Source organism: Megalobrama amblycephala, linkage group LG7, assembly GCF_018812025.1.
Source record: "Megalobrama amblycephala isolate DHTTF-2021 linkage group LG7, ASM1881202v1, whole genome shotgun sequence".
NCBI lineage: Eukaryota > Metazoa > Chordata > Actinopteri > Cypriniformes > Xenocyprididae > Megalobrama > Megalobrama amblycephala.
This window is the reverse complement of record NC_063050.1, coordinates 3,526,323-3,670,501: the sequence shown is the minus strand read 5'-3', so window position 1 is coordinate 3,670,501 and position 144,179 is coordinate 3,526,323. Positions and strand designations below refer to the sequence as shown.

The window sequence follows — 144,179 nt, the reverse complement described above, 5'->3', positions numbered from 1 at the left end:
GAGTGGAGCTCCACTCAAGGGTGGAAATATGTCACCCCCACTAGTGAAGCTTATTGTAAGGGTAGGTTTAGGGTTTTTAAACTAATTGGTGTGTGCGTTTATCAGTGTATGTGTATTGTGTGCAACAAGTTCAGCAGTCTTTCAAAAGTGGCCAAAATCAAAGTAATGTTTCTCAGGATTTGAAGTTCAAGTTCACAGAGACTCCAGAAGATCCAGCTGGTTTGCTCGCCATCTAAGGTTTCACAATCCTCACCGATCATGGAACAGAATCCCCTCCTTACTAAAAGACCAGACCTGAGTTTACAAAAATGGTGACCGTAAAACATTTGTTTAAACATCACCATCAATTAGGCCTAATGATAATCATTTCTATGAAAATAACTTCCATATGTTACATATTTGAACATTGTATGTGAAAACATCAATGAAATACTGATGCATTTTAATGAATTGGTCTGATAAAATAATCAAACAACATCATCCTAACTGAAAACATTGTACTATAGATCCCACGTTATAAAAGAATAGGAAAAAAGCAAACAAACAAACAAACAAACAAACAAAAAAACAGTCAATGTGTATTATTTATTATATAGTATTGTTTAGAACATTTGGCCTATTTGGCCTGCATAAATGCATACTTAAATCCCAATATTACAAATAGTGGACATTATAGAACTTCATATAGAACAAGATGATATAAAAAAAGACAAACATTTTACTGAAATAAGAGTAGTTGTTATGATTTTGAATGATTATGATGCAATAGCGCATGTTGCGCAGTAACATAGAACATGATTTAGCCTCGTAGGCTAATCAGATCAAAATCACTTAATATGACATAATAATTGACAAAACTCACCAAGATATGCAGGAAACCTGATTAATGAAACTGATGAACAATCAATGCCATTCCACTGCGATTTATCTACTATATATAACTTTTTTTTTTTCGATAAGCAGTAAGATGTGCTCTCACTCTCTCTACCTGGTGTGATCTGTTTTTGTACATGGATCGGCACTGAGCCGATTCAACCACCGAACAATGCAGCAAGGCGGGACAAAGGCAATACAACATTTTGAGTGGCTTAGAAAGAGAGGGAGGGAAATCAAAGTGTTAGTTTTTTTCCCTTAAACATATTTTGTAACTGGGTTACAGTTTGATTAGCAATGCCTGACTGATACTTACACACCAGCCGTAAGGGTGTACTTAGTTTGTCACACACAACAACTCCATGTTGGCCTAGTTTCTGTTAAATAAATAATGACACAGTGTCATATGTCATGTGTTGTTGTTCATCTGAGGCTGTATTTACCTAATTTTACGACCTGCCAAGGACCAGATGATCTTTTTTATTATGTCCTGATACATAAAACCATAAAATTCAAAAGTGTGTACTTTCTTTTCCAATGACTGTACATGCATGAAATAGCATTTAAAAGACAAAATAACAATTCTGGATCAGAGAGAGAGAGACATATGGATTGTCAAGAGGTGCTTTTAAAACCCCTTCCATCATCTCACGGTAAATCCAGGTAGGATTATTAAGCCACAGGGGTTAAAAAAATAAAAAATCTATGCCATTCCTCAATGTCTTACAAAATGAGTCTCTGATCAAGCAGAAAACATATGCTTTATTTTAAGTAATCCTACTTTGCTCAGTTTAATCTACAGTGTGGCAAAACTTGATGTCATCATCCAATCTTTAATAACCCGTATGAAATGGGTTACTCGACTTGACTTGGTTACTTGACAACTGGCCCATCTTTAATTTCTGTCATGCCTTCACCTCTGCTCAAGCCTCTGATGTCAGTAGCTCAGCAGTGTTTGTGACACACCCCTCACAAACTCACAGGTATAAAAGCTGAAAGCAGATCGACACACCTTCATAAACATACTGTAGTTTGTTACAGCTGACCAAACTGACAACAACAGATGGACAAGAGAAAAAGAGGAAAGATGTCTGATGAAGAAACTTTCGACAACACTTTTAAAAAAATAAAAACATTCTTTCATCAAAAGACAGGTAAGAGAAGAGAGAGGTTATGTGAGTTTTTACCTTTTATGATTCTTTTTAGCAAATTGTTTTGATTTCAATGTGATTTTAATCTCTTGAAAAGAAAAGGAAAAGGTGCAGAAAGACTTGCAGTTGTGGTTTTGTGATGTTATCCCTATATATATATATATATATATATATATATATATATATATATATATATATATATATATATATATATGTATATGTATATTATTATATATATTATTATATATATATATATATATTCTTTTTTCAACTTACAAATATGCCAAAATGCTCAAACAAGGAGCGTATAGTGAAAACGTCTCGGTTACATATGTAACCCTCGTTCCCTGAAGGAGGGAACGGAGATGTACGTCAGTTGTGACCGACGAATTGGGATATCGCTAGAGAGCCCTATCAGCTTCGAGAGAACTAAAACAAACTAAAACAAACACATACGTAACCGAGACGTTCCCTTTATGTCGGCCATGTTTGATGTACGTCAGTAGTGAATGACGAATTGGGATCCCAAATAAAATGCCACAGTTACAAAACCCCTTCTAGTGCCCAGCGTAAGCCCTGGCCGCCCGTCGTGCCAGAGGGACGGAGAAGGGGGGCGAGCTCACGCCGGGAAAGCTCACTGCTGTTCCGAAATACCCACTAAGTAAACTAACTACACTGGGGAAGTGAACCCAAGGGGACGCTGCGGAACCACTACCTTAGTTTTTAAGTCTTAGTTCCTTTCACTAAAACTAAGGGTCAAGCCTGAAAAACAATCCCACACCATAATCCCCCTCCACCAAACTTTACACATGTGCTGACCCAGGCCTACCACTTTGTGGCTGAGTTGCTTTTGTTCCCAAATGCCTCCACTTTGTTGCAAATGGACTTATTGCATTAGTGGCAACCTATCATGGTACCACGCCTGAATTACGCCTCGGTGCTTGATTTTATACACCTGTGGCCATGGATGAAAACTCCTGAATCCAATTATTTAAAAAGGTTGTCCCAATACATTTGGCAATATAGTGCATGTTGCTACAGCCATTATTGTAAAATAAAGGTGACTTGATGTGTTTACAATGAATATGTGACTGAAATTACAGTTCTGTACTGTAATCTATTTTACATTGTTACTGTAATGCTTCATAATGCTAAAACATTATTGAAAAACAACTCAACAAATTAAATTACGCTCAACACTAACTAATTTATTTGCACTCTTCTTTAAAATTAATTACTTAATTAATCCTTAAACTTAAGCTTAAATTTTAGTGTGAAATTACAGTATATTCTAGGTTAATAATTGCATGACTTTCACACTAATTCCATAGTAGGACTTCTCGTTTATATATCTGCAGTTTAAAAAAACAAACAATATCATACTGTATTTCTACAGTGAATATGTAGTATGAAGGTACCCAGCATGCAGTGCGGCATGAATAGATGATGCTGTGGAGTTTCTTGATTCTTGTTAGTTTTATCTGTGCAGCTCAACTTACTTTTGTTTCACTTTTATCAGTTTGTCTTGTTTGTTTATTTCATAATGTTCAGAATTTATCTTTTATTATTATTATTTGCTGAGTGTCACCATTGTTGTGTTTTGTATGTCCAGTATTGATGCCTGTGCATCATGAGGTGATGGAAGGAGAAAAAAAATCTTGTGTTGCAAGATGATGTCACACCTTTCAAAGATAAATCTCAGCATCTGCTTCACTATTGTGAAATATCCATCTACAAATAATTATGAATTTGAAATAAGATATGGCTAAAACGTTATGTTATATTCTTAAAATCAACCATTTAGTTTATTTTATATTACAGCTTGTCATTGTTTTCATTTGTCATACTTCTGACTTGACTAGAGCAGAAATTTGAATATGAATATAATGAACACGACAAAACATCTACACAATATAATTTCTCACAGTGTCATGGTTAAAGACAACTTTATCATGTAAATTCACAGCAAAACAAGAGCAGTAAATTACTGTGATGTCAGCATCATTCTGCTGTTGATTCACAGTTATTCATAAGAAAATGACCCAGCATGCATTAATTTCACTGTAAATTTCTGACTTCAGTAATTTATTGTAAAATAATTCTCTTTAATCCTGTAAATTCATAGCTTTTCGTTTACAGTACACACACTTGACATCAATGTCAAACAGTTCAGTCTTTGTTCATGCACTGATGTCTTCGGTCTAAGTTTTTTTGTTGTTGTTGTTGTTGTTGTTGTTTTTGTTTTTTTTACGTTTTATGTATTTTGCTTAGAATTTCTTCATTTATTTATTAATATATTTATTTTACCTGTTTTTTTTTTTTTCTCTTTTTATATTCTGACATTTATTCTTAATATGAATATTAAATCAGCAAAAGAGTTATGGTCATGAAACCTTTCAGAACAAGTGTGTGATGAGAGAGATATTAACTTTTTGTTGTTGTTGTTTTTGTTGTCTTAGCTCATGTATTTTGCTTAGAATTTCTTAATTTATTTATTAATTTATTTTACCTGTTGCTTCTTTTTTCTCTTTTTAACACCACTACCATATTCTGACATTTATTCTTAATATGAATATTAAATCAGGTCATGAAAAGAGCCAGGCTTTGAAAGCTTGAAAGACCTGTGGAGATTAACCTTTCAGAACAAGTGTGTGATGAGAGAGGTATACTTACTGAAACGAGATCAAAACAATACAGGATCAAAGAAACAATGCAGTATAGAGAACCAAATTAAGAACAGACAACAATTCAAACTGATCTAAAGAAACCCACACTAAACAATGAGCAGGAGGAAATGCATCACTCAACAACGTAACAATAGAAACACATGACAACAGGAACTGAATACAAAGAACCAAACAAAATAGTCAAATAATATTGTGACAAAAATGGTGGTCTTGAATTTCTATTGATAGTTTCCCTGTTGCATAAATATGAAATGCTTAAATGCATTAATCTCTCAAAAGTGTTACAAATATCAAATAAAATCAACACCAAACACTCTCTGTTCCAGAAACAGTCACAGAGAGTGAAGCTGCAGGCCCATCAGTTCCCACTGCAGCTGCTGCTCGGAGTGTGTGTGAAGGTAAGGCCAGATCAACTGATTAAAGTAATACTAATTCCACTGCCACTACCACTTATTCAGCACTATTCTTACTATGCATGTAACTGATGATAGCATAAATACCAGACATGTCATTTACGGCTCAGGGTAATATCAATCCTGTGCTCATCATGCTTGTCGAGGTACACCAGAGGAAGAGAGGCAGATCTACACTAGTACACTAGTAGATCCATATTTTTTAAAATGATCTACAATATGCTAAAGCAGTGCTACTATACTTGTATACATTTCTTATTGTTGAGCTGAAATATATTAATTCTTACAATGAATGTGTAAAATGTTATTTAGATCTCACAGTGAGAAAAAAGAAGATCAATGGGGAGTTGCAAATCATTGCAGAGAAATACTCATTGAAGCTTCCAACTGATGTGAAGGTAAGATCAATATAACAACAAGATATATAGAAGAAGATCTGAAAAATATGCTGCAGTTTGAGTCACCTTTTGTTATTAAAATCGTGAAACCCATAACATATTCTATGGTCAAAAATATTTGTCAATGCAAATTTGTCCAGATTACCAACATACAGACAAGATAATATGAGGATGACCCTTATAAATGCTCACAGTACTTTAATATATAAAAGTGATAATGTGGAGTGCTCTGTGAATTTTGTAACCTGTAGGTTGTTAATGACTCTGTTCATGGTCACATTGAGCTGCACCCCCTGCTGGTGAAGATCATAGATACGCCTCAGTTTCAGAGACTCCGACACATCAAACAGCTGGGAGCGGGATACTGGGTCTTTCCTGGGGCTTCACACAACCGCTTTGAGCACTCCATTGGGTGATGCAAATATACAACAAATACAGTATATACAATACAAACATGTCTTTCAGTAAAGTGCAAATATCTACAAGTCTGAAGTGCATATTCTGCCTTTGATCGGGCTGCCTTTGACATACCTGCAATTTTAATTTTGGGGGAACTAAATTAGCTCCTGTTTCAGAGTAGGGTCTGAACCAGTGTGTGGTGTAATAAAATGTCATCAGCCTGTGCTAGTGGTAAACAAAAACACTATGTTGAATCACACTTTGGCAGTTGTAGTTTTTATGTGTGCTGAAAATGAAAAAGAAACGGAGAAAGAAGAAGGGAAAAGAGCTTGAGGTAAACAGTTGTAGGTTTTAGCGCCATGTCGCTTTGATTTCATGTCGCATTTTCATTGGCTGGTCAGTAGACGGGGGTCGCAGCAGAAAACACACTGTGCGATGATCATGCTGAATTTCTCACACTGTCAGAAAATGATCGTATATCACTGATCTTAAAATTAATTTAAATATATTAATGTAATCTATTATTTTTATTATTAAGGGTAAATAACAAAAAAGATAAATTAATTTTTAAAAAATAAATTAAAACAAAGTACCACCTCTCTCGTACATATTCCTTGATTGTTTCGGATCAGCCCAAGCTGTTTCTCATAGTGCTGCTGTGAAATACAGACTGAACGGCGGCTCAAACACCCAACCGCTGCGTGAACATAGGATACGCCAACTAACTCTCTCAGTTGGATAAAGAAAACCAGTGTCACTGAATAAGTAAATGGATGACAATTGTAATGAATGTAAAGAAAGATGATTACAGTGACATACAGGAGTCGTACATTAGGCATGCACAAGTCCGTTAATATTTGATCAATTTAATGGTATTTACGCCATTATTTAATGCCCCAAAAAAGCATGTCTTGACCCATTTTGCGACATGGCTGTGATTGTTGCTGCTAGGAGGAGACACCGCAGAGAACAGAGAACGCTTGGTAGAAGGGAGAAAATCTTTTCCACTTTAAAAGTTGACATTAAACATTAAATTTGGCAAGTTTAACATAATTTAACTTAATTCAACTTTACTGAGTAAGTGCAAAAAGATAACTCAAAAAGTTCAGTTGAGTGAATTCATTTTAAGATTTTTTGTTGTTGTTATTGTTAGTGTATTAACAAAGGCAGGAAAAAGACAGATGAAACATAATACTACATAAATGTACCATTATAAACATTTATGATTTTGTCTACGTTTTTTAAGCAATATCTCTGGTATTTTCCATAATTATATGTGTATTTATTATACCAATGATTAGCATAAGTAGCCTATAGAATTGCATATAAAGATCATACGGTCTGAAGGTGAGTTCTGAGCTAAAATATTTAAAAGTCTTAAATGTTGAAGTTAGCTGGTAGCCTGATATAATAACATGAGTGTTGACCTTCTCCTGACTCAGATAAACTCTGCCTCTGTTCATGACCAATCCTCAAGCATCAGTTTGCCCACTTTGGACCAAAGTATTCTGTGAGCCAAAAACTAAATGAGGCTCAATCAAGTCCTGATATTGATAGTGGAAACACGACTGGCCCTGGTATGCACTAGCACACTCTCTTTCGGCTAGTGAAGAGCGAGAGAGGACCAGGCCTGGGAAATTTTATGTTGCTTTTAGTATTAAGTTTTGCTTTTAGTTCATTTTGTTTATTGTTTATAGTATTATGTATATTTTATTATTAAAGTTCACGTTTAATATTTGGTGGTTCCCGCCTCCTTCTTCCCTGAACTTTTTTACGCTTAAACTCACATTATTTTAATTCATTCTAATGTAATAACCATGAGAGCTGAGTTACTACATAACTACGTAACACGAGTAACGCAGCGCTGTCAGGTCAGTCATGCTAATAATACATTTGAGTGTGTTGAAAGTTATAACAAGGTTTTGGGATATTTTAATCCAAAAATTTGACATTATGTCAAATGTATATGTTTATATCTTATTTATTTCTAATCTTTAATCAGTTAAACTGTTTATCTGTCACATGTTCACATAATTGAAGTGTGTTTCTGTTGTTGTTGTGTTAGTGTGGCACATTTAGCTGGATGTCTGGTCAAGAGTCTGCAAGAGAAACAGCCGGAGCTGCAGATTAACAATCGAGATGTTCTTTGTGTCCAAATTGCTGGTCTGTGCCATGACTTAGGTGAGTGCCAAAACATAATTAATCAAAGGTTTACATTATTAAGACTGGTACAATATTCCTGGATCCACAGAACTAGTTAGTAGTTTGTGAAAGCTCTTAGTGGACATGGAGGGAATTTAATTTCTGAAATAGATTTGCATTCCTTAGCAGTGACATTAATGTTTCCTCACAATTCATTTACTGCACAAGTTTTCTGTTTCTGCTGGTTCTCTTCCCTTCAGTGATTCTGCTTGTTAACGGCAGGTGTTCATCACTTATGCTCAATCATCTCTTAATTAATCACTGAATTATCTCATTAACATCAACACTGCTTCAGTGTTACTCTAACACTTATTGCCACTAGATTACCGTAATCATGAAAACCAGCAATGTACTGTAAAACTTAACAGACAAACTTGTTTCATTTAATAAATTAATTTAACTGAAGTATCAGTGAAATTTAACAGAACTCAATAATTGATCAGTAAAGTAAATGTTATGTTGAAGTTGTATTTTATGAGTTTTTGCATAAGATGTTGGTGTTTAATGTTTTGTTGGGATTTAACCTGTTAACTAGCACTGGCACGCCGACGCACCGAAGCTTCTTTGTTTAAATTAGGTCAAATTTACTGTTAAATGTAATGTAATTGCCTTGACAAACTATACATCATTAAAAAGATTTAAGACTCGAGCTTCAAATTTTAATCCTTATTTTACTCTCAACATCGTATAGTGACCGTTATTTGTTAATATGCGTCAGAAGTTATGAATATGAGAAACAGAGTCGTTACCTTTTCATTGAAACATGAGCGTCAGCCTCAGCCATTGAGAATAAACTCCTGTGTGATCATCATGAAAAAACGCGACAAAATAACATCCCCCAGGGCTTTTAGCTTAAAAGCATGTACATTTGGAGAAATATTGATGGATTCTCATACGTTTATGTGAATTTTCTATACAAAGGAGTAATATTTGTCCAATTTTTACCCAAAACGGGCCGTTGTCCTCATATTAACGCTGTATACACTGATCTACTGTATTTTCAATTCACACCTGCAGCCGGAGGGCGCTCTGTGCACACTTAGTCCAAGAATTATGGCATGAGGAAGAAAAAATCATGTGACCTTCCAGGCTTCTCTACATCGTTCTGCTATGCTATATTATCCTATGTTATTATTATGTGTAAATCGACACTTTTGAAAGTAATAAATACACGATTGTGACGATATGTGGTTTATCTGTGTTCTTCACGCCATGTCAGGTATTCATAATAGTAGATTATATTAATAATGCAATGCTAATCGAGATAGCTTTTATCATTGTGCAGAATAGCCTAAAATGATATATTTTCTGTCTGATTTTTGATCCGAAGCCACATCACATTACAGAAGGTTATTTAAAACACTCGACTTGTACGTTTGTAGCAAAAACGTGGTTTTAATCTTATAAATTATCGTGTTTTGTTGGTGTGCTAAGCTAACATGCTAACGAGTCCAGAGATGCACCTGTTCTAATCTAATGCAAAAAAATCCTATTGAATTGTACAGCTCACCGATTTTTGTTTTCTTTTTTTCAAGAAGGGCATTAGATACAGTTTCAAAGAAGGTGAATTGAGAAGTTTGGTGAAAGAAATGAGGGATTAAATCTTGAATAGGACATCGTCAGTCTAATTATAATATCAACAAAAGAAAAGAATAATAAGAGCCATAAGCTGGCTGGAGAGGTGTGAATGTGTTCAGGGGAGACTGAAACTGAATGGGGCACTTAGCACCACAGAACAATATTGACCATACACTTGAATAGATGACAATAAACATCAATTAACATTTTAGAGTCCTTTCTAAATAAAGTCTCATGACATGGTCTTAAAAAACATGTAATAAAACTCAGAGTTTTAAACTTATCATCTTCAGATTTTAAATGTAACATGGTCAGACATGTGGCTTTAGCTGCAGTGCATTTCTGTGATTGCATTTCTTTCTGAGTTTTGTGGGTCTCCACTGTGCTGAAGAGTACAGCCTGTGCTTCAGTCAGTGATGAGCTGAGAAACACTGATGTTCTGCTGCATGTTGCTTTATTTAAAGGCAGTAATAATCTCTCAGCTAATTTTAATTGCACATCTGTTGTTGTTGTTGTTAGCTAGCAGTTATCTGCAAGAGATCTAAGCTCACTTGATGTTTCTACTTTTATTTTTATAATACTTTTTTTTTTTTACAGCAACATACTGTAATGTAGATTATGGTAAAGAACTGTAAAATTAACAGTAAATTCACAAGACATATTTTTACAGTGTACCCATGCATCATCAAAATGTCAACATTATAAAACATTTAAACCATATATTAGACATTTGGACATTGCTTTGCTTTTTCTATCAGATGATTTTCGTGTATTGAAAAATATGTGACAGTATATGTTCCACTTGTAATGTCAAACACTAATTAGTTGAATTCAAAATACTCAAAATTCTGATGCGAACAGTAGCCTCAGTTATTTTTGAGGTAAACCAATAAAGTTTTTTTTCTTACAGTGTGTGGAAACTGATTTCCTTAAATGTCTCAAGCATGTTTTACTCAAAGTTGTTAATACAAAGACATTAATAAACTATATTAGTTGACATGAACTAATAATGAACTGCATTTATACAGCTTTCATTATCATTTGTTAATGTTCATTTCAACATTTACTAATACATTATTAAAATCAAGAGTTGTATTTGTTAACATTAGTTAATGCACTGTGAACATGAACAATGAAATGCTGCATTTTTATTAACTAACTTTAACAAAGTTAGTTAGATAATACAACAACAAATACATAAAACAATAAAAGACAAATTAAACCTTATTGTAAAGTGTTACCAACCATTTAATATGTTGATAATAAATGTATGGAAATATATTTTCTTTGGATGTGTCAACAGCTAGTGGTCCCACCGAATGATACTTATTTCTACAGATATCAATTTACATGTTACTTTTTTACCTTTACATTTGTTTTTCATTCTTAAGGTCATGGTCCATTCTCTCATTTGTTTGATCTGCTCTTCATTCCTGCAGTCAATTCTGGTAAATATCAGAGTTTCTAACTTCTCTAGTCTTTCTGTTTGCAGTTTGGTGTTTTAATCAGCAATTAATCTGTTGTACTGTTATTTTTTATTCTTTATACAGGGAGTGCAGAATTAATAGGCAAGTTGATTTTCTGATCATATTTTTTTCCCAAGCACATTTTACCAATTCCAATCCACATCAATCTTAATAACTACTATTAATATTGTTTTTAATCATTTATAAGTGATATATAATTGTTCATGAAGGCTGGAAATGAAAAATGCCTTATATTCAGGTGTGCAGAATTATTAGGCAAGTTTTCTTTTACAGGCAAAATGAGCCAAAAAAGAGATTTAACTCAGACTGAAAAGTCAAAAATTATTAAATACTCATGAGAAGGACGCAATACTAATGCAATACTAGAAATTGCAAAGTTAAAGCATGACCAAGGGACAGCAAAATGCTCATTGGGTCAGCGGGGTCATACAAAAACAGCTGGAAAAGAAAAGACACGTTAACAGCAAAATAATTAAGAATTAAGGTGAAGAATTAAGTGTGAAACCATCAGGAACCCTTTAGTCTCCAGCGCCACCATTTTCCAGAACTGCAACCTACCTGGAGTCTCCAGAAGTGCAAGGTCTCAGGATCTCAGAGACTTAGGTTAGCTAAAGAATCCTAAAAAATGACCCGCACTTGATAAGAATCACAAGCTGAAGTGTTATAAAATACATGAAGACTGGGTTTTTATAGGCCTTATAAACAGACAGCTTGAGAGTGACTCCTGAAGGACCAGCACCACATCCTCTTGTACCACTGTTTGAAGAATTTATCTTCCAGAATCTGGCAGTAAGTTTTGGAAGATCATTTTTAGTCCATCTCTGCAAGACAGACATTTCAGGATAAGAGATGGACTAAAAGTGAACTCAAACACCTTATTGCCAGATTCTGGATAAATTCTTCAAACAGTGGTACAAGAGGATGTGGTGCTGGTCCATCAGGAGTCATTCTCAAGCTGTCTGTCTATAAGCCCTATTAAAACCCAGTCTTCATGTATTTTATAACACTTCAGCTTGTGATTCTTATCAAGTGCAGGTCATTTTTTAGGATTCTTTTGCTAACCTAAGTCTCTGAGATCCTGAGACCTTGCACTTCTGGAGACTCCAGGTAGGTTGCAGTTCTGGAAAATGGTGGCGCTGGAGACTAAAGGGTTCCTGATGGTTTCACACTTAATTCTTCACCTTAATTCTTAATTATTTTGCAGTTAACATGTGTCTTTTCTTTTCCACCTGTTGTTGTCTGACCCCGCTGACCCAATGAGCATTTTACTGTCCCTTGGTCATGCTTTAACTTTGCAATTTCTAGTATTGCATTAGTATTGCGTCCTTCTCATGAGTATTTAATAATTTTTGACTTTTCAGTCTGAGTTAAATCTCTTTTTTGGCTCATTTTGCCTGTAAAAGAAAACTTGCCTAATAATTCTGCACACCTGAATATAAGGCATTTTTCATTTCCAGCCTTCATGAACAATTATATATCACTTATAAATGATTAAAAACAATATTAAAAGTAGTTATTAAGATTGATGTGGATTGGAATTGGTAAAATGTGCTTGGGAAAAAAATATGATCAGAAAATCAACTTGCCTAATAATTCTGCACTCCCTGTATAATTAAAACCCACATCACTGTGGATTTTTAAAAGATTAGTTAACTTTCACACAGCTCTTTTCAATAAAACAGCAGTTCATAGAAAACCATTTATACCACAAATCTTAAAAAGTACAAAGAAACACCAAAAACTCACCATTACATTTATAATCATAATTAATGTTATCATCATTGCAGTAGTCCATACCATACACTATATTCCAAGTGAATTCTGAAGTCATATGACAGCTTTGTGTAACAAATCAAATTTAAATGGTTATTTATTGCTTCCCTTCCAACATGTTAAGCTTTGACACGTGAGAAATAACTGTGTTTCTGCATCAATATCATCTCCATTTCTGAATTCATCACACTGATTATTAGTGAATAAAGAGTAGCATTTGCTTTTTGGAACTGCTTTTGTATGGAAAGAGTCCTTCAAAATGTTTTTTTTTGTTATAAGTTTGCTATTTTATTAAGCTGTGAAGATGCTTTAAAACATTTAAACTGAAGCATCTAGTGGAGGTTCTTAACCTTTTTCTGCACATTTTGAATGTCTCCTCAATCAAACACACCTGAATCGACCCCTAGAGAGACTTTAGAAACTTGAAGTGCCTGACAAAGAAAGATTCAAAATGTGTATGTTGAGAAGGATCCAGGAACAGGGTTGAGAACCACTGTGAGAAAAGACTAATTATAAAAGAAAATTTGTTAATTTTGGACAAACCGTTCCTTAAACGATGAACTCAGTAACTTTTCCACATTAAAAAAAGTTTTGCATATGAAGAAGTTAATACTGTTTGAAGATATGTTTAAAATGATGAACATTCACATTATATGTAGATTTTATTATTTTACTTTACAAGGAACAGATCATATTTCATGCCAAATCCTGATTTAGTGTAACACTTTTGTTCATGCCACTAGGTGTCAGTCCAGAGCATCGAATTAAATCATGGCGCACCTTTAATGTGATATTAAGTCATGCAAATGTCACTGTCTTGTGGTCTTTAATTGGTAATTAACCTTTATTGAAAAACACAATGTACATATCAAACATTTCATATATAATTAGTGTTGTTTTTTTTCTTCTTCTTTTTGCTAGATCTCAAATGGAAGGTGCGTCAAACTACATACACAAGACTTCAGGCTGAGGGCAAATGAGATGCTCTTTATTCTTTAATGAGGGTTTAAAGAGACAGTTAATGCAGAAACTCATTATGACTGCAGATCCGTTCACAATCTGAGGATGTTACTGACTTTACCTCATGCTCCACTATCTACTCAACTCTAACTGCCATGGGTTTACTTTGACTTTACAGTTTGATTTTTGCAATTTGTGTCAGCATGCAATAAAAACAACACTAAAGCTTCATTAATCTCTTAGTTCAATTTAAAAAGCAAAAATCAAAAGAAAACACAAATCTATAAAGAAAATCTAATTTTATTTCAATACATTTGTTTGTGAAGATTTTGATTTGTACATTAATGTTAGTGTGTGTGTGTGTGTGTGTGTGTGTGTGTGGTTGTTACTTTCAGCATGAAGAAAACTCAGTTAAGATGTTTAAGCACTTGGTAGAGGAAAACGGACTTCAGCAGGAGATGGAAGCATATGGACTGAAATTCGAAACTGATCAAAAGGAAAATGACCTTTCCTTTATTGGGGAATTAATTGAGGGTGTGGATAAAGACAATAAAGACAAAGACAGAAACTCAAAGAAAGAGGTACAAACGTTAACTGTGATTGCAGACAACTTTCAGTAAATAAAGGTTTAATAGTTGATAAAAGTGTGTTCATTCTTCCAGTGGACAGCGAAGGGCAGGACTGAGGACAAAGCTTTCCTGTATGAGATTGTGTCAAATGAAAGGAACAAAATTGATGTGGACAAATGGGACTATTTTGATCGGTAAATATGTATTTACAATTCTTTAATAATATTTTTGTGTGACCCATATGCTGTATGCAGTTTTGATGGACAGGAAAGAACAGCCGGATATTCATGGATGGATGACTCACCATTTATTATGATGGAAACAAAAAATATTCTCTCTCTCTTTTTTTTGTAACAATGTATTTTGCCCAACAATGTATTAGTGAACATATGCTTCAAGGTCAACAAGCCGAATCAGTTTTATTTGTATAGCACTTCATACAATACACTTTGCTTCAACATAAAAATGGAAGAAAACCAAACAAGTTATATGATATCTTACAATTATTTTACCTGTGACACTTTACATTAAGGTTCCCTTTGTAAAGGGTTTATAAAGGTGTTTGCTAATGAGTAATAAGTCATTTACAAATGCATTATAAATCATTAATAATGCAGTTATAACTGCATGAATAAAAAGGGCGACTTTAATGCAAAACCTGCCAAACAGTGAGCCGTTTTTAACCCGCATGTTATAAATGCTTAATAAATGTATTTATTAACACTTATTTAACTCAAAACCAGATTTCTGGTTTATTTCACGATGCAGCAAAAATTGACTATCATAATTAGACTGAAGGATGTTGTATTTGTGCTTTTCTTATTAATATCTCATGACTGCCACTTGCCTTATGTTGCTTACCAGCATGATACTCTCCAGGTTATTAATGTTTATAACTCATAAATAAATAGTTCACAGGTTTCCACTTAACAATAAAAATTCACAGGTAACTAATACTGGAATTAAATTTTTCATTATTAATATCTCATCAAGATATGGTTATTATCTTATGTTTTATTTTCAGCAGTTTATAAATACAGCTACAAATGCTTTATTCTTGATTGATAAGCATATCTATAATGTGTTTAATAATTGTATTTTCATACTTTATTAATAATCAATTTATCATTTCTAAATTACGTATTACATTATTTACAAACCAGTTATTTAGGAGTTGTCAGTAGTTCATTTAGTAAGTGTAAGTAAATGATTAATAAACTATTTTAACATTCATTTATACATCTTTTTATTTAGACATATAGTAATAGTTACTTAGTGTGTTAATAAATGCTTTATTAACAAATATTCCTTCTGCAATTCAGGATTAATTCAGGTAGTTATAAAACATTTAGAAGTGGTCAGTTAACTATTTTTGTGAGCTCATCTAAAGTGAGGACTATTTATGCTTTGTAAAGCTTTTATAAATGAGATTTAAAGGTTCAATGATCTTCTGCACTGCTGTTCTCTAATGTTTTAAAGTTAGTACCGAGGTAGTTTTGACACTAGGAATATGTTAATAAAGCATTTATTAACACACTGAGTAACTAATACTATATGTCTAAATAATAAGATGCATAAATGTACATTTAAATATTTTATTAATCATTTACTTATACTTCCTAAATGATCTTATGAACCACTGACAACTCCTAAATAACTGGTTTGTGAATAATGTAATACGTAATTAATCATTAATAAAGAATGAAAATACAATTATTAAACTCATTATAGATATGCTTATAAATCAAGAACAAAGCATTTATAGCTGTATTTATAAACCACTTACTAATGTCTATTAATGGTTTATAACTGATGAATTGACTATTTACTAATGCTTAACTAATGATTCATAGCGTGAGTTATTATAAAGTGTTACCCATCCTTCAGTCTAATTATGATAGTCAGTTTTTGCTGCATCATGAAATAAACCAGGAATCTGTTAAATAAGCGTGAATAAATACATGTATTAAGCATTTATAATATATGAAAACCGGATCACTATTTGGCAGGTTTTGCATTAAAGTCGCCCTTTTTATTCATACAGTTATTACTGCATTACTAATGATTTAATGACTTATTACTCATTAACAAACACCTTTATAAACCCTTTACAAAGGGAACCTTAATGTAAAGTGTTACCATTTTATGTAGTGAACTGATTTGCATTATTGAATTAACATGAGACATGGTTGTGATATTTTATGTAATTCTACAAAAAAAAGGGGAAAAGTGTATCTAAAGCATAAAAACACTATGCAAAGATATAATTTGTATTATTATTATAGTAGATTGTTGCCCAAGTTTTAAACAACTACAAGCATGTGGGGAAGATCATATAGTTCAAAGAAATTACAATTCTTTAAACTGAATCTTTGTACTTGAATCATCATTTTATTTCACAGAGACTGTCATCATCTTGGCATTTCAAAGAGCTTTGACCATCAGCGGCTGCTGAAGTTCGCTCGAGTGTGTGAAGTGAAGATAAATGGTGATGAAAAAACGAGGCCATCCATCTGCTACAGGGACAAGGTACATTTAATTCCTTTATTCTCATCAATCTTTACAGATCACTTTGCAAAAAAATAATAAAATAAATAAATAAAAAAGGGCTTTTTAAATGCTAAATAGTAAATATGTTATTTGTTAAATAAGTTATGTTATATTGTAGTTGTTACAGAGCCCCATGTTTGTCTTCCCCTGTGACCTAGTTTCCCTGTTCTGTTGATTAGTTAAGTTGATCCACCTGTCTTGTTAATCATCCCATCACCTTGTTTAGCTCCCTTTGTTAGTCATCTGTATTTATACCCTGTGTTCCCATTCACTCCTGGTCCGTTCTCGTTGTTGTCTACATGTGTGTATGCTGTTATAACCCTGTTTGGAAACTCCTGTGTCTAAGTAAAGCATTGTTAATCGTCATCTTCGTCTTCATCGTTCTTGCTACCACAGCCACACGTAACAGTAGTATAGTATATATATCTGGCAAACAGATTTTAATGAATCAGTCTCTACAGCATCTTTTGACTCATTTCATGCATTTGCAGATTAAGTATAACAACTTTTGATGACAGCAACCATGATCTTGTGGTACAAATCTACGATACACTCCCCCTACCACTTCTGATGCCTGGACTTAGCGATTTGGCATTTTTATTTATTTATTTATTTTTATTTTTTTGTATTTTTTTTTATAGTGCAGTCAAATATATCTACTGAGTTACCCTTATTAATATATGCATGACTTGTATTAAACTAAACTAATATTTATTGTTCACATGTATAGTCAGAGGAGAGCTGTCCCCTTTAACACTTTCATTACATTTAATGAAGTAAATAGAGTTGAAATGAATTGTTGTATAAAGGTCTGTGCTAATATAATATAATATAATATAATATAATATAATATAATATAATATAATATAATATAATATAATATAATATAATATAATATAATAATATTATTGTCACTATTATGTTATGTTCGTTTTAGTTTTCATGGACTTTTAGTTTGTTTTCATTAGTCACATGTTCTCCTTTGTTATGTTTTCCCACCACAATCTGTTACCATGGACACTGATCGCATTCATCACAGCTGTTGTCATTTTAGTTAATACATCTGTGTATATCAGTTTCTGTTTTCCCTGTGTTCATTGTCCGGTCTCGTATATCCGGTGTTGTGTTGCGTTTCTGCCTGGCCTGTACCTGTTGGATTTCCTAAGTAAAGACTTATTTGAATCTAATCTCCTTCGTTGTTTCCTGCGCGGGCAATGTGTGACAATAATATAATATAATATAATATAATATAATATAATATAATATAATATAATATAATATAATATAATATAATATAATATAATAATGAATCTTATTTAATTTATGGTAAGTTATGTAAATAAAGGCCTGCATCTTCTTCACATTCTGGTGGATTTTTCTTTCTCTAACAGGAAGCAGATAATATTTTTGACATGTTTCGCACCCGATACACTCTGCATCGCCAGGCCTACCAGCACAAGACTGTCAATATTATTGAAATCATGTAAGCTTTGTTTTTTGTTTGTTTTTGTCACAAATGAAAAAGGCTCTCTGAAATACTTGATATAATGGTCAATCACAGAATTAATACATTTCTGTACAATGACTGCTGCAGATTATTTATTTATTTATTTTGTCTGACTGACTCTAGGGTCACATTATACCTCAAAAGTATATTATTTCTTTTACAGCTGTGATACATGTATATTTTTGTGTCCTGTTTCCAGCTTGGTATTGGAAAATTTAGTACATCAAGCTTTGTTATTTAATATAGGTCCTGTAATATACACAACATATATATATATATATATATATACTTGTTTTTCTTTGCATTTTAGGATTAAAGAAGCCCTAGTAAAAGCTGATGGCCATTTGCAGATCTCTGAAGCGATACATGATATGAAAGAATACACCAAACTCACAGGTCAGTGGGAAGCTTGTGTATGAGACTAAAAGAAAGAGAAAGGGAGGGAGAGGGAATTAAATCCACATATGTTACAATGATGTATCTATAATCTACTCAGTAAGTTGTTTATGGATTTTTTATTAGGGATGTTTCAACTAAAATGCGAAAGAACAATATTTATGTTCTTCCTTTCCTAACAGATCATATTCTTGAGAAAATATTGTATCCTGAGTATGATCACAAAAAGATACTTGAAAATGCCCAAAGAGATCTTAAAGATGACCAAACAAACCCAGATGAAGCCAAAATAATACTTGAAACTGCTGCAGAGAAACTCAGAATGGGTGCAGAAAAACTTCAGAAAGCTGCAGAGAAAATCCAAAAAGATGTAAAGAAACTTGAAAAAGACAAAAACCCAGAGACAGCACGAGCAATCCTTCAGGCTGCCAAAGAAATCCTTCAGGAAGAAGATCTTCAGCATGCTAGAGAAAAAGTGATAAAAATTCTCAAAAGGGACCTGCCAAAGTTTCTGGGAGAGGCCAGACTGGAGAAAAGAGACGTCTCAAAGGTATTTGACTGTGTGAAACTAAACTAAACTACCTAGTCCATTATATTTTCTATTGTAACATTGTTTTCCGTTTGTAGCAGCTTGTACAGGTATTGAGACAAAATATCACAATACCAGCTTAAGATCAGATATTACAGATATTAGTATAAGTGGTATTATACAAGCTGAAAATATTATTCATGCCATTAATTTTTGACATTTGGTGTATTTTACTGCTGATTTTCTCAAACCCTCATAAAGGTAAAGAGTGACTGGAGAGCAGCAGTGGAGAAATGGAATAAGAAAAAGAAACAAGATCTGAACGTTGAGGATTTTGTGGTTGATGTAAGTTCAGAAATAAACCTTTAATCTGCATCTCTTGATCTCTTCAGTTTAAGTTATCTCTTAACTTATTCAAATGGGAATTTCCTCTTATTCAGGAGGTTCACATAGATCACGGCATGAAGGCTAAAAACCCCATGGACAGTGTCTATTTCTACCGCAAGAGGGACCCTGACAAAGTCTTCCTGATTACTGATCAGGTACCATGTGACTTTGAAATATTAAAAATACACATTCAGTTACCAATTATGTTTATAAACAAATTATTTAAACAAAGAAGCCCATTCATTCCTAACAATCATGTACTGCCTGAAAAAGGGTAAAATGTTGCAAGATTTCTCAATTCAAGTCATATTTATTTCTGTTGTGTATTCCTCATTCTGTCTTTTTGAAGCCTCTGTAATGAAAAACATGTATTAATAATATTTTGAAATGTACTGTTGAAAATAATACACAGTACAGTACATACTTTGTAGTGAATCATAATCCCATTAATTTCTGACTCTTGTAATGACAGATGTTCCTGCCAAAAGATTTTTATGAAAAGCTGTTTAGAGTGTACTATAAAGGCCCAGAAGAAAAGCTCAAGGAAGCTCAGCAGTGCTTTGATGAGTGGAGCAGAGAATATTTTAAACCGAAGGTATGACCTTCCCTCTCATATGTTGATACCCTCTCAATGTGTGTGTGTTCAGATGTACATGTGAGTATACAGGGTCATCATATGTTTGTGTGTTTAATTTTATATTCCAGAACACAACCCAGTGAGATCTCACATCAGCTCAAGGGCAGCGATCTCGTGAGGAGTACTGGTTAAGAGAAAGGTCAACATTAAGGATTTGTTTAGTGGGATGGGGGGAACGTTAATCCTAACATTATAAAACATTACTCACACACTTCCTCAAAGTGTGGATGTTTATTTATTTTTAATCAGACAAGTTTTATCATCATGGTCATATTATTAACTTTCATAGTCTACACTGTAAAACCCAACAAGTTAAGTTAGCTCAAACCATTTGAGGAAACCGGTTGCCTTAAACCATTTGTTTAAAAAACAATATTTATGACCATGAACATATTCGTCCACAGAGACTGCTTAATTCTGAATAAACCTAATGACAGATAGTAAAACAGAGTACAAAAAGTGGTGCAATGAAAAATCATTGATGATCATATAAAATCATAAAAATACCCAAATCAAAGTAAACAAAATTGCTAAACTAAAGTAGAGGGAGACTTTTGACCTTGGACAGACTTAAAGTGCTGTTAATGATGTTTTAGTTCACAAATATGGTAGAATATTTGGGCAAAATAGCAGATTTATATTATATGTACTTGCTATTATTATTCACACAATGTGGTGTTGAAGTCAGATAGACACTAATTAGTGATTAACTGTAGAGGATGGTGAAGGGTTGTGCTATAACAATAAATACAGGTAACTGATGGATCATTTAATATTAAATCACTCCTTTAGTTGTGTGTGGTTTCTGATTTTGAGAGAGATTTTGGGGATTTACAAATTTTTGGGGATTAAATTGTATACAAAGGTTTTCTAGATCTAACCTTTGACCTTTATTCAATTCAGCTACATATTTCTTGTGTTATTTCTGGAAAAAACAAGTTATTTATGAAAAAAAAAAATCTTTTGTTTTTGTTTGTTGTCATAAACTAAAATAAATAACTGTATTGTGTTTACAGCAATGGTGGTGCAATGATTTATTATCTCTTATCTACTGTAATAAATGTGATCTTTCCTTTATTTTGTGTATAAGTGTTTTTGCTTCATGTGTCTCTAATTAATCTGTTGCATATGAGAAAGTGCTAAACCTTATCACTGAATTAAAAGACAAACTATAAAGCAATTGTGTAAATGCAAATAAATAATTATTGAAATGCATTTTTTTTTGTCACATTGAATATTTCACATAAATATATAAAGACTAGTTGATCAAAAAAAAAAAAAAAGAAAACTATAATTGTACAAAAAATGTAAACAAAGCATTAAATTTCACTCTACTCATAAAGCAAAGTGCTCTCATCACTTCAGGAGATTTACAATATAAAATATGAGTCATATGGGAAATGTTATGTTGAATCAATCTAATGAACTCTACTGACAAATGCCTAATGATGGAGTTTCTGTCAAATGAACCAAAAGAACTAGAGTTGATGTGGCTGATTTGATCACTCAAGGTTTGCAATCTTGAAGAAGGAGGCCAAAAAGAGGAAGCAGAACCCAGCTGACAGAGTTTTATTATAAGAACGTTCTCTAAATATTCAGTGTTGGTTCTGGGAACATTAAAATCGTCCAGTTTTCTTGACGTTAGAGGAACGTTTTTATAAGGTATAATGTTCCTCAAACGTTCTTTCAACTTAATTTTGATCTAAAATTCAACATTGTAGGAACGTTGATTTGTAACATTCAAAGAACATGAAAATGTCCAGTTTCCTTAATGTTAGTAGAATGTTATTTAAAGGTTAGTATGATGTTCCTGAAACATTATTTCAGTCATTCAAACACCTGCTGTGAACAAACACTGAAAGAAAGAGAAATAAGAACACAAACTACAACTTTCTTCAGCCACATCTGCTTCAGAGACAAGGTGACTGATTTGATTAAGTACACTATAAATATATATTGCCATAGAAAAGGTTGGTTAAAATGAATATTTGGGGCAGGTATCAGCCTTAGGTCAGAAACTGTGTAAAAGAGTTTGTTTTTTATCCTTGAAGACACTTTCTTAGCAAATAACCTTAATCAAGTGTAAATACTACACATCCTGTAGCTCAAACTGTAGATCATGGGAACTGGATCTGTAACACACTGAAATAATTTGTAATCTGATCAAAGAGGCTTACAGAAAGTAAATAACATTGCAAAAAGTTAGTAAATAAAGCTAGGCCTACAGCATTTTACAAAACTGAACCATGCTAAAATGAATCAATTTGGTAAAAGTACAAAATACACTGAACAAAGAAATTGCACTTAATTGAATATTATGCTAAAATAATAATACTAAAGAAACAAATACAGATTGTCATTGTCAAATTTGCTGAAGGTGATAACGAGTGTTTTGTCATGTTTCATTAACTGTAGAGAGAGAGAGAGAGAGAGAGAGGGATCATAAGACTGAAAGATCTAGATTATTTCTCATCTGCAGTTCAACAGAATTATAATCTGACAATCGCTAAAGATGATCACTGAGTTACAAAAAGCTATAAAAAATAAACAAAGAAATTATATTTAATCCATTTACATTTCAAATATAAATAAATGAAACTAAAAACCACTCCTATCTAAGGATGGGTATTGTTAAGGTTTTAACGGTATTACTACTCTTACCGATACTGCTTATCGATCCGGTACTTTAACGGTATTCTTATCGGTACTTTTTGTTATATATATATATATGTGTGTGTGTGTGTGTGTGTGTGTGTGTATATTGCATATATATATATATATATATATATATATATATATATATATAGACCTAGCCTATAAAAGAAATCTAAGTAACCAAATGTAAAATAACACTGCATGGTTTTCACAGTATAAATTAATAGATTAATGCTTATTAAAGATAACTATATCCAGAAGAAGCGCTGTGAGTGATTTTCTCTTTGCATTTTGTTGTTTGATTAGCATTGATGGCACAATCGTCAGAAGGTGACTGCTGTCACTTTAAGACAATAGATATTAAGACGATTTTCTCCCAGCTGTTCATGTACACTTACGATATAAACTGCGTTTAAGTAGCTAAACACGCTCCAATCCGGTCATTTTAACATATTTGTGTGTGTATTTGATCGTTTCGACGTGCACCTGAAGCCCAAAGTGTAATTTGTTTGCCTATTTGCTAGTTGCGCGCCGCACACACAATTCAGCCTGAGGAACAGCGTCTCTTGCGCGGATTATTGTGCTTTCAGCGTTTAAAACGTTGATAATAATTATCAAACCTTTACTGCAATTTAGCAACAGTATAAAGACAACAATCACCGATTGTGCTGATTCTGACGTTAAGTTTGGGTTTAGTGAGGAAGGAACGCGCACAGCTGTGAAGAGAATGAAGATGTGCTAGACGAAACGTGGATAGTGGATAAACGCGATCTCTCTTCTGGATTGCGAAAGCAAAAATGCACCATAGACAAATGTCCTAATATTATTGCATACAGACACAGCTGGCGACTCTGGCGAGATAGTATTCGCAAGATGTCTATATAGCAATAATAAATGTACGTGTATTTTTTTTTTTCATAATTTCTCCAGTACCGATAGCAGAACCGTTAACGTCAGAGATTATCGATACACCGGTCTTTCAAAATTTAGCCTCGGGGCCAATTTAATACCGGGTTTCGGCACCCATCCCTACTCCTATCACAGTCATAGATAAAAACTTCATAGGCTTCATTGCTGATGGTGCGAGAATGAAAACAGAAAGTTTGATATGACTCTCTGTTCTGATGATGAACACATTAAAGTGATTTAAACGGTTTCAGAGAAACAAGAAACGTGAGTCAGAGAACATGTGATATTGCTGCAATTGAACAGAGGAAGAGATTTGTGTAAGTTTGGAAGTGGATTTAATAGGTTTGTAATGTTGAAACAATGAAATGAGCTGGGATTGAATTTTAATGTAGATCTCTTTTTTGCTACACAGGTTAGATTACTGACTTCAGGATTTTTTGTGTTGAATGATCATGGGAAGAACTCAACAGACACAAAGCAGTTTTCAGAGTAAAGTACACACTTGGCAGGTCTTACATTTTAGAAAATAAAACCTCAGATGAACAACAGCACAAGACATATCACGTGCCAAAATGCATTTAAATGATGTCTAAACATTCTGTTCCTACAGTATCTTACAAATCAAGAGCATGTTCTAATGCCACATCCTATTTACTTACAAACTGAAACTATTCTGTTGTGAAATGCTGTTAAATTAACGTCAGCAGTTTTCATACGTCATCAGAATTGTGCTGAATGATCATTGGAATGAACTCAACAGACACACAGAAGTGTTCAGAGTAAAATACACACAGCTTATATAATGGAAAATGGCATTCTTTTAAACCTGGAAGATCATTCAGCACAATCTTGATACATAAAAATAGACTGTGCTAAGAAATCATCATCATGTTTGTATTTATTTGTTTCAAACTAACAGCTAAGATGTTTCCTGTGTGATTACGTAAGATAAGTTAAAGAAGAGAAGTTTCGTTTCCAAAGAAAACGCCCTCATAAGTGTGTCAGTCTTCAGAGGGAAACCCTTTAAAACCAACAGAGGATCTCACAGTCATCACATCAGAAGAACATCACACTTCACTCGAAAGCATAAACCTAATGAAATTGCAAACACAGTAAGTAGACAATTCTTTACATTTGGCATCAAACTCCTGACACAAATCAAAATGATACAGTGATATTTTTTTTTTTTTTTTTTTTTAATGAGAATGTCACTGAAAGGAGGTTTTGACAGCTTTAGCTCACTTCCAGGTGCAAATTTGTCGCCAAAATAGGTAGAGAGGAGTCTGACATCAGCAGTGCTGTTGAACCTGTGATGATGCTCTGCACCACTAGAAGGGGTAAGATTCATTTTCATATGAAGATAATGAGACAAACTTACAGGATCCAGCCAATAATGAGCTGGCATTCGGACGTAAACAAGGAAGCCTGCGCTGAGTTCATACAATGGTTCAAATTTGCTGAAAAAAGTTGTTATTTTTGTAGCTGTTGCCCATTGTGTGTTAATGCATTAACTAAAGTTAATTAGATGAAAAAAGACAAGACACACTTTAAGTTGGCTTGAAAAAGCTGGTCCAGAAAGTTTGAAGCAGTTTTAAAAGTTTTCAGTTTGAAAGTTTCAGTTTTAATTTAGTAGTTTAGATAGATAGATATAGACAGAGTCAGGGTAATCAAGGTGGTTGCAAGGGTTTTGTTATGTGGTTGCTATGATACTTGGGGTGGTTGCTAGGTGTTGCTATATGGTTGCTCGGGTACTCGGGGTGGCTGCTAAGGTGTTGCTATGCAGTTGCTTGGATACTCGGGGTGGTTGCTAAGGTGTTGCTATGCGTTTGCTAGGGTACTCGGGTGGTTGCTAGGGTTTTCAGACTGGTTGCTAGGATGTTGCCAGGGTGATTTGTGTGGTTACTAGGCGTTTGCCCTGGTGTTCTGGGTGGGTGCTCAAATAGATAGATAGATAGAATTAGAAATAGTACATAGAATGGCAGCTTCATTGAGTCTAATGGGCTTCCGTAGTTTAAAGGTGCCCTAGAACGTCTTTTTAAAAGATGTAATATAAGTCTAAGGTGTCCCCTGAATGTGTCTGTGAAGTTTCAGCTCAAAATACCCCTTAGATTTTTTTTTTTAATTCATTTTTTAACTGCCTATTTTGGGGCATCATTAACTATGCACCGATATTTAGGCTGCGGCCCCTTTAAATCTCGTGCTCTCCACCCACGGAGCTCGCGCTTGCCTTGAACAGCATAAACAAAGTTTACACAGCTAATATAACCCTCAAAATGTATCTTTACAAAGTGTTCGTCATGCAGCATGTCTAATCGCGTAAGTACAGTATTTATTTGGATGTTTACATTTGATTCTGAATGAGTTTGATAGTGCTCCGTGGATAAAGCTAACATTACACACTGTTGGAGAGATTTATAAAGAATGAAGTTGTGTTTATGAATTATACAGACTGCAAGTGTTTAAAAATGAAAATAGCAACGGCTCTTGTCTCCGTGAATACAGTAAGAAACGATGGTAACTTTATCTAAAGGCAGGTCGTCACCTCAGATTAGCCTGTCATTAATAAGACTTATAAAGATAAAACAAGACTGAATTACTCTTATAGTTCAGAGACATGTTCAGTCACGAATCAACAATATCAAGCTTTGGTCATGACAATGCCAAGCTTTAAAAGCCTGTGTGGGGATCAAACTTTGGGAAGGAACAGAAAATACAAAGAACCAGGTATGGCTTTCACTTGATAATGTCACACTTGTTGCTGAAACCCTCACTAATATTTGCTTATTGTAAACTGATTCGAATCAGTATATTGCATATAAAATTGCTTATTTTCTCTGCAGTGAAAAGACCGAGGATAGCTGAGGATTTGCAAAAATATTCCCTAAACTTTTCAAAGGACATCATGAAGGCAAGTCAAGCATTACGAGGGAAGGAGAAAATGCCCTATATATGGCAAATTATATCAAATGTAGAAATAATGTCTATGACTTGTGTAACAGCTGATGTTTAACTTAGTTGGAGTGAGATTGATGAGATGAATTGAATCAAACCTAAAATGCAAATTATGATATTTTTGCTATTGCTATTTTTGCTATTTTTATATTTATGATATACTTAAAACACATCACATACACTATACATATGACACAACCTTGCATTTTTTGTGTGTGTGCTCTTGCTGCACATACACACTATACATACATACACGTATACACATACACAGGTGTATAAAATCAAGCACCTAGGCATGCAGACTGCTTCTACAAACATTTGTGAAAGAATGGGTCGCTCTCAGGAGCTCAGTGAATTCAAGCGTGGTACCGTGATAGGTCGCCACCTGTGCAATAAGTCCATTTGTGAAATTTCCTCACTACTAAATATTCCACGGTCAACTGTTAGTGGTGTCATAAAGTGGAAGCAATTGGGAACAACAGCAACTCAGCCATGAAGTGGTAGGCCAAGTAAAATCACAGAGCGGGGTCACATGCTGAGGCACACAGAGCGCAGAAGTCACCAGCTTTCTGTAGAGTCAATAGCTACAGACCTCCAAACTTCATGTGTCCTTCAGATTAGCTCAAGAACAGTGCCTAGAGAGCTTCATGGAATGGGTTTCCATGGCCGAGCAGCTGCATCCAAGCCTTACATCACCAAGTGCAATGCAAAGCGTCGGATGCAGTGGAGTAAAGCACGCTGTCACTGGACTCTAGAGCAGTGGAGACGTGTTCTCTGGAGTGACCAATCAGAGTCTGGGTTTGGCGGTTGCCAGGAGAACGGTACTTGCCTGACTGCATTGTGTCAAGTGTAAAGTTTGGTGGAGGGGGATTATGATGTGGGGGTGTTTTTCAGGGGTTGGGCTTGAACCCTTAGTTCCAGTGAAAGGAACTCTTAATGCTTAACATACCAAGACATTTTGGACAATTTCATGCTCCCAACTTTGTGGGAACAGTTTGGGGATGACCCTTCCTGTTCCAACATGACTGCGCACCAGTGCACAAAGCAAGGTCCATAAAGACATGAATGAGCGAGTTTGGTGTGGAGTCCTGACCTCAACCCGACAGAACACCTTTAGGATGAAGTAGAGCGGAGACTGTGAGCCAGGCCTTCTCACCAACATCACTGCCTGACCTCACAAATGCTCTTCTAGAAGAATGGTCAAAAATTCCCATAAACACACTCTTAAACCTTGTGGAAAGCCTTCCCAGAAGAGTTGAGGCTGTTATAGCTGCAAAGGGTGGGCCAACTCCATATTAAACCCAAAAAATGGTTTTATTCTGACAGTTATGATCTATTCTACACTGGTTGTTCTTAATTTGTCTTCCAGGAATTATCTTCTGTTGCTTCCAAAGGGCAGTAAATGAAAAAATTATTCATATTCAGATTATATCCGAAGGCATTTAAAGACCCACTGTGGTGAAAATCAAGTTTTTAAAGTTGTTTATATGTCTATGTGTTTTTAATATGCTTTTGTTGGAAACTTTGTCCTCGTCGAAGCAGAGACCAGGAGACATTGGGATATCTTTCAAGCAGAAGTTACTCTTTATAGTCATCCAAGTCTAACTAAGGCAGTGTACTTGGTAGTTCATATACATTCAAGGGGGAGGGATACATAGAGTAGAGGTATGGACAATCTAAACAAAGCATGCCAATGCAGTGCTGGAATCAGCCTATTCCCTACATTTCCCAGCCGTGATCTAATCAGCATAACTGTGTCATTCAAATGCATAGGTGCTAATCCAATCAGTCTGACAGTATCGCCCATACCTTTACATTATCATAGAGACAAAGGCACCGCTGTATCTTGAGCTTGTCATGCCAAATGGTCAGGAAGTGCATGAAGACAAAAGGTTAATGTCACAGACACACCTGGGCTGCCTGCCTTGATCTCCTTAGAATGTCATTATCTTTACCTTAAAATGTAAAACACAATGTACTTCACCTTAGTAATTCATGTGAGGTTATGTCAGGATGTAGGATCAGCAGATCTTAAACAGATTCTTAAATTTGTAATCCTTCACTTTAAGAAAAAAACATGTGCAAATTCATAAGTCAGCACCATTGCTGAGTATTTTATGTTTGAAACCGCAGTAAACCAAAAACATGCGGTTTGCAATCAGTGGTGTTTGTGACGTCACAGACTACCTTGTAACCAATCACAACAATGTGCTGGCAGGCTTTATCATATCATTAACTATGACTGCTCTGAAGTAGGAAAGTCTCGTGAGAAGCCAGGTTATCCCGGTATATTTTCTGTTAATATGAAAAATTGTGTAGATTTATGGCTAAAGGCTAATAATATTAATTAACAGAACCATCGCAAGGGCTGTGCATAGTGTGAAAGAGCATAGGGGCTCACGCCAAAGTAAAGTGACAGCTGACTTGAAGTAAAGCCAATAAAGTTCATATTTTTGTCCTTTGAAATATTTTAATAGCCTACTATTAAAACATAGCTAAAACAATATTGCTCTGAGCGTGTGACTGTGATTCTTGTGCATATGTCAGTCAGTGTTTCCTCGCACGCCAAGTTCTGAGAGAAATATTCAGTCCATTATAAATTTTAGCCTAACTGATAACTGATAAGTTCTCATTCAGGGATGTGCATTTGTTTCAGGTACGGAGAAGGCATGGGCGCCTGGAGGATTTCATTCATTTTTTTTTAAATCTGAAAACTAAATGCAATGAATTTGTCAAACATCCATTTAGCGCATGTTCAGAGGAAAACAGCTGAGTGAGTGGAGGCGGGGCTAATTTGCATATTCATTGATCCGTGTATATTAAATGAGACAAGGGTGTACAAGCTATTTTAAGGCATTAAGACATTTTTTTTTTCACTTGAATTTTTTTAAAAATATGTCATTTTGGTGATCAAAGATAAGTTTTAAGGAATAAAATAATTGACTACAGGGGGACTTTAATGATGATGGATTTCAACAACCGTAGAAGAAAATGGCTCTAAAATTACATGTCTTTTGTCTTGTAGATCTTCAACGACCCCATTCATGGTCACATTGAGCTGCACCCCCTGCTGGTGAAGATCATAGACACTCCTCAGTTTCAGAGACTCCGACACATCAAGCAGCTCGGAGGGATATATCTGGTGTTTCCAGGAGCTTCTCACAATCGCTTTGAACACTCTCTTGGGTAAAACTGGATTATATAATATTTAGAGGTGTCTCATATTTACTTCGGTTAGGAACAGCAGTGTACCTTATTCTCTTAGAGAAAACTCTTGTAAACATTCAAACGAATCTCAATATCTTTTTATTAATTCTATTGATTGATTGATTGATTGATTGAAACTTTTAAATGCCAGATTCAGTGTTTTTAATCATGAAGTGGTGTTGTTTGTGTGTTAGTGTGGCGTATTTAGCAGGTTGTCTGGTCAAGATTCTTCATGACAATCAGCCGGAGCTCAAAATCACCAAACAGGATTTCCTGAGTGTTCAGATCGCTGGACTGTGTCACGACTTGGGTGAGTAGCACTGATGTTCACCCAGTCAACAGTTTGATCTCACCATGAGCTCCCAGGATACTCGTGATGTGGTCACAATGTGAGGTCACCGTTGAGGCCTCATACTATGAGCTTACACACTGCAAAATCTAATTAGTAGGACTTACTTAATAAAGCATGCAAACCGATTGCCTCGTGTTTGGCATACTGAATGTTGACGTCTGTGTGACTCAAGCATGATCAACAAGATATTGTTACAAATATAGAGTGATTACATCAGCCAAATTAAAAGTTTCATAAGGTGTTTATGACATACTTGTTAGCAATAACATGTATGTTATGAATTGGAAGCCCAATTGTTTAATTTTGCATGAGTGGCACGCAAATCACCGTAAGCGCTTTGACCAGCACACTCCAAAAGTGTTAATATTTGCACAAGCCGTTCCTATGCGACACTGATGATAAAATGTGCGACCCATTAGGATTCTATTGAGGATAGTAAAACGCTATGGAGAAAGTCGAACATGATCTAAAACAGCCATTAAAATGACTGATGAAAAGAGGGGAAAACATCATCCTGCAAGCTTTTTAAACTCATGAAGACCACAGTTACTAGAATTTATCACATTCTGTTGTATTTATTGTGGCAAATTTTGACTAGTTGTAGAATTTATAATAGATAATCTGTTAAGGAAATAGATTTTTCACTAAAGATTTATATTACAGCTGTGGCATGTTGTAGCTATAGTTTCTAAACTGTGTTGCTATTTTTCATAACAAATGTTATAAAAAGAAAGAAAGAAAAAATGGCCTGTAATTGTATCCTTATTGTAACAAATGCTATAGTTAACAATTACAAGAACTGTTATTTTAAGGCAAGTACAAGTTAGAAAGAGCTTTAAAATATGGACCTTCTTGAATTTTTCTATAACATTTACATTTGCATAATAAATCATCTGCTAGTGCTAGCTACAGCCATGGGGGGTCTCTGACTAAATACTGGTATCTAGTGGTCAAAAGCAATAGTCAAGTCAAGTCAAGTCAAATTTATTTATATAGCGCTTTTACAATTGGTAATTGTTTCAAAGCAGCTTTACATATTAGAAGCACAGAAAAAAGGGAAGTGGTTAAAAATAAGCTGTACAAACAAGCGTGGTAATATGTAACATATACAAGATGGTGCTACATTAAGCCAATGTCGGCTGACTCCCAGGGGTGGAAAAAACCCCCTAGGAGAAAACCCAGCGTGGGAAAAAAGTCCTAGGAGGGAAAAAACCCCTTGGAAGATATATATAATATATGTAAATGGATATGGAGATCAAAATCTGAATTATACATTTTTATTATAGAGATTAAAAATAGATTATATATATATATTTGTAAGCGGATACGGGGATTAAAAATCTATGCAGCCAGAACTGGATCTGTAGGCCCATTGTCTCCTGGGCTACGTTGTAGTCAGGTCCAGACACAGGTTCTCCATCTGATCTGGATACGGCCTGGATCCAGCACCCGGCAAACCTCGGGATAAGCAGAGAGACAGATATTAGCGTAGATGCCATTCTTATTCTGATGTACAGGTATATCTAGTGTTATAGGAAATGTTCTCGGTTCCGGCCGACCTAATTATTGCAGCGTAACAATCCTTTAACGGATTTGAAAAATGTTAATGTATTGATAATGTGTTATGTGTATGCAAGAGCAAAGAGATGTGTTTTTAGTCTAGATTTAAACTGACAGAGTGTGTCTGCTTCCCGAACAATGCTAGGAAGATTGTTCCAGAGTTTAGGTGCTAAATAGGAAAAGGATCTGCCGCCTTCAGTTGATTTTGATATTCTGGGTATTATCAACTGGCCTGAATTCTGAGATCGCAATAAACGTGAAGGACTATAATGCATTAAGAGCTCACTTAGGTACTGGGGAGCTAAACCATTTAGTGCTTTATAAGTAAGTAGCAATATTTTAAAATCTATACGATGTTTAATAGGGAGCCAATGTAATGTTGACAGAACTGGGCTAATATGGTCATACTTTCTGGTTCTAGTAAGAACTCTAGCTGCCGCATTTTGGACCAACTGTAGTCTGTTTAAAAGCCGAGCAGAACAACCACCCAGTAGAGCGTTACAATAATCTAGTCTTGAGGTCATGAATGCATGAATCAACTGTTCCGCATTTGTCATTGAGAGCATATGTCGTAATTTAGATATATTTTTTAGATGGAAGAAGGCGGTTTTACAGATACTAGAAACATGACTTTCAAATGAAAGATTGGTATCAAAGAGCACACCCAGGTTCCTAACTGAGGACGAAGATTTAATGGAGCACCCGTCAAGTGTTAGAGAGTATTCAAGGTTTTTTCGTGAGGAAGTTTTTGGTCCAAAGATTAGGATATCAGTTTTTTCTGAATTTAATAATAAGAAATTTCTTGTCATCCAGTTTTTAATGTCAGCTATGCATTCTGTTAGTTTTGTGAATTTGTACGTTTCGTCAGGGCGCGAGGAAATATAGAGCTGAGTATCGTCAGCGTAGCAGTGAAAACTAACACCATGCTTCCTAATTATCTCTCCTAAGGGCAGCATGTACAGAGTGAAAAGCAACGGTCCTAGTACTGAGCCTTGTGGTACTCCATACTGAACCTGTGATCGATACGACATCTCTTCATTAATTATTACAGACTGATAACGGTCAGATAAGTACGATTTGAACCATGCCAAAGCAATTCCACTAATGCCAATATAGTTTTCAAGTCTTTTTAAAAGAATGTTGTGATCGATAGTGTCAAAAGCAGCACTGAGATCTAATAACACTAATAGAGAAATACAGCCACGATCGGATGATAAGAGTAGATCGTTTGTAACTCTAACGAGAGCAGTCTCAGTACTATGGTACGGTCTAAATCCTGACTGGAAATCCTCACAGATTCCATTTCTTTCTAAAAAGGAGCACAGTTGTGATGAAACTGCCTTTTCTAGTATCTTTGACAGAAAAGGTAGATTCGAGATTGGCCTGTAATTTACTAAATCTCTCGGATCTAGTTGAGGTTTTTTAATAAGAGGTTTAATAATAGCCTGCTTAAAGGTTTTTGGCACGTATCCTAGTGTTAACGATGAATTAATTATATCAAGAAGTGGACCTACGACCTCTGGAAGCATTTCTTTCAGTAGTTTAGTCGGCATTGGGTCTAACATACATGTCGTTGATTTTGATGATTTGATAAGTTTAGATAATTCTTCCTCTCCTATAGCGGCGAATGATTCTAGTTTTACCTCAGGGACACTACAGTGCACTGTCTGAAGCGAAACTGTAGACGGTTGCATGTTTTTAATTTTCTCTCTAATATTATCAATCTTGCAAGTAAAGAAGTTCATAAAGTCATTACTGCTGTGCTCTATGGAAACGTCAGCAGTTGAATCTCTGTTTCTAGTTAATTTAGCCACTGTGTCAAATAAATACCTAGGATTATGTTTGTTTTCTATTAAGAGATTTGAAAAATAAGTAGATCTAGCATTTCTTATAGCCGTTCTGTACTCAATCATTTTTTCTTTCCACGAAAGGCGAAAAACTTCTAGTTTTGTTTTCTTCCAACTACGTTCAGCTTTTCTAACAGCTCGTTTTAGAGCCCGAGTGTGCTCATCATACCACGGCGTTGGATTAGTTTCCTTAATCTTCTTTAGACGTAAAGGAGCGACTGCATCTAATGTGCTGGAAAAGAGAGAGCCAATAGTTTCTGTTGCAGCATCGAGTTCTTCTAAGTTGTCAGGTATACTAAGGCGATGAAACTGCTCGGGGAGATTATTTATAAAGCAATCTTTAGTGGTAGACGTGATGGTTCTACAATATTTATGGCTGGGTGGTGGTTTTGTAGCCTTGGCTAATTGTATTATACACGAGACTAAATAATGGTCTGATATATCATCGCTCTGCGGTAGAATTTCAACAGCATCAATATCAATACCATGCGACAGTATTAGATCTAAGGTATGATTACGACAATGAGTGGGTCCTGACACGTGTTGTCTAACTCCAATAGAGTTTAAAATGTCTGCAAATGCCAATCCAAATGCGTCTTTATTATTATCTACATGGATATTAAAATCACCAACAACAAGGACTTTATCCGCAGCCAGTACTAACTCTGATAGAAAATCAGCAAATTCTTTGATAAAGTCAGTATGGTGCCCTGGTGGCCTGTATACAGTAGCCAGCACAAATGTCAACTTACATAATGTTATATACAGCACCATCACTTCAAAGGAGTTATATTTGAAATTCTTTTGAATGATTCTGAATATATTACTATAAATTACAGCAACACCTCCCCCTTTGCCTTTCTGTCGAGGATTGTGTCGATAATCATAACCTTGAGGACTAGATTCATTTAAAGTAATGTAATCGTCTGGTTTTAGCCAGGTTTCTGTCAAACACAGCAAGTCTAGTTTATTGTCTGTGATAATTTCATTTACAATAAGTGCTTTTGAAGAAATAGATCTAATATTCAGTAACCCAAGCTTTATCATTTGTTTATCTGATTTATCTGTGATTTTCATTTTTTGAACATCAATTAAATTTTTACCCTTAAAAGGTTTCGGAAGTTTTTTGTATTTACTAGTTCGAGGTACAGACACAGTCTCTATGTGATATCTAGGTGAAAGAGTTTCTATGTGCTGTGAATTATTTGAGTTCTGTGACGTGAGGCGGCTAGCAGACGGTCGGTTTAGCCAGTTTGTCTGCGTCCTGATCTGGGCCCTGGTTTGTCATGTTTCAGCTCTAAGACTATTTGCCAAATTTCTAGATAGAAGAGCAGCACCATCCCGGGAGGGATGAATACCATCTCTTTTCAACAGATCAGGTCTGCCCCAAAAGCTTTTCCAATTGTCTATGAAACCTATATTATTCTGCGGACACCACTTAGACAGCCAGCCATTGAGTGATGATAACCTGCTAACTATCTCATCACTCCGACGAACAGGAAGAGGGCCAGAACAAATTACTTCTGCTGACATTGAATTTGCGAGTTCACACACCTCTTTAATGTTAATTTTAGTGATCTCCCACTGGCGAAGTCAAACATCATTTGTGCCGACGTTGATAATGATTTTAGAATATTTACGTTTAGCATTAGCCAGCACTTTTAAATTTGCTTTGATGTCAGGTGCTCTGGCCCCCGGCAAACATGTGACTATGGTGGCTGGTGTCTCTATTTTCACGTTCCGTGTAATAGAATCGCCAATAACTAGGGCACTTTCAACAGGATTCTCAGTGGGTGCGTCACTGAGTGGGGAGAACCTGTTTGATGTTCTAATCGGAACGGAAGAGTGGTGTTTGTTCTTGCCATTATGCCGCCTCACAGTCACCCAGTTAGCCTGCTGCGTGGCTTCTACAACCGGAACCGAATGTGCAGTGTTTACTAGGCTAGTCGCATCCAAAGCAGTATCTAAGGCCCTTTCATTCTCACTATCCTCAATTAAAGTTTGGATGCGTGTCTCTAATTCTGAGATTCTTTCTGTCAGCCTGACAATATCCCTACATTTATCACATGTGTAAGTCTCACTGCTGACAGAAAGAGCTAAGCTGTACATGTTGCATTTAATACACATGAAAATCGTTGGACATGACTGACCGTGTGTTTGATGAACGCCGTCCGAAAAACTGCAACGCACACGGGACTCGCTGGCTGGATGTCTCGGTCGCTTGCCGGTGCCTGGGGCAAGGGTGATGTGCGGGACGCTGTACCTCGCGGTGGATCGATGAATGCCGGGCAGCAACGTCTCCACAGCTTCCCGATCTGGCGAGGACAGATCAGAATAACATACATCGGATAAATCAGCCATTAAATCGACAAGGAAGGTTGGTTTAGAGGAAAAAAGAAAGTAAACGGTAGCTAGCAGGCTAGCGGGCTATGGCTAACACTAGGTGATTACGCCGGTGGATTGCTAGTAATAAATCGTTCCGTTTAGTAATACTATGCAATAGGTTAAGTAATCTAGTGAAAAATAAGAAAGTTATATTATGTGAATAGGAATAAAGAGAAGGATTTAGGATAAACTCCACGAAGCTCCGAGCGTAGGTCAGACAGCAGGCAACAGCGTTGAGCAGCGTTGAACCGGAAGTCCCGTTCGGAAAACCATAATGAGTTTCTCTCTAAACCTAAAACAGTGAAATTCCTAATAGTGATTTCAAATGATGTTAATGTTTTTCTCTCTATAGTCACACAGTGCATTTATTCAGCAACTACAGTCAGAAACAAAGAAGTTGAGATCCATGTTTGGATTTATTACGGTTCATATCTGAAGGTTTGATGGCAGATTCAGTCACAGTAAAACTCGTGAAGGAACAGACGGACTGAACGACACCTTCATTTGACCAGAATATCTCAATGGAGATCGATAAACTCACGTGTTTATCAGTGTTTTCAGATCATCAGCAGTGTTTTCACAGTGTAGAGAATGTATGCACATGGTTGCCAGATTGCAAAGATAAAGTAAAACTCAGACATTACATGTATCCTTTTTAAGAGAACATGTTTGGGGGATTTAAACTCTTGACATCTGGCAACCGGCCGCATGAGGGGTTGTGAAGGCTTGTTACTAATGCAATACAACTGAAATGTCTTATAAAGTTTAACCGATGGGCCAAAATCACAACAGTTACTATAAGAGAATCAGAAATCATAACCTGATAAAATATGTATAGAATATATAATCGTGCAGCCCAACTTTCTACAGATTTTTTCTTTCAGTGTGATCATTTTTGGATGTAATGTCTCTTTAAAGCAGCATGCTGTGGTAAAGTCTGATGAACGGTCATGTTCCCTTTCAAAGGCTACACTCTAAGCTGCGCTTTATTCAGCGCTATGGGAACGTCTTTTAGTCGTGACCAGCTGTGAATATATGTGTAAAACAACATCAATGAAATTGACCTATATTTATAGCCTTGCGTGACGTCATTGGAATGCATCGTAGCGAGGCTATAATTAGATGATCCACCTGTGCATCAGCAGGTCTTTTGTCTTCAGAGACCATACTGTGAAGTGTGTGTGTGAAGCAGCTCTGCTCAAACTCTTTCCTTCCTTCATTACTTTGTTAGGAGTTAGATTTGACAGGCAGTGCGCAGAACTTTTTCTCCCTTTGTTCCTTTTTCAACCCTGTCTGACAAGTGAAAATTGAACGCACATATATGATATATATTATATATTTGAGAGAAAGTCATCGCTGAACAAAGCAAACGGTGTGTGTCTCCGTGTTCGCGGTCCATCTCCGAATCGGACACACACCAGTATTGTTTTGTTTTTTTGGGGAAGAGCACGCTGCCCGTGCGTTGTAACAGGGCGAGTGCGAGCATTGTGAATGTTCACAGTTAAGTGCTTCGCGTTCGCTTTGCTTCTTTCAAAGGGGTAGCACCCACAATGTGATCGTGGGGCTCGCGGCGATCTGGCTGAGGAGCGAGAGACGGGTTTATTGCTCTCACTCTCTCTCCGGATCGCAAAGTCCTTTACCAAGACCGATGCGTGCTCCGGCGCTTCTTCGGTTCGGGCAGAGGGCAATTTAGTGTTTTCCATTGAAATGGAATATGAGTTCCGTCTCGGAGCGTTCCTCCTGTGATGATAAAGCGAAAGTGAACTGCTCTGGGCGGTCATTCAAGCAGTGACACAAGCAGACCCCAAACATTTCTAATATAAATGTGTTTTGTACCCCTGACATCGACCCGATCGACTAACGCGGGTGCGAAGACACGCGTTTTATGATGCTGCCTCAGATCGGAGAGACGCTTGCATGCTATCTCTCCCCTGGGGGCGCATCATCAGAGGCGTTTCACAGCGAGTCGGTACTGTGCTGTACACAATGGCTGTGTTACAGGCATATCAGACTCGTCTATGAAAGTTTTAAGCACAGCCTTTCATTCAGACCGTGTTTACTTGTCTGGTAATTGGCTGCATTTAATTCTGAGGAATTTATTAAGTGAAATGGCCTTATGATATGTTTATATTTATATTTAATTATATGATATATAATATGCATATATAAGCAAAATAAATAGGTTCTCCATGACGTTAACTCGTTCATGGGGAAACCTTATTTTTCTTGTGCCTTTGTGCCTTCAATGTCAACTTATTTGACTATTGTGGGTGCAAGGGCGTGTGATTTAAACAATGATGCTCCAGTTTGAAGAGATGCTTGCGAGCTATCTCTTCTCTGGAGCTCATAGTCACTTAAAGAGACAGCACTCCCCACCAAGCTATGCACAATAACATCCATACTGGTGGGAAGGTGTTTTGATCAGTGTATCAGACTGGTACTGCTGCACACTATGGCAGTGTGGACCAGGCTGACCTGCTAAGAAGGCTGTGGCGAGTTGTGCTTCCCCTTATAAATCTAGGGACCAGCTCGTCACGTTCAGCAGCCTCATAATATCTAACACCCGCCCCTTCTCAATATCTTCACATAAACCCTCCTTCCCTGCCACCTCTGGAGCAGCGGGGGGCAGCGGTTTTCAGTGACATGTTAGGTGTCCCGTTGATTTCTGTAACATATCAGGACGTGGAACATCTAACATCCCCTCAAGGGAAGTATCAAAATTAGTGCCCATTTCAGAGAACCTGGCAGCATGGAAACTACTGCCAGGGGTGTCTGTGTGGGTTCTAAAGACAGTAGAATTAGGATACAGAATCCAATTTATTCGTCGTCCTCCGCGTTTCAACGGTGTGGTCTCCACTACCGTGAAGCCGGGGCAAGCGACTTTACTGTCATAAGAACTGCAATCTCTGCTGGAGAAAGGGGCCATAGCGCATGTTCCCCCTCTAGAGAGAAAGTCAAGTTACTACAGCAGATACTTCTTAGTTCCCAAGAAGGACAGGGGGCTGCGTCCAATCTTAGATCTCCGAGGCTTAAACCGTTCAGTCAAAGCTCTCGAGTTCAAGATGTTAACCATAAAAATGATCGTGTCGCAAATCCAACATCACGATTGGTTTGTCACGATCGATCACAAGGACGCATATTTTCACATAGAAATATTGCCACAACACAGGAGGTTCCTGAGGTTCGCTTTCGGGGGCAAAGCTTACCAATATCGGGTTCTTCCATTCGGCCTAGCCTTTGAACTACATAGATGACTGGCTAATACTAGCACAGTCACAAGAGATGGCATTACAACACAGGTGTCGTACTAGCCCATCTAGTTTCTCTAGGGTTGAGATTAAACGAGAGGAAGTGTTCTCTGTCCTACCCAGAGAACGACATATTTAGGGGTCATATGGGATTCGACCATGATGCGGGCACGATTGTCTCCCGCTCGAGTCGAGACCATTCTAACCACCCTGAACAATGTCAGGCTAGGCCAAGATTGCACTGTTCTGCAGTATCAAGAAATGTTAGGTCTCATGGCATCAGCGTCCTCGGTGATTCCTATGGGCCTCTTGCACATGAGACGTTTCAGTTGTGGCTCAGAGCCGAGAGGTATTGTCTAGGCAATGCTCTATGGTAAATAAGGGCAAGGGCACGTGCTGAGTGCTACGTGCCCTTTCTAAAAATCCATGTTTATGGTAAGTCACGCGCTAATGCTTCGTGCACTTTCTAAAATCCATGTTTATGGTAAGGGTTACGCGCTGCGGCTTCGTTCCCTTTCTATGTGGCTCAGACCTCGGTTCTTCACCCTGGGTCCCACTCTAGGTGCGTTGATGTTGCAAGATGCCAACAACAGACGCTTCCCATATGGGCTGGGGAGCGGCCTTAGGTGGCCGTCCAGTCCAAAGGGATATGGTGAGGTCATCATCTCGATTGGCACATCAATTGCCTCGAATTGATGGCTGTATTTCTGGCCCTGAAGTACTTCCTCCACCAGTCAAGGGGTTACCATGTCCTAGTACGGGTGGACATTACTGCGGTAGCCTCTAATATGAATCGCCAGGGTTCCTGTTCCTGTCCCTCATGGCGATTTATATCCCCAGATATCTGTCCAGACAGAGCATACCGATGGGGGAGTAGAAACTCCACCCGAGGTAGTCAAATCTGGTAAAGATTTTATGAAACAGATGGACCTCTTTGCCCTAACAGGCAGCGCAATGTCCACTCTATTTCTTTTGGAGTCACCCAGCTTCCCCTGGGTCTGGATGTGATGAGCATATGTGGCCCAGAATGTGCCTGTATGTGTTTACTCTGGTTTCTGTGCTCCCAGGAGTTCTAGCCAAATTTCGCCAACAAGTGACTTGCCTCTTTTCTGATAGCGCCACGTTGGCTGAATTGAATATGGTTCTCAGAGATAATATCTCTCCTCGACGGCTCGCCTTGGGCGATACCGAGCAGGAGGGACCTTCTGTCTCAGGCGCAGGGGACAATATTTCATCCCTGACCAGAGATGTGGAATCTTCATGTTTGGCCCCTGAGGGGAACCAACAGAGGGACACAGGGCTTTCACCTGAAGTTATCGAGACTATTTTAAATGCTAGAGCTCCCTCTACTAGAGCAAGTTATACCAACAAATGGGGTGTCTTTGAAAGATGGTGTACTGCACACAATGCAGATCCAGTAAACTGCCAAATTGCTACAGTTCTGGACTTCCTGCAGGAAAAGTTATCGACCGGTACATGCCCCGCCGCTCTGTTTGACGGGGTGCCTTTTGGGCAAGCATGTCCTGCTTTCTCGCTTCATTCGAGGAGCTAGGCGGATTAAGCCTCCTTCTAGAACCAGGATCCCTTCATGGGACCTAGCAATAGTCCTAGAGGGCCTGGTTGAGACCCCCTTTGAACCGTTAGAGTCAGTTTCTGACAAGCTGTTAACTCTGAAAATGGTTTTTCTTATGGCTATAACTTCTCTCAAGAATTGGGGATTTGCAGGCTCTGTCCATTGTGCCATCCTGCTTAGACTTTGCCCCAGGAATGGTGAAAGCTATTTTGCATCCTCATCCTGACTATCTGCCCAAGGTTCCTTTCTCGAACTTGCATCTGGTCACTCTTGAAGCCTTCTGCCCTCCGCCGTTCCCAACGCCGGATCAGGAGAGACTTCACAGACTGTGTCCAGTCCGTGCTCTTCAGACTTATGTCCACCGCACCAGCCAGTGGCGTAAGTCAGAGCAACTGTTTGTTTGTCATGGCAGCCATAACAGGGGTGCAGCCGCCACGAAACAGACCATGTCACTTTGGGTGAGAGATGCTATTGCCCTTGCTTATGAGGCGCGTGGTCATACTTCGCCAACAGGCATCAGGGCTCATTCCACCAGGGAGTTGCCTCTTCTAGAGCTTTGGCGGGGGGCGCCCCCTTACAAAATGTTTGTGATGCGGCAGGTTGGTCCTCTCCGCACACATTCATAAGATTTTATAGTTTGGATGTTCATGTCACTCCGGGCTCTCATGTCCTTGAGTCTACATCACAAGCTAGTGTCTGAGACTCTCTGTACTTTGTGACAAACTTCACAGCCAGGAGGTCCGGACACACAGTGCGGTGGCGTGGGTATTCTCGTTCCCAAAGCGTTGTATAAAGCGCAGCTTAGAGTGTAGCCTTTGAAAGGGAATGCCCCGGGTTACTTCACTGTAACCCTGTTCCCTGAAAAGGCGGCAACGAGAAGCTGCGCTTCTTTGCTGCACTGAGATGTACCTGGACTGCTCTTCAGATAAAAAAATATCTGCTGATGCACAGGTGGATCATCTAATTATAGCCTCGCTACGACGCATTCCAATGACGTCACACAAGGCTATAAATATAGGTCAATTTCATTGACGTTGTTTTACACATATATTCACAGCTGGTCACGACTAAAAGACGTTCCCATAGCGCTGAATAAAGCGCAGCTTCTCGTTCCCGCCTTTTCAGGGAACAGGGTTACAGTGAAGTAACCCGGGGCGTTCACACCAGCTGAAAACCACAGACAAAGGCTGCGTCCGAAATCGCATACTACATGAGTAGGTACTACATTTGAATTTGAACGTACTTCCCGACCGTTAAAAAGTACGTTCTATATAGTATGAATATGGGTAGTATGAATGGAATTCGGACGTACTACATCCGCCATGTTAATGTTGTCACGTGTCATGCGTCGTCACAACAGCGCGAAAATTTAAAGGGCCCGCTATTACTCCGCTTTCATCAGCAATGTTTTTATTAATGCTTACCGCCTTCATCAGTGTTTTAACGTCGATTCAATCAACAGCTCAAAGGAGGCGTCGGTCAGCTGCTCGCAGATCACGTTTTCTTCAACAGCTTGTTAAATATGTCAAAGTATAATCACCTATTTAGCTAGCAAATTTTACCTCAGAATAAAAAGACATGTCTGTGAACATCACTACAGAGGCTGATTTGGAGCAACGAAATTAAGTCATTTATATGCATTCATTCATAACAATAAAAATACACAAGAAACAAAAGACATGAATCAAACAAACTTGAATACATATATTTAAATAATGTGTAGATAGAGAGAAATACACAACATAGCCTGAATATTATATACAATACATAAATACAATGATAATACTATATACATATTCTTAAAAAAAACTTTTTATAAACTGAGCCCTATAACTACTGCCTCCTGAATGTTGCTGTCCGTTAAGTTTTCTAGTCTCATTAAACTGCTTAACAACGAACGTCTCTGTTAAATAAAACATTATTAACAAGCTGATGAAACGTTATCTCGACCTGTTCGTTAGCTTGATGTGCTGTCAATAATAATGATTAAACATCTTTTTACAGCGAACTCTCAAAATCTTCTCATGGATTTACATTGTTTAAACTTTCAATAAGTCAGCCGTTTACTTATATTATGTTAAACAAGTGCAATTTAACCACAAAAACACAGTTTTTCCCTGAGGTACTGAAGGACTTGAAAAGAGCTGCATATCGCCGCTTTCCGCCATTTTCGAATATGAAGAATGGGGTTGACCTCTAAACCCAATATTTGTAGAGAGGTCACAGACAGGTCACTGGACGTCAATGTAATGTCAGGAAGACATGGTCAGTTGTCAGATATTGGTTCAAAATCGGGCATTGGGCAGACGTCTAATTTTGATGTACAGCATGTGTATTAATGCTTGAATATGTCATAGTCTCTCTTTGATTTCAGGCTCTTCTATGATAGTTGCTGTTTCTGTGGGTTTGATCCTGCTGGCTGTGTGTTTAGCGCTCGTGTTGCTCAAAATAAAATACAACCGTAAACATGGTGAGACATTCAAGCTACTGCATTTTTAATAAATCTGAGTTTGTCGCCCTCTGCTGTTCAGAAATACACACACAGATTAACCTCACACTTTCTCTGCTTATTCACACAGGCATCGGTTCATCGACTCCAGCACAATTACCCACAATCCCCTCTGATTGGCTCCTGTGCACGTCTGTCAGTTTCCAGAAGCATGAAGAGTCTCTCAGTGACGCTGCTCTCGCCTTCAGTAATGAGGAGATTCACTCGGATTACACCACGGTCATTTACCACATTGTGCCAAATTCATTTTAGTTCAGCCTAAAGAAACTCTGGGCTTATTTTACACCATCACACTGATGTTATTACATGCTATTCTGCTTCAGCTCTCTATCCATTGCTAAATTACATGTATGTGTTTGTATGTATATTTAAGTGTTTAGTTAATAAAGTCTTGTTCGTGTCACACCTATAGTTGTTTCTAGTTCATGCTCATATACTGGAGTCCCTGATCATGCAGATTTTGGCTACACGCTCTGATTAGAACTGTAGAGTAAGAAAGATATTTCCCTTCCCCGGAAATGAACATTTCTTATAACAGTCACTGGCCCTCATGGCCAAATCAGCCCCGAGCCCAAAACCACGCTGTGTTTCCTCCCTCGGGCCAGAAGCACCGCAGATCTTGACTAAAACCCGCCCGTAACACGCCTCTCTGGATCAACATCACACAAACCATCATTTCACCAACAAATGGAAGTTTTATCAAAAAACAACTCGGAAATAAAACAATAGCGAGATTGCAAAACGAACATGATAAAAGTGGCCGTCTGTTGCCATTTTTATTGTTCACTTAAAGATTTAAAACCAAAGCATTGATGTTTTACCACAGTTTTACAATAATAAGTGATGCACTGATCATAATGAATTCATTTGTGTCCAGATTGCACATTTTGTATGTCTCCCTCATTTAACACACCTGATTCAGCTCATCAGCTCATTAGTACTTGAGTTGGGTGTGTCTGATTCAAACTGTGCAGTGGTGAGGGGTTCAGGACAGGATTGAGAAGCACTGCTGTAGCTGCTGATGCAGTGATACTGACATTAGCTCATGCATGCTGTTTCACAATAATGATCCTGGAGATATTTGTGAAATGCGGTGATTTATTTATTTTTTGTATTTATTTTGAGACATTTAAGGAAAATTAGAATATAAATTTGGATATTTAATGCCATGAATTTCACCCTTTTTAACATTTTCCATAGTGTCTCAGTAACAAGATGATGCAAAGAAAATGAACAGAATAAGAACCAAATCCTTTGTACACCTTCCCAAAAACTATATATTTATGTCTATAAGACAAGTCCTATAGGAATCTTACTGGAATGGTTCCAAAATATGATAGAAATTCTAATTAAAATAGTACAATTTTCTTATTGGAATCGTTTAGTATTGTTTGACAAGGGGATGATGTCAAGGATGTCACCTGGTAACGTTCAGAGACGGTCACGATGTGGAGTTCTTTTAAGGTTTGGGGGACGTTATTTGTGAATCTTCAGGGAACATTCAGGAGGTTCTGGGAATGTTTAGGGGACTATTAGGACGTTCCCTCTAGGTCTCTACACTATTAATCAGGCATGAGCACTGTGTGTTCATGCTAAACACATTCAAAGATAAAACACAAAGTTGACAGACTCACAATGTGATGAACATCATTTACAGTAATCCGGGGAAGTTCTTGTAAACTAAAGTCATCTTCTGCTTTGTCATTTTGAAAGCTCTGCGTAAGGAATGTTTTCTGGTGCTGCACCGGATTTAAATAGTCTGCCTGAGGAAAAACACGGAAGTGACCAGGCATAGAGTCCATTCAGGTCCAGGACCTACTGGTTTAAAGAAATATCAGGTATCCAATGGTCCACAATATAATGACAGAGAGCAAGCATTTACTATTTGCTTGTAATTTATTTTTATTGTTATTTTTTGACACCAACCAAGTAATGTTAATGTTCGATGACCAACACGTCTCTTTCATTTAACCATCAACACACTTAAACCAATGCCACACAAACACACACACACACACACACACACACACCTCTCTTTTCTCCTTTGCTAGAGCTTGTTTCCTAATCTAGTTTTATAATACGAGGCATTGTATATTACGAATATTGTTGACTCTGTGAAAATGACGAATGTTGATCTGTTGAATCATCTATGGTTGGTTTCAATTATAGGTGAAATATAATTTAATATTTAAGTAATCAGCAAACCAAGGCAAGAAAAATCACTCCAATGCATCTTTATATCTGGATACCAGAATGATCAATGAAAAACGGCTGCAGGATTGCATAAATATACATTTATTGAGCAGAACTTTTTATTGATAAATGAGAATAATACAAACATATATTAATAATTCAAAGCAGAACACAAACATGATCATTAATATAATTTACTAGAAACAGAGGCAGTTTTTTTTATTTGTTCTTTTGAATATATATATATATATATATATATATATATATATATATATATATATATATATATATATATATATATATATATATTCTGCTGCTCAGTATTAGCAATTCACAGTACTTTTTAGTTAAGTAATGTAATTACATTTTTAAATATCTATTTACAGTTTCACATTTCTAAAATATATTAAAGTTAGCAAAGGAGGCTTGTAAATGAGGCTTATTTTTCTCAGCGTGATAAACATCACATCCCAGTAAAACACACTGACATGTATGAGATCAAGTACATTTATAATGATAAATTGTTATTACAGATATTTTCTTTCTCTTGATCCGAACGGCAGCGCTCATCACAGATTGGCTTATTGCTCACAACATAATGCTTCACTTCTGATGAACTGATGCTCACAAAGATTGAAGATAAAAAAAACAACAAAAAAAAAAACAACAACAACAAAAAAAACAACAACAGAAGTTAACGGTTCCCAACAGTGACCTGTAGGTGTCGCCAACTGCTCAATGACTTGCTCAATGAAGCTGAATGATTGTTGCAGTCAATATATTCTCAGTCACTGACATGATTCTTGATTTGAATTAAAAACTAAACTCCAGTGGTAATATTAGTTTGGCGTGATGCTGTGTTTGACAGATGCATAATCAGAGTGAATCTCCTCCTTACTGACGCTACAGTGCACACCAGACTCTTCACGCTTCTGGAAACTGACAGCAGCGTAGAGGAGCCCATCAGAGGGGTTTGTGGGTAACTGTGCTGCCGAATCGAGAGGAGTTGATGCAGGATCTGAGCCTTGAATCTCTTCTTGAGCCTGTAAGAAACAAAATCCCTAAAATGAAGACTTAGTTCAAAGGCAGTAGTGGCCTTGATATAATTCACCCATTTCACTTGAAATGAGCCTCGTGACAGAAGGAGCCTCTGCTTGCACTTGAAAAAGAGCCCCGCCCCGCGCCATTACGCCACGCACACATACCTGGGTCGGAAATGAACAGGGGCTTGGAGCAAACCTGCCTCAGTCTGTCCAAAATCAATTTTGTGATGTACTTTCATGCACTAGTCATTGCCTGATAGGGCAGCGACACAACAAGCTTTCAGACGCAGTCACTTGCTTCATGAATGAATCAGCTGTTTTGAACGGATTGTTTGAATGAATGACTCGTTAAGACAATAGTTGTGTTTCGACTGTCGGGCCAAAAGAGAGCGTGCTAAAGACAGTCGTGTTTCCACTGTCATTTCCAGGGTTTGATCGAGCCTCATTGGGGCTTCCTCAGGGCCAACGGCCAGGGGTTTTTGGCCCACCAAATAAGTTGGTCTAAAGCGGGTCAACTGGGGCTTGAGGAGTGGTCATGAACAAAGGCGGAGTTGAGTCAGGAGATGGTCAACACCGCTGCTCATTTCCCATGTTATTATATCAGGCTACCAGCTAACTTCAACTCTTAAGACATTTTTACCCATTTTCAGTTTAAAACTTACTTTCAGACACCAGCGAGTGTTTGAAATATCTTCAGATTGTGATCAGATGAGGATTCTGTTCACCGTATGGAGCAGAAATATATTTACTTCAATTTTAAAGGCTACTTATGCTAACCAATGTCATAACAAATATACATGTTTATGGAAAATACCAGAGACTCCTTAAAGAACTTCATATATGATAATAATCATGTATTTATTTGGTTTCATCTTTTATCTGTCTCTTCCCTGTGCCTTTGTTGATAGCGGACTAATGCATCCACATATGTTACAAATAAAAAAGCACTCAGGTTAACGCATATAACTCCTCTTTTCATCTTGTTAGCTCCCTCTGTTGCACACAAAGATTTAGGTGTCAGTGTTTTATTGAAAAATAATTGTCTAAATGAAATGTTTATTAAAAATATTTGGTCACCATTATTGTGATCAGTGTTTCTTTAGTTGTGCAGTTTGACTCTTTACTTTTTATGTCAGTTTGTGGACTTTGTAACAATTTGTTAAAAACAGATATTTTGTTGCAACGGAAGCAATGAACAAAGATGATCAGGTGATAAATCTTCCATTATCATAAAGAAAAGTTATTGACTAATGTCATTACTGACCAAACGTGGTTGCGTGTTATTAATAGATTTTCACCAACAATATTTTCTTGCCAAATATCAAACATTGGCAAAATCAGTCTGGTTTGTAACATGAGAGATTTAATGTCTTTTCAGTTGATCTAAGGCTGTGGCTGAAGTCAGTTGTAGTTCTTGTATTTCTGTTTCCTTCAGTGATTCTGCTCTTTATCATTCGGTGTCTTCAACTCCTGACACAAATGAATAAATTACTGTCACTGTAGCATTTTTTATTGTAAAACACTGGTCAAAAATCATTAAAATAAAGACCAAACCTTCACTTCTGTCATGCTCATTTTGTGATCTAGCTAGTCTTCAGTCAGCTGGTGAATTGGTGAGGTTGTGTGATGTTGTTCTATGGAGGTGTGTGAAGGGTGGGTTTTAGGGTCGCGCTATGGGCCTACAGACCCGACAGTGGAAACAGAACTTGATTTTGGCCTCAGTGCTTCAGGTCTAAGGCTTCTGGCCCTGTCTGGCACGCTGTTAGCCATGACTCGCACTGGCCCGACAGTGGAAAAGTGGCTAATGATTTACCGCCAACTACTGGCACTTTTAGTTTCTTTAAATTTTTTCCCCATCATTTCATTTCTCTCTATTTACATCTTGTGCTGGTGATAAATCATTCCTGCGGTCCAAGATGTCAGTTCAACACGACATTATAACTCTGAATTGCACAGACCGCCTCTGTTCAAAGGTACAGCATATCATTTTCACATATTGAAGCACAGATCAGCTCTAAAACTCACCATATCACGATCTCCTGTCTCTCTTCTGTCTGATGATGAAATGATTCCTGTGTGAACAAGAGCAACATCTGAGACTGAGAAAAGACAAGATGATTTTAACTGCATGTGTATTTCTGAACAGCAGAGGGCAACATACTCAGATTTACTAAACATGCAGTAGCGTGTGTGTCTAAGTGTGTGTGTGTGTGTGTGTGTGTGTGTGTGTGTGTGTGTGTGTGTGTGTGAGTGTCTCACCGTGTTTACGGTTGTATTTTATTTTGAGCAACACGAGCGCTAAACACACAGCCAGCAGGATCAAACCCACAGAAACAGCAACTATCATAGAAGAGCCTGAAATCACACAAAGAGATTGTCACAGAGAAACAAGGTGATCACATGACATTCATCTACAAGCATTCATACACATGCTGTACATCTGACACTCATCTTTATAGCTGTATCATGTGATCACTTCAACTCAAACTGAGAAACAGAATTGTTGGATCTTACCAGACTTTTCTCTTTTGGTGTCAGATTATCAGAATCCTGCTGATTTACAAAATAACCTTAAAAAATTCATACGCTTCATGGTTGAGTACATACTGCATAAATGCATATGGTGTATGGTGCATCATTTGGGACACAACTATATTCAGACCCATTTGAAAATGTGCAAACACTGAAGAGCTTTTCCATGCACAACGATTTGAGTTTAGATCAATTATGTGTATTTACATTGTATGGAAAAGACTTAAGATAATGCTAAGACGGTGCATATTACTATGAATGGGAGCAAGTATAATGCACAATATGGCAGAATAAGTCCCGCCTTCTAAATAAAAGAGCCATTCGCTAATTCATAAAGTCAATGTCACTGCTGCCATTTGATGCTCTGGTTGCCATAGAAACAGTCTCATGCTAATGACTGCGCATTGGCTATTCCAGCCTGAAAAAATAAGCTTTTTAACGTCATTTGAGCATAAGTAACAACATTTGTGAGAACGTTCATGCTGATTTAGTTGCTGATTTGAAATGTTTTTAAATGTTACTTCAGAAAGCAGTTTTTGAGATTTAAGTATTCCCCATTCAGGTAAATAGGAGTTGGTCTTGAATGCCTGAAATAGCTGCCCGGAAGCATTGCAAATATGGCTGTCGAGTGAACAGACTTTTCTTGGAAAGGACTTTTTTTCTGCACATTCCTAAACTAAAATCTAAAACAGAAGCAGCAGCTCGTTCTATTTAAATACAGAGGATTTTTGATGCTTCCTGTTGTCTGTGGTTTTCAGCTGAAAATAACTCTGAAGTGGCGGACTTTACCACAACATGTTGCTTTAAGGTGGCAGTACATCTAAAAATGATCACACTGAAAGAAAAATATCTGTAGAAAACCAGAAATGGTGCTGTAATTTTTTGAATCATTGAACTAGGTTTACAATAAATAAATAAATAAATAAAGAGACAAATGAAACAGTTTTTCAGGTTGGTGTAACAGTAGTATTTGGGTAAGAAATACAAAAGAAATGGAAATAATCAAATGTAAAATAACACTGGATAGTTTTTTATTGTAATAAATAATGCAGCAAGTGATTTTCTCTGGCTTTTGTTTTTTAATTAACATTGACAGATCACAGCAGGTTTATTAAGCTGCTGTCACTTTAAGTTTATGTTTATGCACAGATCCTAAATTATATACTGTTACACAACATGGGTTCATTCTTTTTCAACCATACACAATACAAAACGGACTGTTTTTACCCAAATACTCAGCAAGACAGGCTTTTTGACTATTTTGTATGTATTTGACCATTTAATCACAATAAGCCACAAAAAAATAGCTAAATTTTGTACTTGCGAGCTGTTTGAGAGGCGGCTTTATGTGCACAACACTTATAGATCAGTGTTGCATGCTTTTGGTGTGAGCGTGAAACTTTTGAAATGACTGGAATTATGCACAATACAAGCACTATTTAACCAGAGTGAATGAGTTGAAATGAACTGAAAATGCTCACTTTGCTCTGCTTGCTTCACGACATGCAGAGTGAATGAGAGGAGGCGGGTGTGTGTAATTTTGCCGTCAGAGAGAAGAGAGAGCAACAACACGCAGATGGTATCGGTATATCGATACTGCAGAAAAGGAGCACTGGAAACATTTCAGTTATTTCAGTATTGATACAAATCGAAATATCTATATTTTTTGTCACTAATTCAAACCTGTGTGACTTTATTTCTTCACAACATAAAAATATTTTGAAGAATATTTGAAAACCAAACAGCATTGGACCCCATTGACTTTCATTGCATGGATGAAACAAAATATCTTCTTTTGTGGTCATTTGAAGAAGCTAATTTTAATTTCTTGGTGAACGATCCTTTTAATGAAAGAGTATTTTACCTCTGTTCACATGTAGATGAACTTCAGTGAATATGAATGACCCAGAACTCTCCTCTGCGCACCAGTATTTCCCAGAATCCTCTTCTGTCAGATCGGTGATGTTCACAGTAAAGACTCCAGCTGAGGTTTCATCAGTCAGAGAGAATCGGCCATTTGTTCTCGTATTCGATGAAACACGAACTCCATCTCGGACACAGATGTTCGGCTGATCTCCTCTGCAAAACGACCTCTGGAGACTCTTGTGATTCCTGAAGAACTGACAGCTGATGGACACTGATCCTCCGACAGACGCTTCACGAGTGACCGCTGAAGAGAGAAAATATGAGTATGAGAACAGAATGATCAGAAACATTGAGATTTTCTCCAGAAACCCCCTCACCATCTTTCATGACGATCATGAGTTCAGTGTGAAGATTAAACTCATCTCTCACTGCACACCAGTATATCCCAGCATCCTCTGCTCTCAGCTCACTCAAGGTCACAGTGAAGAGATTGAGTTCACGATCATCCTTTACTGAAATCTTTTTATTAACATGGGATTCATCTGATTTAATTATTTTTTGAGCACCTTCAGTGAAACACTTTCTTTTGCAAAGATGCTTTACTTCTCTTGAATGTTTTTCATTATAAGGGCATTTGATCTCTGATGAATCTCCTTCACGTCCGACCACTGGAGGCACTAATAGTCAAAGAGAATGAAAGTGTTTATATCCTGCAATGAATGCACATGTTATCTGGTTTATGGTGACTGTACGTACTGGTCACAGTGAGTTGATGTTGATTGGTGAGAGAGACAGAAGTCAGATGTGTGTCTCTGGTTTCTGCTCCACACCAGTAAACTCCAGCATCTCTCTCGCTCACATTACTGATGATCACTGTAAAAACTCCTGCTGAACTGACAGAAAACTCAAAGCGTTTCTGCTCTGATGAACTGATGCTCTCACATATCTTCTGCTCGTTCTCTCTGCAGATGTGTTTGAAGGTCTCGCCGTGTTTCTCAGGGAAATCGCAGGTGAGATTCACACTTCCACCAATAACAGCAGATGCTTTACTTGATGCACGAAAATGATCAACTATACACAAAAACAATGAAAAATATATAATATCAAAGGTATCTAGCAATACAACTGCTAGAAAGTGTCAGATGAATCTCCCGACAGAATCTCTTTACCTTGATTTACTGAAAGTTTAACCTCAGTTAAAAGATCAGAGATATTTACTCCACACTTATATGTCCTTTCATCATCTAGGTTTAAATCCCTGATAAAAACCTTCAGAAGTCCTTCACTGGAATCATCATACATGTGAACTTGATCATGATGGACCCATTGATTCTGTTCATCAACAATAATCTTCTGTGATGAATCTTTCTGGATGAATTTCTTGTTTCTTCTGAACTTTTGTGGAAATTTACACGTGATGAAGACTGATTTACTGGAGTAGGCCTGAACCTGGACAGAAGCGATTCCACCTGAAAAATTTGATTTATGTGTTGATTTGTTAAATTATTAAAAGTCAGGAGGGAATTTCTTTTCTTATTTAGATCTGTAAGGATTTTTTTTCATTAAAATAATCTAAACTCACTGTAAACATTCAGCTGAATCTCTTTAATGAAGGATATGTGAGTAATTGATGGATCTGATCCGTATCTCTCCACTCCACATAAATAAACTCCTCCGTCGTCTGCAGAAATGTCTCTAATGGTCACAGTAAAATGATCTTTACGACTGTCAGACAGAATGATCTTCTCCTCAGATGATTGTGATGATTGTGAGCTGTTCAGCACATGGACAGGACCCTCTTTCAGTCTGTAGAAGACTTTGGTGCGTGATTTAAACTTATGATCAAATTCACAGTGGAAAGTGATCGTTTGTCCAACATACTCGTCCCGTATAACAGACGTCCCACAAGACTCTGAAAATGATACAACAAAACCTTGTGACATGCACTGAAATATAAAATATTATCCCCCGTTTTCACAGACAAAGCTTAAAGGGATAGTTCACCCAAAAGAATACTCATCCTCAAGCCAGCCTAGGTTAATATGTCTATCTTCTTTCAGACAAACACAATCAGAGATTTATTTCATAATATTCTGGCTTTTGGCTGAATGTGGGGCCAGATTTTGAAGCCCCAACAAAGTGCATCCATCCATCATAAAGTAATCCATAAGACTCCAGGGTGTTAATAAAGACCTTCTGAAGTGAAGCAATGGGTTTTTGTATGAAAAATATCCATATTTAAAAATATATAAAGTAAAATAACCAGCTTCCAACTTGTATTACAAGAGTAAACCATGATGCGATGCACTCATACTGTGAGCTCACCATGTGACACTCTGTGATATCACTGAGAAACAGGAAGTAGAATGCCCCACAGTGACTGATGTTTGAACTGCCTCCTCTCAACCTGCTCAACATTTTGACAATGAGCTCACATATTACTCTCCCTGTGATCATCGCATTATCTCATGTGTTGACTGGAAAAGTACCTCATACTTGCTTACACTTTCCTCATAGTAACACAGCTTGTTTTATTAAGTTAAGAGTTATAAATACTATTAAAGTGTAAGACTTAAACTGCACAAGTCATTGAAAGTGTGTGGCTCTGATAAACCATTATCGCGACCGCGGCACATCACACTCAAGATACTGACTGACAGCTTACAGCTTCCTCCGCTGTTCATTCAATCAAGTATATTGAGTCCTACTAAACAAAATTACTGTGATGCACGTGTTCATGCATACCTTATCACTTCTTTAGTTTGATCGGACAGCTATCCAGTTGTGAAAATACAGAAAGAGAGGGGATTTTATTGCATTCCAGATGAACCTGTACAAAATGCATCTGGTTGTTGAAACAACAAATGTAAATATTATTGCTCCTTAAATGGTAAAAACTAAGCATTATAACGGCTCTCAGTAGTCAGAGATTGTGCCTCTGCCCTTGTGGTACTCTGTGCACGCCACTGTATCTGTGTATATACTGTACCTTGTTTTCCTTTTGAATGACAAATATCGACTATTGATACCTGCTGGTATAGACAGTTTGTTCCTTACACACAGGCTCAGAACACACATGCTAGTCGGCTGTTTCACGCAGCCGACGTGAGACTGAAACACTGTTGTTTTTTCTCACTGCTAGTTCTTTGAATTCAGTGTAGTGTATCCTGGGCTTAAAGGATTAGTTCACTTTTAAATAAACTTTTCCTGATAATTTACTCACCCCCATGTCATCCAAGACGTCCATGTCTTTCTTTCTTCAGTTGAAAAGAAATTAAAGTTTTTGATGAAAACATTCCAGGTTTCACTTCAGCTTCAAATTGTTCTACATGATCCCAGATAAGAAATAAGGGTCTTATCTAGTGAAACCATTGCTCATTTTCTGAAAAAAATTGAAAATTATATAAGTTTTAACCAGAAATGCTCATCTTGAACTAGCTCTCTTCTTCATCTCCTCTATTAGAATTCCAGCAGTGTAGACGCTGCTAAGATCTGGGATCGTGTAGAACAATTTGAAGCTGCAGTGAAACTAATTTTGACCTTCAATCGTTTGGTGCCCATTCAAGTCTACTATAAGGAGAAAAATCCTGGAATGTTTTCATCAAAAACTTTAATTTCTTTTTGACTGAAGAAAGACATGGACATCTTGGATGACATGGGGGTGAGTAAATTATCAGAAAAAGTTTATTTAAAAGTGAACTAATCCTTTAAGCCCTGTCTGTGAAACCAGGCCTAGTGTTATTAAAGGTGCACTAGGGAAGTTTGGCCTCTCTATCACCATCTCTGTTTGAAACACAAATCTGCAAGTTCTTTTTATTTATTTTTTTCATAGGTTTTGGTTGTTTATAGGTATTTAAGGTTGCCTGTGATCTGTTGTCAAGACATATTGACAGAAAATATACAGCTTATAAGGAAAATATCCTAAAAATATCATCTGAACAAGTAATTTACATATAGTCTGTTTTCTTTTTACTGTGACACTGTCACATAAAATATATTTTACCGCTCTTATTACAATGATTTTATGTATAATAGAGTTTTAATTGGTTTACATGTTTTTTATAGTCCATTTTATTCCTCTTATCTATTTAATGTGTGTATGACTTTAATTGTGTAAGGATCTGCCTGTCATGTGACTGATCACATGACAGGAACCAGGAAGTAAGCCACCATAAAGGAGGCAGCATGGCAAACAATCAATCCCTCATTTCCAATGTGATCACGTGCTAGCTGGACTGTGGAGTTACATTTTACGGACTTACCTTTCCAGCAAACCACATCACTTTTTTATTGGATTATCACTTCTGAGGACTTTGTATATACACCGGTGGACACTCTCACATTGCATCACACTAAGATTCTTATGGACTGTTTTATGGTATGGTGCAAACGGACTCCAAACTTTTAACAGCCTAAGTTATTCTAGTTTTATTGTGTTGTTTTAAGTTCCTTGTGAATATTGTAAATACACTTTATTTATTCATTTCTGTTGTCTGTCTTGTCTTTTAAAACACTCGTCACCTCTCACACAGCATAATCTGACCCCATTTTAATCAATGTAAAATCGACCGATAGGGCCGATCGTTACATTACAGGAAGGACATGAACATGCAAAGATGAATGACATAAAACTGACATTTTCATAATGCATAATCTGACCTGACAGCTCAAATTATGAATTATTATAATAAATTTACCGTTGTGAATCAGTGCAAGGCATGGAAGCTGTTTTGTCCATCGATTTATGTGCTCAGTAATTAATTTTTGATCATTTTTACTCAAATCTTCTAGTGCACCTTTTATAGTACTATAATAAAATAATTGCTGTAGTAAGTTATAAAGTATCACACGTACCTTTCTTCACCTCTAAATCAACATCACGACTCCATTTCTGAGTGTTTCCACATGTATATTTCCCATGATCCTCTCTGCTGAGGTTCTTAAAAAACACTGTGAAGAATCTGCTGTTTTCATCATCATACAGAGCGAATCTTCCGTTATAATCCCAGCGGTTCTGAAGTTTAGAACTGATGCCCACTTTACAGTTCTCGTCTCTGCAGAAATACTTCCCTTCATGCTGATCATTCTGGTTCTTGTATGTGCACTTGAACATCAAACTCCCTCCAGCGCATCCAATCACCTTGAAACAAACTACCTGACCTGCCAAACACAAGTTCATTTGCTCTGGGTTATTATAGATCATCAATCTACATCATATAATATGTTATTTGAGCCAGACTGACCAGTAAAGAACTGACCTGAGATCAGGCAGAGAGTGATGAAGATGAAGATGAAGATGGCAGCCCTCATTCCAGATTGACTTCAGTCAATCCAGAGAGAAAACGAATCCGATCACAATCCAGCAACAGCAAGAACTGATCAAGTATTCCTTGAATATGATGTAAGAATGTGACCATCATCAGAAGTACACACATCCTCTTTTGATCTTTCTCATGTCTCTGCTTCCTTATTCTCTATAATGGTTCCACCCATCTGCACCACTAACAGGGCGGTGAGTGTGGTGAAATGTGTGAAAGACGTGCAGAGAAACATTATGCTAATAAGAAGATAGTATCGTGTATTCATCACCATAACCACACAACCACACAGACGTGCATATGAGGATTGAAGACTCCTCAGTGAAAATGTTTTTAAAACAGACTACAAAACTAGAAGGTGATCTATTCACAGAGTGTCAAGAGTGCTTGTATTCTTCTATTTTTCACGATCTTTATTGTATGGTTCACAAGAGAAATATTAAGCCAGTACATTAAGATATCTCCCATTATCAGCACTGAGGTAGATTCAGATCTCAAAGCGTCTGAGAGAATTAGTGTGCTGTTAATGCAGCGTCTGATGCTAAAAGAAGCTTTCGCTTTAACTGTAGAGACTCCTTCATCGGCTCTCGTGCAAAGTTTGCAAATTGCATGCAGTTTCCACAGGCTTGCCTTTTGGGTGAAATACTTCTATGCAATGTGACATTTTTCTTCATCACCCACCATCACCAAATGATAGTAAAAGATTCTCATTTCCAGCGATCTCACAGGCTGACGCCCAACACTACAGATGACACATCAGTATATTAATATAAACACACACACACAAAGACAGCTGAAGGGTGTACAGCTTCATCCTGCATTCATCATGAAAATCATAAAAGCTGACGAGTTACTTCCCTGTCTTCCTGAGAAAGACTCTGGGGTTTATGTGAACCCTTTATAGAGTACAGTTTATGGTGACATGCTGCTGATCATTGGCATTTAGTTTTTCATCTCAACTATATTGTGCAAGTCCTAAATTATTAGTGTGAATCATTTACAATAATGTGCTTTTAGAAAACAGGCTGAATTTTCAGTCCATGCTGACTTTAAGACTATAGAAAGTATTTTTTTTCCTCATGTCAATTCTTCTCTGATTCCCCCAGTGACGACTACAGGCCTCTACCGGTTCTCATAATCTAGTTTTTCTCAGTGTTTTTCATGCTGTGCTGTTTGTAATCTTGAGCACCATCATCACTCATCGTTTCAGATCAGTTTTTGTTTGCTTTGCATTTGTGTTTTAAGGACAGAGACTTCTGTGTCACTCATTTTAGTGATGTGTCATCTGCTTCTATATGTTTCTCTGCATGTCTTTCACACATTTCACCACACGTACCACCCTGTTAGTGGTGCAGATGGGTGGAACAGTTATAGAGAATAAGGAAGCAGAGGTGTGAGAACAATCGATGGAAGATGTGCGTACATTTATGTGTGATCTGATACGACTCTTTCTCTGGATATCTGCGAGACTGAAGTCAATCTGGAATGAGGGCTGCCATCATCATCTTCATCTTCATCACTCTCTGCCTGATCTCAGGTCAGTTCTTCACTGGTCAGTCTGGGTCAAATAATATATTATATGATCTAGATTGATGATATATAATAACCCAGAGCAAATGAACTTGTGTTTGGCAGGTCAGGAACTTTGTTTCAGTGTGTTTGGATGCGCTGGAGGGAGTTTGATGTTCAAGTGTTTGTACAAGAATCAGAATGATCAGCATAAAGGGAAGTATTTCTGCAGAGACAGGAACTGTAAAGTGGGCATCAGTTCCAAGCTTCAGAACCGCTGGGATTATAACGGGAGATTCGTTCTGTATGATGATGAAAACAGCAGATTCTTCACAGTGTTTATCAAGAACCTCAGCAGAGAGGATCATGGGAAATATACATGTGGAAACACTCAGAAATGGAAACATGATGTTGATTTAGAGGTGAACAGAGGTATGTGTGACACTTTATATTTTTTATTATAGTACTTTTAAGGTACACTATGGAAGATTTTTGAGTAAAAAATAACAAAAATTAAATACTGAGAAAGTAAATCAAAGTTCAAAACAGTTTTCATGCCCTACCCTGATTCACAACCATAAGCTTATAATAAAAATTCATAATTTGAGCTATTGGGTTGAATTATGCTGGAAAAATTGTCGTTCATGTTTCTTCCCAGCTGGCACAGTACATAAATGTAAAGTCCAACTAATCCAACTTTGGTCAGACAACAAATTTTGATTGAAAATGAAAATCTGGTTGACATCTAAATGTCAATTTAAAAAAAAAAAAAAAAAAAAAAAAAATACACAGGGTGCCAAATCAGACCATTATATGATGATTATATCTTTATCTTCAATAAGAAGACAGGAATTTTATCATTTTCTTTTCACTATATATACTACCATGCATGTCACCTTTTTAAAGGGGTTTTTAATTTTTAAAGTTTTTTTTTTTTTTTTTCGGCGCTCAACAGAGTCTGCATCTGGTGCCTGCTGGGATCTGTAAGAAGAAAAAAAACAAGACGGGTTTCTATGTGTAACTTGTCTGTTTAGATAACATTTTCTGGATTTATGCCTTGCACAATGGACATTTTTCTGTCAATATGTCTTAACAAAAAAATGACAGATCAGAGATTTTCCAGAAAGCAAGGTTAACTTTCTGTCACATTTACCTTCAACTCTCAGTTGATTATCCCAAACCTTGCTAACTCGAGGTATGCAGGTTCAAAGCTGGAGTAAGTTCAGAGACATTCTCAACAGAGTGCAGGAGTTACCATGGAAACAGATGCTAAGAAGAAGTACGCTATATTTCGTGTCGATTTACATTACATTTACAGTGTTTTTATTAATGTGAACATGAATTATATTGTTTGTTTGAAACAAATTATAAATAACAACTGTACAGAAACCTAAAGAAAAAAAATCTGAAAATCTAAAAAAAACAAACAAATCTGAGGCCAAAGTTCCCTAGTGCACCTTCAATAATACTAATGATGTTTTATATTTCAGTCAGTGCATGTCACAAGGTTTTGTTGTATCATTTTCAGAGTCTGGTTGTGGGACGTCTGTTATCCTGGATGAGTATGTTGGAGAAACAATCTCTTTCCACTGTGAATATGATGATAAGTTTAAATCACACACCAAAGTCTTCTACAGACTGAAAGAGGGTCCTGTCCATGTGCTGAACAGCTCACAATCATCACAATCATCTGAGGAGAAGATCATTCTGTCTGACAGTCGTGAAGATCATTTTAATGTGACCATTAGAGACATTTCTGCAGACGACGGAGGAGTTTATTTATGTGGAGTGGAGAGATACGGATCAGATCCATCAATTACTCACATATCCTTCATTAAAGAAATTCAGCTGAATGTTTATAGTGAGTTTAGTTTAATGAAAAAAATACTTACAGATCTAAATAAGAAATGTTAATCCCTCCTGACTTTTAATAACTGAATAAATCAAGAAATAAATATTGGTTTTCAGGTCGAAACGCTTCTGTCCAGGTTCAGGCCTACTCCAGTAAATCAGTCTTCATCACGTGTAAATTTCTACAAGAGTTCAGAAAAAAGAAGAAATTCATCCAGAAAGATTCATCACAGAAGATCATTGTTGATGAACAGAATCAATGGGTCCGTCATGATAAAGTTCACATGTATGATGATTCCAGTGAAGGACTTCTGAAGGTTTTTATCAGTGATTTAACAGCGGCTGATGAAGGAACGTACAGGTGTGGAGTGAATATCGCTGATGATGATCTGTTCACTGACGTCACACTGACAGTAAATCAAGGTAAAGAGATTCTGTCGGGAGCTTCATCAGATACTTTCTAGCAGTTGTATTGCTAGATACCTTTGATATTATATATTTTTCATTGTTTTTGTATGTATAGTTGATCATTTTCGTGCATCAAGTAAAGCATCTGCTGTTATTGGTGAAAGTGTGAATCTCACCTGCGATTTCCCTGAGAAACACGGCGAGACCTTCAAACACATCTGCAGAGAGAACGAGCAGAAGATATGTGAGAGCATCAGTTCATCAGAGCAGAAACGCTTTGAGTTTTCTGTCAGTTCAGCAGGAGTTTTTACAGCGATCATCAGTAATGTGAGCGAGAGAGATGCTGGAGTTTACTGGTGTGGAGCAGAAACCAGAGACACACATCTGACTTCTGTCTCTCTCACCAATCAACATCACCTCACTGTGACCAGTACGTACAGTCACCATAAACCAGATAACATGTGCATTCATTGCAGGATATAAACACTTTCATTCTCTTTGACTATTAATGCCTCCAGTGGTCGGACGTGAAGGAGATTCATCAGAGATCAAATGCCCTTATAATGCAAAACATTCAAGAGAAGTAAAGCATCTTTGCAAAGGAAAGTGTTTCACTGAAGATGCTCAAAATATCATTCGATCAGATGAATCCCATGAGAATAAAACAAAGATTTCAGCAAAGGATGAGCCTAAACTCAATCTCTTCACTGTGACCTTGAGTGAGCTGAGAGCAGAGGATGCTGGGATATACTGGTGTGCAGTGAGAGATGAGTTTAATCTTCACACTGAACTCATGATCGTCATGAAAGATGGTGAGGGGGTTTCTGGAGAAAATCTCAATGTTTCTGATCATTCTGTTCTCATACTCATATTTTCTCTCTTCAGCGGTCACTCGTGAAGCGTCTGTCGGAGGATCAGTGTCCATCAGCTGTAAGTTCATCAGGAATCACATGAGGATTTTCTGCAGAGGAGATCAGCCGAACATCTGTGTGCGAGACGGAGTTCGTGTTTCATCGAATAAGAGAACAAATGGGCGATTCTCTCTGACTGATGAAACCTCAGCTGGAGTCTTTACTGTGAACATCACCGACCTGACAGAAGAGGATTCTGGGAAATACTGGTGCGCAGAGGAGAGTTCTGGGTCGTACATATTCACTGAAGTTCATCTACATGTGATCAGAGGTAAAATATTAATTAAACTCATGATAACAATTGTTTTTTGCTTAAAAATTATAATTGCAATAATTTGTCTCGATTGTTGTAATTTGAGAAATGTCTTTTTAAATTTATTCACAATTATTGCACTTTCAAGTAAGCGCAAATTATCTTATTTATTATATCATATACATTAACACACTCTAAACTGCGGAAGAGGATTAGGGCCAAGCAATAATAAAAAAAATAAAGCCATTTTGAGATTAAAGTTGTTAAATTTCGAGGGAAAAAAAAGTCGGAATAAAATGTTGTGAATAAACAAGAAAAAACTCGTTAAATATCGAGAAAAGCGTTGAGATAAAATGTTGAGAATAAACTCATTAAATTACAAGAACAAATTTGTTAAATTATGAGAAAAATGTTGTTAAATTATGTGAAAAAAAGGACAAAAAAAATGAGTGTAACACACTCGATGTGTGTCATACGGAAGAGTGTCGTGTTCGTTGCATAGAGGACATGACAGAGTTGGATGACTTAGTGAAGCTTTATTTTAGACTTTCTTTCAGTAACAAAGAAATTCTATCAGCTTTAGCTAATTATAACGAACTTCAAAAGATAATTTGCAAGCGACTGGGTCTTTTTAGAAGAAAAAAACAGTCCAATTTGCGTGATGTACTCGCTTTTGTCCAGCATGAAATAACAACTAGTGGACAAATGCAAGGTTATCGCGATTCATCGAGGTTTCGTGGTTTCCCAGGATACCATTAGACGCATTATTAAACTTGTTGATCCTGAAGGTGTGGAATGTCGACAAAGGAGACGCTTGAGAAGACGCCAGTACAGCTGCACTGGCCCAAATGCACTCTGGCATATGGACAGCTATGACAAACTAAAACCATACAGCATTGCCATTAATGATGTATAGATGGTTACAGTCGTTTTATTCTATGGATGGAGGCGTACACAACCAACAACGACCCTAAAGTAATAGCCAGTTACTGGACTGTTGGATTGGACTTGGATTGGACATCGAGTGTGTTACTCTCAACATTTTATTTGTCCTTTTTTTCACATAATTTAACAACTTTTTTTTTTCATAATTTAACGAATTTATTCTCGTAATTTAATGAATTTGTTCTTGTAATTTAATGACTTTTTTCTCGTAATGTAATGAATTTATTCTCAACATTTTATCTCAACTTTTTTCTCAATTTAACGACATTTTTCTCATAATTTAACGAATTTGTTCTCGTAATTTAATGACTTTTTTCTTGTAATTTAACAAGATTATTCTCAACATTTTATTTAGACTTTTTTCTCGAAATTGAACTTTAATCTCGAGATAGTTTTTATTTTTTTATTATTGCTTGGCCCTAATCCTCTTCCGTACTAAACTGGTAAAACCATAAGGAGTTTCTCTCAAAACCTAAAACAGTGAAATTCCTAATAGTGATTTCAAATGATGTTAATGTTTTTCTCTCTATAGTCACACAGAGGCAAGTAAGTGCATTTATTCAGCAACTATTCAGCACCTTCATTTGAGCAGAATATCTCAATGAAGATCGATAAACTCACATGTTTATCAATGTTTTCAGATCAGCAGTAATTTCCCAGTGTAGAGAGCATGTGCACATGGTTGCCAGATTGCAAACATAAAGTAAAACTCAGACATGACATGTATCCTTTTTAAGAGAAAATGTTTGGGGGATTTAAACTCTTGACATCTGGCAACCGCACACATGAGAGCTTGTGAAGGCTTGGTACCAATGTCTTATAAAGTTTAACCAATGGGCCAAAATCAGAGCAATTACTTTTAGAGAAGCAGAAATCATAATCCTGATAAAATATGTATAAAATATATTATTGTGCAGCCCAACTTTCTACAGATGTTTTCAATGTAATCAGTTTTGGATGTACTGTCTCTTTAAAGCAGCACGCTGTAGTAAAGTCTGATGAACGGTCATGTTCACACCAGCTGAAAGAAAGCATTTCTTACAGATCCAGCAGGCACAGGATGTAGACTCGGTTGGTCAGACGTTGAATTTTGGTTGAAAAAAAAATGGGGTTGACCTCTAAACCTAATGTTTGTAGAGAGGTCACAGAGAGGTCACTGGAAGTCAATGTATTGTCAGGAAGACTTTGGTCAGATGTCAGATATTGGTTGAAAATCGGGTTGACATCTTAACTCAACGTCTGTTTGACATCAAGCACCAAAGTTGGGCAGATGTCTAATTTTGGGTAGAATAAACACCAACCCCCCCAGACACACACACACAATACAAAATAAATAGTGAAACGCATGGCAGTACAGGGTGCCAAATCCCTCAAGATCTCTCAGGAAGATTTGATTTCTTGACAGAATTTGTTCCTCTAATTAAACCATTAATGATTGTGTATATTCATAAACACCATCATCTGACACTGAAAGAGAAACATCCCAGGACAAAGAAAATCCTGGTAAGATCCAACAGATCCATTTCTCAGTTTGAGTTGAAAGTGATCACATGACACAGCTATAAAGATGAGTGTCAGATGTACAGCATGTGTATGAATGCTTGTAGATGAATGTCATGTGATCACCTTGTTTCTCTGTGACAATCTCTTTGCTTGATTTCAGGCTCTTCTCTGATAGTTGCTGTTTCTGTGGGTTTGATCCTGCTGGCTGTGTGTTTAGCGCTCGTGTTGCTCAAAATAAAATACAACCGTAAACACGGTGAGACACTCAAGCTACTGCATTTTTAATAAATCTGAGTTTGTCTCCCTCTGCTGTTCAGAAATACACACACAGATTAACCTCACACTTTCACTGCTCATTCACACAGGCATCGTTTCATCGACTCCAGCACAATTACCCACAATCCCCTCTGATGGGCTCCTGTTCACTGCTGTCAGTTTCCAGAAGCATGAAGAGTCTCTCAGTGACGCTGCTCTCGCCTTCAGCAACGAGGAGATTCACTCGGATTACACCACGGTCATTTACCACATTGTGCCAAATTCATTTTAGTTCAGCCTAAAGAAACTCTGGAATGAAATGTATTTTGATTCATTTGTTTCGCTCAAGCTTCCCCAAACACTTAATCAGGCCTCTATTTCTCTAATTTTAAAGAAAAATAAAGATCCCTTGCATTGCACTTCTTATCGGCCGATCAGCCTTCTTAATGTTAACTTTAAACTCTTGTCTAAGTTGCTGGCTTTACGGCTAGAATTCGTGCTACCAACCATAATTTCTCCAGAGCAGACAGACATTCATTTTTTAATATTAGAAAACTGTTCAACATTGTATATAATCCCTCTTCTTCTTCTGTCCTGGAGGCAATAATTTCATTAAATGCAGAGAAAGCTTTTGTCCGGGTGGAGTGGAAATATCTCTTTTACACTCTAGAGAAATTTGGCTTTGGTGATGAATTTATTTCTTGGGTGAGGTTATTATATTCTGCCCCCCAAGCATCTGTCAGAACCGACAATACCCGTTCTGACTATTTTTCCCTCCACCGGTCGACTTGCCAGGGATGTCCCTTGAGTCCACTCCTCTTTGCCATCGCTATCGAACCCCTTGCTATTGCACTGTGGTTTGATTCATCTATAGAAGGCATAAAAAGAATGGGTACAGAGCAAAAAGTGTCTTTGTATGCGGATGATCTCCTCCTTTATATTTCTGATTTGGCTAGGTCGATACCGGCAGCTCTTAATATTTTGAAATCATTCGGAATAATTTCTGGTTACAAATTAAATCTGAACAAAAGTGAAATTTTTCCACTGAATTCTGCAGCTAGGGACTATCCTTTAGTAATTTTCCATTTATGATTGCACACCATAGATTTACTTATCTTGGAGTCTGCATAACGGATAAATTCAAAGATCTTTTTAAATTTAACTTTGCTAATTTATTACTCCAGATGGAGAAAGATTTTGCACGCTGGTCTTTGCTTCCCCTATCCTTGGCTGGAAGAATTAATTCAGTTAAAATGAATATCCTTCCAAAATTCTCCTATTATTTTCAGTGTAAACCTATTTTCCTGCCTCAACACTTTTTTCGTAAAATTGATTCCCTGATCCTAGGGTTTATCTGGAATAAAAAGATACCCAAAATTCGTAAGATATTCTTTCAGAGACCCAAAATACTTGGGTGTATGGCTCTACCTAATTTACAATTTTATTATCGGGCTTCAAATCTCAGAGTCATGCAATGCTGGTTAAATCAGGATCAATCTCAGGATTCATCTGGATGGTTTAATATGGAGGCTACTTCATGCATGCCCACTTCACTGACAGCCTTATTACATGCCCACATGCCCCATGCACCCTCAATTTCCTAATCTCCCTAGAACTACTCCTATTGACTTTTTTTTCCAAAGCCCACACATATTATGAAGGGTATGATCTCATATCTTTATAATGCAGTTTGCACTTTGCGTGAATGCCCACTTGCAACTATTAAATCTCAGTGGGAGGAGGGCATAGGAGAAAATATTTCAGAAGAACAGTGGGAAAAGATTCTACGGTGTGTGCACTCTTCATCTTTTTGTGCCAGACATGCTCTGATTCAGTTTAAAATTCTCCACCGTACCCACTGGACCAAAGTTAGACTTTCAAAAATATATCCTGAAGTGGATCCCACATGTGACCGCTGTCACCGGGCCCATGCAACTACTGCACACATGTTTTGGTCCTGTCCCTCTCTACAAAATTATTGGTCCCAAATCTTTAAAACATTATCTGAAGTTCTTACAAATCATATTGAACCTCTGGCTTTGACTGCTTTATTTGGTACTCTTTCCCCTTCTCTTGATATGCCCAAATATAAGTCTGACTTCGTAGCCTTTGTCACACTGCTGGCATGGCGTTTAATTTTATTAAACTGGAAATCGGCTAAACCTCCTACTCATTCTTTATGGATTAAAGATATTTTCCATTTTATTAAACTAGAAAAAATCAGACACACAATGAAGGGATCCTCTGATAATTTCAACAGAATTTGGGGACCTTTCCTAGGATATGTAGTAAAATGAAAGGCCCTCATTCACCTGACTATACATCTCCTCTGGTAGTAATTCTTTTCCTCCCCCAGTATATAGACCGGTACCCTACTTTAGGGATATGTCGGCTGTGCTGAGTATGTTTAGTACCTTTTTGTACCTGTGATTTTATTTTGTAAAGAATTTTTTTTTGTACTATTTGCTTGTCTTACCATCTTGTTGTTGTTATTATTATTATTGTTATGTTTTTTTTTTTTTCTAGTATTAATTTTATTCTTTTGTTATTTGTTGTGTGGATCCTTTTATTAGCAAAATATATATATGGAGGTTATATAAGTATATGTATATGTTTTGTAATTGTATGTTATATTTTGTTGTTATGGAAAATTTAAATAAAGAAACTCTGGGCTTATTTTACACCATCACACTGATGTTATTACATGCTATTCTGCTTCAGCTCTCTATCCATCGCTAAATTACATGTATGTGTTTGTATGTTAGAATAATTTAAGTGTTTAGTTAATAAAGTCTTGTTCGTGTCACACCTATAGTTGTTTCTAGTTCATGTTCATATGCTGGAGTCCCTGATCATGCAGATTTTGGCTACATGCTCTGAGTAGAACTGTAGAGTAAGAACGATATTTCCCTTCCCCGGAAATGAACATTTCTTATAACAGTCACTGGACCTCATGTCCAAATCAGCCCCGAGCCCAAAACAGTGCTGTGTTTCCAGAAGCACCGCAGATCTTCACTAAAACCCGCCCATAACACTCCTCTCTGGATCAACATCACACAAACCATCATTTCACCAACACATGGAAGTTTTATCAGAAAACAACTCGGAAATAAAACAATAACAAGATCACAAAATGAACATGATAAAAGTGGCCGTTTGTTGGCATTTTTATTGTTCACTTAAAGATTTAAAACCAAAGCATTGATGTTTTACCACAGTTTTACAATAATAAGTGATACATTGATCATAATGAATTCATTTGTGTCCAGATTGCACATTTTGTATGTCTCCCTCATTTAACACACCTGATTCAGCTCATCAGTTCATTAGTACTTGAGTTGGGTGTGTCTGATCCAAACTGTGCAGTGGTGAGGGGTTCAGGACAGGATTGAGAAGCACTGCTGTAGCTGCTGATGCAGTGATACAGTACTGACATTAGCTCATGCATGCTGTTTCACAATAATGACCCAGGAAATATTTGTGAAAGGCTTTTTTTGAGACATTTAAGGACAATTAGAATATAAATTAGGATTTTTAATGCCATGAATTTCACCCTTTTTAACATTTTCCATAGTGTCTCAGTAACAAGATGATGCAAAGAAAATGAACAGAATAAGAACCAAATCCTTTGTGCAAATTGTTCACAGAAATTATATATTTATGTCTATAAGACAAGTCCAATAGGAAACTTATAGGAATGGTAATATGATCGAAATTCTAATTAAAATAGTACAATTTTCTTATTAGAATCCTTTAGTATTGTTTGACAAGGGGACGATGTCAAGGACGTCACCTGGTAACGTTCAGAGACGGTCACGATGTGGAGTTCTTTTAAGGTTTGGGGGACGTTATTTGTGAATCTTCAGGGAACATTCAGGAGGTTCTGGGAATGTTTAGGGGACTATTAGGACGTTCCCTCTAGGTTTCTACACTATTAATCAGGCATGAGCACTGTGTGTTCATGCTAAACACATTCAAAGATAAAACACAAAGCTGACAGACTCGCAATGTGATGAACATCATTTACAGTAATCCGGGGAAGTTCTTGTAAACTAAAGTCATCTTCTACTTTGTCATTTGAAAGCTCTGCGTAAGGAATGTTTTCTGGTGCTGCACCGGATTTAAATAGTCTGCCTGAGGAAAAACAAGGAAGTGACCAGGCATAGAGTCCATTCGGGTCCAGGACCTACTGGTTTAAAGAAATATCAGGTATCCAATGGTCCACAATATAATGACAGATAGCGAGCATTTACTATTTGCTTGTAATTTATTTTTATTGTTATTTTTTGACACCAACCAAGTAATGTTAATGTTCGATGACCAACACATCTCTTTCATTTAACCATCAACACTCTTAAACCAATGCCACACACACACACACACACACACACACACACACACACACACACACACACACACACCTCTCTTTTCTCCTCTGCTAGAGCTTGTTTCCTAATCTAGTTTTATAATACGAGGCATTGTATATTACGAATATTGTTGGCTCTGTGAAAATGACGAATGTTGATCTGTTGAATCATCTACGGTTGGTTTCAATTACAGGTGAAATATAATTTAATATTTAAATAATCAGCAAACCAAGACTAGAAAAGTCACTCCAATGCACCTTTATATCTGGATACCAGAATGATTGATGAAAACGGCTGCAGGATTGCATAAATATACATTTATTGAGCAGAAATTTTTATTGATAATTAAAGTAAAATACAAACAATTCAAAGCAGAACACAAGCATGATTATTAATATAATTTACTAAAAACAGAGGCAGAGTATTGTTTTATTTGTTCTTTTGAAGTTTATATATATATATATATATTCTGCTGCTCAGTATTAGCAATTCACAGTACTTTTTTAAGTTGTAATTACATTTTTAAATATCTATTTACAGTTTCACATTTCTAAAATATGTTAAAGTTCGCAAAGGAGGCTTGTAAATGAGGCTTATTTTTCTCAGCGTGATAAACATCACATCCCAGTAAAACACACTGACATGTATGACATCAAGTACATTTATAATGATAAATTGTTATTACAGATATTTTCTTTCTCTTGATCCGAGTGGCAGCGCTCATCACAGATTGGCTTATTGCTCACAACATAATGCTTCACTTCTGATGAACTGATGCTCACAAAGATTGAAGATAAAAAAAACAACAACAACAACAACAACAACAACAACAAAAAACAACAACAGAAGTCAACGTTTCCCAACAGTGACCTGTAACTGCTGAATAATTTGCTCAATGAAACCGAATGATTGTTGCTCAGTCATTATATTCTCAGTCACTGACATGATTCTTGATTTGAATTAAAAACTAAACTCCAGTGGTAATATTAGTTTGGTGTGATGCTGTGTTTGACAGATGCATAATCAGAGTTAATCTCGTTTTTACTGATGGTGACTGTAGCATCACTGAGAGACTCTTCATGCTTCTGGAAACTGACAGCAGAATACAGGGGTCCATCAGAGGGGATTGTGGGTAACTGTCCTGTAGAGTTAAGTGGATTCTGTAAATCAGAGGGGTTTGTGGGTAATTGTACTGTCGAGTAAAGTGGATTCTGTGAATCAGAGAGGATTGTGTTTAACTGGACAGTCGAATAGAGATGATCTGAGTCTTGAATCTCTTCTTGAGCCTGTAAGAAGAAAAATCCCCCAAACATGAAGTCTTAGTTCAAAGGTGTACAGCATATACAATCCAAGTTCTCACGTATCAGGGTTGCCAACTTTTGAATTTAGCTGGAATTGAATGAATGGCAAAACATCATTTTGTTGCATACCCCCTCTGTCACCGCTGTCAGTGTGGGAAATACTGGTTATATACCATACCATGTCAATATGTGTGTTCAACTTCATGCAGCGCTGCACAGACTGAATGGCATATGACATCAAAATACCATGAGAGCACAGCTTTCTAGTCGCTCGCATGATTCTTGATGTCAAACACCAAACCGTCTGTGCAGCACGTTAGCTTTTTAACTTGGTGTGAGATTTACTTGGACAGCATAAGAGCGTGAGGCAGAGATGGCAACCTTGAACATATTGAAGCACAGATCAGCTCTGAAACTCACCATATCACGATCTCCTGTCTCTCTTCTGTCTGATGATGAAATGACTCCTGTGTGAACAAGAGCAACATCTGAGACTGAGAAAAGACAAGATGATTTTAACTGTGTATTTCTGAACAGCAGAGGACGATAAACTCAGATTTATTAAAAATGCAGTAGCTTGTGTCTCTCACCGTGTTTACGGTTGTATTTTATTTTGAGCAACACGAGCACTAAACACACAGCCAGCAGGATCAAACCCACAGAAACAGCAACTATCACAAAAGAGCCTGAAATCACACAAAGAGATTGTCACAGAGAAACAAGGTGATCACGTGACATTCATCTACAAGCATTCATACACATGCTGTACATCTGACACTCATCTTTATAGCTGTATCATGTGATCACTTTCATCTTAAACTGAGAAATGGATCTGTTGGATCTTACTAGACTTTTCTTTATCCTGGGATGTTTCTCTATCAGTGTCAGATTTACTCAGATCACCTGTGGAACACAAATACGATTGTTTGTATATTATATTCTGTACAATGAAAGCAGACAGTAACTACCCAGCTAACAAATTATTGTTCTAAGAATGTTTTCCAAATGTTCAGTTTGGTTAGAAACATTAAAATCTGCAGTTTTTTTTTTTTTTTTTTTTTAAGGTTGGTATGATGTTCCTGAAACATTCTTTCAGCTTAATTTTTTACTAACAACTTAGCATTATGTTATAAATCAACACTGTTTTTGTTTTTAAATTCCAAGTATTTAAAAATGTCCAGCTTCCTTAATGTTAATAGAACATGATTTAAAGGGTAGTATGATTTTGCTGAAACATTCAAACACCTGCTTTTAATAAGCAGAATCAATGAAGGAAAGAGAAACAACAAGAACAAGAAACAAGAAACTACAACTGAGTTCCAGCCACAGCCTTGAAATCAACTGAAGATAAAAGACATTAAATCTCTGAAGATCTGGGGCCGTATTCACAAAATATCTTAAGGCTAAAAGTAGCTCCTAACTTGCAGATTTGGGAGAAACTCTTAAAAACAATGGGCGTGTCAGTCCTAATTTAAATTTTTGCTCTAAGAGTATTTCACAAAGCATTTTAGCACTAAAACTAGCTCCTAAATCTGTGAAACATTAGGAGTAGTCAAGAGGACTCCTAATCACTGAGACCAAAATCACAAACAATCCTAATCCACCCAAAGACACTGAACACCACTGAGGCAACAGCGATAGAGCCTTGGGTGCTGAACCTTTTCTTCATAAATGCAATACATTTTGATTTATAGATATGAATCTACAATGAGATGCCAAAAAAAAATCTTTAATAAATAAATAAATATTGTCTGATTACCTGTGGCAGTGGTTTTCATGAGTTCACACTTTCAAATGATTGAATAGAGTGAATATATATATATATATATATATATATATATATATATATATATATATATATATATATATATATATATATATATGTGTGTCACTAATTAAACATTATTATAACGTTTTTACATTATTATACAACATTATTATAACTAATTAAACGTTTATTATATATATATATATATATAATAAACGTATTTGGTGTGCTGTCCAAGGGGATCGAGCTTGGAATTTAGCCCAAAGTTCTCCCCGTATCCCCAGCCAAGAGTGAGGGACGGGTTGCCGGAGGGATGCAGAAAACTGTCGAAGTAACCATAGGCGAGTTGGCTCTCGACTGTGTATATATTCCTCCTCTCGAGCTGATTAGAAAGACCGTTTGAATGTGTTTCTCCCAAACTTTGTTTTAGAAAACATAATTTGTCGCTTGAATTCTGCATTCTGTTGAGCTGCAGACATACAATTAACTGTATATACTAGTTTAATTAGTGACACTTAGCCTACATTTTAAAACCTTTATGGCAACATTTTATTTTGACTATGGCAACATTTTTATTAAAAAATATTTATTTGAATAGGGCAACATTTGTATTTTAAAACCTTTATTTTAATATGGAAACATGACACCTCATTCTACAATATTTCTATGATTAAATCACTGACTCCTCCCCATCAGCCAATCACTGTGTGTTTACTCCATAGCAACGAGGTCAACCCCGCCCTTACTCTTAGCTTAAGACTTCAGTCTATTCCTTAGTAAAAGTTTGTCTCAGCAGCTTTGTGAATAGGTTTTAAGAGAAAACTCTTAGCTAAGAACTTTTACTGCTATTTAGGAGAACTCTTAGTGTTAAGATAAAATGTTTTGTGAATACAGCCCCTGATTAAACAACTCCATAAACAGAGATGGGCATAAATACAAAATACTGTGTGGGAAAATGTATTTAAATACAAATACAGTATTTTGTATTTTGAAAATACACAAAATACATGTGAAATTGAAGATTCAGTGCAGGTATCCCTATTAGGCTGAAATCTATCTGGGCCTATTCTGAATGCCAAAAAGCATTTAGATGTGTGCAACTACTTAGAAACTTTCGTTTTAATTTTATATACCTCTTCCCTTCCCCTGCCCTGTAGGAAATAAAAAACTACAAAAAAAACCCCCAAAAAACTAATTTGTAACTTTTATTATGTTTTATCACCATCATTAAAAGCCAATGTGACAATGTGTAATTTGTTAAGCTAATTATAAATAGTCACAGTGAATTAAGAAACTACATAGGCCTACGGACTTTTAATTCCTTACCTCATTTCTGCACTCTCTGTCATTCTCTCTCTCTCTCTTTCTTAAGTGCTTGCTTCCTTGCTGGTAATTACAAATAAACTTATGTAGTGCAAAATAGCAGCCATTTATATACTTACTTCTGACAAGGTTACAATGTAGTCTATTACTTATGGTGAACACTATTAAAAAAAACTGTAAAACTGTGGGAACCTTTTCTGCTATATAGCAAAGAATAGGGATGGGTGATATGACAATATATGGCATGGTTTCACAATTATCAACATCAGTTTTGATACCACAGCAAAAACTGAATTTCAAACTCTTTTGATGCTTTTTTTTACGCAAGCAGTATAGTAACTTTTATATTTATTTAATGTAAAGTTTATTTGTTTCTATATACATAATTAGAAAATATAAAGTTTATCTAAAATAAAAATTTTTTTAATTAGAAATCATTTGGCACTTTTTTTGGTGAACAATAAAACTAAAAGTGTAGTGTATCTTTCATCATTGTCATCACAAATGCACACAATCACTACACTAAACTGATGGAGACAGACAATGATTAGCCTAATTATTTCGTTTCTACATAAACAAACATTTGCATAGATGGGTAAACACAATCACAATTTGGAAATGTGTCCAGTTACATTTTCATAAAGCACCATGTTTGTAAAATTTAAAATGATTACATTTACAAAATGAGCCTGCATAGCAGAAATAATGAATAAAGTAATGGTCGGTGTTTAATACAATCGTTAATTGAAATAAAATAATTAATGAATTAAAAAACATATATAACACAGTATTGTTCAATTTAGTGTTATACATATGTTATCATATTAATATGTTTTGTTCTAATGTCTCAAGTCACAATTTCAAGTTTACTGGGTTTAACTTGATTATTTGGGTAGGGTTTAAGAAGTGTACTAAAAAACTTTTTCACATGTGTCGTCAAAATGACCTATAACCTAATCAGTTTACATGGGAAGAAATCCATTTATTCACAAACTTCTCACGAGACGAGTGTTTGACAAATTATTCGGCAAACTACTTCCTCTCATTGCTGCTTTTTGGTGGTTTGGAGAACAATTACTCAGAGTCGCCCTCTGTCGTTTTTCACAGAATTATACAATGGAGAGCACGTCAAGCATAAAAGCCTAACTGTGTGTTCACACCGCCGGCGGCGAGAGCGTCAAAGTGACGCTAGTCATTCATTTTCAATGAGAGCCGGCGGCGAGCTCCGGCGAGAGCGGCGCGGCGCGTCTTGGACGGTGAGAGCGTCGAGGAGAGTTGAAATTAGGTTAACTTTATGGTAATGAGCTATGACGCTGTTCGGAGGCAACCAATTGGAATGTAGAGGTCCTCGCTTGAGAGGCTTCCGATTGGTTGACGCGACTTGTCATTTACTTTGACCCTCCCGTCGGCGGCGGTTTGAACGAACAGTACAGCGTTGTTGGCAGGGCGGCCAAGGCGATTGTTGACGCTCTCGCCGGCGGCAGTGTGAACGCACGGTAATAGGTTTACTGAGGAGCGCGCGCAGTAAGCAGGTAACAGGTTCATGGCGTAGAGCCATGCGAATTGCGAAAGTATAAACAAGGCTTCAACTGCACAAAGCTAAAGAGAAAGCGGAAAGTCCTATCTAAACATTGTAATGTTTATGTGTACGAAGCCATGCTTGCTGATATTGTGGTCTATAACTCCTCCCCGAACTCACGTGAACGAGCAGCGATTTGCCTGTGATTTCGGGCATTTGTCTGCGATTTCTCAAAACCTGTCGGCGAGCCAAAATCGGGGCTAAAATCATGCAGTCTGAACTCGGCTTAACATGCAGTAATGTTAAAGGGATAGTTCACCCAAAAATGAAATTTTGATGTTTATCTGCTTGCCCCCAGCGCATCCAAGATGTAGGTGACTTTTTTCTTCAGTAAAACACAAATGATGATTTTTAACTCCAACCGCTGCTGTCTGTCAGCCAAATAATGGGAGTAGATGGGGACTTTGGCTAAAAGAGTCAAAAAAAGCTTGCTTAGACAAATCCAAATTAAACCCTGTGGCTCGTGACGACACATTGATGTCCTAAGACACGAAACGATCGGTTTGTGATGTCTGATCGCGCTCTGACAGCGGCAGTGATGTCTGATCGCTCTCTGACAGCGGCAGTGATGTCTGATCGCGCTCTGACAGCGGCAGTGATGTCTGATCGCGCTCTGACAGCGGCAGTGATGTCTGATCGCTCTCTGACAGCGGCAGTGATGTCTGATCGCTCTCTGACAGCGGCAGTGATGTCTGACACTCATTAAAGTATATGCGCGAGACATTTCCGTTGTCAGAGCGTGATCAGACATCACTAACCGATGCTGAACGGAGTTGGACATAGTCGTGTATTAGAGGTAAAAAATTATATAAATACTGTTCGGTTTCTCACACAAACCGATCATTTCGTGTCTTAGGACATCAATGTGTCGCCACGAGCCGCAGGGTTTAATTTGGATTTGTCTAAGCAAGCTTTATTTACTCTTTTAGCCGAAGTCCCCATCTACTCCCATTATGTGGCTGACAGGGGGGGATTGGGGGGCGTGTCTGGTCTGAACCTGGTCTGAACTAGTTGATGCATGAAAACAACACCCTGATAAAGAGGTTGACTGTCTCAAAGTATTTTGAGTATTTTGAAAATACAAAAATACTCATCTTAAATGTATTTAAATACAAATTACATTTGATTTTTTCCAAAGGCTTTAAAATACAAAATACAAAATAGTATTTTGTATTTCAAATACGTATTTTAAATACATGTATCTGAAATACTGCCCATCCCTGTCCATAAACAGCATTACCAGCTTCACTTATTACTAACCTGACTGACTTTATTTCTGTCACACGTCTACAGAAGCTCTTATAAACAGAGGTTTAGGTGATATTTTATTGAATTTTTTTTTTATTTGTATGGTGATCAGTGTTTGATTTAGTTGGGCTCTTGACCCTTGACTTTTGTTATTTTATTTCTTTTTCAACAATTGCAAGTGTCTTCAGTGAACATTTGTGCATTTCTCAAGAAAGAGAAAGATAAAAATCCAATTCTCATCACTTTCATCTCAAACTGAGCAACGGATCTGTTGGAACTTACCAGACTGTTCTTTGTACTGGGATGTTTCTTTTTTATTTTGTTCTGAAAATACACAATCATAGAGCACCGATTGTTAAATTAGAGGAACAAATTCTGTCAAGAAATCACACACTGTTGGATCTTACCAGATTTTTCTTTGTCCTGGGATGTTTCTCTTTCAGTGTAAGATGTCGTCGTTTCTGAAAATACACAATCATTGAGCACCGATGGTCAAATTAGAGGAACAAATTCTTTTATTATTTACAGGGGGTATGTTTACAATGATATACTGAAAACAGAAAAGTTTATTGTGTACTGACGAAATAATGTTCAGTTTTTTGCATAGACCAATCGTTTCTGTAGTGAACAGCAAATATGATGGCACCAGAGCTTCACAACAGAAGTTCACACTTCAAAACAAGAATCCTTTTGTCTCACTGTGCTTCAGACAAAAGGGTGTGATAGGATCCTCAACGACAGCTAAAGGACTATTGTAAGGTGGAGGGCAGGAAAGACGACATTAACAGCCCATTGATCACAGGATAATCTCATCACGAGTTGCCTTTATTCACCCTATCTCCATGCCTGAGACCAATGTGTGAACAATCATGGACTCTCAGGGCCACCAAACCGATTCTGGCTAGAGCACAGCAAGAACAAAGAAAGGCCTCAAGAAAAAGACAATTTCTAAACATATTGGCTTGAAATCACCAAAAATGGGACCTGGGGTGCTACGACCCAATCACATCACCACAGCAGAAAAGGCGGGGATTAGTAATCACCTCCCCAATTGGATGGAATAAAGGATTTCCCAAGTGAACAAACCCTTGTTCTGAGTTTCTGACCTGACGAAGGAAGCAAGGTGAGACTCTTGCGAGTAAACCTTTCACCGCACGGACCTTCAAGCAGCCCAACTGCTTCTGTCGAGGTCTTTGACTCTTGACCTGCATAACTCAAGTACCTCCAACCTACAGAAGATCCTGCGGATCGAACACCATCTGACCTACAGTTCTCTGGATTACACAAAGACCTCCAGCACTCAGTGCAGCTCTGCAGCGGTTGGAAAGCAATCCAGTCTCCCACTGCACACAGAAGGATACCAGTGGACAACGTTTCCCATTCCCGGACTGATCACCCGACCAGGTGAAACGTAAATATAAGCTAAACAAACCTTTTCCCAAAGGCCTTGGCATGAGGTTGTTGCTATATGAGATTGTTATCTGTGTATAGACTGTTTATCTAGGGTCAGCGTACACAGATAGATACATTAGACACGTTATCTATATTCAGAGTAAATGCTTATTTACTATTTCATACCAGCATCCAGAAAGACCACAACTGACTCCTCATAGACTGCTATTTACCCATTCATTGCTTCATCCAATCCGTTGCTCATCTACTTGGCATTCATTATGTTAATATCCATTTGTTTAGTAGTTTGTAATTTCTGTTTGATTATTGATTCAATTTTCTTTGTAGTTTAGTCATTTTCCTTAGTAGTATTTAGTGAGTGTGATATTTTACTCTTGTTTATCTTTTTGTTAATAAATTCATTTTTACTGTAAACTGTGTCATTCTTGTGTTGATAATCAGAGGCTCTACAAGCTTGCCCGAATCTCACTAAATCCTCCAGATTTGTCAGATGACAAAATTCCTCCAGTTTATAAAATATTAATTCAGTTAACAATCTTCTATGATTGGCTGGTGCCTCGAAATATTGGGGTAAAGGGATAATTCCCTTGTTGTAAAATTAATCAATTATGAAACAAATTCAATTTTAGCTGTAAAGCAGCTTCAGAAGATAATAGTGACCAGTGTTGGGAAAAGTTACTTTTAAAAGTAATGCATTGCAATATTGTGTTACTCCCTATACAAAGTAACTAACTGTGTTACATTACTTTTTCTCATTTGGGTTGGGCTGTTTGTTTGTTTGTTTTATAACAACAAAAAAGTTCTCTTTTTGGTAAATGTAAAGACCCTTTCACACCAGAAGTGAAATGAATATCCCTCAGGCTGAAGGAAATGCAAATTCACATTAGATTGTTCACATTAAATTGTACAGTAGAGGGTGTGAGATTACATCAGGATAAAAGATATCAAGTGTGCCAAGTCACAGAAAAAACATGTTCAAACCTGTTTGAATATGTGTTGACACAGAAGAGCTTTTTAGTGCATAATTTAAGTTTAGATCAATTTTGTTTTTGCATTGTATGGAAAAGAGCTGTGTGAACATTCAAAAACATCTTTTGTGCTCCACAAAAAAGCATCAACAACAAATAGTTAGTCGAGTCTGGATTGTCAGAAAGGTGAAGGGTTATCTCTGGGTGATCTGCAGTAAAATGAATCACATCTGTAAATAGAAACATTTTCTTTCTGCACGTTACTGGACTAAATAACTAAAAGGCAAAAGAAGTTTCTTGAACACAAGGGTTTTCAGTGCTTCCCGTTGCATGTGGTTTTCAGCTGGTGTGAACATGACCGTTCATCAGACTTTACCACAGCATGTTGTTTTAAAGAGACAGTACATCCAAAAATGATCACACTATAGAAAACTGGAAAAGATCCTGTAATTTTCTGCCAGATCACTATACAGTCATTTCCTTTAACCCTAAAACATTAATATGGAAAATTCCTTCATATTAGCAGTATTTTTACAGACTTTTTTTTTTTTTTTTTAAAAAAGTGGCCCTGGACTTTCTGGCATAGAGCGGCCCATCACAACCTGTCTGCAACAAATCACATTTATTAAAGGATTAGTTCACTTTCAAATAAACTTTTCCTGATAATTTACTCACCCCCATGTCATCCAAGATGTTCATGACTTTCTTTCTTCAGTCGAAAAGAAATTAAAGTTTTTGATGAAAACATTCCAGGATTATTAACATTCCGGCGCAAACTCCTGCGAGGACTTCAGAAGACGCAACATCTGGATCAACATGCACATTCCTAAATTTCTATAAATCCTAATTATTGTTAATATTTAATTCATTTTTCCAGGAGCTCATTGGTTCTATCTTCAATTAATTTGCTAACAATGATTGTAAATGAATTGCCTAAATTATTACATTTTTTGCTATTTGCATTCTCTAAATTGTAATGTTGACATTCTCTGTAAAGCTGCTTTGAAATTATATGTATTGTGAAAAGCTCTATACAAATAAACGTGAATTGAATTGAATTATTCTATTTATAGTGGACTTCAATGGCCTCCAGATGGTTGAAATTCAAAATTACAGCGTAAGCTTTTTGAAGAATACGGAAAGCGGAAGCACTGACAAAGGCGATCATTTGTTTCTATAAATCATATACTGTACATTTACAACATTTTTTTCAAAATTGACCGATGGTTTCGCTAGATAAGACGCTTATTCCCCGTCTGGTATCGTTTAAAGCTCTTTGAAGCTGCACTGAAACTGTAATTTTGACCTTCAACCATTTGGAGGCCACTATATGGAGAATAATCCTGGAGTGTTTTCATCAAAAACGAAATGAAAGAAAGACATGGACATCTTGGATGACATGGGGGTGAGTAAATTATCAGGAAATTTTTATTTGAAAGTGAACTAATCCTTTAATGAATTACTGGCATATACTTCTTACATTATAATTTGTCTTTCCTGGTGTACATGCAAATAGTAAATAATTTTGAAGACAAACAGCTCTTTCACATATGAGGGACAGTTTAATACCACTAAATCAGTCCATATAACACACTGCTCTGGTATGATCTAGAACAAGGGTTCCCAACCACAGTCCTGGAGTCCCCAACACTGCATGTTTTCCATGTCTCCTCAATCAAATACACCTGATTCAGATCATCAGCTCATTAGTCAAGACTCCAAGACCTGAAATGGGTGTCAGACTAAGGAGAGATGCAAAATGTGCAGTGTTGGAGTGCCTCCAGGAACGTGGTTGGGAACCACTGGTCTAGAAGTCTTGCAAGTCTTTTTTATGGTGCATTTCTGGTGGTTATAGTATTTGTCCAGTGCTTGAAGTGGAAAAATAAAAGTGCCAGTTAACTGGATGCTCAGTTCAAAACGCGTTTCTGAAGAAGGGAGGGCACGGTGGGCTTCTGTACATGCAACATGTCAGAAGTGACGGTACGCGAGGAAAACTGGCTAAAGGTAAAAATAGAGGTACTGTGTACCAGCGTATACCGGCCCACTTCGAGCACTGGATTTGTCCATTCAGGAGCTTGATATCTCCTGTCATTTTATGGAATAGAGCTCCAACTGTGGAAAAGAGTAACAATTCTTATGATGATGAAAATGACAGTAAATACATAGTAATATTGTGAGATATTAACTTTTTCCTATGTGAATATATAGTAAAGTGTAGTTTATTCCTGTGATCAAAGCTGAATTTTCAGCATCATTACTCCAGTCTTCAGTGTCACATGATCCTTCAGAAATCATTCTAATATGATGATTTGATGCTCAAGAAACATTTATTAATTTATCAATGTTGAAAACTGTTGTGCTGCTTCAGATTTTTATGGGAAAACGTGATATGCTACAATTCAAAAGTCTGGGGTAAGATTAAAAATAAATAAAATGAATACTTTTATTCGACAAGGACACATTAAATTGATTTAAGTGACAGTAAAGTCATTTATAATTTATACAAATTATTTATATTTCAAATAAATGCTGTTCTTTTGAACTTTCTATTCATCAAATAATCCTGACAAATGAAAGTACCAAGTCAAGTCATCTTCATTTATATAGCGATTTTCACAATACAGATTGTTTCAGAGCAGCTTCACAGTGATAACAGGAAAATTAATGGACAGAGATTGTGTTGGCTTTACAGCAGCTGTAAGAAAATATTATTATCGAGCTAAAGTAGGTTTTGATTGAATCACTTCCGTTGTAAGAATTGTTAATTATTACTTTAGGAGCCGCTTAAATGACACCTTTCCTACTGAAAACCGAATACCTTTAATGCATTCTTGCTGGTCATTTACATGTTTAGTCTATAGGTTTGCATGTTTGAGTGTGTGTGTGCACAGAAGCTTGGTCTTTTTTACAAAGTGACATCGCCAAATTACTTTTCTGGTCTGCATAGTACAGAAAAATTAGTTGTGTCCACGGATCTATGCGAACTGGAATAATTTTGATAACGTTTTATCTATACGTAGAAAGGAAAGGGAAATGGGCCTTCGCAGGGGATAGTTTAGTTGAAATGTCAGGGCTGTGTTATCATCATGTCTAGATGCAGGTCCTTCATCTCATCTGGATACAGCCTGGATCTGGCAGACTACGGTAAACCTCGGGATAAACAGAGAGAGACTAATATTAGCGTAGATGCCATTCTTCTTATGATGTAGCGAGTACATCGAGTGTTATGGGAAGTGTTCCCGGTTCTGGCTGACCTAATGTATGCAGCCTAACAATTAAATGATTGGAATTATAGAAGTAGATAGTGGTTTATGTGTATCAAGTTTAAACAGATGTGTTTTTAGTCTAGATTTAAACTGACAGAGTGTGTCTGAACAATGCTAGGAAGATTGTTCCAGAGTTCAGGTGCCAAATAGGAGAAGGATCTACCGCCTGTGGTTGATTTTGATATCAGCTGGCCTGAATTCTGAGATCGCAATAAACGTGAAGGACTATAATGCTTTAAGAGCTCGCTCAGGTACTGGGGAGCTAAACCATTTAGTGCTTTGTAAGTAATTAGCAAGATTTTAAAATCTATACTATGTTTAATAGGGAACCAATGCAGTGTTGACAGAACTGAGCTAATATGGTCATACTTCCTGGGAGCTGGGAGATTCTCGGCTAGAGTGAAATCGCCCAAAAAGAGGCACTACTCCACAGAACGTGACTTGACACTGAGTGGACAATATTAATTATAATTAATGTCTGTCATTTAACATTTTTATCTATTTTTATGCTGTATTTTCTCATCATGTTCAGTTGCTTATATTTTACTTCATCTTGCATTCTTCAAGCATTAAAAATCGGCTCGCAGCTCAGCTTCTGTGAACAGTAAATCCCGCCGCCTTCGATTTGATTGGCTATTTGAAACATTTTGACATTGATGAACGCTTTTAAACTGCTGCACTGAGTCTGAGCACGCTAAATTAGATGTTTTTACTCAATTGAGCCACGCAGGCCATTCATCTGGGCCAACGGAAGATAGGCTACTTAAATTAACTATATTTCCTTCTTTATATTTAAGTAGCAATGGGTGGCCCACACTGTACAGCGGCCCACTGGAAAAACTCCTGGTGCTCCAGATGGCCAGTCCACCACTAGACCCTGACTTTGACTGCATGAACGAAACAACACTTTTCTCAAAATATCTTCTTTTGTGTTAATTTGAAGAAAGCTACATTTAATGAAAGAGTATTTTACCTCTGATCACATGTAGATGAACTTCAGTGAAAACGAATGACCCAGAACTCTCCTCTGCGCACCAGTATTTCCCAGAATCCTCTTCTGTCAGGTTGTTGATGTTCACAGTAAAGACTCCAGCTGAGGTTTCATCAGTCACAGAGAATCGACCATGTGTTTTCTTATCTGATGAAACACGAACTCCGTCTCGGACACAGATGTTTGGCTGATCTCCTCTGCAAAACGACCTCTCGAGACTCGTGTGATTCCTGAAGAACTTACAGCTGATGGACACTGATCCTCCGACAGACGGCAGTAACTGTGTAGTTCACCTGTCCTGACCCCCCACCTCTGCACATGTTGTATGTCTCCCTCATTTAACACACCTGATTCAGCTCATCAGCTCATTAGTACTTGATTTGGGTGTGTCTGATGAGGGAGACATCCAAACTGTGCAGTGGTGAGGGGTTCAGGACAGGATTGAGAAGCACTGCTGTAGCTGCTGATGCAGTGATACAGTACTGACATTAGCTCATGCATGCTGTTTCACAATAATGATCCAGGAGATATTTGTGAAATGCGGTGATTTTTTATTTTTTTTATTTTTGAGACATTTTAGGAAAATTAGAATATAAATTAGGATATTTAATGCCATGATGATACTCTGCGCCACTAGAGGGAGCTTTAATTTTGTCTTTCATATGACCGGAGTTAAAAATGAAAGTGAAAGAAGAGGAAAGTATTTTAAGTGACGACATTTGGAGGCTGTAAACCTAGGTAACACTGGGTGTTCAAACGGCTGCATATTTTTTGGTAAGTTCAGAACTTTTTCTTCATTTAATGTTTTTTGGACTTCCTTAAATGGGATAGTGAACCTGGATAGCAGATGGTCATTATACAAATTACTTCCGGATTAGGCAGCACCCCACAAAAGCAGTAATGAATTCTGCACGTCTACTGTATCCAAATTACCACAGAAGTACATAAATAGTAAAACTACATGATTTATTGTGTCCAGATTCCCGTTCTTGCTGTAACGAATATTAAACGCCGAATAAACAGAAAGAGATACATGAATGTACCTGAATATAACAATATCTGAACATTGTGTTTGGAATTGTTTAAAAGTAAACATAAACTGACAGAAAAAACACATGAATTATAGCTGCTTGCAGTGCTGTTCAGTTTGTAAACTGCAGTAACTACAACGACAGATCTACTTATCCGGGCCGAATTGCAGTAGTCCTGTTTTGAGTTTAAAGGTGCTCTGTGATCCTGAGTGGAGTAAATTCCTGTTGACGTTCGAAGTATTGTCAAACAAAACAGAGGCTAGCTAGACCCTCCCTCCTCCTCCTCCTCCTCCTCCTCCTCCTCCTCCTCCCCCTCCCCTCCGTGCTTCCTGAAACAGTCATGAACGCGCATTTAAAATCATTCTTGTCGGCTATTGGCCTGAGTGTGTTTATTATATTTTGTGGTCCAGGCTGCACCAGTTTGTATTTGTTGCCGTTTTCGGAGCTTGTGGCGACTACAGCGCTTTTTTTTACAGTGTGTTCAGGGGACAGGCAGCTAGCGGATAGTGAGGTGATGTTTGCTGTATGTGACAAAAAATGTTTTGGCCTAAAAACGCGTGACATCACTTAGAGCACCTTTAACTTGTCGAACACTGACCTTTATCTGTAATAATCTTACAGTATAGCAATTCATTTTATTTGTACTTATTTTATGGGGAATGTAATTAAGCTACACCTATCTTAAGCTGTTGTGCATCTGCAGTTATACTACACCCAATCAACAATTTGATCTCACCGTGAGCTCTCAGGATATTCATGATGTGGTCACATTGTGTGGTCACAAAGAGCTATCTCACAGCACACTCACGGTGTGCTCAAACTGCGAGCTTACACATTGTAAAATCCAATTAGTTAGACTTAGTTAAAAAAGTATGCAAAATGATTGCCTTAAAAAAACTAAGTACAGTGAAATAGGAATAGCATGTTGTACTGACAAATGCTTAGTTAGTACACTGTAAAAAAAAAAAAAAAAAAAGGTAGTTTCATTAACTTAACTTTTTGAGTTATCTTTTTACATTGACTCAGTTTATGTAAGTAACAAGTTGTATTTAAGTTGTATTAAGTACAACTTGACAAATGTAGTTATTTGAACATAAGTTATTTGAACTTAGTTGGAATAATTTTATGAAAGTAAAGTGAACTTACTTTATTAACTTTTCAATAACACAGCTTGGGTTCATTTAACCTCATTTGACTTATTTTCTTAGTTAAACCAAAAAAAAAAAAGAAAGAAAGATTTTATTTCAATTGCTCTTATATCATTGTAAATAATTATTTTATTTCAAATGTTTCAGCCATGTTTCAGTTGAGAACTTTTTCATTCAAATTTATTTCTACTGCTTCTAATAATAATTGATCTGTTGTCAGCCATTGATGAAACATGTCACCATTATTGAGATTCATATGCTGATTCTTGATATCTGTGCTTTCTTAAAAAAAAAGAATAAAATTATCCTTAATTTGAAAACCAAAAATATTAGAAACAGTGCAACATTCTGACACAGACTTCAAGAGCCAAAATTATTTTTAAATAATATTTAGAATGATTTCAATATGCTTAGAATTCAAATGGTGTTATTTATGACTAAGAAAGGTTAAAATTCACAATGTTCTACATTTTAAAGTGGACCTATAATGGCCCTTTTACAAGACATAATATAAGTCTCTGGTGCCCCAGAATGTGTTTGTGAAGTTTCAGCTCAAAATACCCCACAAATAATTTATTATACACAGTAAAATCCCCAGCGTTAAATTAAAACCCTCAGAGTACATATGTGTCCGCACTACAGAGTATTAAATTAACACTGAAGTCATGTTGAAGTTAATGAGATAATTAAATGATTAAGTGATGATTGACATTTAGTAGTGACACCTGATGTTAATAAGCAGAATCATTGAAGGAAAGAGACAAAAAGAACAGAACAAGAGAGACACAACAACTGAAACTGACCTCCAGCCATTAAACATTATTACACTTATTACCAACCAATTTTATTTCTGTCATACACAGTGGTGGCTCTAATCTCTTAGAATTAGAGATGCAGGAATGAATAGGCTAATTGATTAATAACAATTTAACAATGATATAATAATGTATCATTACTGCTTATCTAAAACATGGAAAATTCAGTATTTAAAGCATGCCATAGGGCTGGACGATATGGCCAAAAAATCATATCTCTATTTTTGGGCTGAATGGCGATGCACAATCTCTGTATTTTGTACATTTTTCTATTTGAACTAAAAAAATCTGTATTTAATTAAAAAAAAAAAAAAAAAAATTCACATCCTGCCCAATATCTTCCTACAAACAATGTTCATATTGAAGGCTATGAAAACAAACATGAATGTAGCCGTGTAGTCTATGTTATATTATATGCAAAAAAGGGTCAAATCACATTAGGCCTACATTTTAACATTGTAACATTACAATGTAAAAAAAAAATGTTTTTTAAAGCAGAAGTTAAATACACGAAACTAAAAATTAAAATAAGTAAAAACAAAAGCATAGACTAATTATTAGTCTATTTTGATTACCCTACAATAGTCACTTTACAGCTATCATAAAAATACACTTAGTTGTAGGTTCAAAATTCTACATATGGCACATTTATGTTCGCAAACAAAAACAAATATTCAACAACAAATATTTTAGCTAAATGTATATATTAATCAGAATTATTGCGCTCCGTCTGTTTGGTGTGCATGCACACGGCGGCGCTCGTTCATTGAAGTTTGTGCTTCCACTCCTGTCTCCTGGACAAGAAAATGGAAATATTTTCTCGACTTTCTAACATTCACAGATAGAGAAAATGTCTGTGAAATGGTTATGCACTGAGGAAATTACTGGATGTCATTATAGCTTAAAGATTATTAATAGAGACGTTTCCACCAATTGCTGCACAAGTTAAGTTTATGTATGTTGATGAAAGCATGTTAGTGCTAGCCCTCCCGGAACCCATAGAGATTGCATTGCAGTGCCTGCAGTTTGAAAAAAAAAGTTCTTTGAATTGGATGTCTATGAGAGCACTCGGGGCAATTCTCGGCCAGAGAGAAATCGCCCAAAAAGAGGAACTTGATGCGGATTGGACTATAGCCTATATCCAGAGGCAGAACAAACAGTCTAGAGCAGTGACAGCTAGAGTAATTCTGTGGTTGAATGTGACTGAAAAAAATCCATCCCTTTCTCACTTTGGTGGTGCGTCGCCCTATTGCCCTAATGAAGAAACTGCCCCTGGTCATACATCTGCAAAAGTTCTTATTGAGAATTAACAGATGTTTAGATGTTGATGTTTTATGGAATGTTTGTCAACACTGCACTGCGCATGTGCCCCAGAGACTTATGAATATGATTGAGAAAGTAGTTGGATTCAAGCGTTAACATGGTTATTTTTTGCTGATGGATCGGATTAGAAAAGGAATTAACCACCCCTTCTAATCCGATCGAAATTTCATTTGAATTGAGCTCAATTGGATCGATTAAGGTGTTTACATGAATGTTTTTCAATCCGATTGAGCCGTCAATTCGATTACAAATGGATTATTTGGGTGCATGTAAACGTACTCATTGTAGACACAAACATCAAGAATCAGCACATAAATCTCAACAACGGTGGCAATAAATGTTATGTTGTACAACAAATTCTGCAACATGGTCTTGTCAGACATTTAGAAAATATCACAAAAGTTTTGTGCAAATCTGTAATGGAAACCCGGCTACTTAGACATCAACACTTGTCATATCAACAGTGGTGACAATAATTTATTGGTTGTACCCAGTATTCATTGCAGCATGAAACTTTTTGTAGATTGTTACTATTGTTGAGATTCATACACTGATTCTTGATGTCTATGTGTCTGAATGATGTAGGAATTCAAAATCTTTTATGCTCTATATGTTTTTAAAATCATTTATGATAGCCAATTGATGCAATCCTTTGTTCTCATGTTGTAGTTTCTCAGGGTTGGTATTGATAATCCTAAATGTATTATTAAAAAACAAACAAAAAAAAAACAAAACATGTGATTAGTTACAATCAGGCCAGTTTGTGATGATTATCTCATAATTTAATAGCACTTAATATCTGCTGATCTTATTGCTTTCTAGCATCATATGCTTTGTTGCAGAGAAAACCTAACATAGGATGTGAAGGGTCAAGAGCACAACTAAAGCAAAAACTGACCACATGATTTTTTGACTAATAAAACATCAAAATCTAAAGCTCTGTTAATTCTCAATAAGAAGCTCTGTTAATTCTCAATAAAAAACTTCTGTAGATGTGTGACAGAAATAATATCCGTCTGGTTAGTAATAAGTGAAGCTGGTGATGCTGTTTGTGGTGATGTTTAATCCTCGACTGCTGAGATATTGAGAGATTTAATGCCTTCTTTTATTTTCAGTTGATTTCATCTAAGGCTGTGGCTGAAGTCAGTTATAGTTTGTGTTTCTGCTTGTCTCTTCTCTTTTTTCTGTTCTTGTTGTTTCTCTTTCCTTAAGTGATTCTGCTTGTTAACAGAAGATAACCTTCCTGACACATTTGCTGTGTGAAAAAAATTAACACAATGAATGTATAAAAATGAACACAAAAAGTCCCAAAACTCACACAGTGATGTGTAAGAATTTACCCAGTTTGAGTTTTCAACACATGCTTTTTGACACTGGATGTGACAAAGTGACCTTTACAAATCCTTTTGATCAGGACGTCAGTTTAGGAACATATTATAGATGTCTGTGTCTGAATGTTGCAACATTTTTTTTTATTTTTGGTTTTTAAATTAACTGTAATTTTTCTTTTTTACGAAAACACACACTTCAATAATCAGCATTTGAATCTCAATATTGGTGACGTGTTTCATGCCACAATCCATGCTGGGAGCCACTATAGTATAAAACTCATGACTCCCAGCATGCATTGTGGCATGAAGCGTGTTACCATTGATTAAACATTTGCCCTCTGCCTTCAGTGATGCAACAGTGACCTCTAACTAGCTACTTTTGCATTTGGGAGATGCTTTTATGCAGAGTGACTTGCAGTGAATTCCAGAAGCCTGTGGTATTTGGTAATTGAGTGGCGTCTCGACACAGAGGGGCACAAAATCACTTTCCAGAACCTTTACGTTATTGTTCCTCTTATATTCTCTATATCAGGGGTGTCCAAAGTCGGTCCTGGAGGGTCAATGTCCTGCACAGTTTAGCTCCAACTTTTTTAGTATGCTTACTGAGACCTTAATTAGCTGTTTCAGGTGTGTTTAAACTATGCAGGACAGTGACCCTCCATGACCAGGATTGGACACCCCTGCTCTGTACATTTACTATTTATTAATTTCCTTTCTTTTGTACTCCTCTGAACAAGCTTATTACAGTACCTATCATGTCACTGAATCTCTTTGTTGTATTCTTGAATTGTAAATCGCTTTGGATAAATGTAATGAATAAATGTAAAACAAGTGTGCATTCAATCTATAGACATGAAGATTGACAAACAGCAGAAAGGTTTAAAATGCTGTTTTGACTGTCTTTTCTCAGTATCAGCAGAAGCAGAAAGAAGAAACAGAGATCAGAGTCTCCAGAACCCAGTGGTGTATCTGAAAAGTGACAGATCTATGGAGCAACATCCTGATTTCAGTGATGGACCAGTAACCTCTGACTCTCAGTTAGTATAAACATTAACTTGCTAATTTAAAGTAGTGCATCTCAGATGAATAATGCTTTCAGTGAAATAACACCAAATATATTTCAGATTGTCTGCATTGTAATGCCTATTATATGCTTTTTATTGCTCTTATCTTTTTAATTTCAGCAAGGGAGAGACACAGGAGCTGATCAGATATGTTCCAACCTCTACATCCCACTATCAGACTCGCATCAAACAGGATAAAACTGAAGCAGTCCTGCAGACACACACACTGGAGACTGGAGACCTGCAGAGAGTCAAAGACCAGCACAAAGACAGCATGAAGAACAAGTATGAGAGATTATTTGAAGAAAAACTTGAAGAGAATCAAACCCTCCTGAAAAGTATCTACACACAGATTTACATCATAGAGGGAGAGAGAGAAGGAGTGAATGAAGAACATGAGGTTTTACAGATGGAGAAAACAGCCAGAACACAACACTCACAAGACACTCCAGTCTACTACAATGCCATCTTTAAAGCCTCACCTGAACCAGGATGTGAGGAGAAAGACCAAATAAAGACTGTTCTTACTAAAGGCATCGCTGGAATCGGAAAAACCGTCTCTGTGCAGAAGTTTATTTTGGACTGGGCCGATGGAAAAGCCAATCAGGATGTAGATTTCATGTTTGTATTTCCATTGAGAGATTTGAACTTGATCTGGGATCATCAGTACAGTCTTCACAGACTTCTGCTGGACTTTCATCCTGAACTTCAAGATCTGGACTCAAAGATTTATGAGGAGTGTAAAGTTGTGTTCATCTTTGATGGTCTGGATGAAAGCAGAATGACTTTGATATTTTCAGATGCTCAGAAAGTTTCTGATGTGACTGAGACTTCATCAGTGGGTGTGTTGATGTCAAACCTCATGAAAGGAGAGCTGCTTCCCTCTGCTCTCATCTGGATCACCTCCAGACCAGCAGCAGCCAAACAGATCCCATCCAAATACATTGACCGTCTGACAGAAATTCAGGGATTCAATGAGCCTCAGAAGGAGGAATATTTCAGGAAGAGAATCAGTGATGAGCATCAAGCCAGCAGAATCATCTCACACATCAGAAGAGCAAGAAGCCTCCACATCATGTGCCACATACCTGTCTTCTGCTGGATCTCATCCACTGTGCTTCAGAAGCTCTTGAAAGAAAATCTGAGTGCAGAAATACCTGAAACTTTGACTGAAATGTATATCCACTTCCTGCTGATACAGATCAATATGAGGAGCCAGAAGAATGAAGAAAGAGATCCAGAGAAACTCCTGCAGTCCAAAAGAGAAGTGATTGTGAAACTTGCTGAAGTGGCTTTCAAACAGCTGATGAAGGGCAATGTGATGTTCTATGAGGAGGACCTGAGAGAGAGCGGCATAGACGTCACTGACGCCTCAGTGTATTCTGGGATTTGCACTGAGATCTTTAAGGAGGAATCTGTGATTAATCAGAGGAAAGTCTACAGTTTCATTCATCTGAGCGTTCAGGAGTTTCTTGCTGCCTTCTATGTGTTTTACTTTCATCTAAATATAATTGTGCAAGGATTGAAGAATTTAGCTTCAATACAAAATTTGCTTAAAGGTGCAATAGATAAAGCCCTTAAAAGTGAGAATGGACAGCTGGATCTGTTCCTGCGGTTTCTGCTGGGCGTCTCACTGGAGTCCAATCAGAAACTCTTAAAGGATCTACTGACACACACAGGGAACAGCTCAGAGAGCATCAGGAGAACCACACAGTACATTAAAGAGAAGATCAAAGATGGACATGGACTCTCCACTGAAAGATCCATCAATCTGTTCCTCTGTCTGCTGGAAGTGAAAGATCGAACTCTGTCCAGAGAGATTCAGGAGTTTGTGAAATCAGACAAAGACTCAGAGAGGAAACTCTCTTCTGCTCACTGCTCAACAATCGCCTACATGCTTCAGATGTCAGAAGAGGTGCTGGATGAGCTGGACCTCAAGAAATACAACACATCAGATGAAGGTAGAAGAAGACTGATACCAGCTGTGATCAACTGCATAAAAGCTATGTGAGTTTGTACACAGTTAAGAGATTAAAGGCTTGTTTACTCCAAGAACAATAACTACACCTTTAACTTTTTGCAGGATTTTTTTCACATTGCAGCAAAACAGACTTAAAATACTCCGTCATTTCTTGTCATAGAGACATAAGTAATATATCAATTGAAACTATAGAATGTCTTCTTTTATTTGTGTACATTCAGAGTAAAAACACAATGTTGTGCTTTTTGTAAAATAAAGAAAACTAACATGATGCGTGATCTCTCCTCTCCCTCTGAACGAAGTCCAATCTGATAGTTCTCAGAAAATGAACTGTAACTTATGAATACTAATGACAAAAAAAATGTCTAATCAAACGTTGAAATGTCAGGTTTTAAATCGTGCAAGTCAAATCGAAAACAAACATTCTGTGTTTATGTAATCTGTATGAAAAGAGAGCCATGTCAGAAGTCTGTGATTCAGTTCATTACCCGCTAATGCGGCCACGCCCACGGAGCCAGCGCTATTCAAACGCAAATTCAGAGGCAATACATGCATTCATCGTCTCAATCGTGTATTTATTGTCTTGAAAAGTGTTTATTTGGATGTTAAAGCCATTGTTAGCGATCTGTAGAAGACATGCCGTTAGTTCCTATTAGTGTTAATTTCGTCAGACGAGACGAGACGAAATATGTTCGTCAACGACCTTTTTTTCATGACTAAGACGAGACGATGACAAGACTGCACCACTGTCCAAAAACGCTGACTAAGACTAAATTAACATGCATTACTGTTGACGAAAAAAGACAAGACGAAAATGTTTTGTATAAAATAAAAACTAAGATAAAATCTCTCTTCATTTTCGTCTACAATCGTCTCTGCTTTTTCATAAGCTGTTCAGAACGAGTTCGCGGCTTTGATACTGACAAAAAGTCAGAATGCGCAAGTCCACCGTCTAGGCAGGCTTTTTGTGTTAAATTATATTTCCTGTCGCTGCGCAGGTTCTTTTATTGTACATGACAGTTTATGTCCCTATGACCAGTCTTTGCATTACGATTAAAAGCAGTATCAATAAAGTAAAAAAAAAATGTGATGTGCAGTCAAGTTCGAGTGTATGCACTGTTTAAACCTGTTTAAGCACTGTATAAAAGTGTTCTCAACTTCTCACTGATACTTTTGTGATTCGCGGAGTTTTGACAAGTTTTATAGCCTTGATATTGTTTCTTATTCAAAAGTGGTGACAGAAAAAACTAAGCACCCCCAACCTGAAACCTCTTCCCACGCCCCTGTCACAATCACATCATAATCAAAATTAATAATTAGGCTTAAAAGCAAATGTATATGTAAGGGAATCAAGTTTAACAATTACATATAATATTGCTCCAAATATCATCAATAATGGTGTGTGCAATACCATGTATAACTTGCATTCAGTTGGTAATTTACTTTATACTTATATATATATACACACATATATATATATATATATATATATATATATATATAGTTTTGATCTTAGGCTTTTCATTAAGTTATTTATTTCATTTAATTTCAATTTCTGATATTATTGCATTTAATGAGGCCTCGTTGTATTTATAGAAAAGCTTTACAATTATCTTCTAGATGTGGTCAAGCAACCAGCCAGGAAAGAGGAGAGGCCATCTATGTCCGACTAAAAACCTTTGTAACTTGAGTTGTCAGTCGGAGTCTGTTGGGCCCCAGCTTTTGAATTGTGTTGGTTAAAATAAAATACTCTTCAGCACAGGTTAATCATTTGTGAATGTGTCTCCTAAATCAGAAATTGAAAACCAGACACGTTTAACATTTGCATTCAACAAAAATCATTCAACAAGTGTATTTTGTCAGGTAATTATGACATTTAACCAATGTTTGAGATATGTGAAACACTTTTTTTACTGAAATGTTTATCAGTAATAATCTCAGTAATAATGTGTTATTTTAAAAAAAGACTAAACATTTTTGACTAAAATTAGACTAAAATTAAAAGACTTTTAGTCGACTAAAACTTGACTAAGATACCTTGAGTTTTCTTTTGACTAAAACTAGACTAAAATGACAAGACGTTTAGTCAACTAAAACTTGACTAACAAAAAAAGATATGTGAATGACTAAATATGACTAAAACTAACAAGGACATTTGCCACAAGACTAAGACTAAGACTAAATTAAAAATAGGTGACGAAATTAACACTAGTTCCTAGTTCCTTTTCTTCTTTATATGAATTTGTGGCCTAAAGGTGTACAGAGAGCGCCCTCTGGCTGCAAGTATGAATTAAAAACACAGTATCCAGCACTCATATTGATGACAATAAATATTACTTCTCAGTAGAGAAAATTGACATAAATATATAAGAATCCATCAATATTTCTCCAAATGTGCATGCTTTTAAACTAAAAGCCTATATGAAATGCCATAGAGGTAACGTAATTGTTCAGACACTTTGCATCACAGAAATACATTATATTTTAAAGAATATAATAGAATACTATTATTTTAAATTGTAATAATATTTAACAGTATTGCTGTTTTTGATGAGCTGAGACATTATTACAGAGGGTTTTTTTTTCACAGCCTACCTGACTGAAAGGCCTCATTAATATGCAAGTCATTTCAGGTCATTATTATGCGATTCTTTTGTCTTATCAGGTGTAAATGGCCCATTATTCATGATCATTCACGCCTCCATGCATACTGTGTTTCTTGACAAAAAGTGTCTTACAAAAACTAAATCAATATATTGTTTTATATGAAGGAGTAGGCAGCATAATTTTTACATAATTCTGAAGCAAAAACTCTAGTCTACAACCTCCAATACCCAAAAGTCTTGTGAACACAGATTTAATATACTTTTTTTGGCCTTATTTCAGTGACTTAAGTTTTTTGTTTTTTCAATAACCACACATAAACATTATTCCTTCAAAAATACAAACATGTACATACATGTTCCTCACATATTATGGTAGCCTAGTTTGTGCTGAATACAGTGTAATGACACTTTTGTCATTTATATGTTTATGAACAACTGAAAAAAGCACAAATTTCAGGGCATGCCAAAACTTCCCCAAGCCCCAAATCAGCCTCAGACTCCAGAGGGTTAACTAAATTACCGTCCACACCAACGGATGATAAAATTACTCACACTGCATCGTCATCTACTTTGGTCCAATAAGATTTCGGTATGGCTGGGGTAGAACCTGATGTAACACAAACATGACAAATCAGACAAAAATATATTTATTACTTTTTAATTTGAAAGACTTTTATTGAATCCTTTGTTTTACATTCTATAGCTGCAGTTGTTATAAATTCAAGAAGGACCATTATTTGCCATTAATAGTCTGTTGCAGCTGCCATTAAAATTATGTTCTTCTCTCTTTCAGTCTTGTTGGCTGTAACCTCACTGCTTTGTGCTGTGAGTGTTTGTCATCAGTTCTACAATCTTCAAATTGTGTCTTGAGAGAGCTGGACCTGAGTAACAATGACCTGCAGGATTTAGGAGTGAAGCTGCTCTCTGGTGGACTGAAGAGTCCAAACTGTCAGATGGAGATACTGAGGTATGGGTTTATGGATTTCTAGTGAGTCAGTTAAACCTTTTTTTCTTCTTTGGTTTATGTTTTTGAGAAATGCACAGTAGAACTGTTTAAGTTTGTTTTGTCCATCTGTTGGTTGTTTGGCTGTATGGTGACAAAAGGAAGGCTTAGTTATATGTCTGTAGATGATCTGTCTGTTAGTGTGTTTGTAGAGGATCTCTGTGTTGATGTGTGTCTGTAGATGATCTGTCGATGTGTGTAGATGATCTGTCTGTTGCTGTTTGTCTATGATCTGTCTGTTGATGTGTGTGTAGATGATCTGTCTGTTGATGTGTGTGTAGATGATCTGTCTGTTGATGTGTGTCTGTAGGTTGTCTGGCTGTATGGTTACAGAAAATGGCTGTGGTTATTTGTCTTTGGCTCTGAGTTCAAACCCCTCGTACCTGAGAGAGCTGGATCTGAGCTACAATCACCCAGGGCAATCAGGAGTCCAGCTGCTCAACAACAAACTCAATGATCCAAACTACAAACTGCAGATACTCAAGTATGTGGGGTAATTTTTAATATTTGTGCAAACTAGTTTAAAAGTTAAAGTAATGATTAAGTCACAATGCAAAAATGTAAACAAAGAAAATGTGTCTCTTGGGGTAATAACCACATTACTTGGCTATGGATATAGATTTTAGTCTCATTTTATCAGTTTCTTCATGTAATCCCAGACAGACTGGATAATGGTGAGATGGGTATCTGTGTGGACCAGACTGTGTGTAAAGAGCTCATTGATATTTTATCTGCTTCTTTTTAGGGCTGCACGATTATGACAAAAATCATATTTGTTGATTAATCCCTTGAAATTGTAATTGCGATTATTAATTACGATTATCACAATTTACATTGAATGATGTTTTGAATAGCTTTATACCATTGTTTGAAGCAGTAATCATTTTTTGCTTGGTCTGCTCAAAGTAGCGGATTTTCTCCTTAGCGTAAGGTTGAGAGGTCCATCTATCACTCTTTTCCATGTTTGTAGAGTTAGTAAATATATAGGCTGTGGTGTTGTCACCATACTAGAATTTCTAACTTCGATACGATACCTTGAAAAGTACCGATATTCTATACTATTTTCGATACCATGGGGGAAAAAAACAATGTATATACTGTCATATAGATATTTTTAATATTATTTATTTTTTTGTCCATCTATTGAAAGTCTAGGCAATCAAAAATTTCTTCTGAAAAGATCACTTTATATGATAAAGCTTTTAAGCTTTTTTCATATATAAACATTGATCAGTTGCCATTACAATTATCTCACAAATATTTGCTAACTCAATGTATTTGTTTTTACAATGGGGTAATTTTGTTGCAATATCTTACACACAGCACAAGGAAGCTTGATTTCAAATGGTAAATTAAATTCAAAAAAGATTTGTAAACAGTAATAAAATAAGAAAAACTGAACAAATTACTAACAATAGCACAAATAAATACAATAAAATAAAGATAGAAATTAAATAGACTGCTTTCTTTTTTTAGGTAGGTCTAACACTAGTGATCAGGTAAGAAACTGAACAAAGAAACAAAGTAATCAAATGTAAAATAACATTGTATAATCTTCATTGTAAAAATGAAATACAGATTAATCAAATAAAGTTACAGAAGTTAATCAGTCAAGAGCAGTAAGTGATTTTTTTTGTGTCTTTTGTTGTTTGATTAACATTAACAACATAGACAGCAGCACGTTTATTCGGCAACTGTCCCTTTAAGACATGACGAACGCATGGACACATTCTTCCTTAACTGTTTTACATTAATACTCACCAAGATGGGCATTGTGACATTGTTTCTGAGTGTATTTGACAAAAAATAGCTTATTTTGGCACTTGTATGTCAAAGGAGCTTTGTGTGAGCACCATAGAATAGAATTATACACAATCCTGTGCCGAAATTCAGACCCGGTCACACCAACACCATTAAACCGCAGAGCATGAGACGGTTGAATGAGAAGAGGCGTGTGCGTCTCTACTCGCTGTCGGAGAGGAGAGCAAGAACGCACAGCTGGTATCAGTGTATCGCTACTGCAGAAAGGAGTATTGGTATCCTTTCTGATATTTCAGTATCAATACATATCGAAATATCGATACATGGCTTTTTAAAAATGGCGGGGTCCTGGTGTTTCACTTTTTTTCCTGGTTTTTCGCATGCGTTTAACATATCAGAGTACACAGCGTTTTTCTTGTAATCGCGCCTTTGAGCGATTACGAAATCGTGGCATCCATAATCATAATCATAATATGATTAATTGTGCAGCCCTACTTCTTTTACACTTTAAATAATAATAAGATGATCATTTGTGGTTTATATTTGTTTCTTTCTAGTTTTGACCATGGAGGCCATTTAAGAATCACACCAGGACTAAGAAAATGTTCGTATTCTCTCTCTCTCTCTCTCTCTCTCTCACACACACACACATACAGCTGTAAAACTGTCCTTTATGTACTTGTCATCTCTCTTCTTGTGTTCAGATGCCTGTGATCTCACACTGGATCCAAACACGGCACACACTCGTCTCGTTCTTTCTGAGGACAACAGGAAGGTGACGCGTGTGTTAGAGCATCAGCTGTATCCTGATCATCCAGAGAGATTTGAGAACAATGAGCAGGTTTTGTGTCAAGAGAGTCTGACTGGACGCTGTTACTGGGAGGTTGAATGGAGTGGATGGGGTCATGTAGCAGTGACATATAAAGGAATCAACAGAAAAGGAGGCAGTGACTCTTGGTTTGGATACAGCAAGAATTCCTGGAGTCTTTTCTGCACTGGTACTGGATTTGTTGTCTGGGATAGTAATAAGAGCACAAACATTCCTCCCCTTTCATTCCACTCTGTAAGAGTAGGAGTGTATCTGGATTGGCTGGCCGGCACTCTGTCCTTCTACAGCATCTCTGACACACACACACTCACACACTTACACACATTCAACACCACATTCACTGAACCCCTCTATGCTGGATTTAAGGTTTATGATGCCTCAGTGTCTCTGTGTCAGATTTAACAACCTGCTGTGAGAAACAACTAAGACACTACAAAGTGTTTTGTTTCTTTTTGGTAATCTATATGCTAGTGTACATCTAAACACTGACCAAATCTGTTTTATACAATATATACCTTTAAGATATGATATATATTATACCTTTATAAAAAAAATATTGGAAATTAGATCACATTTATTTTAATGGATAACTGTACAAATTATTGGCCACTGGGATGTTAAGATCACAGTAAATTTTTTATTGGATGTTCACAGTATCACCGTAAATCCAGATTGAGAGTAAAGTTTTTTTTAAAGGTTTAAAGGGGGGTGTGACCAGAAAACTTTGAGAACCACTGGTATACACCATATACAGAATTATTAGGAAAGTTGATTTTCTGATCATATTTTTTTCAAAGCACATTTTACCAATTCCAAACCACATCAATCTTACAGATTTTTTCTTTTAAAATTAGATAATATTAATAAATAATATTAATAATAATAATAAAGTCAATTAATTAATAATAATAATAATAATAATAAAGTCAAAAATTATTAAATGCCCATGAGAAGGATGCATTACTAATGCAATACAAGAAATTGCAAGAGTTAGTTCACCCAAAAATGAAAACTTTCACTGCTTCATGAAGCTTCAAAGCTTTACGAATCTTTTGTTTCGAATCAGTGGTTCAGAGCACGTACCAAACTGCCAAAGTCATGTGATCAATTGTAATTTCGAAACACTTATGACATAAAGAAGCCTCATTTACTGAAATCATGTGATTTTGCTGATCTGAACCACTGATTTGAAACAAAAGATTCATAAAGCTTCAAAGCTTCATCGCTTGAAGTCGCCCATCACTAGATCTTGTGAAATAAAGTCTTTTATTTTTTGACGCACAAAAATATTCTCGTTGCTTTATAATATTAAGGTTGAACCCCTGTAATCACATGAACTGTTTTAAATATATTTTTAGTAGTTTTCTGGCCATTGAAAAAGGAAATGATCTTTCTGGTAATGCAGACCTCACTGAGCCATCAGATTTTATCAAAAATATCTTTATTTGTGTTCTGAAGATGTGTGGAACGACATGAGGGTGAGTAATAAATTACATAATTTTCATTTTTGGGTGAACTAACCCTTTAAGGCATGACCAATGGGCAGCAAAACGCTGATTGGGTCGGATAAAAACAGGTGGAAAAGAAAAGACACATGTTAACTGCAAAATAATTAAGAATTAAGTGTGAAACTAGGGTTGGGCGATGTCCCCTAAATTGGCAGTTGACGTTGTTTAAAGTAAAACATTGTGATGGACGATGATATCGATGGGTATCGATGGTATTGATGATATCGATGGGGGGGGGGGGGTAATTTAATTTTTCGTTATTATATAATTATTATTCAGTATTTTACTTTATTACTTTATTTATCCCTTTGACGCGTACGATCACACCGGTGTGATTAGAACGTTCAGTGCAGTGCATCACGTGATCAATTGCCAAATTCAAAAATTCAAAGCGTGTGCGCTTTGGCTGGCGCTAAACCAGAGATGGACGCGCAGCACTTTTCATATATCACAAATATGCAGTGTTTTCAACCACATAATGTTTATTTTAGGTTTCAGATGTTTAAATACATATAAGATGTTGTGAATCCAACAGAACCTGTGGCACAAACTAACATGGCGACGCCCATAACGTGTATAGCTCAACTAACGCAATCATTATAAAGTTGTTTAAACAGCAAAACACATCCACTTTCACATATTTGACAATCGGAATATCAGATATTTCATGTTATAGTTAACAAATTAGTGAATATTTTGAAAGGGTTATTTTATTTCCCAACTAATGACTCATCCAGGCTTTCCAATAGGTTGCATGTGAGGGGAATAAAAGGGGCGGAGCGGGGCGGGGGCGTGGCATCACGATGGTGTCTGACCGACATCACGATGGACGATGATATCGTCCATCGGCACAACCCTATGTGAAACCATCAGGAAACCTTTAGTCTCCAGCGCCATATTCCAGAACTGTAACTGTAGCAGGTGTGTTTTTAGAAAATGACTTTGTGATTCAACTTTCCATGACCATATTTGGGGTTTCCTGCTGACTTTCCTACTGACTTGGGGGGTTGGCGCACTTTGCTGCTCCCCAATCTGCATGAGACGTCACAGTGGTAGGTCGCAAAAGTTTTTGCTGTGATTCAATTAGGGCCGTATTTCATGTAACAGATGAATTCACATGATATATTTGTATGATTGGGATTTAAAGCCATTCTGTGATGTACGCTTAGATGTTTCGTTAATTATTTTTCTTTACTTAAGATTTTTTTAATATCTGTAATTTTCTCTCTTTCTCAGCATCATGCATTGCTGCCACATGCTGGTTTATATGCTGCACGAGTCCTCATTTATTTTTATTTGTGTTATCCAGGTACATGCTTCATTGTTATATGTTCTTGAAATGTGCTTTTGTGAAAGTATATTGCCCAGTCTGTATGAGACATTACAGCGTGTTGTGCATTACTGCCGCATGCTGGTTTGTATGCTGCATGAGTCCTCAGATATTTCCATTTGTGTTATTCAGAATAAATGAGGACCTGATGGCCAGAATTTTTGCAGTCTGTCTTTAATTTCAACACAAAGCAGAGAACACACAGCAGAAAACATACCGCTACACAATGTACCTGGAGACTCCAGAAGTGCAACGTGTCAGGATCTCAGAGACTTAGGTTAGCTAAAGAATCCTAAAATATCCTAAAAAATGACCCCCACTTAATAAGAATCACAAGCTGAAGTGTTATGAAATACATGAAGACTGTTTTTTTATAGACTTTATAGACATACAGATTGGGAGTGACTCTTGAAGGGTGTGAGGGTATGGTTGTGGTCGTGGGTTTCTCCCTCATCCCAAAGGGCTCTTTCATTTTCACTTTCAGGCTCAAGCCCCCCTCCCCACATTTCACATTCACTCTTCCTTACCTTTGCAACGCCATACAGTTTTGAAGCCATCAGATCCAAAAACATTTATCTTGGTCTCATCACTCCAGAGTATAGAGTCCCAGTAGTTTTTATCTTTGTCAGCATGGGCCCTGGCAAACTCTAGGTGGGATTTTTTGTGCCTGGGCTTTAGGAGAGGCTTCTTTCGTGGACGGCACCCATGCATGCCATTCCTTTGCAGTGTACACCCCAGTTTGGCGTTCTACTTCTTTAGATAACTGCAGTGAACTTGCATGCCGATTTTCTTCAACCCTTCTCATCAGAAGACGCTCCTGTCGAGGTGTTAACTTCCGTGGATGACCTGAACGTCTCTGTGAGATGGTTGCAGTTTCATCTTTTTTACATTTTTGTACCACTTTTGCTACAGTATTCTGACTGAAAAGTAAAGCTTTGCTGGTCTTCTTGTAGCTTCACCTTTCTGGTGTAAAGAAATTATTTTCTTTCTCAGGTCTTGTGACATTTCTCTTCCATGTGTTGCCATTGCTGACAGCATGACATGGGAAGGGGTTTCAACACCCTTTTATAGTCAGCTGTCTGCTGGACACCTGTGTAATGAATAATTAGACTCACCTGTGGTTGAATTCTTGTTAAATTAGACATTTGTAGTCTAAAATTTAGCTTTGCTCCAGAGACTTTTAGTGGGGTGTATTCATTTTTGCATCACCCTAATTTGAGTAAAACTGAAAATTTTATTCTCTAAGTTATATTATCAACCTTATTTTCATGTTACAAGTTAAACAGATTTTATATAAAACTTAGTCTTATCAACATTTTGGAAATTGTTTTTGTGTTCATTGAGATATTGTTTAAAATATTACTTTTCAAAGGGGGTGTACTCATTTATGCTGAGCACTGTAATTAGCATAAACAATATGATTCTTGTTCACAGTAATTAAAGTATATGATTAAAGGGGCTCTATGTAGGAATGACACCCAGTGTTCAAAATAGGTACTGCAGTCCAAATTCAAAATACTGTTTGGCCTGCCCCCTCGTTCAAAGATGCGGGTTGCAAGCAACAATAGGTAGCGCAATTCACAATGAAAGCTGAGGAGACTTACACACTGTAAGCTGATGAGTTGATTTATCTGTTTTAATATGCTTTTGTTCATAGAGATTTTTAGATGGATGCAGAGGCTTTTTAGGTCACGTAGAATCTGTGATTCTCTGACAGTTTGTTTGCTGGTTTCCATGACTGCAATACGCGGTGTTTTCCGCCGAGTGGCAACCTGTGATGTCGAAATACTATTGAATAAACTGGCAGCACATGGTTTTGCACAGACCAAAACAAAGACAGACATTCCGACACGGAACACACATTTCAAAGTAGAATATTTGACTGTAGCATTGTTTTTCTGAGAAACAAGTAGGTGACGTAGCATGTTTCCTAAATATCTGCAAACATATCAGGGTATTTTCATGCTTTATTAAAGTAAAAATCGTACATAGAGCCCCTTTAAAGAATGATTGCACAGCCACCGGTTAGGTCCCAGCTAACAGAATTTTGTTATAAGAACGTTCTCTAAATATTCAGTGTTGGTTCTGGGAACATTAAACAGTTTTCTTGACGTTACAGGAACATTTTTATAAGGTATGATGTTCCTCAAACATTCTTTCAACTTAATTTTGATCTAAAATTCAACATTGTAGGAACGTTGATTTGTAACATTCCAAGAACATGAAAATGTCCAGTTTCCTTAATGTTAGTAGAATGTTATTTAAAGGTTAGTATGATGTTCCTGAAACATTCTTTCAATCATTCAAACAGCTGCTGTGAACAAACACTGAAAGAAAGAGAAATAAGAACACAAACTACAACTTTCTTCAGCCACAGCCTTAGATGAACTGAAGATAAAAGACATTAAATCTCTGAAGATCTGATTCAACAACTCCACAAACAGCATTACCAGCTTCACTTATTACTAACCAGACTGACTTTATTTCTGCCACACGTCTACAGAAGCTCTTACTGAGAAATAACAGAAGTTTAGATGTTTAGTTTGAGGTCACCATCATGGAGGTTGGTGGTTGCTTTTTTTGAGCTCTTGACCCCTGACTGTTATAGAGTTGTTTCTTTATCAACAATTGCATGTTTTCAGAAAACATTTCTGCATTGATAAAGAAGATCAGCATGTCTGTTTTAATAACAAACAAATGACTGCATTAAAGTGGTTTAAGCCACTGCTTTTTTCTGTAATTTTTAACTTAAAAAAATGAAATGCTGTATCAAACTCAACCAATGTGAAAAATATCATTTGCAACACTGTTATTGTTAATTTTCTGTTTAAAACATTGTTTTGTGTCATTTATACACTCACAGACATCAACATTTGGCATATGAAGCACAACAATGGTGACATGCTTCATGCAGCATACAAAACACATTCATGGTTCCCAGCATGCATTGCGACATGAATAAATTATGCAGCTGATTTTTTTTTTTTTTTTTTTTGGTCACCATTGTCGAGGTTTGTATGATGAGTGTTGATGTCTAAGTGTGTCGATTTTAACTTCTAAATAGTTTTGGATAATCCAACATAAATCAGTTCAGTGTTAAAAACAATTTCTATAATTTTTGAGTTTATTTTCTTTTCCATAACACTTCCATACCAAAAGTAAAGAATACTACAATAAAGCAGTTGATTGTCTGTTATTAAAACAGACATGTTGATCTACTTGTAGCAACTAGGGGGTTCTCTAGTTTGTGTTCTTATTTCTCTTTCTTTCAGTGTTTGTTCACAGCAGGTGTTTGAATGATTGAAAGAATGTTTCAGGAACATTATACTAACCTTTAAATAACATTCTACTAACATTAAGGAAACTGAATATTTTCATGTTCTTGGAATGTTACAAATCAACATTCCTAGAATGTAGTGTGTGGTCTCGCACACAGACATCAAGAATCAGCATATGAATCTCAACAATGGTGACATGCTTCATGGTGCAATGCATTCTGAGAGAATCATACGAAACTTATCCATGGCTCCCAGAATGCATTGCACCATTGAAGCATGTCACCATTGTTGAGATTCATATGCTGATTCTTGATGTCTGTGTGCGAGTAAAACTCACAGGAGCCCAAAATATGTAAGTGGTGTGTTATAAATCATTTGATGTTCTGATTAAGTTCTATTATTCTCTTGCTGTAGAATCATAACAATAAAACAGAATTAATAACATACTACCCGTATAAACCTCCCACATAATATCAATGAGTTAAGCCAATATATGATGATTATATTCTTATCATCAATCAGCTTACAGCATCTGATTATATTTTCTCTTGCTGTTCTCGCCATAACAAACAGACACAGCTGTCAAGAGAAAAACTAATGTTAAAAAGTCAAGAGCCTGACTAAAGCACACACTGATCGCCACAATGGTAACATCAAATCAAACTATTACTTTCAAATAAGTAATCAACATCTAAGCCTCTTCTTAATTCTTAATACAAACTTCTGTAGATGTCTGACAGAAATAAAGTCAGTCTGGTTAGTAATAAGTGAAGCTAATGTTGTTTGTGGAGTTGTTTAATCAGATCTTGAGAGATGTAATGTATTTTATCTTCAGTTGATTTCATCCAAGGCTGTGGCTGGAAGTAGTTCTTGTGTTTCTCTTTCCTTCAGTGATTATGCCCCCTTTTTAAAGTGCAAGTGACGTTTAAGTAGTTCATTTATTCATTCACGCTGCAAAAATGCTTTTCTTACTGTGTATTTTTTGTCCTATTTCAAGTACAAATATCTTAAAATTTTTAAATCAAGATGGATTTTCTAATCCAATTAATTTTGAAAATATTATTTAAAATACTGAAATCACAAAAGTTCAATCCACCTGATTCATAAGTATTCATTATTATAGATTTCCTAATATAATGTGTTTTGCTTCTCAAAAGAAAATTAAATAAAACAGTATCAATAACTTTACTCATCTCCTTAGAAACCTTGAGTGAAGTAGCAGCATAGACTAATCTTGACAGTCCCTCAGCTCTACACAACAAGACGCAGAGTTTTGTTCCCCCTTTTCCAACCATCTCTTCTGTAACCTAGTGAAGGCTCCTTCTTCCTTATTCTTAAATAATTTGTCCAATTCCAGTTGCAAAGTGACTAATTCAGCTTGTTTGTCCTCATTTGGACATGATTTTAAGGAGAGGCCAGCTAATTTTGAAATAATATTGTCCTCCTGAATATGTCTTTTGCCATTAAGCTTCCCTGTTTTCGAAAGTATTTGGCTACCTCAAATTTCAGTAGCTCCCAGTTGCTGCAGAATTTCTTTTCTGAAAGTGCTTTATACCAATAATAGAAAATAAAACCTTTGGTTTATAGACTTTATAGACAGACAGTTGCTTTAATATGTTCATATTGCAGTAATGAACTATTGTTAACATTGCTTTCTGTGATACCCCCTTGTGCAGCAGTTCTGTAAAACCTGTGATGACGCTCTGGGCCACTAGAGGGAGTATGTTTATTTTTAACGAGCTAAAAAAAAAAAAAAAAAAGAAGAAAAAAAACAGGAACGAAAGCAAAAGAATAGAGACGCCATTTCGAGGCTTTGGCCGTTAACATTGGATATTTTTTAATTTTGTGGTAAGTTCACCTTATTCTTCATCTAACACTGTAGTCATACAAAATTAGTTTTGGTTTATAGTTCACATCGAATGTCAAGGACAATTTTAAAGGGTTAGATCCCCCATATATGAAAATCCTGTCATTAATTACTCACCTTCGTGTATATGGAGTAGCCTACGAAACTTGCAAAAACAATAAATAAATAAATATACGTTACTATAAAAAATCATAAATAAATATACAAATAAATGTGCGAATAAATACATTAACCACACATTCCTGCATAAATAAATATATAAGTAATGAAATATGCAGGAGATAAATAATTTAATAAATAGAACGAATGTTGGGGGAAATAAAAGAATGGTAAAGGAAATGCTAAACTTAAAGCTGTTTTGTTTTTTCTTTTAACAGTTTATTCATTTTTGAATGTAGCTCCGTATTTATTTTTCCTTGGCGCAACATGCTAATAGAGAGGGTGTCAATCAAACATCAGAAGGCGGTCTTTATGCCTCCATTGGCTGATCGTTGTAAAAACACCAATGGGTGACACTGTGGAAGTGCTATCTGCTTATTATAGTGTAGATCAGGGGCCGTTTCAGAAAGGAGGTTAAGTGAGAACTCTGAGTATGTTAACCATGAAATGAAGGAAACTCTGGGTTTTCCGTTTCAGAATGGGAGGTATGTCAAACCCGAGAAAGCAGGTTAAGTCAAGCCCGTTTCTGAAAGAGAGGTAACTTCTACTCTTACTTCTTACTCTGTGAACCTAACCTGGTCAGGAGCAGGTTTTCTTTGGTAAACCCAGAGTTTCTTTCGGTCTCCTCCCCCTTTTTAAAGTGCAAGTGACGTTTAAGTAGTTCATTTATTCATTCACGCTGCAAAAATGCTTTTCTTACTGTGTATTTTTTGTCCTATTTCAAGTACAAATATCTTAAAATTTTTAAATCAAGATGGATTTTCTATATAAGAAAATGATAGACTATAAGATATTTAGTCGTGTTTCCTGCGGGGGGATGTAAATTAAGTGCATTTTACTTAAGTCAGTATCTGCCAGTGTGGTAATAAAAATAATCTTAATGCAAACGGAAAACAAGTGTCTATTACTTAGTGCAAATTTACAGTAGACCATCAATGTCACGTAAGGTTAAAAACAGTGCTTAAGAATAATGGCTTCAGTGGTGTAATCAGTAGCGTGTGGGGCGCGGAGAATTAACTTGTGATGTGATTGACCGGGTTCAAATCCGCCTTCTGCCGAGCTTGCTCTTCTTCCTTTTCCCATCACAGCAGAAAGGCATTTATTTTCAATAAAAATTAAGAGAATGTTCTAAAAGTGGAAGTAAATTGCCTAACAAGTGTTTAATAATGATTATTGCTAATTATTGCATCCTGTTAAATTATTTTTTTATGCATATTAAATTATTAAAATACAAAATTATTAAATTATTTATCTTCTTTTTTTGCATGTGGGATACCATGAAAATGAATATTAGTTCAATAACTTACCATTCTACCAGTTTTCACCTTTGATATTATAACAGTGATAAGAATTAAACTTGCATTGACTCACAAGTATGCGGGCGTGATTTTGTCACGTGCTGTTGCCATGGTGAATTGTAATATCGTAGCTCCATTGATGATGGCTTTTCATAGTCGTGAATGAATGATTGGACACGTCACGTCACGTCACGTCACGCTCCCTTTCCAGAGTGCTGATCACACGCACCTGACACTCATCACCTGGGTAATCAACAGCACTATAAAGCACACTCACAGTCACTCAGTTATTGTCCGGTCTTGTTAATGCATACTTACCTGTATGCTTACTCTACGGACTCCTTACCTGTCTCCTGTTTGTCTCCTCGATCCTCGATGTTCTTCAGTCATCCGTGAGTGTCTGTGTGCAGTCCATGTTCCTGTTCTCCTGGTCAACGTTCAATCTGGTGTGAAGATCAAGCTCAGTGTCCCTGTCTTGATATATCCTCTGTCTGACTTCACGTCTTCCTGTCTTCAACAAATCTGGTGTGAAGATCAAGTCAAGTATTACTGCCTTGATATATGCTCTGTCTGGAAGCTTCATATCGCGTACTCACCTATTACTGCTCTGGTTGTCTCAATAAACATCGTACCTTTTACCTGTGTCTCCGACCTCCTGTGTTACGTAACAGTGGTGCTGGAGCACCACTTATGGCTCAAACTCACAGAGATTAAAGACGTTGACAGGACGGCTCTTCTGGACTCCCTTGTCGGGCCTGTTTGGCTCCGCGGTGGACAACTTTGCGGAGCACTACATCACGGCACAGAAGTCATCACATGCACCACTTCCTGCAGAAGAGAGCCAGCTCGTCCACTCCCTCCAACTGCTCCAAGATGGCCCTGCAGACTCAGCAGCAACCCTGGCCAACCTCAGCACCTGTCCAACCCCAGATGAAAATGGAGCTTTAAGGCAAGCCACGCCTCTGTGCAGCCAAACACTACCCGTTTCCAAAGCGGCGAGGGCCTCACCCCAAGTTCCAGTCTCCTCTTCAGTTCAGGTCTCTGTAGACGATGTGTTAGCTGCCGGTTATGGACCCGCCCCTCCAGCACACCTAAACCGCTTATAGCTGTGATAGCGACCCAAACCAAAATTTTTACATTTTCATGAAAAGAGCATCCTCCTCTCAATGCTGTAACAGGTGCCGCTCTCCTGCTTCAGTGCGAGATGCAGCCTGTAGCACTTCAACCATTCACCACTCAACTCCGGGCATGGCAGGCGATCCCTGGAGTATTGAGCTGGATTTTGGGGGTAATAGAAAAAAATCTGCTGGGAAGGAAATACAGAGACCAGACTTGTTGGAACCTTATTTGAATGTACAATTATACATTAAGACAGGAGCCAATTATTTAGACAGGAGATTGACAAAATATAGATGGGTCTAAAATAGTTTTATTTGTGTTTTGGCAGCGTCAGCAACAGCAAGAATCAAAGATCAAAGTCTCCAGAGCCCAGTGGTTTGTCTGTGAAGAGTAAAGCCTAGTTCACACTGCATGATTTTAGGTCTGATATTCATTTGCCAACAGATTTTGCACAATCGCAGAAAAATGCCTGAAATTCGGTAGCAAATTGGTGCTCGTTCACATAAGTGACAATCATAAAGTGTGAAATATCAAAGACGCAATCTGAGAGAAGGGCTGTGCAATTTGAAGAAAAATGTGATATGCGGTACCTTGTTAAATAATGCGATATTCCATATGCGATACGATATTGCTTTAAGTGCATAAAATAAATGTAAATTATATTTAAAAATATATATAAAAAATAACATTATATAACCAATATATATGTTTCATAATCTTTTTGGGAAAAGAAATCATCACTACAACTTATGAAAGTGACCAGAAGTGTTTTATTAGTTATTAGTTATTTTTGTTATTTTAATTTATCTTTGTTATTAAAAAATAAAAACTACAAACAATAGGAAAAATACAATAGGACAAATTCTTACTTGAAATAGCATTCAAGTAAGAAACAATACAGAAACTGAATGATCAAATGTAAATCTAAAACACTGCATAGTCTTCACATGAATTAAATATACATTAATTCATAATAAAGTTACAAAAGTTATTCAGTCAAGAGCAGTGAGTGAATTTCTCTTTATCTTTTGTTGTTTGACAGACAGCAGCAGGTTTACTGTATTAGGCTGCTTTCTCTTTAAGATCTAATGCAAGGCCACAGATCATCCGATTTCTTTCCCAACTGATAACGTTCAATAAAGACATAACCGACTGTTTTTACATGAATACTCACCAAGACAGACATTTTGACATATCATATGTATTTGACTGTTCGAGTGCAATAAGGCACGAAAGAGAATTGAAGTGACCACACGCTGTCAGAGAGGCGGCTTGTGTGCACGCTTGGGGTGTGTGTCAGACAGCAGACAGCGCAAGACTGCAAGGAGTTGTTTTCCGCAACTTATTGCGGTTAATAACTCTTCTTAACATCAAGCAAGTCACATTAGTAACAGTCGCATACCCAGTCTATTCATCGCTTTATGTGTTGACGTTTTGTAGTAGCATATTAAAATCAGTTTCGATCATTTTGATATATCGTGCAGCCCTACTAAATATCTGGACCTGTCTGTGATTCCAAATCCTGATGTGTGAAATATGTTCTGATTGAAAATGACATCGGCGATGACCTACAGCCAACGAGAGAGCAAGGACACAGGGCAGTGGGAAGTATGAGGAGAAGTTATAGACCTACATCTCCCCAACTATTTCCTCCATATTATTTTTTCTTTTTCTCATTTTTTGTGCAAATTAGCTTAAATTAGCAATAAGCTTCTTGCGGGTTAATATTTTTAATAACAATTTCCAGTCTTGCGCCAGAACTCTTGTCTCACGCGTGACCTTTTGTTATTTCCTTATCGCTGCTCACATGTGTATCATTGTGAAATGTAGTTTTGCGCACCAGACAGAGATGTCGGCGATTCTTTTTATTGTAAATTCATGCAATGTGTAACCCCGTCGCTGATCCATCATGCAGTTTGCACACAGCAGCGCTGAATGCTACCCCAGATAGTCGTGAAGTGTAAAAAGAACAGTGATCTGACGACTTTGAAAATTGTGCAGTGTGAACTCTGCATAACAGATCCATGGACCCACCCGTTGTATTCAATGATGGACCGAAGACCTTTGACCCCAGGTAAGACATTAGGCATTTTTTTACATTTGACAAATGCTTTTTAATCTGAAGTGACTTACAGTAGTTTGATTCCCTGTCCAGCACTGCACATTTTGTATGGCACGTCTTGCATTCTCTACTAATGAGCTGAATCAGGTGTGTTAGATGAGAAAGACATATTGTGCATCTCAATGTGCATACATATCCACATTAGTAATTATCAATGCTATTTAGTGCAGATAGGGTCGATAGTATGCACATTGGGGTGCAGGGATACATGTGCAGTGCTAGGGCTGCATTCCACTCCAAATTTTTTATGCTCTTCCCTCACTAACTTCCCTCCATCTCGTTAATTCAGATGTATGTCATTGCTTATGTTGCGTGAGTGGCCACTCCTGGCACAACACTTGCAATAAGTTGAAATGGAAAATCCTGAGCCCTTGATCACAGCTAGTTTTACTACTGTTATTAAATGCTATTTTGCTTCTCTTTTGTCAGTGTCAGCAGAAGGAAGAGTCAAAGATCAGAGTCTCCAGAACCCAGTGATGTGTCTGTGAAGAGTAACAGATCCATGGACCCACCCATTGTATTCAGTGATAGACCAGTGACCTCTCACCCCAGGTAAGACATTAGGCATTTTGGCATTTGGCAGATGCTTCTATCCCAAGTCACACTAACAGTACAGTAACAGTAGTAACATCACTAACAGTACAGCCCGGAAGTCTGCAGTTAGTGAGTCAATGGCTTCACTATCACTGTTTCTGGTAGATTGATCTTCCCAAAACTTCCTGATCAGCTGATCCTATGTCCAGCACTGCACATTTTGTATGGTAGGTCTTGCAGTTTCTACTAATGAGCTGACAAGTTGAATCAGGTATGATAGATGAGGAAGACATACAAAATGTACAGTGCTGGAGGTCCTCACAAGTGTTGAGTCCTTACTCACAACTACTATAATAGTGCTCTTAACCCTCTGGGGTCTGAGGTTTTTTGGGGCACTGGAGAAGTGTCATTACACTATATTCTCCACAAACTAGGCTACCATATGTGAGCAACATGTATGTACATGTTTGTATTTTTGAGAGAATAAAGTTTGTGTGGTTATTGAACAAACAAAAAATGTAAGTCACTGAAATAAGGCAACAAAACAAATACTAAATATGTGTCCACAAGATTTCTGGGTACTGAATGTAGAAGCCTAGAATTTTTGCTTCAAAATGATGTAAAAATCACCCTGTCTACTCATTCACATAAACAATATATTGATTTTAATTTTGTAAGACACTTTTTGTTTAGAAAGACAATATGCGAAAATAAATCTGAATAATGCTGTGATTCACACCTGAGCAGACAATGACCCGCATAATGAGCCGCATAATGAGCCTTTCAGTCAGGTAGGCTATGTAAAAGAGAACTAAAGAATCAAAAAGAGGACAAAGTAGTTTATTTTGTAGTTTATTTAGAATATAGTTATAACTATTTAAATGAACGTCAAAGGCACATTTTGAATACACAGTTATACCTGGAAATAAATCCTGTTCAAAGATATAAGTGAACATCATTTACCTGGCATTTCAAGGTGTTTAGTGTTTATATGCACTGGAGAAAAAAACAAAACAAAACAAAAAAACTTTTCTGCTTCCAGTCAGTGATCTCACTATCATATTCATGCATGTCAAATGTGGGCCAATATCTGGTCACTATGATTCTCAAATCTGTGAGATAAAAGAAAAACCCCTATGTGAGCATGCTGATAACAGGATCATATCAACTATAGTATAACCGTTACTTTGATCCCACAAAAGCATTAGTTATAAATCTATAGGGAGGGAACCACTAACTAGACTTTGTTTAATGCACAACAGAAAACCAATAAGGCAAGTTAGCTTCATATATTGCAAGCATTGACAAAAACATGTGATCTATAAACCCAACAATAAATAAATGCTTCTCATTCATTTACATCCTTTTATCTTTCAAACACTTTTATACCCAATACAAAAAAAAAAAAAACATACATTTTTCACAGATCAATAACCAGCAGCATAGAAATGAAAATCTTATCTGTTTTTAGGTGGTGGTGATGATGATATTAATGACAATGAATATTCATTCACAACAGTGTAGGAATCAATGTCCATGAAAGCCAAAGTCCAAGAGCACCATCCAAAAGTTTCCCAGTGCAATGTCACAGACACGCCAGGCTCTACCCTCACACAGACACAGCGCACGTCATCACCAGAGTTTTAATCACGCACACCTGCAGCCCATCAGCACCCTCATCAGCAGCAGCACAAAAGACTCACGCTCTCACTCAGTCACTGTCCGGTTTCGTTTGCACATGGTCTTACCTGTTTGCTTACCTCAAGGACTCCACCGAAGTTACTTACCTGTCTCCAGTATGTTCCCTCGTCTCCTCGTTGTCTCCTCACCCTATGTGAGTTCATCTCTGTCTGCTCAAGTCCCAAGTCATCCGTCTGCCATTCCTGCAACACAAAGACAAGTATCAGTTCTACATCCATATCTGCCATCGTTTTAACCTGCCATAACTTACCTGCACTCTGTCACTCATCTGTTGAATAAACATCATTACCTGCATTCCTGTGTCGCTGTCCCCTTCTGTATTGTAACATGCAACCTGTACTCCTTAGTGGCAATAACAATCCACGCAAACTAGAAAGTCTCTAAATTCCCATATGTGGCACAATCCAGTTCAAGGATCCACTGCAGTTGCCTCTAATCCCACTTTAATGTCATCTTTCTGACACGTGTCAAAAAACAGGCATATGAACAGAAGGATAAATCCCACCGAATGTGAAGTCCTTCTATAAATTAGATGAAATAAATCACATTAGGAAAATAACTATACATAAATTAACCAGTAAACATTCAATAAATATAAGAAAAGAAACAATGCTTACTTTAGATTGAGCATACAACTCACGGTTTCTCAATCAGGGGTGCATTTCCCAAAAGCATTGTTAGCCAGCTAACATCGCAAGTTCCGTTGTTACTTACATAGTTCAACGATTTGGTGTTTCCCGAAACCATCATTCAAATGAACATTCGCAAACTGCATCGCAAACTTGTGTGGTTGACAGCTCTCGAGCTGTGGTTAGAAGCATAGTTTCCTATTTTTATGACAGGTGGACTTAATAAATCCTTATCTTGAGCAAAATAAGCAAGCTGACATTAAGTACAATGTATATCTTATATTTCGAATATATACAAATATCATTTATATATTTTAGTTTGTTAAGAGATTTAAAGCACCGTTTTTGGAGACTGCGCATGTGTGTATGTGCTCTAGTATGTCAGAACAAGCATTTGATTGAATCTGGAAATAAAGCAAAATAACTGAGGAAAATGAGAATTAGTCCTCCAATGCTATCTAGCATTAATTCGATCTCAAATGGATTCATTTAAAGAAGTTATTACTCACCACCTGCGTGACGTCATTCACCAGCGTGGTTGAATGACAGGTTTGCGACAATACGGTTTCGGGAAACAGTCGTGACTAGCTAGTTGATTTGTTCAAAGATGCATCGTACTATGGTAGTTCAACAGCGAGTTACATCGTTGTTTGGGAAACGCACCCCAGGACCAGTGATTGTTTGGAGCCATAAGCCATGCTTACTCCCTCCATTACAAATCTAACTTCTACTCTCTACACTCATTGTATAGCTTAGCGTATAGCTCCTTGTTGCCCCCTCATGAGGAGTAGTACAATTAAAACAGCAACAACAACAAAAAAAACATGTTAACGGGTTAATGACTGTTACATAAGTATTAACATTAATTTGATGTCCACTCTTAACAGAAAACATGATTTTTGTGATCTCATGCATGCACATATTATTGCACATTATGTGAAGAAGATTTTGTATAGGCCTATTATATTTTAAATTATATACAGTACCGGTCAAAAGATTGGATACATTACTATTTTTAATGTTTTTGAAAGAAGTCTCATGCTCATTATTTGATCAAAAATACAGAAACCCTAAACCCTTCATAATCTATCCAAAAGAGGCCAATAAATATTGTCTAAACATTCTTATTACCTGTATGACATTTCATGTATCATATATATCACAAGTATTCTTTAAGTTACAGTTCATTTTCTGTGGACTATCAATATGGACTTCATTCAGAATGAGACGACAGATCGCGCATCATGTTAGTTTTCTTTATTTTGCAAAAAGCACAACATTTTGTTTTTTACTGTGAGTGTACACAAATAAAACAAGACATTTCACAGATTTGAACGATATATAACTCTTATTTGTATGTCCAAAATTGACGGTGTATTTTGAGACTCTTTTGCACTGGTAAATCTAAAACACCTAAAACTGAGGTTATATCACAGATGCGACCGTCAACCCCTGAGAGTAAAATGCTATATTGCTTCTCTTTTGTCACTATCAGCAGAAGGAAGAGTGAAAGATCAGATTTTCCAGAACCCAGTGGTGTGTCTGTGAAGAGTAACAGATCCATGGACCCACCCATTGTATTCAGTGATAGACCAGTGACATTACACCCCAGGTAAGACATAAGACAAAAGCATTTGTCAAAATGAAAAAATGTCTAAAGTGACCTTACCAGCACTGCACATTTTGTGTGGCAGGTCTTGCAGTCTCTACTAATTAGATGATAAGTTGAATCAGTTCTGTTAGATGAGGGAGACATAAATGTACAGTGCTGAGGGTCCTCCAACACTGAGTTCCATCACAAAATTGAATGCCCTTCCTCATTAACATCCCTCCATCTCGTTAACTCGGATGTACATCATTGCTTATGTTGCACGAGTGGCCACTACTGGCAAAACACTTGAAATACGTTGAATTAGAAAATCCCGAGCCCCTGATCACTTGATCACAACTAGTATAACAAGTGCTCTAAAATGATAATTTGCTTCTCTTTTGTCAGTGTTAGCAGAAGGAAGAGTAAAAGATCAGAGTCTCCAGAACCCAGTGATGTGTCTGTGAAGAGTAACAGATCCATGGACCCACCCATTGTATTCAGTGATAGACCAGTGACCTCTCACCCCAGGTAAGACATTAAGCATTTTTGCATCGGGCAGATGCTTCTATTCTAAGTCACTTACAGTAAAGTCCAGAAGTCTGCAGTTGGTGAGTGAGCGGCTTCACTATCACTGGTTTTCTCTGGTAGAATGATCTTCCTAAACCTTCCTGATCAGCTGATCCTGTGTCCAGCACTGCACATTTTGTATGGTAGGTCTTGCAGTCTGTACTAATGAGCTGATGAGTTGAATCAGGTGTGTTAGATGAGGAAGACATACAAATTGTGCAGTGCTGGGGGTCCTCCAGCACTACGTTCCACTCCAAATTTTTATGCCCTTTCCTCACTAACTTTCCTCCATCTTGTTAACTCGTCATTGCTTATATTGCACGAGTGCTTACTACTAGTGGGACACTCGCAATAAGTTTAATTGGAAAGTTCTGAGCCCTTACTCACAACTAGTATAATAGTGCTCTTAAATGCTATTTTGCTTCTCTTTTGTCAGTATCAGCAGAAGGAAGTATCAAAGATCTCCAGAACCCAGTGGTGTGTCTGTGAAGAGTAACAGATCCATGGACCCACCCATTGTATTCAGTGATAGACCAGTGACCTTTGACCCCAGGTAAGACATTAGGCAGTTTTGCATTTGAGAAATGCTTCTATCCTAAGTGACTAACAGTACAGTCTGAAAGTCTGCAGTTGGTGAGTGAGCGGCTTCACTATCACTGTTTCTCTCTGGTGGAATGATCTTCCCAAACCTCCCCTGTCCAGCATTGCACATTTTGTATGGCAGGTCTTGCAGTTTCTTCTAATGAGCTGATGAGTTTAATCAAGTGTGTTAGATGAGGGAGACATACAAAAATTAGCAGTACTGGGATGGGTTCCACTTTAAATTTTTATGCACTTTCGTCACTGTAATATATAACGATGTAGCGGTTATTAATCAATTTATGGGTGGAATATGAATATAATAATTCATAAGGTTTTATGAATTATTATGCACATATTGACCCAAGGGGGAATTAAACATATATTGTGAATCAATTACAACAAATTATAATTAATTACATATATGATTAGTTCAGGTTCAATAATTATTTAGAGACACTACCAGTTCGTCCAGCAAACCGTTGCTTCTCATAGAATATTATGAACGGAGTTATTCTCTGGCCATGAAAATAACTTGCTATTATAGCATCAAAGCATAAAGCGATCGAAAAAACGTTAAAGTGACTTGGTCTTCAGTTGAAAGAACAAACAGAACAATCAAGCATGAATTAAGTGTTTAATATATGCAGCTACGACTACAGAGATTATACGTCTAAAATATATACAGAAGCATACACATATATATACACAAGAGTGAAAATGAAGAAAAGACAGGGAAAGAAAGATGATCAAAGAATGGCAAATTACACAGTTAAACCTTTTTGAGAGAGCCAGCACAGAAATCAGTTTAGACAAATTACTTGGATTGGGCAGGTTGACACGAGTGGCGGTGCTGTGCTGATTGTAGGTTAAGGTGGCAGCATGAGTGGGGGTGTGGACGAGCAGTCGATCACCCACAATCTCGGCTTGTGTTCCGATGACTTGGGTGCAAAGCTTGGCCGGGCAGCGTGTGTCGCTGGTCATGGGCTGCAACCGGCCCATTCCTTCAGTGTGGTTTCTGAGGAAGAACTGGTTTGGGCAGAAGTGCTGAAAGTCTTTGGTGAAACTACACCTGCAACCGTGGGGAGCCAGGCACAGCCGTGGGTTGCTGTTGTGGTAGGCTACCGCAACTGAGGTGTGTTTCTTGGCATGGGTGTTACGTTGCCACCACCTGACATTGACCTGGTCTTTGGGTCTGGAGATGTTATCTGGTTCACCGCTGGGTAGATTGAGAAGGACAGCCACCTCATTCTGCTCGGGGTCGACGTGCAGTAGGATGGCAGCACCCAGGGAGTCAGTGAGGTGGGCTGGAACAGTCTTGTTGGGTCTGCCAGTAGCAAGGTCCAGCACAGTTTGTGTAGGATACTGAGGGATCCTATTCATAGCCACTCTGTCCATAGAGAAGCTAACTTCTCGCAGCAGGTCTGTCAGCAGAGCTATAACCAGCTGATTTTGGGCAAAGTCATTCTGGAGGACTGTAAACAGTTGCTTCCTTGAGTTCGCCATTTGGACCAGCAGGAAACTGTGAGTACAGAGAACCACCACAATACCTTTCCGGGATTTGCAGGGTTTGGCTCTGTGTTGCGAGTTGTTTCCTCAGTTGTAGGCGGAGCTTGTTGCGATGCTGATGAGGGGAGCAGGCTGTGATGAGACTCGAGTCTCCTGGTTGGTACAGGTGCAATGGCAGTGGCACCTGCCGTGCCATCAGGAGTTCCGTGGGGAACACCTGAGTTGACTCCTGTATGGTGTCTGTGATGGCCATGAGCGTCAGGGGAGGTTCTCCAGTCCAGTCTTTCTGGTCAACTGACTGTGGAAACGTGACTCCTCTGCGTTGCAGTGGAGCTCTGTGATTTGGGCTTACAGTTTGGACTTGACAGCAAACCTGACATTCTCTGACATACTCTGCCACATCTTTCTGCATGCTGGGCCAGTACGCCACTTGTTTCAAAGTCTCATCAATAGTTCTGGTGCCATGGTGTTTGGCACATGGTGTGTCGTGGGTGTATATCCGTTCACCCCCCTTTTGACCCTGTGGCAGTACAAGCTTTGGCGTGTGAGGACATCAGGAACATACTTTAGAAAGTTCATTCCCACACGCAGCATGTGGTTGGTCTGATGTAGTCGTTTGTGGCCAGGGGCCATCGTGGGACCAGATGCCGTGAACGGGAGGTTGGAGGGGTATGAGTGGTGGTGCAAAACATTTCGCATGGAAGTGTTGGCAAGTTTGGTTGTCAGTGGCAGTGGCAGTAAGGTGGGAAATGTTGCAGGAACAGTCCGCTGGCTGCGGGTTGTTGTTGCCACACTAAGGATGGGTGAATGGGGTGGGTGTGACCATAGCTTGTTATGCAGGGTGCCAGTCTTGGCCAGGGCATTAGTTTGGTTGTTCACGCCTTTGTCACGCCCTGGTTGCTTTAAGCGTCTTTTCACCTTTTCCCCGTAAGCGATTGTGTCGTGTGTTTGGGTGATGTCATCACGTGTTTGGAAAATGTGTTGACGTTTCACCTGCTTGTTGCATTCAGTCTTGAAACCAGTTTGTTTCCAGCCCAGAAGATGGCATGTGAAACAAGGTCTGGCATAGTGTGAGTCTGTGCACATGAGTTCTCTGAGGTTATGAGCTGAGGAGACGTGAAGGGCTTTGAGGTTAGCTGCTGCTTCACCATACTGACATGATTGGGGACCCCACCTGTTGTTCTGTGGTTGGCAGGGTTGTTTTCTTAACCATCGTACCCGTGCATTTGCCTGTGGGATGCCCTTATAGATGTAGAAACGTCCATCGACGTAGGCCACGCATTCTCTCTGAGGTACCGGTGAAAGGTTGGTCGTTGTTGTTGGGGTCCCATTATCTCAAGTGTCAACGCTGGTGTGTTGTTATAGCAGTTTTGGCAGGCAGCTGAATCTCCGCCCCGTGCAGACTTGTGCTTTCTGGCATGTCGTGGCAGTGGCACTTGCTGGTTTGACTTCCTGGAGTCGATGGTGGGTCGCCACTTGCTGTCTGGTTTGACAATGGACCAGATGGGGACTGAATAGGTGCTGTTGCATGGGCAGATAGCACCTTTTCCTTCTGTTGAATGAACAATCTCCTGCACTGGTTCATGTGGGGCGATGTGACCTTTGTACTGCCTGACGAAGGTGGGAGGAGCATTTGGGTGTGTTGCCATGTACACCGTGTGAGTTTTAGTGAGACCACAGTCTAAAAGATCTTTGGCAAATGTCACTTTGAAGTTGTTCAAGACCTGTCTGAGTTTTTGACAGTCTGCATCATTCTTTAGAGCATTTGCATCTTTCTGAATCTGTTGGCCTTCAGACTCAAACCTTGGGAATGGCTCCTCTGTTGTGGTGTTAGCTGTCAGGTTGGCTGTCAGAGGTGCAGCGCCTTTTTGAGTTTCACAGGCAGGCTGGTTAGCGACTGTGGGTACAGCGAGGTGTTGGTCCTCCATCAGCTCCGTTCTGTGCACCTGTTCTGTGGGTACCAGTTTGATGGAAGTGATGGAGATGCTCTTCAAGGATGCTGTGAACCTTGCGTTGTCTGAGCTTCCTTCTGGGACCATTGCAGCTGGTATTAAGTTAATGACCGTTAACCTGAGTTCAAAGTCATAGGGGCCGTGGTCCATTATCCATTCTAGATGGTGGGCTTTGGGAATGCTGATGTCTGTGACCATGCATTCGTTGAGCCAGCTGTGAACTACGTAGGGTGACACTTCAGTTAGCGGTGTGGCTTTTAGAGTGAGTCCAAGTTCCACGCCTTCAGGTGAAAGTGTGAAGGAGCCCAGCATGTGGCTTAGGGTTTGACCACATTGCCTGTTGAGCCAAACAGCACCCCCTTTGGTGTAAGGTGGTACTACAGTTTCCTGTGTGTGGAGCCAAACAGCACCCCCTTTGGTGTAAAGTGGTACTACAGTTTCCTTTATGTGGATCAGGATGCAGACCTCTTGGGTGGTCTGGCCTGACAGGAAGTTGGCAGTGTTGACAGGAACAACAGGAAGCTGTACAGTCATTGGGGCCCACAACAACTCATTTGCACTGTCCGTATGAGCATTAGAGTGCATCAGGAGGTCTGGAAGGACCAGGAAGTGATGGGTTAAATGCCGGTTGTTCCATTTGAAGTTCACAACGCAGATGTCCTTGACAGTCATCATGGTTGACAGACGAAAGTCCAATGGGAAGCGTGTTTGCATGTTGACAAATGGGATGTCCGGTGTTCCTTCAATGAGAGCACTTAACAGCGTGTGGCTGAAGGCTGAGTTGTCTGCCCACAGTGTGAGAATAATGTCTGTTGTAGTTACATCATTCAGCTGTGAGTCTGTCGTGACCTTGGAGCAGAGGGAGTTACAGTCTATGGTGAGTTGAAGTGTGCCAGGTAGCGAACTTGAACTGTGCTCTGAGACGGGGTTCCCGCGGTTAGCTGGGAGATTTCCCGCGACCTCTGTGACCTGACCGTCTGGCTCAGGTGGTCTGGGTGACTGGGAAGGCAGAAGTTCACACACTTGAGCCCAGATTTTCAGCGGTCTGGCGTTCAATAAGGGCTCAAAACAGTCTAGCAGGTCTTTGTGGGTGAAACAGAGAAACGTGTCCATTTGCGCTACGCACACAGGAGGTACCAGGCTCACTCGACCAATGGTGTGGTGCGTGGGAGCTGTGTGTTCAAGGTGGACCTCATTTGGACTGTGCGACTGCACCTTCAGCTCACATCTTTGTGACTTGAGAGTCTGATTTTGTCTTTCAGCTTCATTTCTCAGTCTTTCAAAAAGGTAAGGACAGGTTTCTGGGCAGTGATCGGAGCCTGGATAACTGGTTGGATTTTTTACAGTCCTTTTAGACGCAGTTCTCTGCTTGGCTTGAGCTTCGTTGACCAAGTCTCGCAGCTGCTGAATAGACATGCTGCGTGAGCAGGCCAAGGCTGCCAGATGATCACTCACCGCAGGGTGCAGCTCTCGGAGAAGCAGAGTGTTGAAGATGAAATCTTCCTCCATTGCTGGCTGACCACGTGCTCTGAAGTAGGCCATTTGCAGTCGGCTGTAGCAAGTGTATGGGTTTTTCATTCTGCCCCGTTTTAGGTCCATGGCAGCAGGGAGCCCTTGATCTGATGCAGGGTCAGAAAGCTTTTGGATGAGGGCCTGTCGCAGGTGCTGGCAGTTGGATGTGACAGCTGCTGGCAAAGTTTCTTGGCCGCTGGACGTTTTGGGCAGTGGACTTTTAACCCCATTTGGAATTAGGGCTTCTTGACTGGTTAGGGGAAACTCGGTGATGTGTGTTTCCCCTCCCATGCCACTTTTCAGTTCTCTGTAACCAGTGTCAAGTTCATTCACATAGTTTCTTTGTTGTTTCGGAGCCATAACTCCTTTCTGGGCCTGTTTAAGATGATTTTCACAGGTCAGGGATTTAGTGTGTCTGTCTTTCGGCTTAGTCTCTGCTTTGGCTAGGGGAGCTTCGCTGTGTTGGAGTTTTTCAGTCAGTTCTCTACGCTCCACCTCCAGGTGGAGCTCTGCAAGGGCTTTTTGAATTCTTTGCAGCTCCTCCTGTAGCTCGGGTTTGGATTCATCCGCTGTCCAACGCTGGTCCTGGGTCTCGACGAGTCGCTGATCGTGGTGACGATGAATCTGGGCCTGATTCCTCCGGGCATCCTCCGCATGGAGCTTGAGGTTGTGGGCGATGGCTCGGATGACTTTCGCCCATTCTTTGTAGCTCGGCGTCGGATCATGGGCCATCAGTCGTTTCAGGTTGTCGTCCAGCTGCTCGTTGCTTGGGTGCTGGGGATCCACAGCGGCGTTGGGCAGGAACGTGCTGGTCAGGGAGCCCAACCAGGTCTTGAGTCGGTCCCCGTGGGTGCTGGGGCTGGCTGCTCTGAACACGTTAGCTTGCTGTTGGCGAGAGAAAGACAGCACAAACAGAACCAATGCAAGCACGCGCAGAACTAACGACTTATAATAATGCATGATTATATAATTCTTTGGTTTGGTTCCAGTTAACTGGTGCAGACAGTTAGTGGAATGTAGGCTAGACACTTAATTGTCAATAGCCAAAAGGACCACGCGGGTCAATATGTGTGGGTGAGTGCCGGATTTAAACAAAGAATTTGACAGGCGGTAGCCCTAAGAGTCCTTTGATGACTCTCGCTGCTCGGTCGTCTATCTATTACTCAGTTTTCCATGATGGCTCTCACAGGCTCTGCCTTTACTTGAACTGAAAGAAACAAACACAGTAGAAAAGCAAAACAGAACAGAGCAGAACAGGATGGATGCAGTTAAATGAAATAGAACGGTAAACAAATAGAGAGGATAAAACAATAAAAATAAAACAGAAGGGCTAGAGGGGAGAAGTGAACTTAAACTTCCTATCACAGCTGGGTTTATGACGGGGCCAGGCGAGTGCACTGTTGTGTCATAAAACCTAGAGGGATGGTATGGCTCAAGTGTATGAGGGTTGGCCCGCACCTGAATAATCGAAGAATATGTAATATTCTGTGGCTTTCAATTAGGTGAAGTGACTGTATGTCACTAATTTAGGCCTGGGTGAATTGTGGGTGCTCAGATAAGAACTCAATGGCAGGCAACCTTTTCTAGACGTTCAAACACTCGACTGCGGTGTCCGTGGCCACCTGTCCCCTTTGTACCACGGTGCAACCTCTCAAACAGGGAACACCAGCACAATTGCGCACTTTGGCAAGGTATTTGCGCAACTCGTTGACGTCCTTGCGTGTTGCCCGTGATACGAGGTCAGAATGTCCCCGATTCACACACAGTTAGTGCAAGACCCGCCAGGCCAGGCAGCTCCACTCACTGGAACTCACTGGGGCGACCGTCAACTCACCACCAGGCGGTGAAGGGCCTTATCTGCAAATACACAAGTGGTCACACAAACACAGCTTAATTGTAAATTTAAATCTCAGTTTAAACCTTGTTTAAACCAAATTTAAATAATTAAGTGTGTATGACAAAAGAAAATGAGCCTAAAATGACAGTCAGAGTGAACTAGTTAAACTAGAACTGAAATGAGCAAAAGGGGGTAAAGAAAAAACAAAATAGTTCAGATGCACTTGATTCAAATTTGCACTAAACGAGTGCGCAGAATAGCAGAATGGGAAAAGAGAAAGCAACGAGGATAATTCAGATGCACTTGATTCAAATTTGAATTAAATCTTGTTCAATTAAATTTAAATGAGTGCATAGACTAACAGAATGGAAAAAGGAGAGAAAAGAGGACAATTCAGATGCACTTGATTCAAACTTGAATTAAACCTTGTTCAATTAAATTTAAATGAGTGCATAGAATAACAGAATGGGAAAAAGACAGGATAAAGCCTTCCCTATTTGTGATTTTTCCTAAAGAGAATTGCTTGTTGATGAGCAAAATGCCAACTGATTGACACTACTTAATTTTAAAATTCAATTAAATGTTATTTAATTAAATTTAAAATAAGTGTATGACATAAGGGAGGCTTGGGTGTGCGTGAATGTTATTGCCAGCCAATAACAAACAGGACCCAGAACTAAGAGTGAATAAAATAAAACATTAAGTAATAAAAGGCAATGAATTTCCAAAGTAAAAATAAAGAAATAACTTGAGAGAAAGAGAGAGAAAAGACAAAAAGGGAATAGATGAAATAAAACAAAGTAGAATAAAACAAAATAAAATAAAATAAAATAAAATAGAGTAGATCTGTGAACACAGGAAAAGAATACAAGGAAAAGAGAATTGACTTATCTGGCAGTGTCCACCAGGGGGCGCACTCTCAGAAAGTGAATTCTCTTGTTGGAAGGGAAACTTAATTTAAATTAAAAATTTAAACGTGTTTAAATTAAATTTAAATCAGTAAACCACATTCCAAAAACGATTGGGAAGCATAACCACCAAAAGCAAATTACTTTTACAACTCCCCGCAGTATAGAGAAGCAACAAGATAATTTGGAGATAATTTCAGTTCAAAGCATGGAGAGCGGCTTTACCTCAGAACGTCCACACGGTGGCATCAATGAGTCCACACAACCAATAAGTAGGGAGGGGTGCCACACCTGAGCAGACTGCCCTCTGGCGTCTGGTCAGAGTTACTGCATCCCCTTTCTTTAATTCTCGTGAAAAAGTTATTAGTTTTATTAAATTTAGAATTTAACTGCACTTAATCACGGGTATGAACCTTCAGAATCTCTGCGGATTCTTTGGTGCCAGTTACTGGACATAGATATGCAACTTTTAATCACGAGTACACACTTTCTGGAATCTCGGCGGATTCTTTCATAAATATATATGTACCGTTTTACTCACGGGTACACAACTTTGGGAATCAGTCCCTTTGGTGCAAACTTTAATGCACGCGAATATGTAACTTTTGCGGGGTTTCCTTGCCGCTGTTACAGTTCACGCTGGATCAGGGCGTAAACCAGCTCCGAAATTTTACACATCAATCGATAAACCAGATGAACTGCTCTTAATCAATTTATGGGTGGAATATGAATATAATAATTCATAAGGTTTTATGAATTATTATGCACATATTGACCCAAGGGGGAATTAAACATATATTGTGAATCAATTACAACGAATTATAATTAATTACATATATGATTAGTTCAGGTTCAATAATTATTTAGAGACACTACCAGTTTGTCCAGCAAACCGTTGCTTCTCATAGAATATTATGAACGGAGTTATTCTCTGGCCATGAAAATAACTTGCTATTATAGCATCAAAGCATAAAGCGATCGAAAAAACGTTAAAGTGACTTGGTCTTCAGTTGAAAGAACAAACAGAACAATCGAGCATGAATTAAGTGTTTAATATATGCAGCTACGACTACAGAGATTATACGTCTAAAATATATACAGAAGTATACACATATATATACACAAGAGTGAAAATGAAGAAAAGACAGGGAAAGAAAGATGATCAAAGAATGGCAAATTACACAGTTAAACCTTTTTGAGAGAGCCAGCACAGAAATCAGTTTAGACAAATTTCAGATAAATGATAATACTTGCTTATTGGTTCAAGTCCGTGTGTAGCAGTTTCAATGCGCTTGGCTTGGTTGGTCCTTTCCGAGAGGGTTTCTCCGGCGGGGTTTTCAAAAGAGGTTTAAACTTAAGTAACTTGTGTGTGTTTTTGTGTGTGCCTGTGTGTGTGGGTGTTGGAATGTGGATCTGGTCAGTCTCTGGGGGGGGTGCTCCTTTTGAAGTCACCAAAGTGAGGAAGTTGGAGTTTTCTGTTTACCCTCACGGGTCCACAAAGGTGTCAAGTGGGCTCATCTTATGGCAGACTGTTCGGAGCCGAGATGGTTTTACAACCCAGTCCAGCATGCTAAAAGCGTTCTGAACATTCCAAAGTTTATTGATTATCCTGATACGTGTGCATATGCTACAGTCACTAACTTCCCTACATCTTGTTAACTTGGATGCACATCATTGCTTACATTGCATGAGTGCCCACTACTGGCGGAACTCTTGCAATAAGTTGAATTGGAAAGTCATGAGTCCTTGATCACTTTGTTCTGAGCCCTTGATCATTTGATCACAACTAGTATAACTACCCCGATGAAAAAACAGCATTTCTGGTCACCAGCATAAGGTATGTTTTGCATTCTGGGACCACCATGGGATGCTGGTTTGCTGGTCCCCAGCATGGGAAGTGGGTATACACTGGTGGACCGGCATAAGGAATGTTTTGGGTGTTCATAGTTAAATAAAGACCAAGACAATTTTCCAATTCATTTTAATAAATCATTTTAAAAAGAACGTATTTTGAAGATTACATGTTTACTGATACAGAGCAAAATCCTGTGTTAAACAAACACTGCTCAGTATTCATAAGGTCTCAATCTATAGTGAGTAAAAGTAACACTGAAATAGTGAAATAAAGTAGGAATGACTGTCAGAGTCTGTTGACGTCAATCTGAGCTTGTTTTTGAACATGCTGAATTGGATTTAGAATGTCTGAGAAGCGACGACGTGTTGTATTTTGGTGACTCTCGGTGTTGGTCTGTCGGTGCAGTGTGCATTGACCTTTACTGTGGCTAAAATAATTCTCTTTCAGCAATTGTTTAAAGTGTATGTTATAACTGTTGTCTACAATATTTCATGCTCCTGACTGAATGAACACTAAGCAGTGTTTATTAACCTGGGCACTTTTCTGCATACTATTGCATAAATCTTACCTTTCATTGCATAATTCTTACCTTTCAAATTTTCATTAACATTAAGTTTATTAGTTTGTTTATGTAAAAACTATGTAATCCAAATGGATGAAAATTTGAATGTAATTCAATTACATAAAACTAGTTTAGACTGAAATATTTTTTGAGTGTATATTAATCTTTTGCAGAAACGCATGAAATAACAATTCAGTTCAAAATTTAATCTCCAAATCAATCACTTGAGTTCACATATTTGTTCTACTAAGAGACATTTATTATTATTATTATTATTATTATCAATGTTGTGTTGGCAATTTTTCATGATTCTTTGATGAATAGAAAGGACAGCATTTATCTGAAATAGAAAGCTTTTGTAACAATATACAGTAAATATTCTATGTCATATTTGAGTAATGATGCTGAAAATTCAGCTTTGCCAACACAGGAATAGATTGCTTTTTAAAATACATTCAAATAGAAAACAGTTATTTCAAATTGTAAAAATATTTCACAATATTACTGTTTTTTTTCTGTATTTTGGATCAAATAAAAAAGTTTTCATTTAAAAGCATTAAAAATCTTACTGATCTCAACATTTTGAAAAAGAGTAAACACAACTATACAAGCCAAGTATACTTAAAATACTTCATTATACTTTTAAGTATATCTTGATCAAAAGATAAAGTATACAATTATAGGCTAAATATACTTAGACTTTTCTGCCAGCAGTGCTCAAAGTGGGCCCATACACGTACACTTCTCACATTGTGCTGATACCAGGGCCATCACTAGGCCCTTTTTTATGCAGCCCCAAGTGATTCTGCTTCTTATCATCAGGTGTCTTCAATAATCGAACAATCATCACTCAATTAATCACTTAAGTATCTAATTAACTCTAACACTGCTTTAGTGTTACTTTTAAAACCCTGCTGGTGGTTCACATATGAATACTGGGTGGTGTTAATTTAACACTTGGGATTTTGCTGTGTTCTAACCCTTTGTTAGTATAAACATTTACCTGCTAATTTACTACAGTGCTTCTCAGATTAATAATAATTTAACACTAAATGTACCCCACAAAATGCAAAGTATGCACTGCATGGGGGTGAAAAATAAATGAGGGGGCCCATATTTCTGATGGCCTTCAATAGTTATTGCCATGGATTGACATAATTATCATCACGTTATGCTTCGTTCACTGAACTCTTCCAGTGTCTAATACATTATCAGAAATGTGTTTTTAAATAAATTTAATTTTACATTATAAACACTGTGATACTACAGCATAAGATAAAGCAGTGCTGAACAAACACTAAACAATATTGTTTAGATCAGTGGTTCCCAAACCTGTCCTGGAGGACTCCCAGCCCTGCACATTTTGTATGTCTCCCTCATCTATCACACCTGATTCAACCCATGTGCTTATTAGTAGAGACAGAAAGACCTGAAATGGGTGTGTCAGAAATAGGCAGTCATACAAAATGTGCAGGACTGGGGGTCCTCCAGGACAGGTTTGGGAACCACTGGTTTAGATAAACAGAGACATGTGTCTCTGAATCTCAACAGCGTATGAATCTCAACAATGGTGACAATCAACAAAAAAGATAAAAGATCAACTCTGAACTTCACAAAACCTGCTACTAAATGTCTACACAAAAACAACAGCAATAATAAAGGGCAAACAGTAAGAATTAAAGAAAATAACCAGGGAATTCAGTGACATGATTTATTCATGCCGCAATGCATGCTGGGAGTCGTGGACAATTTCTGTACTATGCTGGTACCCAGCATGCATTGTGGCATGAAGCTTTTGATTGTCACCATAGTTGAGATTCATACGCTGATTCTTGATGTCTGTGTGACTCTGAATAATATTGTAATTCAAAATGTTTTTATCCCTAGCTGTTTTCAAAATCCCTCATATTATCTGGTTGTCAAAACACTGATGGATCTCATGATATAGAATCACAGAGATACCATAATCCAAAATATTTCCTACATAATTATAGATTAGAGTCTGATGAGTTCAATTAATCAGGTCATTAGTAATTAACTAATATCATTTGATCACATTTTCTTTCAGCTTTTTTTTTTGCCACAACAAATGTATTTTAAAGACACAGTTACAGCAACTAAAGAAAAACTAATGTTCACAATTCAAGGGTCAAGAGCCCAACTAAAGCAAACACTGATCTCCATCATGGTAACATCAATCGAAACAGTAAATCATCAACATCTAAACCTCTAAAATGCCTTGCTTTTACTGTATTTTACTGTTTTAATTGACAACAGCATGTTATTGTCAAAATCTGGCTATTTTTACAGCAACGTTTTACAGTGTACATCCCACTGTAAAACCCATATCAGGCAGGACAACACTGAAGCAGTCCTGCAGACACACACACTGGAGATTGGAGAGCTGCAGAGAGTCAAAGACGAGCACAAAGCCAGCATGAAGAACAACTATGAGAGATTATTTGAGGGAATAAACCTAAAAAAGACACAAACACTTCTGAACAGGATCTACACACAGCTCTACATCATAGAGGGAGAGAGAGAAGGAGTGAATGAAGAACATGAGGTTGTACAGATGGAGAAAACAGCCAGAACACAACACTCACAAGACACTGCAATCTACTGCAGTGACATCTTTAATGCCTCACCTCAACCAGGATGTGAGGAGAGAGACCAAATCAAGACTGTTCTTACTAAAGGCATCGCTGGAATCGGAAAAACCGTCTCTGTGCAGAAGTTCATTCTGGATTGGGCAGAGGGAAAAGCCAATCAGGAAGTAGATTTCATGTTTGTGCTTCCATTTCGAGAGTTGAACTTGATCCGAGATGATCAGTACAGTCTTCACAGACTTTTGCTGGACTTTCACCCTGAACTTCAAGATCTGGACTCAAAGATTTATGAGGAGTGTAAAGTTGTGTTCATCTTTGATGGTCTGGATGAAAGCAGAATCAGACTGTTTTCAGATGCTCAGAAAGTTTCTGATGTGACTGAGACTTCATCTGTGAGTGTGTTGATGTCAAACCTCATGAAAGGAGAGCTGCTTCCCTCTGCTCTCATCTGGATCACCTCCAGACCAGCAGCAGCCAATCAGATTCCCTCCAAATACATCAACCGTCTGACAGAAATTCAGGGATTCAATGAGCCTCAGAAGGAGGAATATTTCAGGAAGAGAATCAGTGATGAGCATCAAGCCAGCAGAATCATCTCACACATCAGAAGAGCAAGAAGCCTCCACATCATGTGCCACATACCCGTCTTCTGTTGGATCTCATCCACTGTGCTTCAAAAGCTCTTGAAAGAAGATCTGAGTGCAGAAATCCCTCAAACTCTGACTGAAATGTATATCCACTTCCTGCTGATTCAGATCAACATGAGGAATCAGAAGTATGAAGAGAGAGATCCAGAGAAACTCCTGCAGTTCAACAGAGAAGTGATTGTGAAACTTGCTGAAGTGGCTTTTAATCAGCTGATGAAGGGCAATGTGATGTTCTATGAGGAGGACCTGAGAGAGAGCGGCATAGATGTCACTGACGCCTCAGTGTATTCTGGGATTTGCACTGAGATCTTTAAGGAGGAATCTGTGATTCATCAGAGCAAAGTCTACAGCTTTATTCATCTGAGCGTCCAGGAGTTTCTTGCTGCTTTCTATGTATTTTACTTTCATCTAAGTATAATTATGGAAGGACTGAAGAATTTTGCTTCAGTACAAAATTTGCTTAAAGGTGTAATAGATGAAGCCCTTGAGAGTGAGAATGGACAGCTGGATCTGTTCCTGCGGTTTCTGCTGGGCGTCTCACTGGAGTCCAATCAGAGACTCTTACGGGATCTACTGACACACACAGAGAACAGCTCAGAGAGCATTGGAGAAATAACACAGTACATTAAAGAGAAGATCAAAGATGGTTATGGACTCTCCACTGAAAGATCCATCAATCTGTTCCTCTGTCTGTTGGAAGTCAATGATCAGACTCTGTCTCGAGAGATTCAGGAGTTTGTGAAATCAGACAAAGACTCAGAGAAGAAACTCTCTCCTGCTCACTGCTCAACAATCTCCTACTTGCTTCAGATGTCAGAGGAGGTGCTGGATGAGCTGGACCTCAAGAAATACAACACATCAGATGAGGGTAGAAGAAGACTGATACCAGCAGTGAGCAACTGCACAAAAGCTCTGTGAGGGTTTAGTCATGTCTTACAGTGAATAATCCATTCTGAATTAAATTACATTAAATTACAGTTTTCGTTATTGTGTCAAGTAATAGATTTTCAGTATAGTTTTATTTTTATATGAGTATGCTTTGAGTATTCTCATTTTACAGTTTTTTACAATCACTATGACACATTTCTTAATGCTTAGGTCACTTTTTCAAAACTCTTCACACAGTTCTCCTAACCGACTTTCATCTTGGCTCAGCAGTTAATTTTACATTTGAAATGCACTAAAACTACCAAAACACTTCATTCATGTCTCAAATTAACTCATTTTTCTAGAACACTAGCAATGGTTTTCACCCAGCAAATACACTTTGTCAGTCATAAAACACAGACCTAAAAAACACTAACATCAGGTAGCATTATACATTTTCTTTTGTAAAATTTCTTAACAAAACAAGAATAACACTCTCTATTTTTTAGAATTCAATGCAGTTTGTTACCATGTTTACCATGTTTACATAACAGTACAAAATTATTCTGAAGTTTTTCCCTTTGAATGGATGATAATGAAATTGAAAGACTAGTGCTTGTGTAGTTGTTCCCTTTCAAAAGGCTACACTCGAGCTGGGCTTTTTCAGCGCTATGGGAACGTCTTTAGTCGTGACTGTAAATATGTGTATAAAACGTCAATGAAATTGACCTATATTTATAGCCTGTGTGATGTCATCAGAATGCACCGCATTCAAGGCTATAATTAGATGAACCACATGTGCATCTGCAGGTCTTTTGTCTTCAGAGACCATACTGTGAAGTGTGTGTGTAAAACAGCTTTGCTCAAACTCTTTCCTTCCTTCATCAGTTTGTTAGGAGTTAGATTTGACAGGCAGTGTGCAGAACTTTCTCTCCTTTTGTTCCTTTTTCACGTAAAAAACACTGCCCTCCTCGTTTTAAAGATGTGGTCTCCACTACAGTGATTCTTGTTCCTGTAGCACTGATAAAGCACAGCTCGAGTGTAGCCTTTGAAAAGGGAACACCCCGGGTTACGTCACTGTAACCCTGTTCCCGGAAAAGGTGGGAACAAGATGATGTGTTTCATTGCTGCACTGAGATGTCCCAGGACTGCTCTATAGAAAAAAATATCTGCAGATGAACCTGTGGTTCATCTAATTATAGCCTTGCATGCAGCGAATTCCCACAACGATACTCAACACTGATAAAGCGCAGCTTCTCGTTCCCACCTTTTCAGGGAACAGGGTTACAGTGAAGTAACCCAGGGCATTCAGTTTCATCTAATTGCTTTGATAGTATTTTATTTTTTAGATTCAGAATAAATTCCATTACAATATTACTGTAGAAATGCAGCATATTTATGTCTTATTCAGTTTTGTATTATGTTATTGTTTTGAACTTAAGTTTAACAGTTTTGAAAACAGTGTGTAAGCATGTGCAAATTGGCCTGTAGGTACACCAAGTTTGGCGTTTGTTGTGTCGAAGTGAGAAAAGAATTAATGTAATTTGAAAGATGTAGTCAATAAATACATTTACAAAGCAATGATGATTCACAGTTTAGCCTACATAGATTACTGTTGTGCTCAATGTGTGAAGAGTTTTGAAAAAGTGACCCAAGTATTGAAAAAAAAAAACCTGTAAGAGTGTAATTTAGTCAAATGAAGCTGGTGTTATAGAAACACTAAATGTAGAATAAGGTTAAATATTTAATTCTCATGTATTTAACTCTCTTTTAGTTTTGCTGGCTGTAATCTCTCAGATCAGTCCTGTGAAATTGTGGCATCAGCTTTACAATCCTCAAACTGTGTCCTGAGAGAGCTGGACTTGAGTCACAATGACCTGCATGATTTGGGAGTGAAGCTGCTCTCTGATGGACTGAAGAGTCAAAACTGTCACTTAGAGATCCTGAGGTATGACTTTATGGACTTGAATTGAGTCAGTTAAACCTGTTTTGCTTTAATTTAAGCATTAAAAAATGTACAGTAGTGTTCTGTATATTTGTTTTGTCATCTGTAGGTTGTTTGGCTGTATGATGACAGAGGAAGGCTTTGGTTATGTGTGTTCGATGATCAGTCTGTTGATGTGTTTCAGTAGATGATCTGGCTGTTGATGTTTGTCTGTAGACGATCAGTCTGTTGATGTGTTTGTGTTCTACATCTGTAGGATGTCTGGCTGTATGGTAACAGAGGAAGGCTACGGTTATGTGTCTGTAAATGATCTGTCTTTTGATGTGTGTCTGTAGGTTGTCTGGCTGTATGGTGACAGAGGAAGGCTGTGGTTTTGTGTCTTCAGCTCTGAGTTCAAACCCCTCACACCTGAGAGAGCTGGATCTGAGCTTCAATCACCCTGGACAATCAGGAGTTAAGCTGCTCTCTGACAAACTGAAAGATCCAAAATATAAATTGGAGATTCTCAAGTATGTTGAGTAGAAGTTAGGAACCTTAATGTGAACCTTAAAAATTATTTATTTTACTTTTCATCAAGTCCATAAAAAATTCTAATTTTATTTATACAATATTTTGGCAAATGGTACATGATAAGGGTATAAATGAAACATGGTGTTGGTGGATCCAACCTCTAACAAATTTAGGATAAAGAAACAGTACTTATATGGCCTGTTTACACCCGGTCACTTCATGCGTTTTATCTGATCAGATAGCTATCCAATCGTGAAAAGACCAGGATCATGATCTGAAGCTACAGAACAGTAATGACTGTCACAGCACCGGTTAACTACAACTGATGCTATGAGAGGACTCGAATGAGGGGCCATTCTGGCGAAACGTAAGCTTATTTAATTACAAATAAATCGTAATGTAAGAGGATCATGGTTTCTGCTCTGATGAAGACTAATTTATTCACTTTATAACTGTAAATCTTTGTTTGCACATCACTGCCTGTAGCCTATATGTGTTTGGATGCTTTAGATGCAAAACTAAATTGTAAGAAACGCTTCAGATTATAATGTTTTAGTTGACTGATGTTATGATTACTAGCTTTATATATTTGAATGTGTCAAGTCACTTGTTTTTTCATCCTGGTCCGCGATAGACGACGTCATCGCGGATGACATCATTACGTCGGAGCGTAAAAGAACCGGTGAGCAGGTTTTTTCAACCAGTTTATTGAATCGAACTGTCCGAAAGAACCAGTTCGCGGAAAAGAACCGAACTTCACATCACTCTCCTACTGCGGTCTTTGATTTTGAAGTTAGCTGATGATCAATAAAATGCAGCTCATATTTGTTGCTTTCGGTGACGTGAACTCTATGAAATCTGCATATTTGAAGATTGGATTTATATCAGTTTTGCAGAGACACATTTATGTGGCCAAGTGTAAATGAAATTGTTTTTATAAATCAGATAGCTATCCAGTCAGAGAAATGCTTGAAGTGACCAGGTGTAAACAGGCCCATAGTCAGATAAGTAATCTGTTGACATAATTTCTTCAGGTTATGATAGTTTAACAGATAATTTCTGCAACATTGAAATGTTCTGTTCTTTGTGCAAATGAGATCATTTAAAGACATATTTTTTTGTGCACTATGTTCTATATATGTAAGCAACTTTGATAAGGGTCACAGGTGAGTCATAAATCTCTGAAGGTCTCTTCTCGGCTGGGCTGCTGTTGAATTCTCCTGAAGACTGTTTCTTTTGGCATGGTCACATGTCTCTAAAAATAATAAACAACTCCTGCAAACACAATTAGATAAAACATAGACAATGGGTTGCATGCGTACGCACAAATTTGTGCCTGAGCGATTGTGCGTAGGAACGATTTTAAGAACAAATCATGATACACCAAAAATTTCATTCTAAATTTACGACAAAACAACTGAAAGAACTTGTACACAAAAAAAAGCACTACTCTGTACGGCCTTATAATTGTATTAAAGGGTTAGTTCACCCAAAAATGAAAATTATGTCATTAATGACTCACCCTCGCCGTTCCAAACCCGTAAGACCTCCGTTCATCTTCGGAACACAGTTTAAGATATTTTAGATGTAGTCCGAGAGCTTTCTGTCCCTACATTGAAAATATATGTACGGTAGACTGTCCATGTCCAGAAAGGTAATAAAAACATCATCAAAGTAGTCCATGTGACATCAGAGGGTCACTTAGAATTTTTTGAAGCATCGAAAATACATTTTGGTCCAAAAATAACGAAAACTACGACTTTATTCAGCATTGTCTTCTCTTCCGGGTCTGTTGTCAATCCGCGTTCACGACTCCGCAGTGACGCTGAAGTTAGAAGTTATATAAATATGAATTTTAATCCTAACAAGACTATAATTATATTAAAGTATGTTACATTAATTGTATTATAGAATCCATATATAAAATTCTATAATAAAATATTAAAATATGAAATAATACAATAATACAATTATACAAATAAGAATGAAGAGCCCCTGCCCCTTTGATTGCGAAAGTGAAAGTGCCCTTTGCGGTTGCACCGCGGTGCCCCCGCTTTCCCATTTCTCATCCCCCAGGAATGCAATTTCTACCAATGTACCAACGGAGATCTCTCTACCAATCTCTCTCTCTCTCTCTCTCTCTCTCTCTCTCTCTCTCCACCCCCCCACCTCCACCCCACCCCCACCCCCAGCGGAAATCCACCATGACGCTCTTGTTAAAAAAATTATTACAAGCTTACCGTTGTGAATCGAGCTAAGATAATGATATAGTTTTGAACACTGGCTGGTTATGTACTTGCTCAAACATTGATTTTGGATCATTTTTAGCCAAAAAAAGTTACGGACTGCAGCTTTAATTTCAATATGTAAATTAGGTTAATAAGATCCATAGGTTGTAGTGTTAATGAAAACAAAGAATTTACTGAACTGAATATTAAATGTTTTTTATTTAAGATTTATCAAATATTTATTATATTATGATATATCAAATCACTATTAGTGCCTTTTGCTACTCAGAAAGATATCAAAGATCTGTACTTAGACACAGCTCTTTTATTGATTTGGAACAATATGTATTGAGAAAAACACAAATACAAATAAAATATGGTTTGACTGTTTATATTAATGGACTGTATGTGAATTGTCTGTATTTGTGTCTTTTTAGTTTGGACTATGGAGAATCTTTCAGGATCAAACCAGGACTACGAAAATGTAAGGTCATTTTGAAAAAAAGGTTCTTTTGCTGTCATACTCACATACTTACACACTTGCATATTTAATGATAAAAAAAATATTTAAAAAATGATTCTTCTCTCTTGTCTTGTGTTCAGATGCTTGTGATCTCACTCTGGATCCAAACACAGCACACAATCAACTCATGCTTTCTGAGGACAACAGAAAGATCACATATGTTAAAGATCACCAGCCGTATCCTGATCATCCTGAGAGATTTGCGAACCATGAGCAGGTTCTGTGTCAAGAGGGTCTGACTGGAATCTGCTACTGGGAGGTTGAATGGGAAGTTTGGGCTCGTATAGCAGTGGCATATAAAGGAATCAGTAGGAAAGAAGGGGCTATGTGTAACTTTGGAGACAGTGAAAAATCCTGGTGTCTTTTCTGCACTGGTGATGTTTTTGTTGTCTGGCACAACAATGTAAGCAAAAACATACCAACTCATTTACCACAATCTAATAGAATAGGCATCTTTCTGGACTGGCCGGCCGGCACTTTGTCCTTCTACAGTGTCTCTGACACACACACACTCACACACTTACACACATTCAACACCACATTCACTGAACCCCTCTATGCTGGATTTAAGGTTTTTGAGTCCTCACTGTCTCTGTGTCAGATTACACAATAGAAACACAATTGAAATAGACTGACTTTATGTCTGAAAATCACAATATAGAGCATTGGTTCCCAAACTGGGGTATGTAAACCAAATCCTGAGTTTTGCCAGTCATTTAATTTTATAGCACCCTAAAATAACCTAAAATAACATTAAAGTATGTATTTCTAACAGGCAGAATGCCACCTATAAAAGGTCAAGTACATTACATCCAATCAAAAACTGTTGTGCATCTCTATAGCAATACCGTGGCGTTTTGTTGGTTAACTTTTTATTGAACATTTTATTTATTGAAAACATTTTCTCATAACATTATTTATGCCATTGCAGTTGCATTCATGCAATCACAATGCTATTATCAAGCCATCTCTGAGCAGCATTAAACAGTGTGTAAATACAACTTGATGCAGCTTGTGCCATTGCAGTGCAAAGATGGCTTTTGTTGGTACTGATTTAATTTGATTTAAATTATTTAGTTAATTTATCGCTTTATTCATTATATTACAAATTAAATTAATGGAATTTTAAGCATTTTACATCAAACATGACATTAATTTAAAAGGGTTCGAAAAGCTTTGTTTCTCTAAAATAGTCTCTCACTTTATTTTTATAACACTTCATGATTATCTAATCAAAATAACTAAATAAGTATTGCAGTGTTGATAAAAAAAGAACTGAAATCGGATGCGTTTCTGATTTATTTATATTTTTCTGTCAGCTGCATGAACATTTGGTTTTCTTACGTCACTAGCTTTAAATATGCAACTTCGCAGGCTAATGCATGCATAACTGACCAGCTGAATATAAACTAATGCAAATAGATGGTAACAATTGTGACATTAAACATTTGGGTCGGATTTGCTTGTATTTTTGTCACGTTGTTTTAAAGGGTTAATTCACCCAAAAATGAAAATAATGTCATTTATTACTCACCCTCATGCCGTTCGTTAATCTTCAGAACACAAATTAAGATATTTTTGTTGAAATCCGTGAGGCCTGCATAGCCAGCAATGACATTTCCTCTCTCAAGATCCATTAATATACTATTTAAATCAGTTCATGTGAGTACCGTGGTTCAATATTAATATTATAAAGCGGCGAGAATATTTTTGGTGCAACAAAAAACAAAAACAAAATAACGACTTATATAGTGATGGCCGATTTCAAAACACTGCTTCAGGAATCATCAAAGCGTTATGAATCAGTGTGTTGTATAAGCTGTTCGGAGCACCAAAGTCACGTGATTTCAGCCGTTGGCAGTTTGACACGCGATCCGAATCATGATTCGACTCAGAAGATTCATAACACTCCGAAGCTTCCTGAAGCAGTGTTTTGAAATCGGCCATAACTATATAAGTCGTTATTTTGTTTTTGTTTTTTGTTGCACCAAAAATATTCTCGCCGCCTTATAATATTAATATTGAACCACTGTACTCACATGAACTGATTTAAATATGTTTTTAGTACATTAATGGATCTTGAGAGGGGAAATGACAAAAATATCTTAATTTGTGTTCCGAAGATTAACGAAGGTCTTATGGGTGTGAAACGGCATGAGGGTAAGTAATAAATGACATTATTTTCATTTTTGGGTGAACTAACCCTTTAACCTCTTGAGGTACTACTAATGCTAGCATCCTCTCAGCTTTGACAGCAAACATAGGCTATTGCGGTTCTTTCCCTGCTAATGCAGCATCTAGTCAGCAAATTAATTACTTTATAATGATATGACAACATGTACTGTAGTGTTTTGTATTCACAGTGTTTTGCTATCTGTGTTTTAAATGTGCATCTGAAGTGTCAGACGTCAGTTTCACCAATCAGCTATTGGTGCCGATTAATTGGCAAAACCGATTAATCGGTTGACCCGTAATGGAAAATGTGCGACTGCAGAAGAGAGAGGGTAGGCATAAATGTATGTAGTATTTTATTGGGGGCATGCATTACTGTTGTTTCCTTGATTTAATATGATTATAATTGCAAACATGATTATAAATAAAATCCTAAAAATAAATAAAATGTGTTTTTGGATAATGCTTGGTGAGTTTGATTGATATCTGTGTTATGCAATTAGCATGTTATCCACGTGTTATCTCAGCCATATCACACCTGTTAGTTTGTGTGTTCACCAATTCAGTTTTAATTTGCTGTTGTTAGAAAATGTTCAAAAAAACAGCAGCGATGTTTAAGCAAAATTCAAAAAAAAAAAAAAAAAAAAAAAAAAAAGGTTTGTTTTGACAATCAGATTATGTGTTATTTTGTATGTGGACGAGGTTGTGGCTATATTTATTCACTAATGTAAATACTCACGAGAGTAACAATATTGTAGTTTAGTAGATGTAATGATGAAACTATCACATTAAACTTGAGATCAGTGTTAATAAATTAAACTAATTGTACTACTGAAATTGATTTCTGCATATCGTAATGGTATTTTTCTGCATTTATTATTGTACATTTCTGATATAACCACCCACATAGCAATTGTTGTCTGGTCCAACTCTTGGCCTACATACAGTACAGCAAAGAATGATGGCCCTCGAGTGGCTCAGATTTGTTCTTTCTTTTACTTGCATTTTCCAAATTGTACAGCACTTTGGTACAACATTTGTTTTCAGTTAATTCCTATGAAAGTTGAGCTTGTGGGATTGACAGCGCTGTGTGCATCTTGCTGCCGCTTCTCACTTCGTTGATTGTTTGTTTTGCTGTGTTGTGCCTTGCGTTTATTGTGTCATCTTCTCTCCTGCGCTACTGGATCTTTACTTCGACTTTATTGGACTATAACTGGAATTTACTATTGTCTTTCTACTGTGGATTACCTACGCTGGAGCCTCTGCACCGTAGGCTATGCGTCTGTTTTCATTTATACTTCTGCGTCGTTGTCTGCGTCGATATGCATGCAGACCACTAGTAGGCAGTGTCTTTGGTCATACTGGTCAAGAAATTACACTCGAATGTTGTCACAACATAAAGCAGCTTTATGGAAAGAGTTACAACGTAATTCTTAAAATACTTTCATTCACACTTCAGGGGCCTGTAGCCTACCATGATGGTAGATGAACAAACTCAGGGTTATAGGATTAGTTTCGAGTTGACAAAACCAAACCATTCCAATCCGGCTTTGTTGGTACCATGATGCTGATCAACTTTCTCTGTCAACTCTCTGTCAGGCTTTGATCCTGAGTTTGTGGAGCGCGTGCACATTATTGTGTGACATCAGTGGTGAACAGCCAATCACATGCCTTGCAACAGAGATAAACTATGATTCACTTCTCACGAGAGAGCTAGCACGATTCAAAACTCTTTTGCTAAAAATGAAGAATTTAAACGCATTTTCACTAATGGAAAATACTTGTCTGTGAAAGAAGACAAATAAAAGAAAAGATCTTTCTCTATCAGTGCAAGTGAAAGTTTAGTTAGTTTATTTAGTTGATAATAGTGATAGAGACTCAGACATGTAAGGTCACATGTAATCATATTTAAAGAGTATATTTACACCTTATTTATATTACATATGATCTATATATATATTAATATTCATTTAAACTAAGTGCTTAACAAGAACTGTTAAACTAAACTTGCATGTGTGTAATGGATTAATAAAAATATAGATTATATAAGTATACAAATCGTATATAAATCATAAAATAATTCTTAATTATCATTAAAACCACACAATTTCATCGTTAAATATTTGTTTTTACTATATAATGACCTTTAATTTGGAGGAAGAGAAACTAGGGGGAGTGACTTTATTGTGTTGGGTGTGTCAGTGTCACTTTGCTCACATCTGATTGGCCCAAATTTTGGTTTGAGATCTCTGAACCAGAACATAACCAGCTGGAGCAGGTTAGCCGTGGAGCGTAAGTTACTATGGTGATGAACACTGCTAAAAGTCAAGATACTTTCATGGTACCTAAAACCCAGGATTGGCACAAACTAATCTGAAACTTACCTGGCTAGCCAGCTAATCCGGCTTCATGGTACAGGCCCCAGGTTAAATAAACTGTTTGAAAGGAATCTTCATGTAAGCCTTTCAAACCATAAATCACACAATGTTATTAAACCTCTAAGCTTTCATAAGGTCACGGCTGTCAACAGTATGTGAACTCAAAGCATTAAAATTCACATTTTAACATCACACATTTACAAGGTACCAAGCAACACATTTTGAAACATGCTGTATTTAGTGCAAGCAAATATTCACTTTGCAATGTGTAAAATAATTAATCAAAACTTTTCTTAGCAAAGATAAATCAGATTGTTTTGTCTATGAAATGTGAAAAAAAAAGATGTCTGAACTGCTAAAACTTTGCTGTATCTTTGCCGCTTATTAAATTCAGTAAATATATTGACATCATCAGTTAACAATGAAGATCCTGTATCTTTAAGTGAATTTCATACCTTATTTAAAGCAGTGACAATCCTTAGAAACTACATGAAGGTTTACTGGAAACTTCTCTTGGTCTCAGTTTCATTTACGGTAACAGTGAAAATGCAGCCTGGGCTGATGGAACAGTGCTGTTAAAAACCTGTTTGTCCTGCTTCTGTTGAAAGAAAACATCTCTTCTTTTTCAACATAAGCTCGAGAAGTCAGACCTCTGACAGAAAAATCACCCACTATCATTCATAACAAGAAGGATTCAGTAGAAGCAACTTAAAAGGAAATAACAAATACACAGCTGTTACATTTATTTATTTAGAACAGGGCTTCCCAACCACGGTGCTGTAGGGACTATTTTACACCAGGGTTACACCCCTGTCTTCCTGAGAAAGACTCTGGGGTTTACATTAACCCTTTTTATAGTACAGTTTGGCAACTGTACTGGAGCATTAGGACTCACTCAGCGCCCCCTGCTGGTGTCACTAACACCTCTTCCAGCAGCTACCTAGTCAGGTCTCCCATCCAGTGAGTTAAAATAACACTGAGGCAATGTTGAAGTTAATGAGATAATTAAGTGATGATTGACAATTAGCAGTGACACTTGATGTTAATAAAACGTACATTGTTTCCCACTGTAATTTGCTAATTAACTATGTAGGGTGTACCTCCTCTAGGGGGGTCTGGGGGCACCATGATTAACTATTCTAGATTAAGGCCTATCCTGGCTTAATTTAAACCCTGTCCGGGAAACCGCCCCTATATAATATTTATAATAACTTTCAATAATAAATCATTAACAAAGTGTTACAGAGACCTTTATTAAATAAAGACTTAACATGGCATAAACTGAATGTGATTCAGTTTTAAGGTTAAAACACATTTTAAGGTTACATGGCCACATGATTTTTCAAAACTAATCGAAAACACTGGAGAATATATAAATGGTTAGAGAACAGTCATAACAATCAGTCAAAGAAAAATATGAACTATGATTTTATATTATACTTGTTATACTAAAATATAGTTATACTATAGTTTGTTTCCGCTAATAATAATTATAAGACAATTTTGTTAAACAGTATGCTGAAAAATACAACAAAACCATTTTAAATGCATTATTTTAGTGTTGCAAAATATTACATAATTTAAATCAATATCAATCATCAAGAAGTGATTTCTTTCTTTTTAATATATCATACAGATGAACTCACACTGACCAAACAGTAACAGTTTGTGACAACCCAGCAGAATGAAACAGAGCCTGTGATCATCTGAAACAGTGAGGACATCTACAGTAGATTTTACAAGATCACACCAAATGAAGAACCAGAGTGTTTCTACAGACCATCACCTCTCATTCACTGAAGTTTCCACTGACTCACACAATAACAGAACAGCTTGTCACATGTGTCATGTTAAGAATCAGATTCTTAACCTCCAGAAAATCTCAACTTCCTCCAGTGTTTCTTTTCCTATGAGTCACAAAAAAATTCAGATTACAAGCAAGCAGAAAAGGAGGTGAATGAAAAAGATATTGAAGGTAACAATGATCATAATGATCGTAATCCATGTGATTTTGTTCAATATAGAGAGGTGTGAATTGTTTTGGTGCACTTTCTCACAACATATCCCAGAATGATCATGTTTTTTGTGTACAGCGAGTTCTAGCTTGTGATATTCTAGATGATATTTGAAACTTGGTTGCACTGTGTTGGATTCCTCATTTGTACAAAAAAAAGTACTAAAGCTGTCACTGGGGTAGTACTCTTTTAAAAGGTACACCTTTATACCTAAAGAGCGTATATTAATACCTCAAAAGTATATATTGGTGTCCAAATGAGTACACTTTAGTACATAAATGGTACATATTAGAACCTTATAAAAGGGTGCTGTCCCAGTGACAGGTTTTGTACTATTTTGTTTTCTGAGATTGTAAGTAGCTAGTTGGATAAAAACACTTGTTAAATTAATAAATGCAAATGTACAAATGTAAATGTAGAGTCCCTCCAGTCTGAGACATAATTTGGGGTGTGTTTCCTGTACGATGTAACTTGCTACTTAACTACAAAGTACGATGCATTGTTGAAGAAACTAGCTAGTCATGGCTATTTTCACAATATGTATTGTCGCAAATATGTCATTCAACCACATTGGTTAATTATTTTGCTTTCTTTCTGTTTCAATCATAGGCTCTGTCTTATGTATGGCTCTTTCTCGCACACATGCACACTCTTCAGTCAATGAAGCTTTTGTTCACAATGAATGATAAAAATTCAGCTTTGCATTACAGAAAAAAATATATTTTAAAGTATATTAAATTAATTTAATTATTATTTAATTCATTTTAATAGCCTAATATTTCACAATATTGGTGTTTTTTCTATATTTTTGATCAAATAAATTCAGGCTTGATAAGCATGAGATTTCTTTCAAAAACATTAAAAATAGTAATGTGTCAAATCTTTTGACCGGTACTGTATATAATTTAAAATATATTAGGCCTATACAAAAAAAAAAAAAAAAATTCACATGATGTGCAATAATATGTGCATGCATGAGATCACAAAAATCATGTTTTCTGTTAAAATCTGAACTGTTGCAAAACTCTTAAACCCATTACCTAAGACAAAATTGTAGAAAGGCAGAACACAAATGGAAAAAGGACAGGCTGCATATCTCACTCCAAATGTTCAAAGACTCGCTGACATCTTAGAATGCTGCCAAGTCTGCGAAAGCTGCATATTTTTCTAATTTAATTAAAATGAATCACTCTAAACCGAAGGTTAGAGTGTTAGGGAAAAGGCCTAACGTTTTATTGTGTGAGTTCTATGCAATAAAGCAGAAAAAAGGTGCTTAAAAAAGACTTGATGTCTCAGTTGCTTCTTACAGCAGGTTATTAAATCTGACACAGAGACAGTTCAGACTCATATACTCTAAATCCAGCATAGAGGGGTTCAGTGAATGTGGTGTTGAATGTGTGTAAGTGTGTGTGTGTGTCAGAGACACTGTAGAAGGACACAGTGCCGGCCGACACGTCCAGATACACTCCTACTCTATTAGACAGCAGTGAAGGGGCTGATATGTTTTTGCTCACATTATTGTGCCAGACAGTGAATTCATTAGCAGAACAGTACAGATTCCAGCATTTGTCACTGTATCCAAACCAGCAGTCATGATTCCCTCCTTTCCTGCTGATCCCTTTATATGTAACTGCAATATCAACCCCCCCTCTGCTCCATTCAACCTCCCAGTAACAGCGTCCAGTCAGACTCTCTCGACTCAGAACCTGCTCATGGTGCTCAAATCTCTCTGGATGATCAGGATACGGCTGCTTCTCTTCCACACGCTTCACCTTTCTGTTTTCCTCAGACAGAATGAGACGAGCATTTGCTGTGTTTGGATCCAGTGTGAAATCACATGCATCTGAACACAAGAAAAGAAATGAGAAGTATGTGAAGTATGGTTTTAGAGCTGTCCCCACAAGTATAGTAAAACACAATTTTTTTTGTTCTAAGGATCACATTTTGGTTCCCATGAGAAACATATACATATATATACAGGGTACGATTTGTAGGGGGGATGGGGGGGATTTCCCCCATTCTGGTCTATGTATCCCTGCCTCTGCTGAATAATTTTTATCCCAGGTGGGGATGAAAAAAAAGCCCTCATCCTGTGCATGCACATTGATATCTGCCAATCGTTTTTTCATTGCCGCTCCTGCTTTCCTCCTCGAATTTGCACCATGGCAGATAAGAAACCCGAAGGAGGATGCAAAAATAAGACTTTCTTCGCTGAGAAGAGGAGAAAATTGTCTAAAGAACATAATCAATCAATTCTTGATGTCTGTGTGTGCCTAAAAGAAAGATTTTTTTTTTTTTTTTTTTTTTAAATCAGAACAACTTTTAAGAAATTCTTTGGATTATATTGATAAAGCTGATCTTCTGCTGTAGAATCACAGTGCTGCTGTAATCAATAATGTAAATCTAACTCAGAGATTGGGCTCTAAATGAGTTCAGTGATTCAGATCAAATAATGATTATGTGAAAACATAA

The 144,179-nt window shown here is 37.3% G+C and overlaps 5 protein-coding genes and 2 long non-coding RNA genes across 8 annotated transcripts; 6 read left to right on the top strand and 1 right to left on the bottom strand.

Annotated features, from left to right (window-relative positions):
• Positions 1-1,903: 1,903 nt before the first annotated feature.
• Positions 1,904-21,517, top strand: LOC125271103 (deoxynucleoside triphosphate triphosphohydrolase SAMHD1-like). Its single transcript, XM_048195072.1, has 17 exons — positions 1,904-2,027; positions 5,038-5,109; positions 5,437-5,522; positions 5,774-5,934; positions 7,987-8,102; positions 11,093-11,149; positions 13,883-13,896; positions 14,317-14,502; positions 14,584-14,684; positions 16,893-17,019; positions 18,432-18,523; positions 18,858-18,943; positions 19,126-19,493; positions 19,734-19,817; positions 19,913-20,014; positions 20,332-20,454; positions 20,565-21,517. The coding sequence occupies exons 1-17, from the start codon at positions 1,937-1,939 to the stop codon at positions 20,577-20,579; spliced, it is 1,881 nt and encodes a 626-aa protein (XP_048051029.1). The 5' UTR covers positions 1,904-1,936; the 3' UTR covers positions 20,580-21,517.
• A 3,539-nt stretch (positions 21,518-25,056) lies between these two features.
• Positions 25,057-44,088, top strand: LOC125271188. The gene is made up of 6 exons (XR_007185529.1): positions 25,057-25,172; positions 25,332-25,397; positions 30,038-30,198; positions 30,414-30,529; positions 43,559-43,654; positions 43,764-44,088. It is a non-coding gene; the product is annotated as an uncharacterized LOC125271188 (long non-coding RNA).
• Positions 44,089-46,202: 2,114 nt separating this feature from the next.
• On the bottom strand, positions 46,203-56,771 carry LOC125271097 (polymeric immunoglobulin receptor-like). Its single transcript, XM_048195058.1, has 10 exons — positions 56,586-56,771; positions 56,182-56,487; positions 52,910-53,239; positions 52,497-52,796; positions 52,084-52,398; positions 51,705-52,004; positions 51,326-51,631; positions 49,189-49,284; positions 48,955-49,001; positions 46,203-46,929 (listed from the first exon to the last, which is right to left on the bottom strand). Exons 1-10 carry the CDS (start codon positions 56,635-56,637, stop codon positions 46,726-46,728), a joined length of 2,256 nt encoding a protein of 751 aa, XP_048051015.1. The 5' UTR covers positions 56,638-56,771; the 3' UTR covers positions 46,203-46,725.
• A 1,316-nt stretch (positions 56,772-58,087) lies between these two features.
• On the top strand, positions 58,088-63,187 carry LOC125271521 (polymeric immunoglobulin receptor-like). Its single transcript, XM_048195558.1, has 9 exons — positions 58,088-58,182; positions 58,281-58,617; positions 59,645-60,015; positions 60,123-60,428; positions 60,529-60,843; positions 60,923-61,225; positions 61,299-61,724; positions 63,055-63,068; positions 63,164-63,187. The coding sequence occupies exons 1-9, from the start codon at positions 58,131-58,133 to the stop codon at positions 63,185-63,187; spliced, it is 2,148 nt and encodes a 715-aa protein (XP_048051515.1). The 5' UTR covers positions 58,088-58,130.
• Positions 63,188-63,957: 770 nt separating this feature from the next.
• LOC125271191 lies at positions 63,958-65,354 on the top strand. Its single transcript, XR_007185532.1, has 2 exons — positions 63,958-64,281; positions 64,391-65,354. It is a non-coding gene; the product is annotated as an uncharacterized LOC125271191 (long non-coding RNA).
• A 17,830-nt stretch (positions 65,355-83,184) lies between these two features.
• LOC125271090 (NACHT, LRR and PYD domains-containing protein 3-like) lies at positions 83,185-98,458 on the top strand. The gene is made up of 7 exons (XM_048195034.1): positions 83,185-83,278; positions 89,063-89,189; positions 89,337-91,223; positions 94,597-94,770; positions 95,117-95,290; positions 97,125-97,171; positions 97,272-98,458. Exons 2-7 carry the CDS (start codon positions 89,140-89,142, stop codon positions 97,796-97,798), a joined length of 2,859 nt encoding a protein of 952 aa, XP_048050991.1. The 5' UTR covers positions 83,185-83,278; positions 89,063-89,139; the 3' UTR covers positions 97,799-98,458.
• A 6,832-nt stretch (positions 98,459-105,290) lies between these two features.
• On the top strand, positions 105,291-136,646 carry LOC125271080 (NLR family CARD domain-containing protein 3-like). Of its 2 annotated transcripts, XM_048195018.1 has the most exons (11): positions 105,291-105,360; positions 108,284-110,029; positions 110,507-110,629; positions 114,437-114,553; positions 114,938-115,060; positions 115,536-115,652; positions 128,124-129,983; positions 131,711-131,884; positions 132,217-132,390; positions 135,057-135,103; positions 135,223-136,646. In XM_048195018.1, exons 2-11 carry the CDS (start codon positions 109,980-109,982, stop codon positions 135,753-135,755), a joined length of 3,318 nt encoding a protein of 1,105 aa, XP_048050975.1. In that variant the 5' UTR covers positions 105,291-105,360; positions 108,284-109,979; the 3' UTR covers positions 135,756-136,646. The 2 variants fall into 2 exon arrangements, with proteins under 2 accessions (XP_048050975.1, XP_048050976.1); XM_048195019.1 differs by lacking the exons at positions 135,057-135,103; positions 135,223-136,646 and adding an exon at positions 132,630-133,942.
• Positions 136,647-144,179: the final 7,533 nt, after the last annotated feature.

Excerpts from the sequence above, each read along its gene's own strand:
- LOC125271521 (XM_048195558.1), top strand. The coding sequence starts at position 58,131 with ATGAGGGCTGCCATCATCATCTTCATCTTCATCACTCTCTGCCTGATC. Across the intron at positions 58,183-58,280 it reads CACTCTCTGCCTGATCTCAG|GTCAGGAACTTTGTTTCAGT; the intron begins GTCAGTTCTTCA and ends TGTGTTTGGCAG. Across the intron at positions 61,226-61,298 it reads CATGATCGTCATGAAAGATG|CGGTCACTCGTGAAGCGTCT; the intron begins GTGAGGGGGTTT and ends TTCTCTCTTCAG.
- LOC125271097 (XM_048195058.1), bottom strand. The coding sequence starts at position 56,637 with ATGAGGGCTGCCATCTTCATCTTCATCTTCATCACTCTCTGCCTGATC. Across the intron at positions 52,797-52,909 it reads GATTCAGCTGAATGTTTACA|GTGGAATCGCTTCTGTCCAG; the intron begins GTGAGTTTAGAT and ends CAAATTTTTCAG. Across the intron at positions 49,002-49,188 it reads AAAATACAACCGTAAACACG|GAATCATTTCATCATCAGAC; the intron begins GTGAGACACTCA and ends TTGTTCACACAG.
- LOC125271103 (XM_048195072.1), top strand. The coding sequence starts at position 1,937 with ATGGACAAGAGAAAAAGAGGAAAGATGTCTGATGAAGAAACTTTCGAC. Across the intron at positions 2,028-5,037 it reads ATTCTTTCATCAAAAGACAG|AAACAGTCACAGAGAGTGAA; the intron begins GTAAGAGAAGAG and ends TCTCTGTTCCAG. Across the intron at positions 8,103-11,092 it reads TGGTCTGTGCCATGACTTAG|GTCATGGTCCATTCTCTCAT; the intron begins GTGAGTGCCAAA and ends TTCATTCTTAAG.
- LOC125271090 (XM_048195034.1), top strand. The coding sequence starts at position 89,140 with ATGGAGCAACATCCTGATTTCAGTGATGGACCAGTAACCTCTGACTCT. Across the intron at positions 91,224-94,596 it reads ATCAACTGCATAAAAGCTAT|TCTTGTTGGCTGTAACCTCA; the intron begins GTGAGTTTGTAC and ends TCTCTCTTTCAG. Across the intron at positions 97,172-97,271 it reads CACACCAGGACTAAGAAAAT|ATGCCTGTGATCTCACACTG; the intron begins GTTCGTATTCTC and ends TCTTGTGTTCAG.
- LOC125271080 (XM_048195018.1), top strand. The coding sequence starts at position 109,980 with ATGGACCCACCCGTTGTATTCAATGATGGACCGAAGACCTTTGACCCC. Across the intron at positions 129,984-131,710 it reads AGCAACTGCACAAAAGCTCT|TTTTGCTGGCTGTAATCTCT; the intron begins GTGAGGGTTTAG and ends ACTCTCTTTTAG. Across the intron at positions 135,104-135,222 it reads CAAACCAGGACTACGAAAAT|ATGCTTGTGATCTCACTCTG; the intron begins GTAAGGTCATTT and ends TCTTGTGTTCAG.